Here is a 132,827-nt window from a genome sequence, read left to right as displayed (position 1 = left end):
CTGGTTCTGGACATTCTGGCTGCACTAACATCCCTGGTATGGGCGGATCTGATTGCCCGATCGATTAGTCAAACAACAAACTTAATCGGTATACGCCTTGGCTCGTATATATTTATCGATGAGAATAAAGTTTAGTTTATCGACATATTGGTATAAGCTTATAATGTTAATTGGTCGACCTCCAAATATTACCCGGGTCGCATCTGAAATGTTTAATTCATTCTTTTATCTGTTGGAATTGATAAAATGTTCAATTCATTCTTTCTATCTTTTTCTCTTCTTTTCTTTTCCTTTTTGTATTTTAAAGAAATTTGTAAAAATGATTCATTAATGTAACATCTAAGTTATTATGACTCATTTATGTATTTTTCGGTATCTTAAATATATTAGTAAATTGTTTTGAAGGCTAATCAAGTTAGACTATAGTTTGGTCTAAAAGCGGAACAACAACTTAGAGAAAGGAAGTTCATTAGTTTTGCGTGGAATTCACTAAAAGACAAGATTTTTTCAAAATTTAATCATAGTAGGGACCGCTTTTGAGAAATGCTATCCTTACAACTCAAAATCTGGAAAAAGGGGCCAGATTGAGGTGGATCCTATGTGGCAATATGGATTCAAAATGTATTTATTATTAGTTTAATACTTTTCCCAAACTAGCCTTTCTTTCTTTACTCTCTTTGAAACTTCATTGTTGCCCTTTCTTCTCCCTCTCTAAACCTTTGTCGCTTTTAACTTTTCTTCTAAATCAAATGGTCACCAAATTATCCCAAGGGAACATCATCTCATCAAGAAACCAATAAGGGTTTGATGAATCTCATCATCTCCATCAAACAACCGAGCATCAAAGTGAGGTGGATGTGCTGTAATTGGCAAAATTATTCATTTAAACCCTTTTCTTCATGATGAACAGTAACTCAATATTCTGTTTGCTGTTGAAACCCCCAATTTTTTAAAAATTTAATGCTCTAACTCCCTTCGTTATGACGAATTATGGCTTCAGTGAGTGACAAAAGAAAGATTTCAGTAATAACCTAAAACGTTTTGGAGATAAATTAAGAGAAATCCAAAATTAAGATTGAGTCATTCCTGGGATATAGAGTAATATATTTGAGCTACTGATTGAGAATTTCTTAAGTTATTATTGTTCTAAACTGAAATAAAGAGATCTGTTTAGGGATAACATTCCTTTAGAAGAAGAAGGACCGTTTTTTAGAGAGAAAAAAAAAATAGAAGCCAATTTCTGAGAATAAGACAAAGAATAGAGGATAGTTTCGTAAACATTAAAAGAATAGAAATAAATGTATTTAAAATCGATAATGCCACGAAGGATCCACCTCAATCGGGTCCCTTTTTCCATATTTTGGATTGTAAGAATAGCATTTCTCAAATAAAAAATGGAGTAGGTGATGATTAGACTCACACGTGTAGATGTAGTAGTTAGGAATTAATTCTTGGGTTTAGAGATCTAATTACTTTTAGTTGGGAGCGACAAGGAAATAAACCAAACGCATTACATATAATACACACCAACGTGTCGTACAAGTCATCACCATAGTAAAACGCAAAAACTGCCATGTCAGGTTGTCACATTTTCTTTATTCTATCTTTTGTGACATCATATAGTGAGTAGTCAACTGAGCCAAAGAGCAATCAAAGTTGACTTGAAATTAAAGTTTGCCATATTCTATTGGTAATTTCAACTTTGTCCTATTTGACTTTCCATATGTCTCTCATAAAAAAAAAAAAAAGACTTTCCATATGTCGGTTTTGTACTGTACTAGACATAACCCATGCCTTCGTCACCCCTGAAGTCGTGATGATATAAAGGTTGAACAGGTGTAAAAGAGATGAAATTTTGAAAGAGAAAATTATCACTTTATCTATAACTGAAAAATGATGTTTGTCAAAAAAGTCTTTGCGTTTCTATACACTAAAAGAAAATATACAAAAATATACAATGAGGGAAAATATGATATTTAAGTTTTGACTGACAAAATTTAGAACGAAAGACCAAAAACTAATACCTAAATATTTATAGGTAACAACCATCAAACTTTCACTTAGTTTTTCTTTTCATGCTTTTGGACAACATACAATATAAACAACCTTAATAAGAGTTGTGCCTTTTTACCCATCATAAGAGCAACTCCAATGTATAGGGGGCTGGGGCTCCCAATTTGAATTTGGGAGCCCCAGCCCCTTGCCTCCAACCCGGGTCCCGGGAGCCCCGGGGCTAGGCTCCCGGTGGGGCTGGGAGCCCCATGCTCCCAGCCCCCAAAATATGGCCGTTGGGAGCTCCAACGGCCATATTTGGGGTGGATCCCCTAAAAAGGGATCCACCCCACTTTTTTTAATTTTTTTAATTTTTTTTTAAACTAATTTTTTTTAATCTTCTTATTATTTTAAATACTTCATTTTTAAGTATTTTTCTCTAATTTTTAATTTTTTTTGTGTTTATCTTTTTGAAATTATCTTTCTTGAATAATATCACATTTTAATTCATAGTCGAAATCTAATAATTCATAGTCGAAATCTAATAATTCATAGTCGAAATTTAAAATCAAAATTTCGCACACGTACTTCACACACGTATATTATTTTGATTTGGGAGCCCCTGCTGGGAGCCCAACGTTGGAATTGAGCAAAGCCCCGAGACTCCCAAAATTCAGGGGCTCCCAAAATTGGGAGCCCGAGCCCCCACATTGGAGTTGCCCTAATAACATAACTCCGGAAGTTATCCCCTTTCATCTACAGAAGACTCAAATTCTCTTGTGTTTCCTTTTTTTGATGATCTTTTTCTCCATTCAACACCAAGAAGGCATTTGAGTTTCCAAGCAGTGTTTATTTTGTGAAGAAATAGAATATGAAGAAAGATGAACTTCAATATTACATATAGTTAACATTTATATTCAACATTGAGAAACTATGTCGGATTCCCTTTTATGATTTACTTTCATTGTAGTTGTAGATGATGCTCTTGGTTTATACTCTTCTGAATTCACATAATCAAATTCAATTCCAAATCTAAGCAATGAACACAGACAGTTAATCAATTTCCATTCCAAATCTAAGCAATGAGCACATAGACAGTAATCTTCAACAATTGCAGTTTCCTTTAGTTCTATCGATATCATTTACTATCAACAAATTACCTGATTGCAATAGAACCCGAAACCAGATTTGCTTGAACCGTAGGCACAAATAATTGCGATTTTTTCTTTTAATGTTGTTCGTAAATTTTTTTTTTAGAAAGAAGAGCCTGAAATAAGATCTAAACCAAATTCCTTAACCTAAAATCTTAAAATGATAGACAACTTTATACAACTGACTACCTCCAGTGGAAGATTCAATTTCCTCAACCTTCACCTCCAAAGACCTGAAATATCGAAAACCAAAAGAAGCAAGATTAACATCAATTACTGTTGAAATCTAAACTTCAGAAACTTGAAATGTACTTACTCACGTGCAAGAATCTTCAATAACTTGATTGTTATATGCAAATCAACAAAATGGCAAAATCTGAAGTCTCCTAGATCACCAATTAAACCATCTGAATTAAGACAACGTTGTTACATCACTAACCAAAACCCCCATTACAAAGAAGCTATATGCATGCATAAAATTCAAGCCACGAGAATTGGTAGTAAAAGAATTTCAAAGGGGATAACTTCCCGAGTATTAATGTAGGATTTGAATGAATGACCAAGTGAAGAAGACGTTTCAGAATGGGAGACATTGTGCCATTTGGTGACCAATATATGGACAATCAAATACTTTACGTGGACAACATTTTTCGGGTCGGATGCAAGTCAACTATCCTTGACCTAATTGACTTAAATTTGATAGGGGGACAAAAATCTAAGGTCTTAAACATTAAATCATAATTAATAGGAGGACCTAAACAAACATGATTAATAAAAAATAGAAAACCTAATGCTCCTTCTTCTTCTCTGCGAAAAAAAACCCAAATTGAGAACTAAATTATCTACAATAAGAAACTCACACTTTCCTCTAATGGCACCAAATGGAAATTTCGATTCCTCCCAACTTCTACTTTCAGAGATACCATCATCTCATCTTCCATTACCACACCAAATCAATCTCTTCCTCCATTCCACTTTTCCCAACTACTTCTCCTCAATTTGTAAACCAAGCAATTCCAGACAGAAGTTGGGAACTTGTTCATCTTCATTTTGTTGGAAACTAGTACTAGTTTCGAAACTGATACACAAAATCACTTCGAAATTGATATTATCCAAACTTATATGTCAAGAGTTCTTCAAGTTTCTTCCGTTTTTAATGACTTTCAGATTTAATTGTCTGATGAAATTTTGTTCAAACATGGAATTATCAATATTTCGGAGGTCAATCTACTGCTTTTGTGAAGAAATTCAGTTCTAATAATAGAGGTTTAAATCCTTACTTTTTCCTATTAGAACTTTAAGATCTCAGATTTTGTATTCAAATGTTGTTGAATCTGTTAAAGACGAAGAATCATTTGAATCCTCGGGGTATTTTATGATCCTGTTGATAATATTAATAAAAATGTTAATGGGGTTAATGGGGATTTTAGTTCTGATGGTTAGAGAAGACTAGTACTAGTTTGCTTGGGTCTACTAAAACCATTTAAGTTGCTTACTTGGTTCTTTATCTCTAACAAAATTCGTATTGCTGGTGATAATTTGTGAGCTAACAGTCGATCTTGATGTGTTAGTAGTTGGAAGATCAAGAAGAAGAAGAAGAAGAAGGTGCTTAGGGTTCAGGGAAAAAAAAGAAGAAGAAGACTTATAATAAAAAAAACTCTAATTTTAGAGGGTATGAGTGAAAATATTAGAGTGTTCTCCCCTTAAAACATGTTGTCCGTATAAAAATTTTAATTTTTCTGGTTGTTCACATAAAATAGTTGTCCATATAAGAAAATCGGTTGTCCACGTATTGACCACCTAGATTTAAAGATAGCTAAACAAAGGGTCAGATTTGTTCCTAAATTTGTCCCAATTGGCAATTTTTTCTCTTTTTTTTTTTACTCTAGTCAGCTTGTCCTAGTCACAACTTTTGTGTTTTGTGATATAGATTATCAACTTTGACTTTTATGGTAACTTTAAACAATCCCCCATTGATAACAAGCATAATTTTGAAGGCTGATCCACATCATCCTATAACATAAGAGCATCCCCAATGCAAAACTATTTTTTTAAAAATTGTCTTATGGGTTAAGGTTCAATTGAGTTTCCCTTTTCTAAATGTGAATATTGAGATTCTCAGTTCAGAAAACATCTCCAATGCAACACTTCAAAAACTTAAAAATAACTTGGGTGTCATTTCCTGGATGGTTAGATTTGCTTTTAATATTGAGTGGCCAATTGAGTTTCTCAAAAGAAATCTCAAATATTGAGTTCCTTCTTGAGATATCTCAACATTAAATGATGCCACATCATTTTTAGATCCAAATTGAGTGTTCCATTAGAGAGTTTTCTACGAAAAATTCAAAAATTCTAAGTGACACTTTGAATTTTTCGATTTGAGTTTCTTCTTGAGATATCTCAACATTAAATGATGCCACATCATTTTGAGATCTAAATTGAGTGTTGCATTAGAGAGAGTTTTCTACGAAAAAGTTCAAAAAGTCCTAGGTGGCACTTTGAATTTTTCAATTCGAGTGTTGCATTGGAGATGCTATAATTTGAATGTTTAATAACAAAGAAGTGAGTTATAATAATCCACTCTATATTTCACGTTAAATTTATCATCTTTTTCGTGTATTTAGTTCGCTTCGAGTACGGTGTATTTTTAAGTATAACAAAAGTAGGTCAAATATTTCAATCAATCCTATCAAGAAATAGATTTGAATTGTTCTAACTATAGTTGGGATTAAATATACCACATCAATTTCTTATTTTTTTCGTGTATTTAGAATTTTAGCTCGTTTAGTTCGCTTTGAGTACTGTGTATTTATAAGTATAACAAAAGTAGGTCAGAGATTCAATTAACCCTTTCACAAAATAGATTTGAATTGTTCCAACTTTAATTGGGATTAAAATACATAAAATTTGTCTCACTATATAATATTAACTTGAACATAATAAGAGATTAAAAAGTTATAATTAGTTTGATTGACTACCTCAATGAATATTCATCAAATTTACACAAGAACATATTTCTTTTACCAAAAAAAAAATCAATTGCATGGGCTGACAACAAAACTTGCAATTCTTGCTATCCCCTAAGCAAGGAAAAAGAAAAAGAAAAAGAAAACCAAAGTTAGAAGAGAAGGTTATTTATGTACTAATAGTGTATTATACCCAATTGCTGATTTTGTTGGATATAATTACACCTATTAAACACTTGAATCTTGTATTTGTTCTTGATCATGAGTCTCATTAACAATAGAACCCACACCAAAATCCCCAACAACCACGCCCGAGAACGGCACCGATGGTACTACTGCGTGATTATGAGACGACCTGTGAATCCGGCAACGACCTCCTCCTCGTGGAGGCCGTCCAGGAATATTTGTACACGAAGAAGGACCAGAGGGAGGAACTGGTCCTCTACTAAGTGATGATTGAGTATTAAGAACTATAACATTATCATCAACTACTCCATTTTGAGTAACCCATTCTTCTCCTTCTAGTAGCCTCATTCCTTCAACTTGTTGAAGATTATAAATAAAAATAGGCACAAGTAGTATAACCACAACTATTACTCGCATGAACTCCATAATCGCGTAAAAAATGATCAGTCGTTAGTCTATACTAGTTGAAACCTCTTTTCTTGTTTTGGGTTTCGTTTATTCGAAGATTAAGAGGTTAATAAGGTTTGGGGGATGTGAGATTAATAGGAGCTTAATGTGTTATATATATGGGGGTTTTGGATTTAGAATACAATTATTGACTAAGTCAGTTAGTCACTAGGGTTTATTAAAATGGAATTAAGGGATATAAGCATGTGTTTGACTAGGTTTAGGTAAACTTTTTTGTTCTTGGTTGAGTTGTCTAAACATATAAAACTAAAAAGGAAAAAAAACACGGAATCTTGAATGACTACTTGGCTGGTATTAGTGTATTACTACCAACTACGTGCTATGTCTTTTCTCGATTTACATACAAAATCAATTTAATAGTTTATATAAAGAGACATAATGCATTTATGATTTATGTATATTTATTAGGTGGGAGTATTTATCATCACTGGAATATATTTATTTAATCCAAATGTATAGTGTCACCTAACCATAATATATTAAAGAGTTAAAGACATATATAATGAGGGGTTGGGCAAAAGGCCCAAAATCAGCCCAACAATATGTATCAGGCCCACTGCAGATAAAGAATGAGGGGCAGGTCCAAAAAAGTCAGGCTAGGGGTGGAATTTCCGAAACACCCTTCTTCTTTTTGAAATTTACGAAACGACCATCGAAAAATTCCCGGGAAACTCGAAAATTTCTGACAAGTAATCTGACACGCCTCCCATCAGACTGTGTACTTTCCATAAATTCACAAAATTGCCATCGAAAAATTCCCGGAAAATTCGAATTTTTTTGGAAAATAGTCGACGCACCTGACATTAAACCTTGTACTTTCCATGAATTTACAGAATTGCCATTACAAAATTTACCAACTTGCCATTTTCGTTCTTTTTTCCAGATTTATTTCTTATTTCTTTTTTATTTTCTCCCACACATATTTCTCTCTCCAATCTCAACAAATTTCGTTCTTTTTTTCCAGATTTATTTCTGATCTCTTTCCAATCTCAACAAATTTCTTCATTTTTGGTAGTATTTCATTGATTTGTATAAAGAAATTTTCTTGTGTACCGGGAACTATTTAGTGTACTGGTCATTTTTTAGATATGTACTACACATTTTTGTACTGGGAATTTTCTTGTGTACCGGGAATTGTTCTGTGTACAAGCCATTTGGTTATGTACTAGAAATTTTTGTAGTGGGAATTTTCTTGTGTACCGGGAATTGTTCTGTGTACTCGTCATTTGGTTATGCACTAGACATTTTTGTACTGGGGAATTTTCTTGTGCACCGGGAATTGTTCTATGTACTGGTCATTTGGTTTAGTACTGGACACTTTTGAACTGGGAATTTTCTCCTGTACCGGAAATGGTTCTGTGCACTGGACATTTGGTTATGTACTTTGATGTTTTTAGAGATGAAGAAGATAAAATGTGAAACAAATAAGAGTGATGAAGAAGAAAAATAAGAACATAAAACTTTTAGAGAGAGAGACAGAAAACTTTGATGTTTATAGAGATTGAAAGAGATGAAGAAGATAAAATGTGAAACAAAATAAGAATGATGAACACCCAAAAATGAGAACATAAAACTTTTAGAGAGAGTAAGAACAGAAAATTGATGTTTTTAGAGATTGAAAGAGATGAAGAAAATAAAATGTGAAACAAAAAAGAATGATGGACATCCAAAAATAAGAAAATAAAACTTTTAGAGAGAGAAAGAAAAGAAAATTTATGTTTTTAGAGATTGAAAGAGATGAAGAAGATAAAATGTGAAAAACAAAATAAGAATGATGAAAAGAAGATTTTTGGATGTATAAATAAGAAGAAAGAAGGAGTTGAAACAAAATATAATGGGAGGGATCCAAAAAAATTGGCTGAAATTTCGTCAAAAAATGGCGCCATTTTTGAATTTTCAGAAAATCTGAATGTTTCTCTGACATGACGTCATGTACGGGGAATTAATTGATTCGCTGTCGTCCGTCAGATTGTCAGAAAACACAGAAATTTCCCGTGGAGGGGTAAAAGAGGGATAAATAAAATAAAAACCAGGAAACTGTGAGCTGTCCTGACAATTTGGACTGGGTTCTAATTTTTTTTTTTGGGCTGGGGGTAATGCTTATTTACCTTCCATTTTTTGGGCCTCTCCCTCAAAAATCCATATATAATTCAGTTCAACAAAAAAAATAAAGACATATAATTGGTAGCTAATTTAAGTACATATATTTTCACTCACCCTTCATGAAGCTTAAAACTAGTGCTTTTAAGCTGCTGAGTGACATAGGTTATCTCTCTTAGTTTCCACTAGAATGTAATGGATAAAATTCCGCAAGATATGCATCAATTTACTTTTTTTTAAAGGGCAAAACTTCTAGATCGACTCCAAAATGCTATACAACAGGGCAATTCGTTATTCTTCTCAGTAAAACGAGCATACAATTCTTGAAGCTGTATGTATATATATATCACTAACGGTATAGAAATATCAACTTGATCGTGATACAAGTTCGAAATGTTTTGTGCATTCCGCCTGCTTTTCCCTTGAACTGTGTATGATCCATTAAGATCAATAATTTCGATATTACATTTTTCACAAAAAATAGAAAACACTCCAAACCAACGATGACCACTCATTGTCGTGTACCATATTGGATTCTAGCTTTTAATGATTCAACAAAATCTGAGAGGACTTACCAATGCTAGAGTTGGTTTCGGTATTGGAACGAAAAATGACGTCGAAGTCGATATATATATTATATATATAGAGAGAGAAAATTGAATTTTGGGTGTGGTTTAGGGTGTTGAGGTGAAGTTTATAGGGGTTTGGAGTAGTTGAATTGAAGGTTACAATAAAAATTCTTGAAGGGGTTTGATGGACGGACTCGATTGGACACCCTGGACTCCCTTTCACAAACTAAGCCTAACACACATAAGACTGAGCTACCTAGGCATCTATAGATGTTCATGTTTTCACATGATCAACTATATATATATATATTTATATGTATATATAAAAAATTACTACTATTAAATGTTTTCGGGAGGATCCACGAGTGCGGCCGCGCACCCCTTGGATCCGTCCCCGGTTGTTGCAATTTAAGAGTACAATTCGCATAATATCCTCACTATATGTAAGTTCACATATAACTTGTCTGCACACCAAGAATTGATCTCTCATATAAAAAAATTTGTGTCGAAGGATACCAGAGAAAGTCACCATTTTTATTTGGGCGACACTATTAAAATCAATCTCAACCTTGGATCTAAAAAAAAACAGGTTACTCTCTCCCTGAAAGATGTGTGTTATGTCGGTATGTAGAAGAAGATGCAGATCATGTGCTCCTGAACTATTCAGTTTCCAGAAAAATTTTAGATTCATTTTTCTCACAAACAATTTTTGATTTCAAGAGTGCTCTAAATCACATGGAGGTTTTCTTTGCAAGATGAAAGAGAGATTAGTTAGAAAGAAAAAATGGATACTTAGTGTGAGAATAACCCCACACAGAAGAAACGTGATCTTGTAACCAAGAATATAATGTCTAGGTCCTCTCCACACATGAACAATTGATTTTGAGTTGGATGATCACAAACTTAACACTTAGGAACTTTTTGCTATATAGAGTGCATTGTGGAAGGAGCGAAACACAAGGATACTTTAAGATAATGTTAGTTCGATTGGCAAGCAATTGTAAAAGTACTTTTTTCTGTCGCAAAGAGTAAAAGTACTCAAGATACTGAATTATTCATGGGCTTTGCAACCTAGCTAGATTTTGCATAAGGTACCTTTCTCAGTTTTTTTGTTTTCTTGGAGTCACATTATCTAATATGTAAGTTTCGACACTTTGGGTGCTCTCTCGACACAATAATCAATATATTGTTTCTTTCTCAAAAGAACACTTTATGGATAATCATTTATATTTATTTTAATATAGACTAACCAATTGATCGAAATTAATTCACTCACTAGTACAAAGAAAAGAAATTTATGGTCTAAAGTCCAATAATAGAGAATAAATATATATATTCTTTTGAATCCCTGGTTTTTCCTATTGCAAATACAAAATTGCATCGATAATTTGTTTAAACACATTAATTAGTGATGCATTTTTGTATTTGTATGAGGAAAATTCAGGAACCCAAAATAAAAGACTTATTATCTGCATTTATTATTAATATATACGTGTGTGTCTGTATATATATATTTTTGGTTTATACTATCACCCAACTATCACTGAATGTCGACTGTATTTCTTGATTCACAGGATGACCTAACAATGGAAAAGTTTTGGTTAAAAGTCAGCTATATTTAAAACTCCCAAGTGTTGATCAATTTTGTAGTGCTCCTAAAGAGGACTTAATAATCCTAAAGAGGACTTAATAATCAAGGCACTTGATTTAACAAAAAAAAGGCACTTGAGACTTGAAGAAATTTTCTTATTTCATCTAAAGATCTTTCAGGTGGGACTATTTTCATACTTATATAGGAATATGAAAAATGTATATAAGTTGTATTATGAAATTAATGAATGAATCCGTTATACAATGAATAAATGAATAAGGTTATATGTAGCCAAAAAAAAAAAAGAATACAAAAAAATCAAACTGCACACAAGACATGCATTGATGTTTGCGTGCAGGAAAAAAAAGAAATGAAATCATGTACCATACATGACCTCCAACATTTTAGTATTGTCGCCTTTGTATGGGATATGTACGCCAAACAAATTCTTGATCAAGATCATTAGTCATAAGTTTGTGACTTTTCTTTGTCTATGCGAGACTATTCTCATAAAACTTGTTGTAGACTCTAACCGAAATGAATATCAATAATATCAGGCGAGACGAGTTATTCATCCCATGCATTTATGGACATCTACCACCACCGTTACCATTTCTACCAGGTATATTAGTACATTTAGAAGGACCAGAAGAAGGAACAGGCCCTCTAAGTGATTGAGTATTAAGCCTAATAATTTTATCACCTCCACTAATTTTACTACCTGCAGAATCAACAACAACATCGACATTGTTCACGTTGGATACTGGCGGTGGTGGTTCATGACGAGCATAATTCATCGTTCCTATAGTAGTACTACTCTTAACCGAGCAACCACCACCGTGGCCTCCTCTGCTAGGAATGTTAGTACACGACGAAGGACCAGATGGTCGAACGGGTCCTCTTGGAAGCACATTAAGATCAATAATATTGTAACTAGGAGTACCAGTTTTAGTACTTGACCATTCATCATCTTCTCCTTTTAATGGTCTGACTGCTTCAACTCTATTGAAACTAGTACTAGCTATACTCATGCACAAGAAAATAGATACCATAACAAGAACACTTCTTTTTGATTTGTAATTCCCCATCAAACCCATGTTGATGAAATAGAAACACGTGAAATCAGAAAGAGAACAAAGTTCGAATCTTACTGTATTATGAAAAAGTTAGAGACAGAAAAGCTAAATATGATTTTTGAGAAGTTGTTTAGTTTATGAACCTATGATATATATGATATTGGTTGTGAGAATACATGTGTATATATATAGGTGGAGACTAGAGAGAGAGAGAGAATTAATTAATTAATCTTGTACTATTGTATTAAGTTGTGACTTTGTCAACAGGGGAAAAGGCGGGCTGTGTTGACTCGGGCTGGAGGGTTGAATTTTGACGTCTTGATTAACACGGATCGCTTTGAAACGAACAAGTACTTAGCCACCTGGTCGTTTACAATTTTGAATATGAAGTTTGGTTGAGTGAGTCTTCCTTTATAGTATCTAATTTCATTTTCAAAGTAAAATGCAAATCAAACTTTGGTCTACTACAATTTGGATCTCTTTTATAAATGTCATAGGTTAATGGTTAGAAGTTAGATCTTATTCTATGTAATTATAACGCAATAGTGGTGCGTGTTGGGACTCTGAAAAAGTTGAGTTTAGCCCAAGTTTTATTCCAGACCCTTTAATGAGATATGATGTAATGTCATTTTAGGTAAAATAGTAAACAAAAAATTCCACTTTGGACTACATAAATTTCTTTTGGGATATCTTCTTTTGGCCTCCTAGTTTGTGACCAAATTCTTTTTTGACCCCAAATTTTTGGAAATTCAAAATTGAACCTTTTTTTAACTCTCCGTCATGTTTCTGTTAGGGTCAATATTTTCTTTCACAAATGTCCTTGCGTACTTTCTCTGTTTAGTTTCTGTTAATTAACTTTTGTTAACTTCATAATCAATGGGTGATTAATTTTCTTCACCATGATCATCTTCATCATCATCACTTTAACTTCATAATCATCTTCATTAACAACACCAATCACCCATAGATTTTCTTCACCATAATCTTGATTCCAATCAATCTAGAATTAGGAGTTAGAGAGAGAAATAACCTTATCTTAGAGAGAGAACAAGAGTAAAATCATCACGTAAAGAACCTTGATTCCAAACTAACATTGATCCCTGACGAGGAGTTAGTGGCGTTTGGCATCCAAAAGTATATTTACTTTTGCCTAAAAAAAGTAAAAAAGAATACCAAAAGTATATTTGGCAAAAATATTACTTATAAGTAAAAAAAAATCAAAAAGTTAGTTTGGTAAAGTAATTTACTTTTTTTATTTTTTCTTCTCATAGAGATATTTGATTTTGGGTGACTTCATTTATAGTTATCACGATTACTCTTGTGAAAGAGGTGGTAGTGATGTTGGTGGTGGATCCTTAGAGGAGTAGTGATCAGGGCGTAATTGTGGTGATGAAGCCTTGGGAGGTATGGTGATGTAGGTGTGGTGGTTGTTGAGATGTGATTCAAGTGTGATGGCGGTGGACGTACGGTGGTGGACCTAAGGCGGTGGAGGCATGGTGGTGGAGGTATGATGGTGGCGATGGTGGTGGAGGTATGATGGTGGCGGCGTTGGTGTTAGTGGAGGTATAGGGATGGTGGTGGTGGAGGTATGGGGATGGTGGTGGTGATGGAGGTATGATGGTGGTGGTGGTGTGATGGAGGTACAGTAGTGGCAGGGCCGACCCTGAATTTTTGATGCCCCGAAGCGAGGTTAAAAAATGTGGCCTCTTCGAATGTGACAAATCGTAAATCTATATACAAAAAATTATTAGTAGTATATATATTTTTATTAAATTTATATAACAAAAAATAGTGATAATTATAATCACTTGAACATGGTTCTTCCAACATTTTTAGATGCAAAATTGTTGAACAATCAAGAGTATCAGTTATATTTTTCTCAATGGACAAAATATGCAACCCATTAAAATTTTCTTGTACATAATGGACCAAATGTCTTTCAAATAATTTAAAACTTCAATTGGTTTTCTAATCTCATTTGGCATAAGGCTTCAATTCCAAAATACCATACTCCCATGTACCTTCCACCTGTAAGAACCCAAAATATTCTTCAATTTGTATTGGAATTGTTGCAATATTCACACACTTAATGACTAGTGATGTGTTCTTTATGACTTAAATTGAAAACGCAATTAAGTATATCTGAGAAGTGCTTAGCATCTTTCCTCACGGTCGAACTTTTAGTTTCAAAAGCCAACATAAATATCAATTCATTTTGAATTTTGTGACGAAGGTTATGGTAATGCATTTCACCATGTTGGATACGATGAAGGTGCAATTGTACTACCTCATCAAACTCCACAATCCATTCAATTGTAGAATGTTGATTACTTAATTGTTGAGTGAGAAAAAAGATTCATAGAATGTTGATTACTTGAAAGATTGTTAAACATTGAGTGAGAAAACAGAATTTGGTTCTAGTGATTTGGATATAAAGATTATTTAAGAATTTGAAATTAAAAGATCAAAACGTTAATTAAGGATTTGAACTTTGAAGCTAAAAAATACAAACGACTTTTTGATTCATGAAGTTGAAGTAGGAAGAGATTAGAAGGTTAGGGATTTTAGATAGAAGTAAAAGGAGTTCCCTACACTTGTTAGCTTTTTTTTTTTGGTTGCCAATATATGGACAACCAAAATTTTTAGATGGACAAACATGTTGGGTGTAAATATATTTAGATACTTTTATTAAGTGAACAAAAGAGATTTCATTGTCTCTTAATTTTCATAGCCATCTTCTCCAAACAACTATCAAGACCGTAGTCTTCTCCAACAACTGGTACGTATGTCAAATATTCAAAACTCAAAGAAGAAGAAAATAACATGTTTTTAAAGCAAAGAATCGGACATGATTTTATAATCTAATAAGTTTTCTTGTTGATCAGTAGTTTTTACCTTTTCTAGGGTTTATGAATAAATTTAAACCTTTCTATCATTTCAAGAATTCAAGTTTAATAAAAAGTTAGCAGATCTTAGTGATGAAAACCCCTAAATTTCAGTTCAGTATCACCATCACTTAACAACTTCAACTTCTCCCGTATCAGGCCAACATCCTGCATCCTCATCTCTTCTTTAGAGAGAGAAAGTAGATGAAGAATAATGAATATCTTTTTGGCATAAGAGATGGGGTAGAGAGAAAGAGAAAATGAAAGATCAGATTGCCTTTGAGTTTGAAAAAAGAGGGATTATTTGGTTTAGTTAGAGAGAGAAAGAGGGGTAGATAAAAGGTAGCAGAAGAAGAGGGCGGTACACATGGAGACAGGAAGAGAGAGAATTGAAGAAGTGTTTGGTTGTCCCCCATTAAAAGTTGTTAATTATATTTCCACCTTATCTTTTGTTGTCCATATAAAAAATTTAGTTGTCCATTTATTGGTTACCTTTTTTTTTTTTGTTGAACCCCTAGACTTATTAGCTTAGGTTAAACATGAGAAAGTGGGGCGGGGAAGAATAAGCAAAGAAGGTTTGGCTAATTAGAAAAAGTCAAGAAGAGAGTTGTTGACCGGTTCCATGTAAATTGGTTTGGTGGGCCCAAATTGATTTTAAGACATTGGTTGCCTATAAAACTCGTTTTAAAACATAATACAAGTTGGGTTGCCCCAAGTTTGATAGCCCAAAACGAGATTTAACTATAACAGTGAGTGCTTCCAAAAAAAATTCCTTAAAACATAAATGACCTGGGTGGCCCCCAAATTTATGGACCCAAAGCGAGGCTTTGCCCGCTTTGGGCCAGGGCCGACCCTGATAATAGAGGTGGTGGTAGTGATGGAGCTATGGAGGTATGGTGGTGGTAGTGATGGAGCTATGGAGGTAGGTGGTGGAGGTACGGAGGTGGTGGTGAAGGTATGGTGGTGGTGATGGAAGTACGGTGGTGGTGGTGGTATGATGGAGGTACAATGGTGGTGGTTGAGATAAGGTGGTAGTGGTATGATGGAGGTACAATAGTGGTGATTGAGATACAATAGTGGTGGTGGTTGTGGTGGAGGTACAGTGGTGGTGGAGGTACAAAGGTGGTGGTAGTGATGGAGCTACGAGGGATGGTGGTGGTTGTGGCGAAGGTACGGAGGTGGTAGTAGTGATGAGCTACGAAGGCATGGTGGTGGCCATGGAGGTATGGAGGTGGTGGTGGTGGAGGTATCAAGGTGTGGTGAAAGTTTAGTCGTGGTGGTGAGCGGAGATAGACAAATTTTTTTTTTGGGACTGAAATTCAGGTATATGTTGCATATAGTTGCTTTACTTTAGTCAAAAGTTAAAATTCTAGATTTTAAAAGAAAGTCAACTTTTAACTTAAGTGAAGTCGAAAATCTTCGTATTAACAAACTAACTTTTTTACTTTCTACTAAATAAGCAAAAAAGTAACTTATTTTGGTTTTGCCAAACGAGATTTTAGAGAGAGAAAAAACCTTGGTTCCAAATCCTTGATCTAAAACCACCATTAAAAATCCTTTCCAACTGGTCAGTCCGAGACATGACCTAAGATTTCGAACTGATCCGAGTCCTTTGGGTTACAAATGAGTCGATCCGAAACCTTTTATGCCCGGGTGCCACTAGATGTTTGGGGTCAAAGGAGATTTACCTTGTCAATCTCCTCCCCCGGGCGCCACATCAAATTTCGAGTGCCTTTAGCCGCTCCCATTACTATTCTTTGTAAAATTGTTTCTAACCAACGATAGATTGTCAAATGCAGATGTAGTGAGATTTCATGTCTGACCTCTTTTTGGTTGTGCTTCCTGCAAAAACTTGTTGTTCTTCTCTCCTCGGAAAGTAGCACAAAATTCATATTCAACAAATAGCTTATACTTTGAACAAAAAAAAAACAAATCGCTTATAATACGGGCATGGCCGAAACCTGGACTTTTGTTACGAGGGGACCAAATCATTTTAGTCATAAACTAATTCAAAATTACCATTTAAAAATATCAATTAAGTTGTAAAGATTTAACACAACTAAGAAAAACAACATGGCACTACTACGGCTGACAATTTTTTCTCTTTAATGTATGAAAATGGAACCATCACTGCTTCAAATCTCTAAAATCATCTGTAATTGATTTTGTGCTAATTAAACTTCTTACAATGTATAAAATGGAAGTTTGGATGACTCGAATTGATTTCTTTTTACAACTGGAATCGATATAAATTAACTATTACAAAATAAATTGAAGTAAATTGACAATTGATACAAAAAGTAATAAAAACTTACAATTAGAAATAGATGAGTTGTGAAACTTAAGATCATTCAAATTTAAGTCATTATTGAGAAAGAATTCTAGACGGTGGAAGTTGGTAACTTAGAATAGGTCTTTATGAGGTAGGAATTTAAGTTGGGGAGAGATCCTTCAAAATAAATTTGTTGGACAAAGTTCCAGGGGGTAGAAGTTGGTAACTTAGATCAGTTATTTGTGGGATGAGGGGCGTCAACACTAAAGAAGTCCAGATTTTTTGTGACAGACAATTTCGACGAAGCGTTAAATATCCATCAAGGTCTGTTTCCGACGGCTTACTTGGGTTTCGTCGTAATAAAATTGTTTTTGACTAATTTTTTGATTCCGTTGCAAAATGGTATCATTAATGACGGTTTTTACTCAACCAACGGAAAACCGTCGTATGTCTATTTTCTGGATATACCTATTTGCGACGGATTTATATTCCGTCGAAAAATCCCTAATTCGACGACTCGAATTTAGATTGCTGTCGAAAATACAATTTTTTAAGGGTGAGAAAATTTTCCCCGTTGAGAGGAAATAATTTCCTGGCACGAATATTATCTGTCATGAATCTAAATAGAGTGAAGATAATCGAAGTAAAACCTTAAACTTCAGCAATCAATTTTGCTGATCTCTAAACTATGAACCTTAATCGGATTGAGAGTTCTGGTAATTTTCTTCCTTCGGTAAAACACTTTTCCTGATACAAGTTTTTTCCTGTGATTTCGATGTTCACTTTTGTTGTTTTAATGGTGTCTGTTTGAGCATAGAGTAGTCTTTTTAATTTTCAGTGGATTGAACTGGAACTTTTGCTACTAATTTTTTGAATTAGGATGAATCTTGATATGCAGTTGTTGTTTGAGATCTTAGTTCACATAGTGATATGTTTGCCTTATTTGAAGAAATTTTAGATTTCAGCAAGTCGTAGAGGTACTGGTGAAGAAATTTCAGTCTCAAGGTTTGCAGACCACTTGTGTAAGTCCTAGAGGTTAAACTTTTTTACTCTTTTCGAAGAAGTCGGTCAATTTCCCCAATTTGTTAGTAACAAACATCTAGAAGCAATATGCATGAATTAGAATTCTAGTAGTGTGATAGGATTGCGCATAGATACCTCAAACCAAAAGCACAAAAGAAGAATTTATTACACAAACACAATAAGTAGTACAAATTTGCGTAGAGTACATACGTAGTAGATCATATTATGAACCAACTTAAATGAAAGAAAATCACAAAAAAACATCGTTTGAAAAGGCTACCACATATATAGATAGTAGTTGTTTTGATTCAATACTAGTTTGTTTGATAACATTATTCAGAAAAAGCAGCAGGAACAAGAAAACATCGGCTCTTCAATCGATAAATTACAACTGAAATTAACAGCCCACCCTTCAGCTTCCGCGCATACAGCCACACATGGAGCATGAGTTACTTGTTCACAGTAATCTACAGGACCCATATATTTCCAAGTACAAGCTTGTGTCTCCACCATTACTACAACACAAATTAAGAATAGTGAGGTGAATGACAATTTTATAATTAAGCACAACAAGCTAGGTTAGGTTTATAGGCCTTTAGCGCCTTAATTTGGCCAGTCAAATAGTATTTTTCATTTGTATAAGCTCCCGACACTCTTTACCTTCAAATTCATAGCTACTACTAGATCAACCGTGTCCAAATACGACTTTTTGATCTCATGTATTAGGCTAACAGATAACAGCAAATACATTCTATAATTGTTCATGAATTAATAAAATGAAGGCAATATTTTGTCAGACCATACTTTCGTATGAAACCCTATCATTCGTTTAGTAGTGTGAAATTAAGAATAACAAATAGTCTATCAATGAAACTTCATAGATTTTCAAAATAACATGAAAGAGAAGCTACTTACGAGAAACAGGGAAGATCATCAAGAAGAGAAAACAAAGCAAGAAATTATTAGCCATGGTCTCTAACTCTCAAGATAGACTCTTCTTTGGATTTGTGAGAAAACAGAGTGATTACTACTCTCTATTTATGATAGCCATGGTACAACTCTCAACTCTCATACTATAACTGCCCTTAGTTTTTAATGCTATAATCTAGTTGACCGGAGTATTTTTTTTTTCTTCTTTTTTATGTATTTAGGAATCGTTCTGTCATATATGAATTATCAAATTCATTCATTAAATATATCATAAAAAAAGATAATTATTTTTGAGACACTAGTTTATTAATGATTTAATTGCACGTATCTTAAAATATTGACTTGCATCATTTTTGTTTATTGATAAGAGAAGCTTCCCAAAGTAGCAAGTTGTTCTCTAATATTTTAGTGGATAAAATAATTTTGCAAGTAGTGACAAAAAAATGTAATGTCATGTAATATGACTATTATGTACCACCAATATATGTTGGATGAGTTGGGGAAATAATAAAAATTTCCGAGTATAAATTATCACAGCGTGGAAAAAACAAAAAGATTTATCCCAAACACACCATCTTTTTCATATTGTCGGTCGGCGAAACTCGCCAGAGTTTCTCATCTTCTCATTTATCTCTCTCTTCTCACTTTCTTCTCTCTCTTCTCCCTATCTATCGCCGGCGAACGAAAAGAGCCCCTTCGCTTGATCTCTTGTTTCGTCTGGAAATCAGACTAGACCTTGTCTAGTTTGAAACTAGACGATACCAGATCTCCACCGAAGGGGTTCATCCCCTTCGTCGGAATATAGGTGAGAGAAGAGGACGGAGAGAGAAAAGAAGAAATTTAAAAGTATAAGGGTTGTGGGTTTGGAGGAGACAAAAATTTTATATTATTTTTTTCCGTTCAAAATTTTAAACCTCGAATAATTTCTTTATTTCCTTGGAACACCCACGGACAAAATTCCCGTCCCAATTACGGGCTGTGAGCCATGTTTATAATAAGTTCATGTAGGATGAAGCTTTGGGATTTTTAGCTGTTCTCTTCATATAGGTGGCTAGTCAAATATGCAATAAGTTTGTCGGGCTTTACGCCTCTTTCATGTTGTTGGGCTTTAGATCTCTTTCATTATTGGTTTAACTTAGACAGTTATCGTGCTTATTACATCACATATTCATAGTGTATCAATACTTTGTAACAACTAACGTAGATCGTAGTTGATTTTACAAAAAAGAAAAAAAAAATTAGACTATAGTTAGAAACAAAAATACCTTGAAAAAAGTGATGGCTGTGAAGAATTCTTTGCAAAGGAAAATAGAGGCATGAATGCACAGCTTAACATTTAAGTTAAGAAACTAAAAAGAAAAATATAAACTCAGTCCATGCTCCTTCCACAACTAACGTGGGATTATCCCAACAAGATAACCTGAAAAATATAAGTAAGGACTTGTACATGCAGTGGTGGTCTCTTGGGCATTGATGGGGCCAACAACAAGCTTTCAACAAATTTGGGTTGGAATTATAAGTTGAATCTATTAAGCTGTAACATCCAAACTAACTACTCATTCACAACTACTGTATTATATTCTCTATTCTTTTCTACCCCAATCACTATATAATAAAATTGTTGACATCAAATACTAATACATATTATATAGTGCTCTAGTAAAAAGTAAATCTAATTACAATTTTCGAGTATAGGTATAAACCGATGTAGATTTTCAAATGAAAAATCAGTAAAAGCATTGAAGAACAAAATAATCATTATAGCTAGTAGACCAAAAGGGGAGAAGCGTCGGCAAACCCACAACGTAAGGAATAGAGACATAACAGAAAGCGTTGCTTATATACAGCAACAAAAGGACATGTATAGTCAATAATGTTAATTACTCCTCACGCCAGATATGAAATTTATCAAGTGACAAATGGTGACTATTAACTGATCTAGGTTTTCATAAAGCACATCATTATTAAATAAGTAGAAGATCACATCTAGGTTTTCATGAAGCAAACCGTAACATTTAAGTTAGAGCATTTCTAATGCAACACTCAAACATGGAGTGCCACGTAAGATTTTTTAGAGTTTATCTTTACAAACCATATCTAATGCATAAAACTCAACATGAATTTTTAAAATGACGTGACAAGATTTATTTTAGAGATTCTTAAGAGGATACTCTAAATTTAATATGTCCTCTTAAGAATGCACTTTAATGATTTTCCTGTTTCTCGTTCTTCCATGTTGTGGAAATTCTTGAAAACTGTAAGTACCTGATCTTTGATTTTCATGGTATATATATGCCCAAACTTTCCTGGAAGCATCATCTATAAAAGTAACAAAATACAAAGAACCACCAAGTGTTTTGACCTTTAAAGGTCCACAAACGTCAGAATAAACGAGCTCCAAAACACTGGATTTTCTTTCAGATGCATTCCTCTGAAAGGAAACTCTATGTTGCCTTCCTACTAAACAATGAGAGCAAGTGCTTAAATTTACCTTTCATGTTCGGTAAGTCTTCTCGTTTGGCAATGATTTGAAGTCCCTTCTCTCTCATGTGACCGAGTCTTCTATGACATAGATAAGTGGAAGAATCTTTTTCAACTGCATTCAATTCTCATTTACACAGTTTTACTTGAGTCCTGTATAAAGTACAACACTTCTTCCCCCTTGCTATCACCATTGACCCTTTTGTGAGTTTCCACTTTCCATCACCAAAGTGACTGTGATACCCTTCATCATCTAATACTCCTGTAGAGATTAGGTTATATCGAAGATCTGGTATGCCTGACATTCTTAAGAATCAATGTACTCCCTGTGCTCGTCTCAATTTTCACTTCTCCAATTCCTACGATTTTTGAGAAACCTAAGTTTCCAATCCTGACTTTGCCAAGGGCACCAGTTCTGTAAGATTCAAAGAAATCCTTACATGGAGTAGCATGATACGAAGCACTTGAGTCAACCAACCATGTTGTTTCTAGTTCTGACTCAGTCATACTTAAGCAAGTGTCTTCACAACCTGAGAGTAAGATAATGTCATCACCTGACGCAATTGCTGCAACATTATCTTGTTTTTCATCATTCTTTTTATTTTCCTTCTTTGGTTTCTTGCATTCACTCTTGTAATGACCCAATTTTCCACAACCAAAACATTTAATTTCTTTCTTTGGTTTTGATCTTCCCCTTGACTTATCACGACTTATGAGATTTTCTACTTTTACCTCTCCCTCGTCTTTCTGTAACAAGAGTGCTTCTGAATGAGACTCGTCTGATAACGATTAGTACTCACTTCCATATTTCTGAACAATAAATCTAACCTGAGCTCTGATACCACTTGTTAGGAAAAATAACCTAATTAACTTGTTCAGGATTATGAAGATAAACGATGCGAAAGTAAAAGTAGAGACACCAAGATTATTTAACGTGACAAAAAATTCCCCAGGTAGAAGGTAAAAAACCACGGGACCTAGTCCAGAAATCTTCCATTATAATTAAATAATGGGTTATACAATTCTTCCCTAACGCAATAGGGGATTAACCAATTCTTCAAGATGTGTAGAAACACTCTTGGATAACAACTCTTCACCAAAACTATGGTGGATAAACTGAACAAAGAAACAAAGAAATAGAGATCTCTTACTCCTTAAGATTTGAACAAATCCTAGATTACCAAAGGATGAAGAAGATAACCACAAACTAAATTGCTTCACAAGATTAATGATCTTCCTTTCTTCAAACTAATATTCTTCTCTTTCAATCTCTCTTGAAAGAATCACTTTAGAAATCTCTCTTTCTCTGACTTCTCTTTGTTCTGAAAGTTGTGTATAATCTCTTCCCTTTTATAATGATAAATAAGGAGGTTTACCAATAGAAATAGGAATTTCTTTTTAGGCTTGAAAAAATAGAAGTTTCTATTTTTTCCCCAAACAAGGAATAAGGGAAATCTTATTCCAACTAGGAGTCCTTTTATTATAAGGAGGGACCCTAACAGGTTTTCGTATTTATCGTTTATCCTCCTTGCAAGTGTTAGAGTATAAGAAACGAGATGAATCGAGATCCGAAGATATTAAAGATCAACCATCCAAGATATATGAAGATGAGACGGATCGACATCAAGCGATCCGACGACCAAGATGAGTAAAAGATATTGGAAGATATCGAAGATATATTTAGGATATCTCTTGTAACTATTTAATAGTAATATTGAGTAGAGATTATATAGTTTCCTAGTTTAGTTAGGAGAAACTAGGAAACCCTAAACCCTATAAATAAGATATGGGTTCTAGGAGTTTAAGCATTCAATTACTATTCGATCATTGTAATGAATCACCACAATTGTGGATAATAAAGTATGTAGCCTTCTGGCTTTCTCCGAGGATGTAGGTCGTGACTATCCGACTGAACCTCGTTAAATATTGTGTCTTTATTTTATGTTCATCTCTCTATCGCTCAATCTCTCGGTCTCACCATCTCTTCTATTATCAAGAGGTTCATCCCTCTTCACAGCAAGTATTAAAAAAAAAAAAAAAAAAAAAAATTTAAGCTGGTCATTGTTACGGAAGAACGAGAAACTTTAAAATATCATCTCTTTCTTTATATTCTTTTCATAGACTTATTGACATATATGTATTAATCGGACAAATTATTCATCCATTTATGGACAATGACATCTACCTCCACCATTATCATTTTTACCAGGAATATTAGTACACTTAGAAGGACCAGAAGGATGAACGGGTCCTCTAAGTGATCGAGTATTAAGCCTAACAATATTATCAACTTCACTAATTCTACTACCTGTGGAATCAACTACAATATTTACATTGTCGACGTTGGATACTGTCCGTGGTGTTTCATGACAAGCATAATTCATCGCCCCTGTGGTAGTACTTTTAACCGGGCAACCTCCATGGTTGCCTCCTTTGCCAGGAATGTTGTTAGTACACGACGAAGGACGAGAAGGTCGAACAAGTGGTAGAACATTAAGGTCTGTTATATTGTCATTGACCCAAGTTTTAGCAGTTAACCATTCACCTTCTCCTTTTATTAGTCTGATTGCTTCAACATTATTGAAACCTGTACCAGCATTACTCATGCACAATAAAATGGATACCACAACAAAATCATTTCTTTTTGATTTGTTCGCCATCAAATGTGATTTCAGAAAGAGAACAAAGTTCGAATCTTACTGTATATTTTGAATAAGCTAGAGACTGAGGGCTATACCTATATATGTACATATATACGCGGAGAGATCGAGAGACTAGAGAGATATAGAGGAGTTAATTACTTGTATTGTATAAAGTTCTGAGAAGGCGGGGTTATGTTGAGTCGTGCTATGTGGACGGTCTTTAACACGGATCGCTTTAAATGTGAAGTTTCTTCCTCTATTTCTAGTTACAAGCAAAGGTCGGTCCCCTATTATTTGCATCTCCTTCTTGTAAGTGTCAACATTAAAGGGTTAGATTTATTCCATGTAAGAATAAGACAATAAATAAATTATGATTATATAGGTGTGAATTCTCATTGTATCTTCATGTAGTACTTCAATATTGTATCTTCCTGGTATAATTTAATGATGCGTACAGTTTCGCAATTCTAGGTCTATCGGATCAAATCTTGTATTCGGTACGTATTAATAATGAGGATGAGTTTTTTTTTTTTTTAATTTGAATTTGTGAATGGATTGAAGGGCCCGACCTTTTACAACAAAAATAACATTATTTAAAAACGAATGCAACCAAAATTAAACAAAATAATATTACAAAAACAGGGTAAAAATTCTATCCAAGTATACCGAGCCCTAATTACACCGCTTTTGTCCGCTCTGAATACTTTTTGTAGGTCGTCTAGCATTTTATTTGGAAGCATCTCAAGAAACCCCGTATTTGGACGCATCTCGAGAGGAAGTCCGCTGCTTGATTAGTCTCACGAAACACGTGTTATCGAACATTGCTCAAATTGGGACCAAACTGATCTAATCTCTCCGAGTACTTTCATTGGCAAGGTGGACTTGGGTTAGTGTTTTGCAATATTTATACTGTAAGAGAGAATCAGTGGCAATTTAGACAAAGCTGCTACTACTGTGTTATGGCGGCAGCTGCTACTACTGTTTCTTCTTCTGCATCTCTCAGAGAATCGCGCCAAACCCTCCACTAGACCCGTCAAAAGGTCCGTCGGTGTTGATAAGTCTCGCCTATACCCGGGATTTGCCATTACAAGTTCTGGTGCCTTTAGAGAAAATACAAGGATTCCCGAGAGATTGAATGGAACTTGAGTTAGATGGTATCCTATGGGCTAAGAATCATGGGGTTCGACATCTACTTTTGGAAGGTGGATCGCTAAATGTTTGCAACTATTTGAATGGCAAAAGAAACACGGTTTAGTGGACGGCTAAACATGTGCTAAAGGATATCAAGCATCATGCCAGTTTTTTCTCTTCTATATCGTTCTTGTTTTTAAATAGGAAGTTCAGTGGCATTGCTCGTACTTTTGCTAGAACTCTAGGAAATCGGGTGTAGGCTCCTCTTCTTGTTTTCCTAATTGTACTTCTCCTCATCACTATATCTCTGTAACAACTTGCAATTTGGAATAGATGTTTTTGGTTTGTTTTAAAAAAAATGGAACTTGAATAATCCTTTATTAGAGTTTGAGCATAATATAGAAAGAAAGGAGGAAACAAAAATTAGAATTTGAGCATATATGATGTAGGAAACCGCGGAAACAAAAAAATTGGAAGGAGAACGAGGATTTCAATGTTCTTATATTATCTTTATACATATATGATGTAGGAAAATCATAAATAGTCTCTCACATTTTTAAAGTACATTATATTACATGTAATGAGTCTAATACGAATATAATCTTCGAAACTAAGGTATAATGATACAGTGAAATCTTTTGGTGCTAATTTGAGTTCTTTCACCGAATGCAACTGCGAATTCTGGTGTTTGAAGTGATGGTGGGAGGTACTGAGGATTAAACCCGAAAGATATTTGCAATCCAAAGGGCAAATCGATTTCCATTCGCATAAATAGCAAAGGGTGAACCAACAAATGGGTATGATTTGGGAATTTTTTTTCATTTGAAGATGATTGATGTTGGTTTCGGTGTACCGATTCAACGAGTTGACTCAACGAGTCTCTAACCGGATCACTGGTGAAACTGGTTACTACTTTGATTTTATTTGTAAATTAATCAAAAACACTTTCTTTCCAAATTAATGGAGAAAAACTAAGGAATAAAACAACTCAATATCTTTCGTATTTCTAACAGATAATGTCTGTTATCCAGAACAGATGATTCGTAGTCGAATCTCACTATCGATTTAAGATCGGAAAGAGGAATTGTATCCTTCTGTGTTTACTGATTTATTACTTTAAAAAACCAACACACTTCTGATTTGGAAAATCAGAATGTCTTTGATTAAGAAATCAGATAGACTAAAAAGAAAAAAGAAAAAATCGGAGGATAAGAAGAAGAATAATTTTTTAAATCGAGGCGAGGTATTCTTCTTTCCTTAAGACAATTGAGGCCCTGTATAGTACCAAACAGTTACCGGCGTTTGTCTCCCAGGATACAACGATTACCTTTCGATTCAATGGTACTTCGAATCAGAAAGCAGTCGAACTTGAAAGTATACTAACCTCTGACTTATGCAAATGGACCAAACTTCTTGCTTATGAAACTCCTTGAAAACTCTGCTAAATATTTATCTTAGACTCTCTAATGTGACATTCTAACAATGCTTGATGCTTTGGAAAAAAACGGATTCAAATTTGGAGTTGATTTGGGTCCTATGAATAGGTTTCGAATAGACACATGCATTTGGGACACTTCTGTTGGTTAAGGGACGCATCTGTTGAGAAAATAAAGTGACGGGTCACTTCTTTAGCGACAGACATGTCGGCTGAGATTTGGGCCGTCAGATCTCGCTCAAAAGCGCGGAGGAAACGCTCTCCGTTAGATCTGATGGACTTATACCGAAAGTAGCCCGAATCTAAAAAGATCAGCCGTTGGATGAAGTTTCGGGTTATCCCACTCCGTGCCCAACACGGACTAACGCCATCCATTGGATCTGGCCTTCAGCGCGGAGAGAACGCCAACCGTCAGATCTGGACGTGTTCCCTTTGCGAGAATGGCCCCCAGACAAACTTTTCCGTATTGCCTTTTGGTCCTTAACTTAACCATTTTCCGTCCAAACTTCAGACTTGAATATCTCATTCATCCGGAATCGGATTTGAGTGATTCTTGAGTCTAAACTTAAGAGCTCGACGAGACGAACGCAATGGCATGCTTCGTTTCTGAGTTTGACGACTTTAACCGATCCAAAATCGGCTCCGGTTCCAACAATTGATGAGTGAAATAAATCAATAATTACTAGAAGTAATCTTGACGAGAAAGAATTAGGGGTGGGAATCGGTTCAGACGGGCGGGAAACGGACACTAAGTCAACCGGTCCGGGCGGAACGGGCATAAAGCTTAAGTGTCCATTCGGTCATCCGGACAAAACGGGCGGGCATTTCGGATTTTTCTCTAACAAAGTGCCCGTCGGTGACCCTTTTGATAGTCGGGCAAACCGGATAGCGGTCGGTCGGGCACCGGTTACTAATGAACAGATAGAAAAAAAATTATCCGAAATTAAAAATGTTTAGTAACTAAATACAACTTTCGAAACTCCCACTTTACAATTCCAAAAAGTATATGAATACAAAATTAAAAGATAATCATTGAGATTTCTCATGGATTACGATCGGTTGTATTCTTCTTCAATGGATTACAATCGTTGCATTGTGGGTTCTACGGTGTATTGTGGGTTCAAGGGTTACTGATGAGATATTGAGATTTTGGAGGAGAGAGAAACTAGAGAAGTAGAGAGGTGAAGATAAGATTAAGAAAAATGAGTTCTAGGGTTATATATTTTTACTCTTGAAATCTAACGGCTGTAGCTAATCCTACAAATCTAAAGGCTTAAAATCAATCATATAGGTGGGCGGGTATAACGGGTAGGATAAACGAACGGGTATGGACGGATTCGGTCGGTCGGACGGACAATATAAGTGGGCGGATTCGGTCGGACCATCGGGTAAGGACCTATGCCCGCGTTCGTCCGCTTAAACTCTTTCGGTCGGGCGGGTACAGACCGATTCGGGCAACGGACGGTCACGGACGCTTTGGACTCGGACGGTCGTGGGCGGATTCCGGGTTTCCGGACCAAAATCCCACCCCTAGAAAGAATATAAAAATGAAGAAAGGGAGAACACAAAGAAGCCATGAAAGTAAGAACTCAAGAACTAAACGATGTGTTCTTTTTTGTTAATGAAAAAATAACAATATTAGGCTTTATGTTGAATGGGGATTTGCGATTTAAGGATACTTAATTTGAGTTTATTGTGTTAGATTCTTTATCTTATTGTTGCTATCTTTCCTTAACCTCCACCACAACTAACATCTTCCTCTGTAGGCAAGCCATCTCCTTCCCTAAACACACCCTTGGCCCTGTCCCTTTCTAACCACCTCTCTGTTTTGAAGTCCTCCCAATCTGGAACTCCATACGGTTTCCATCCTACCCATAGCATATGGATGGTGTCCCACCTCAGTTCCCTTCTTCACGACTGTTCTTTCTGATAGGATATTGTGACAAAGCGACAAGACAGGTAGGTACAACCGTACAACCTCATTCTCTCACCGAACGAGGCGTGAATCTAAATCATGTCCTTGATGTCGTGGTAACCTGGTTGGTTGGTTCATCTTGTGAAAATAGTCCCACATAGGAGAAAGGCAATCTAGAAACCAAAAATATAATGTGTAGGTCCTCTCCTCTCATTGCCAATTTATTTTGATGCGCTTTATTTGGAGTTGTGAGAAATTAGCCAGAAAACCCTTGCCAATACTGCTGAAGTAGTATCTCACTATCTTGTCGTGCTAAAATAAGACCCAATAGAGCATTTATTCAATAATCATCATCTAAATTGTCATTGTTCTTGAACCTTGATAAATGATAGAACTAGAAGAACACTAGCTTCTAATGAACAGTCTTTTTTGAGATCTTGTTTTTTTTTACAATAGAATCTCATGATCAGATCTTGATAAGCTTTGACAAAGTCATCTAATCAAACATTAATTAACACACCTCATGGATTCAAATTTTCAACTTTCATGTGCCATTTTAATAAGAACAAAAAACTATTCAAATATCACGGTTGGCAGCATTAATTTCAGCTTAATTAACTATCAAGTTATTGCCCTAAATGGACTAACAAACAAGTCTCTAGATAGGACTTTTATTAATTATAAATTTTGAATAACAATCTCACAAACCCAATACTCCCTCCGTCCCATTTTGTTTGTAGTTTTGGGAAATTGAACTTATTAAGAAGATCTTATTTAATGTTGATGACTAAAATTACTTTACCAAATTATCCCTATTTAATGTATAATATTCCTTGAAAATAACATTAATAGAAGTGTAGAACTAATTAAAAGTAAAGGGTAATTTTGAAAATGTCATCACATTAGTAATTAAATGAATGTTATATAAGGAAAGTTAACAAACATTTTGGGACATCCATAAAAGGAATTAACAACCAAACAAAATGGTACGGAGGGAGTACTAGTTTCTCTATAAATACCCATATCTTCAAGATATATATCATTTCATATCAACTTGAAGAAGATAAAAGAAGAAGAAGATTGAAAAAAAAAAGAATGGCATCTGATCTTTGTGGTAATTAATTATTCCCATGCTTAATTAGAACTCTTCTTTCAAAGTATATATGAAAATTCATCTTTTTCTTTGCTTAACTAAACCCATTTTTACATTGTGTTACAGCTCAGGGAAAGACTTCGTGGCCGGAGCTAATGGGTTTTTATGGACAGGCAGCTGCAGCGAAGATTGCACACGAGAGACCTAACTTCAGCGTTCAGATCGTGAAAGAAGGAATGATGGTAACGATGGATTATCGTTGTGATCGTGTTCGAGTATGGGTCAATAAGGGTGGGTTTGTGAAGCAAGTTCCTACTATTGGATAAACTTAATGTGTGAGATAAAACTTATAGGGAGTGTGTATCTTATATGAATAAGAAATGGTGTAATTTCATGCTAAATTATCATCCTTGTTTGTTCCTAATGTTAAATAATTATAATTATTCATCACTTCTACAGAATTATTTTGCTGAATTGATCACGGACATATTGTGGATTTGCATATGGCTTTTCGAAAAACTAGATTATGATGAAAAGAATATTTCTCATCAGCACCCAACATTCCCTACTATCACTACCACCCGACCACCACCACCACCACCATTCACATGCCAGATTGTGGCAGACTGAAAGAGACACATAGGCGAGCCCACATAAGGGCACGTGGGGACACGTGCGGCCACGGCCCAAATCAAATGTGAGCTTCCCTTGTAATATAATAGGTGTTATAATAGGAGTACCCACCTAATAGTTTGTTCTTAATGGAACCCACATTTCAGCCCATTACGAGTCTTCAACCTGCCGCCCTTTTAATTTCCTAAGTCCACTACACACTTTCAATTCTAACTCCAACTCCAGCCCACTACTCAATGTTGAGGCCGTGGCTTTGGGGAATAAAGAATAACCCTCCGGAGAATAAATTTTCTAAGGAATTCATGTTTTTTTTATACATTCTCGGGGGCATATTTTATTTTAGTCCAAAAACTCACTCGATCAAACATTGTCTCCTAATCTTCATCTTCTTTATCACCTACACCACCACAACTTCTCACCACCACCATTCTGGCCACCATCATTCCAACTAAGATTTGTCGTTTTCTCATCAATAACACAAGACGAGTTCTGTTAAACCTAATACACAAAGTTTCCACAATTAGGATAAAAAGAATCATCTTTATAGTATCAAATAGAATTGGTTTACTGATAGATTTATTGTCGCCCTAAAAATGTTTTTCAAGACATCAAGCCACATAAATAAGTAAAAGACCTAAAAAAGCAAAACCCATAATAGCATTACAACACAAGATAAAAAATTGAGAGAAATTATCCATGAAAATTCAACATAAGTAAACCCTAATTTCCCAAATTCGGAAAAACAACAAAGATCTGGGTTTTCATTTATCATTTCCTTGTTCGATTCTTAATACTAAGAAAATGAATGATTTGAGTTATGCTAAGATTCCAACAAGCGAGGAATTCAAGAACGTACAAAGAAATTCCCATATTGATAAACAAAGACATTATCTTTACCTCGTAAGAAAACCAGTAGGAATCAAATGGAACATAACTCAATCCTGACAACTTATTAGAGAGAGAAAAATATGATAGAGAAAGTAGAGAGAGATAGGGAGAGAGAAGATGAAGATTAAGGAGCAATGTTTGGTTAAGTCAATTTTTGGGCTAAAAATAAAATATGTCCATGAGTCAATATTTATTGACTAAATCTTTATTCCATGGAGAATTTTTTTATTCCCCAAAGCTGCGGCCAATTTTAATCTCATTAAGTATTATGATTTTAATTTTATGTTTGGAGGGCATGTCCTTTATATCATGTCCCTTTATATTTTCTCTCTTGGGGTTGTAAGAACTGATAAATATTCTTTCAAAAAAAATTTAAGATATAAATTCTGGATTTTTCTTTTTTCTTAGAATAATTTGCGGACTTTTCCTTTTTGTTCTCGATTCCGGACAACTTGTTCATATGTTTTAATTTAATCTAAGGTTTTTCCTTTCTTTCTCTCTCTTTCAATTTTAATTGTGTTACTTTAACTTTTTATACGTTAGGGTTTAGATTATTCCTAATTATACAAAACATCTATATAATAAAACAGAAGAAAAAAAAAATGTCTAGGACAAACATTCATTTTTAATAAAAGATTGTCCAAGGACCAAATTTTAGTTTTAGTTTCTTCTGGAAAAACTTGTATTTATTTCAGTTTCGTCCCGTCTCTAGAACCAAAAATCCTCTTTTAATCTAAGTCGTTGAGTGAGATCAACATTGGTTTTTTTAGAAGTAGCCAATGTCCATGATTTCTCAATTTTGTAGGAGTGTACTATAGTTAAATTGTGAAATTACAAGGTTTAAAATCCTCTAGCTTTTTCTCGCTTGTATCTCTTATTTTCATCACTTTGATTTTTCAAATTTGTCTTGTGTAGCTTCATTCCCTTTCTTAAAAATATTTTTTCCTTACTGGTTAGTGGTTATATTACTCTTAAAAATGCTCTAATTCTTTTGAGCAGTTATCTTCACCTCTTAGTGAAATATCATTCTAAAAAAACATGAGTTACATAATATAGGGAAGCCGCCAACTTCTTCCTTCAATTATGAGTGGTTGGATGTCTCTAATAAATTGAGATTGTCGATGAAGAAATGACCTCAAACAAGTTTGTGTATTTAATTTTGATAGTATATAACTAAATTGATGTTTCGATATATATCTTCATCTTTTTCTGTACGAACAAACTTATTATATATTTTGTTTAGGATGTTCAAGCGTATGTCAGATACTGTAAAAGTCCGAACGCGTAAAATATTTTCAGAAGCGTTTGTGGCGTAGTCACAGGTTATACCTCATTAGTTAATATTTTATAATCAAAGTTTCGTCTTATTCTAAGATGGACGAAATTTCCTTCAAAAGTTCAAAGGCTGCACATAAATTTTCTTCAAATGCGGTTTTGAATGTCTAAACAGACGAATTAGCCCCTAAAAGTTACAATAACTTATGGAAATTTTTTGGATATTGATAGGAAAATCATTTTACATTGAATGGTTTGAATTTCGTGTGATCCTGACATCGATTATATTTCCTTCTAAAAGTTTAAAGGCTATATAGCACCCAAATTTTCTTCAAATGTGATTTTGAATGTTTGAGCACTGGAACCCGATCTTTGAAATTAAAATTCATCGTGGAAACGCTACAAATATTGGTCCGAAATCCATTTAACATGAACAATCTAAATTTCGTACGATTCCAAGAACGGCCAAATTTCTTCTTAGAGTTCAAGAGGATACTCATTTTTTTCAAATGTGGTTTTCAATGTCTTAACAACAAAATCCGTCCTTGGAAGTTGAAGTTCCTAATGGAAAAGTTATAAAAATTCATTTTAGTCCAAATTTCATGCAATTTTGGGATCTATCATATTTTCCTTCAACCGTTCAAAGGCTAGCGCACGAATTTTTCCAAAGGCTTCTTTATTAATTTCATGAGTTCCACCAAAGCCACTAATATCTGTTTTCACGAGTTTCGAACAAAATTTGAAGGTTTGTTTCGAACAGATCTTGAAAGTCTGTTGGAGCAGACCTTCAAGGTCTGTCCGAGATGATTTTCGACGAAGGAAAACCCCTTCGCCGGAGTATTTAGAGAGAGAGAGGGAGAGAGGAAAAAAAATATTTTTAGAGAGAGAGATTTTTTTTTAATGTTTGAAGGTCGCCGGCAGGAAAATTAGCCGGTCGGCGACTTTCGCCAGTGAAGACGATGAGGTGGCATGAGATAGGAGAGAGAGGTGGTAACTAGTTAACGGAGTTATAATGGTAACTGAAAAAGAAGGCCATTTGAGTATTTTTGATAAAATAGGGAGCTAGACAGGAAACTGGACATAAAATTGGGGGTTATTTGGTAAATAACCCTTTGCTTTATTGGGTGCGAGGAGATCTTGTTTGGGTGGCATGGGCAAGATCCTACTCAAAGTAATCTTGGCTTAATTAGTATACAGCAATAAGATAATCCAAAACTAAGTAATTAACTGTGCCAATAACAACAAGCAACGGTATTGAGAAGTTAACTAACATAAAAAATAAAAAAAAAACCGTAAAGTTGGACTCCTTCCCACGAAATTTTGGTTAGAGAGGTAAAGTCATGTTGGACAATTGGAAGGACTATTATGGAAAATTAGCGGACCAAACGGATATTCACCATTAAAACCAGGTTTACTTATTTAATAAATAAATAATTAAGATAAAACTCAATTTTTTCAGCACTTGCAGAGTAGTTAAACATACATGGAGACGGAGTCATGAACAATGATGATGCACATGAACATTAACACCACCATATACCAATGCACATGAACATTAACTGTTAGTTTAATTTACCCAGCGTTCGGTGAGGTCCAGAAGTGTCAAAGGGGATAACTTCACTAGCAGTCCAAAAATGTCGGTCTGCATCATCTTATAATTCGTTATCAGCACGACTCGTTCTACGGTAATGTTGTTTTGGGGTGTGGTAAACAATCTTATGTCGGTGGTGAGGCGGAGTGTGGTGCTCCTCTTAAGAAGTTAAACACCCTTCCTTAATGAAGCCTTTAAAAGTCGTGAGATCCAGGTGTGCCAAAGCGGACAGTATCACTAGTTGCCCATAAAGCTGGCCTGCACCATCCTCTAACACGTTACCGACACGATTTGCTCTACTGTGATGTGGTCTTAGGAGGGTGTGTTGTAAAGCAATCCCACATTGAAACGGAGTGCGGTGCTCCTCTTAAGAGGTTAAGCACCGTTCCCTCGTTAGGCCTTTTAAAATCGTGAGACCCAGATATGCCAAAACGGACAGTATCAGTGTATCACTAGCAGCCCAGACAACTAGTCTGCACCATCATATATCATTAAGGTGCATTTTGTCAACAAATACTTTCAGAGTGTAATCCATAATCACCATTAAACCAGTGTATATGGTGTCAGTTCTCATCACCACTTTAAGCAACTTATGAGGCATGGGTACTCTTTTCTTCACTTCACTTTACTTCAGACCAAGTTTTTCAAGTTGTGATGATTAGGGTGCTGTTGGGCTTAATTGGTGTCTAGTATTTTATGGACATTAACTAACTAGTGGACGGCATGAAGAAGTTGAGGGCACTATTGGTTTTCTGATACCAAAAGAGAAACATGTGGCATCAGGAGGTCGAGGAGGTGAAGCCAATATTGTCCATGTTTCACACTTAAACTATCAAGTCTGATTTCCAAGTCTGAATCGACTTAAATCCTATTTCAAATTATTTGTCTTTCATCTGACTTGGCTCGTCAGAATGGACTTCGGACTGATGTTACCAGAAACTCTGTTCTTCTTTGCATATTACGTGTTTTATTTTCTGTTCCTATTTCGATATTTCGCGATTTAATATCTAAAATTTGGTGTTTCTCCATCTCAATTAGTTCTATTTCTCGGTGAAAATCTTTAAACTCTACTCTACTTGAGTAATTAACGAAAATAATTCGTTTTGGCGGGTTCAATTTTTAGGTTTTATGCCTATAGAATGTCTAAAATTAGGTATCTATTATGTATCCATGATTGAGTGTATATTGGTTTGAAAGCACTCCAAAACTTGCAATAGAAAATAGTATACTGTGTACCAATGAAATATACCATTGGTGTACCTGACACTCACATAGTATCGTATACCACGTATTGATACTCATACCCCGGCTTAATACATGATAAACAACATGTTATAAATGTTTCCACTCTCATATGCGCCAAGGGGTGTCCCTCTTGCATCAATTCCCCACCGATAGCAAAGTTTGAAGCGCCACTGTGGACTTCAAAGGTTTGGTGTGGTCTGGGAGTCCTCCACCCAACAAAAAAACATATATGGTGTGTCAAGTTCAAACTTGTGTCCATAGATTGTAATCATATAAGATAGCTAAGATCCGACCAACTTTCATGGGGTGTCCTATCCCCATGAGGTTCTTTATGTATGAAAAGAAATATCATGTTTAAATTCAATGCACTCGAATATAATCACATTCACAAATTCACCTAATTTTTTTTTTATGATATGGACTCTAAGAATTGTTACATTCAATATAGTATAGATACGTCATGGATAAATACATGAACTGAATAAGCTTCATCACTACCATCATTATAGACATTTAACGGGACAATGAAAGTCCATTCTTCTTTTTATTTTGTTTATACGCTTTAATACAAGTCAATAAATGATGAATTTCGCGTTACAACTTGAATCGAATATGTAACCTCCGAATTTTTAGAGTAGATGCACAATCAGCTGGCCAAGAAGTAGTTGGCTGACATTCACCTTATTGCACTATTCTCACAATAATGTTACGATTTGAATTATTCTTTCTTTCCGCAAAAAAAACACCTTAGGAAAGGGCATTTGCGCTTCACTAATATTTTCATTCTTGCCAACAACTGGTAGCCCAGTTGATAAGTGCATCTACTCCGTAATGTGGAAGTCCTAGGTTTGATCCCATGGAAGTGTAAATCCAGAAATATTGAACTTAAGTATAAATAAAGTAGTTTTTGTAGACTTTAGATCATTTAATTGGTCGGACTTTAAACGAGTAGCAACTCCGCATTTATCGTATTTATCACATCAATGCCTTTGTAATGACCATTTGTAGTCAATAGTCAATAATATGTTTTGTTCTTCAATTGGCTTCTCATACCCACACATACCTGGAAGGGAAGATCATCACTAAAGTTTGTTTAGGAACACAAGCTAAAGGTTGTCTATAAACAACTTTTTGGATTGTTATAGTTTTTTTTTGGATTGTTATAGTTAAATAACATAAAAGTCATCAAGAACTATCACTCGCTCTTTTTTACATTAAAAAAACGTGGGCTTGACTATTAGCATAATTTCCTCATTTTCCATTACAAAAATCAACATTTTTGGAGCATTTGGACTACAAAAATCATATTTATTTTTGCAAAGTCTACGAAGAGCTATCTTCGGGAAAGCAATGGGCGGTCAAACATGTGCTATAAATATTCAAACCACATTATTTGATAGAGTATCGTGAATTTTAAAATATCAAAAGTCGGTTGTATATTATATTGTTCTGTTGGTTGGTCGATTTTTGGTTAACCAAATACATTTTTCTTAAAATCGTGTTTTTTGCTAAAAAATAATACCTTCTTTTCTATTTCTCCTATCTTTTGTATATTCCACTCTGTCCCTCAATCAACCCATTGAGATGAAAGATATTTGCTCTCAACCACACGACCTAAATATATATTGTGATTTTTTTTTTTTTTTTGTTGAATAAATATATATTGTGATTTAGTCAATGGAAAAGCCGCCCAAGATGATCAAGACAACTTTAAGACTAAAGTAACTAGTAATGTTACATAATTGAAAAATTAATAAAATAACATCAAAGCTATAATTTGTCTCATGTGTACTTAACTTATTAGGCTGAAAGAAGAAGTCAATAGATATATAAAAATAGAATTCAGATCTCGAGACAAACAAGTACTTCAAAAAGAAAAATAAGATAAGTATAAGATCCCACTGTCCTTAGCATAGATTAAGTAATGATTCATGTCACCACCAAAATAAAATAATACTTCCAACATAAAAAAAAAAACCCAAAAAAAAAAACAATAAAAGCAGTGGTGTCTCGCCACTATTGAGGGCCACTATTGAGGAAGAATCTCAACCAAGGTATATAGTCAACTAGGATTTAGAGACAAAATATTCTCCAAATTCTGTCCGTCCACATACTCTGATCGAGATTTTGTTGGGATAATAGTCGGGCAGAGTATCATTATCGATAAAATAATCACAAATATATCAGTTCCAAACTTCTAGCTATTTGTGCAATATTTGTTTTTAATAATTATGAAGACCTCAAACATATCTAGGTGCGGGCATTATGCAGGACTTGAATCTCGACGTTCTATCCTCACAGGGAAACCGCCTTCCATTTTTGAAGTCAGATACGAAACGAAAACTGGTTCGAAACTATTCTCTTCTGCTGGAACCACTCGAAATCGTCGTAAAATTCCAGCCACTATCATTTTCATTTGTAAGAAGGCCATTTCCTTCCCCAAACAAACCCTTGGTCCTGCTTGAAACACAGGGTATGTATAAGAATCCTTGGGTATGAAATTCAATGTTCCACTAACTTTGTCCCTCTCTAACCATCTCTCTGGCTTGAATTCCATCCAATCTGGACCCCATATACTTTCCATCCTACCCATTGAATATGGATGATATGTTACTCTCATACCCTTCTTTACGAACGTTCCGTCGGGTAAAACATCGTCTTCTGCAGCTTCTTTAGAATCACTAGGGACGGGGGGATACAGTCTCATGCTCTCACAAAGCGATGCGTGCGTATAAACCATCCGTTTCATGTTCTCGTAAGCTGATTTTTCTTCTTCTTGTATCTGTTCAATCTCTTTTAGTATCTCATTTTCGGCTTTAGGATTACAAGAAATTAACCAGAAAAACCATGTCAAAGCTGCTGAAGTAGTATCTTGTCCTGCTAAAATAAAACTTATAACAATATCTATCATAAAATCATCATCTAAATCATTATATTTCAAGAACCTCGAAAGAAGATCGGTAGCTTCTAGTGACTTTTTCTCTTTGAGTTCTTGTTTCTTTTGTTTCACTACGTTTTTCGCGAATTCTCTAACTTTCGAAGTTGCTTGTTTGAGTTGCTTCTCTGAACCAATATTCAAAAACTTCTTAAACTTCCATACAAATGGAATAACAGAATTGAATCTTAAACCACTTAATTTTGTAGCTTCTTCGAAAGCAGTTTTGAATTCTGTAGTTGGGAGAGATGGTGTGAGATACCCAGGATCAAATTCAAAAGCAATCTTGCAAATATTATCGAAAGCAAATCGTTGAAGGATATCTTGAAAATCAAGAACTACATCTTTCTCTACTGATATTGAAAGAATGGGTATTAAGCGATCCGTAAGCTCAGTCTTAACGACGTTTTCGGTGAATTTTCGAAGAGATTTAGTATTAAATTCATGACTTGATATTTGTCTTTGAAACTTCCAGTTATCACCATTAGTATTGAATATCCCAGTACCAAGGAAATCAGAGAAACTAGTCTTAGAGAGTGAACCTTTCGAGTACGTAGAGAATTGAGACTTGAGAATATGTTCAACATTTGCAGGATTTGCAGTTAAGACTTGGGTAAAACCTAATGGTCTTCGAAGAACGAAAGTACCCGTCGGGCAATGAGTAAGTATCTCCGAAACCCATTGATTAAGTCGACCTCGATTCGCAGATATATCTAAAGAAGAACCAATCAATGGGTAAGATCTAGGAAGTTTTGAACTTGAATTTGGAGAAGATTTACATGTCAAGTAGAAGAAGAAGAAGAAAGTGAGACATAAAAGAAACCATGAAAGTAAAATCTCAAGCTCAAACATGATTGATTGATTGATTTGGAGAGATTTGTATAAGAATGTTGATGAGAAGAAAGTGGGACTATTTATTACTGATTTTTTTTTTTGGCATATCTCAGTGAATGCGTCAGTTAACACTATAATAAATAAATAGTGATGAATTATTGAAATTGCTATAAATTGTATTAAGAACTTCTTTTTCAGTTACTTCTGGTTTTATTATGTTCACATTATAGAAGACAAAGAAGAAGATAAGAGATTCTTATCTTTTGGTGGGTTTACCTGTCAAATTCACTTGAAATTTAATAGTTTTCTGTCCACATGATTTTCTTGATTCTCCTTCACAAAGGGTTATAAAAAAGTTGTCTGTCGACGTATTAAAAGAAAATTGTTGTAGCGAAAAACAAACCACCAAGAAAAATTAGTAACGAAAATAAACAATTACTCCACGTGTTAAACTAAAATTGTTGTAGCGAAGAACAAGCAACCAAGAAATATAGTAATGAAAATAGACAATTACTCCACGTGGTGTTGATTGTCGACATATTAAACTAAAATTGTTGTAGCTAAGAACAAACAACCAAGAAAATAGTAACAAAAATAAACAATTACTCCACTTGTTGTCGATTGTCGACATGTTAAACTAAAATTGTTGTAGCTAAGAACGAACAACCAAGAAAAATAGTAACGAAAATAAACAATTACTCCACGTGTTGTCGATTGTCTGACATGTTAAACTAAAATTATTGTAGCTAAGAAGGAGCAACCAAGAAAAATAGTAATGAAAATAAACAATTACTCCACGTGTTGTCGACATGTTAAACTAAAATTATTGTAGCTAAGAACGAGCAACCAAGAAAAATGGTAATGAAAATAAACAATCACACAAAACACGAGAGATTTACGTGGTTCGGTTGGTGAGACTTACTCCCAGCGAACAATAACACGATTATTTCCACTATGATTGAAAAACAAGTTACAAAGATATCTCTAAGATTTTAGTTTATATAGCCCACTAAACCGTAATGCCACAGGGTCCTTGCCTCTCTCTCTCTAATTTTTGGCCTTGAAGATGAACTCTGCTTCACGCCAAAAAATTCGCATTGGAGCCTGCCCTGAAAGCTGGTTTGCGGGTCGCAACTCAGATTAGATATCGACCCATATTATTCAATGGAAACCTTCATCTTGCTGCAATTTTTCAACTAAAGAGAGGAAGAGAGAGAAGTAAGCACTTAACTTACAAGGTAAAAAGATGGAAGTTGAATCAAGATTTCAAAAAATAAAAGTAATGATGACTATCTTTACAAACCAAAAAACCAACTCTTCTACAATTTCTTCTCTCTTTATCAGTATCTCAAACCTTATATAATTCAACCACTAAAACCTGTCGATAAAAATCCGAAAAGGAAAACAGTACACAACCCATATCCAAGTTTCTAAGCAACCTCAAGAACACATCCATCCCCAACACAAAAACCATGCTAAAAGAATATGAACCAGACCCTTGGGACAAAAAGAAGAGAGATTTGTAGATTGATAATGGATGCCCTGGTGAAAATGCCATTTATAGGGAAAAGCTGAATTAACCTCTCCATTCTGTACAGGAATCAAGCTTTCTCTGCTGAATCTTCATTATGCAACATAACGATCCCCATTTCTCATACTCAAGTTTTGATTAATACTTTGTTTCGTCTTTTCGGGTGTCTGTTTCATTTTGCTTTCGGCAGGTATCTGAAATATAAAGATCAAGTAAGAAGTTAACAGAAACACCTTGGGATATCTTAAAAGTTTGGGAATCTCAAGTCCTCGAAATTGCAGAATGATTGCTAATTTACCATGGGGCCGGTCATGGAGATTCTCTCAAATCTCAATACAGTGCCCCCACTTCATCATAGAGCATATGATCGACAAATAAACTTAAAAAGAACAAGGGGAAACATATTGTGATAGTCCGACATAGCTTGGAAGAGCGTCAAGAGCCTAGGTTATAGGTGCACGCTCAAGCTTAGTAAGCGTCGAGGCCTTTTAAGTGCGCTTTTGAAGCCTTCGTCAGGAATAAAACCCGGTACCTATGGACTTGCGTCTGGGTGTAAAAAAACGGGGACAATATCAATAACTACTAAAGCTTAGGCCGTTAGTGGTTCGTCTCCAAGGATGGGGGATTGTGATAGTCCCACATGACTTGGGGGAACGTGCAGAGTAGGCTATAGTGTGCTCAAGCTTAGTAGGCCTTTTGGGTGGCCTCGTGGAGCTTTTCAGGACCAAAACTCCTATGGACTTGGTCTGGGGTCAAACGCTGGGACAATATCAAACTGCTAAGGCTTGCTGTGTCAAAGGTATATAATGTGTGTGTATACATATATATATACATTCTTAATGAGTCATTCAGTAAACTTTCGTACCTTCGAAGTGACAACTAAAGAATCAACTAACAGTCTGCTATATGCTTTTCATCCCAATCCTACGCAATTCTCGTAGATGAAGAGCTATCTCCTGAACAAATTGTATTCCTTCATCACCATTTCGAAGTGCATTTATGGTGTGCTCAAGAAAAGACCGGTTTTCTTCAAGTGCTTCTAATCTTTCATTCAGGTCAGATACTTCATTTTCAAGAGCAACTAAAACTTCACCTTTATCAGTGGCTTTCTCCTGTTCATCAGAATCAGAATGATGATATTCTTTCTTTTGTAACTGATGGTTTCCCATGGGCGAAGAACATTTTTCATCTTCAGAGGAATGACCTTCTTGATTTGGACTTGAATCATTCTGCGTAGAAAACTTGTGCTCTTTCATTTTACCATTCTCTAGATGACATTCTTTCCCAGTATATCCGCCATTAGATGAGCTATAATAGATCCCGTTCTTTGAGAGAAGTTGTAGCTGTTTCTCCAACTTCATTAAGCATTTTGAAATGTATAACTTTTCCTCTTCAAAATTTGACAAAGTATCATCATTGATTGTACCAATTGTCTCAGATTTCTGTTCGTTTTTGGGTTCCCTGCTAACTATTGAGTTATTAGGAGCAATGGCGGAACTTAAATCTGAATGCTCAATTTCCACATCTCCACCATTCATATGACACCAAGAACCCTGTATTTCATCAATCATTGATTCATCCGGATACTTTCTTCTATAAAATTCAAGCTCTGCTTCAAGATCTTGCATTTCTTTCTCCCTTTCGGCAAGGAGGTCATTTGCTTTTTGGAGTGCTTCTACATCATACTCGGCTTGTTCTTCCATCATTCTTAGGTACTGAAGGGCTTCCATGTGAAGTGCTGCTTTCTCTTCTTGCAATCTTGTTATCATGGCCATTGCTTGATTGGCAGCAATTGCAGAAGCATTTCGTTCTTCCTCCAATTCTTTATATAAAGCACTAACAGATCTCCATTCGTGCTCCTCTTGTCGCTTCAATCGATCAACCGCACTTTCACCTTCAATTTCACTCATAATGCTTCCATCTGAAGACTCAAAATCAAACTCACTTCTCTCAACCGATGCCCTCTTTGGCATTTCTTTAGAGCTAGAAGCATCAGAAATCTTTACACCATCACCATGAAAATGCGCTCTTGGACTCATTTCATTGGAAGATGAGTCAATCCCTCGAGCAGCTTGGGATAGTAAAAGCTTCAAATCTTCATTGACTCTCGTTGAATCCTTCATAGCAAGTTGTTCTGCTAAAATGTTTGACACTTGACTTCCCTTATCAACAACAACCTTGAGACAATCTGCTAAATCCGATGAATTGCGAAATGGTGCATCACCATCATTTGATTCTTGATCTGTTTTTGATCCATTTTCCCTTTGTGACTCAAGAACCTCTTGACTCCCCGTTGCCATTGTCTTTCCATTTTCACCAATTTCTGCAGCATCTACTGCAACAAATAATAGCATAGAAAGATAATTGTCAATCGAATAAATTTAGCATGACTTAAATCGTGTAACAATGGATCAAAGTATTTTTAACTCACATATTTCTTCTGATACTTTAACCGCCAGGTCCGTTTCCAAACACGATTCAGTGGTTGTAAGTGAGTCGCTTTCTATTTTAGAGTTTTTCACAGACTCAGTTGTAACTGTTTGATGAAGATCACCAGTTTTAGTAGTATCTGCTGCATCAAACCATTTCATCCAAGATAAATGTCAAAAGGGTAACACAATGAGGTGAGGAAAATTTTTTTAATATAAATAATAACAACACATAACTCACCAAGCTTTCCTGGTGCTCCAACAAACACTTCTTCGGTTCTGAATGAGAAAGGAGCGGCATCTACTGATACGAGTTCAGGTGGTGCAGGAGGATTCACTTGATGCCAATTAAGTTCCTTCAAGCCATGTCCAAGAGCATCAGCAGATGCTAAAGGTGTCAAATAGTCGAGATCGCCTACTTGAATTTGCTCAATTGGAACTAGAACTGAAAGTATCGGTAAAGAAGCTTCAGAAATTTGCATATCTGATGCTAAACCATGATGTTTATCATCAGTAGATGCCGTAGGTGTAAAATAATTCCCCTCGTCAATTTGCTCATTTGGAACTAGAACTGTAAGTCGAGGTGAAGAAGCTTGAGAAGTCGACTTCTCTGGGGCCAACATATGACCAAATGAATCAATATCTGCTAATGGAGTCAAATAATCGGGCTCACCAACATCAATTTTCTTAATTGGGACTTGAATCGTAAGTGCAGGTGAAGAAGCTTCAGAAACCGGTATCTCAGGGGCTAAACTATCGCCAGCTGCAACAGTCGATGTTGAAGGTGTCAAATAATCAGGCTCACCAATATCAATTTGCTTATTTGGGATTAAAACCGAAAGTGCAGGTGAAGAAGCTTTAGGACTTGGTTTCTCTGTGGCTAAATCATGACCAAGTTCAACAGGAGACATTAAAGGAGTCAAATCATCTGTCTCACCTACATCAATTTTCTCATTTGGATCTAGAACTGCAAGAGGAGGAGAAAACGATCGTGAAATCGGATTCTCTACGACTGAACCAGAACCAGCTGCAACCATAGATGTTGGAGGTGTCAAATAACCCGTCTCATCTCCATCGACTTGCTCATTCGGAACTAGAACCGAAAGCGGAGGAGAAAAGGCTTGAGAAGTCTGCTTCTCTAGAACTGGATGGGAACCAGAATCAGATGCAACATTGGATGTTGGAGGTGTCAAATAATCAGGATCATCTCTATCGCCTTGTTCATTAGGAACTAGAACCGAAAGTAAAGATGTCGAAGCTTCAGTAACCTCCTTCTCTGTGGCTAAACCGTCGCAGGATGCAACAGTAGATATTGGGGGTGTCAAATAACCTGTCTCTTCTACTTCAATTTGCTCATTTGTTACTCGAACTGGAAGTCCAGGTGAAGAATCTCCAGAAAGCAGCTTGTCGGCTGCTAAACCATGATAGAATGCTTCAGTAGCTGCTGGAGGTGTCAAAGTTTTGGGCTCACCTACAATCATTTGTTCATGTGGAGTTGGCACTGGAAGAGGTGAGGAAGCTCGAGGAATTTGTTTCTTTCGGGCTAACCCATGATCAAGAGCAATTTTCTTAGTTGGAACTCGAACTGGAAGCACAGATGAAGCAGCAAGAGAACTCAGCTTGTCTGGGGCTAAATCATCAAGATTTTTCAACAAAGTTGGTGGAGTTGTGATACCTAATTCCGGTTGATCATATGGGGTTACGAACTCATCCTTGAAATCATCTCCATCCTGAGCCATTGTACTTGCATCATCTTCATCCGAAAAAATAATTTCTGACTCAGTCTCGGATGTAATCTTGAGCTCACTATATCCTATATGAGACAAAGCCTCAAAACTACGGCTTCGGAGATAAGATGTCGTCAATTGACCTGATTTTTTCTTGTTTCTCTTCTTCAAACCATCGGAATGATCAAGACGATTACGGCCCTCTGAACTCTCTGAATGAATGGACTCTCTTTTTAGCAACCTTTGATCGTACAAACTTGGTGTCCATGTTTCATTGCAACAAGAACACTGTTTTTCACAAGAAGATTGCTCAAGTGAAGGGTCTCGACAGAAATAAGATTCGAAATCAGTTCCTAGTTTACCCACCAAGAATTTGTATGTTTCGGGATTCGATTTCTTATCTGTCGCAAAAGAGAAGAGACAATCCTCGCACATCTCATGTACTTGAGCAAGCTTATCATGAATATGACAATAACCCAAAGACGATAGTTCCAACTTATGAGCACTACAAATTATATTCTTATAGAATCCAGGTTCTTCATTTCCAATGACATGATCAAGCCTTGAACATAATAGACACGGAGTTTGCAGTTTGGACTTTCGAGCAAATTTTGTTAAGACGTAAGAGAATACAGCATTCACAAACAATAGAAAAATCAATAACCACTCACGAAATGCAGAAGCTAAAACAGCTGGTAAACCCCGTAAATCCCGTTTTGCTTTAACAGATGGAGACATTTCTGTATCCATGTCTAGTACAATTAGTCCAACATCCAAGCAACTAAGCGAGCCCGAGAAATCTAAACGGGCTGATCGAAATAAATGTTGAGACCCTAGAAGGAAACAAATTCCAGTCTACCGGAAACTTCGAAGATATAATCCAAAACTTAATCCTGCAAGTACGTAAATAATGAAAACAAATCAGTAACCCACGTACGGACAAAGATAACAATTAAGAAGCAACCAAATAAGTAACTACAAAACCATAAGCATCCATCCAAAAGTAACGAAAAAAAACAGTCTAATCATAACCCTAAATGCATAGCTAGAAGCATACAATCCATTTCTCAGGAAATAATCAAACCAATTATTCGAATCATGTAGGACGATTCAGATAGCTTTATGGGGGAGAAATATCAAAAGAGTAAAGAAAAACAAATACCCACTTCAAGGAAATCATTAAGAACCCTAAATACTAAGTTAAATGTACCTGAAAAACTAGAATGAACCCATTTTCATAGAGAGTAAGTATCAAATGACTCAAGCAAATAGAACAATTAAGTTAAACTAAGGAAGAACAAACCCTAATTAGGGAATGCCAGACACAACAAACATGGCTAATTAGGTTAAAAATATCTGAAAAAAACAAACCAAACAGCATTAAGAAGAGAAGAATCTGAAGTAATAAAATAAACCCCATTTCTCAATTATAATCAGAAAGCATATAGTACATTTCACTCCAATCATGAAACTGTTCAGATTGAAAAATCTAACAACTAAACATTGATCAACAAAATTTCAAAAGAATAAAAACAAACCCTTAACCTGATTCTTAAAGAAATCTAACAAAATGATTGGCATTTTTAAGAAAAACAACCATAAACTGACAGAATTTTGGATTTGATCCCAAGATTAAAAAGACAAAAACCTACCCAATTCTTGAAACCCAGATCTGAAACTAAATGTCAAAATTCAATAATAAGTTGATTTATCAAGATGAAGGAGAAGTAGGCGGCACGACCTATACATTCCAATGAAAGAAGAAAATATAAACACTTAATTCCAAAATAAAAATTAAAAAAGAATGAAATTAATTGTTAAGAAAATTAGGAAATTGAGTTAATAAAAATTGAAATTAGGGTTAGAAATGTGAAATTAGGAAAGGAAATGAAAATGGGTCGGTACCTTTTTAGCCACATGCTTGAGCAAAGGATCAAAAGGAAAGAGCCATTGATGACAGGACAAAGCTCAACAAATAATATGAAAATCACAAGAAGGGTAATTTTGTAAATAAAAGTAAATATTATAAAATTGAGGAATTTACAGAGACATCCCTATCTTAGATCCGTTGACCAGTGGTACCAACTTAAAGAAATTACTAGGGTTGACCTGTGGGTTTGTTATTTCAATGGAATTTTGTGCACCCTTTCAATGGAGGTGTATGCTACCCCCTTTTCTATTTGCTCTAATTTAACCTCCAATAAAGTGGTTGCTTATTTTGCCGACTATAAGATTCGAGTTCTAGTCTCTCTCCTACGGACTTTTTGGATGATAAGATTCGAGTTCTGGTCTCTCCTATGGATTTTTTGGACGATAAGATTCGAGTTCTGGTCTCTCCTGTGAATACATGTTGTAAATTTTTCGTTTTAAATTTAGTAGAATATGATTGTTTTGTCTTAAATTTGAAAGAGTTATTTTGATTGTTATGTTATAAATTATTTCTACTTTTGAAAATCAAGATTAAATTTCTTAACTAGAAACATATCTTCAATATTTCTTAGTTAAAATTAGAAAATATTTAATTCAAAAAGAAATTAAAAAATATTTTATGTATTAATATGTACATTTATGGCACAAGTTAATTGGAAAATTCCAATTTTAAAATGTAACTATTTCTACTATTACATAAAAGAGATAGTTTTTTATATAAAAGGTGATGTTTACTAGCGGTTGAAGAATGAAAATGATTGACATTTTTGTAAGGATGCTCGATCATTCAATTGGATATACCATCAAAAACGAAGACAAAGACATCTCATCAAGTTATGAATCACAACTATCTCTAATTAACATTGTTTGGAAGATTTTAATTCCTATCAGTGAGTAGTGAGTACACACGTATGCGTTATTACTTAATTAAAGTGAACTTCACCCAATAAATGTTAGTAAGTGGGAGGAAACTTTTCATCCATATCTACCTGAAGTTAACTTTAGACTATGTTCGCATCTAAGAAAAGAATGTTATTAGCAGAAATAACAATATCATAATGTGATTCAATACAATTACGTATTGTTTGGTTTGGTCAAGTACAAGATTGATGGAGATTAATTTAGTCCGTAAATTTATTTTATTGACGATTCTAAGTGAAAGGGGATCGTAAGCTCACCCAATACGTTGGGTTGGCATTCTCTTTTGAAGAAAAACATCAATATCTCGGAATATGATTCTTGATACATTCTTATGCATCAAACACCATAATCGAATATAATTTTTGGTAATCGTTATTCATTGCATGTCAAACATGACCTAAATATTGAGTTAGTCCATTACTAACAAAATATTTTTTGTTGGATTTATTTATATGATGATGTACGTATTCGTTAAGGGGGTGGTGAATCAAGACTTTCGTAGACATTTATAGACAAATTGTCTCATAGACGGGTGATTTATTATAGACAAAATGTCTTTATAGACATTTCAAGACATTGAGTTTGTAGACAAAATGTCTTTGGAGACATTTCAAGACATATAATCCATAGACAAAATGTCCTGGAGACATTTCATCTTCTTGAATTCATTGACAAAATGTGTAGTGCATATTATATTGGGTTAATTCCGTTTTGGCCCCCGATTTGTGACCAATTGGCCGTTTTGGCCCCCAATTGTGTCTGGCAGTTCGTTTTGGCCCCAATGGCCAAATTTTTTACCAAATTATCCTCGGGGGCCAAAATAGAAATATTTCTGAAAAAAATAATAAACATACAAAAGCCACATCACCTATCTCTTTCTCCTCCACTTCACCTTATCTCTCCTCCACTTTACCTTATCTCTCCTCTATCACACCACCTCCTCTCCACCTCACCTTTCTTCTCCGGCGGATGGTGACCGGCCGGAATTTTCCGGCCGGTCACCTTCAACATAAAAAAAAAAATATATATTTGTATCTCCTTCTTCTTTCTCTCTCCTCTTCTTCTTCTTTCTCTCTCTTCTTCTTCCTCTTTCTTCTCTTCTTCTTCTTTCTTCTCTTCTTTTTCTCTCTTCCTCTTCTTCTTCTCTCTCTTCCTCTTCTTCTTCTCTCTCTTCCTCTCTCTCTACTACTGTCCGGCGAAGGGGAGGATCTCCTTCGCCGGACGTCTGGTTTCCAAACCTTCACGGTCTGGAAACCAGACTTGAAGGCCTGGAAGACCTTCGTTTGGATCTGGAGTAGACCTTCACGGTCTGGTTTCCAGGCCTTCAAGTGAAGGTCTGGAAACCAGACGTCCGGCGAAGGGGATCCTCCCCTTCGCCGGACAATAGTAGAGAGAGAAGAAGAGAGAGAGAGAGAAGAAGAAGAGGAAGAGAGAGAAAGAAGAAGAAGAGAAGAAAGAGAAAGAAGAAGAGAGAGAAAGAAGAAGAAGAGGAGAGAGAAAGAAGAAGAGAGAGAAAGGGTTTTTTTTTTTTGTAAAATTGGCCGGCCGGAATAAAAAATTCCGGCCGGAAAGTTTTCGCCGGAGAAGATGGGTGAGGTGGACAGAGGTGATGTTGTAATTCTTTGATGAGGTGGACAAGGAAAAAATAAATAAATAAATTACAGAAATGCCATGGGGTTAGAATTGGTAGATTGAAAAAATTTTGGGGCCAATTAGGAAATTTTTTGGGCCAAAACGAATTGCCGGACACAATTGGGGGCCAAAACGGCCAGTTAGTCACAAATCGGGGGCCAAAACGGAATTAACCCTATTATATTTGTACTAATCAAAAATATATTTTTCGACTTTTGTAGACATCTGTGAATATCTGCGGATATTGTTGGACATTTATTATTTTAATATTATTATTATTGTTAAATCCCATAAATAATATATTTGTAATAACATTTCAAAAATATATTTTCGACTTTCGTAGACATCTGTGAATATCTGCGGACATTGATGGACATTTAGTGGATATTTATTATTTTAATATTATTATTATTATTATTATTATTATTATTATTATTTAATCACATGAAATAATATATTTGCACTACCCCCTAAAGTTGTTGTTTACACAAGTCTTAATATCCACGTATGAAAAGATAATTTATAACCTACTAAATAACCCTCACTTCAACATAAATAAAAATAAGTAACCCTCTAGTAGCAAAAAGAAAAATAATATGAAAAAAAATACATTGAATCATCAAGCTGCCTACCTACCGTTGCGGTCTTATGAACTGAACTACATTGCCTTCTCGTGCACGAAGAGAATGGACGTTGCGTCGTGGGTCAATTTAGGGGTCGAGAGAGACTAGAAGAATGATTCATTTGGATCGACGATACATTTCGTGAATCAATGGAATGTATGTCTGTCCATGAAAAACATCTATTCTATCTATATATGTAGGGGATCTCTCTATACATATATACTAGGTATAGTTCGTGCCTCCGATTTGAAATTTGTCCAGTATTATAAGAGAGTGAGTACGTAAATCAATCTACACATGTGTTTTTGTTTCCATTAGTAGTCAAACGACAGAAAATAATACACAAGGAAAACATCTATATTGGTAAAATAAATTCATAAATAACAAAATTAAATATAGTTGAAAGGAGTTAAGAAAATTACACAAGTGGTTGTAAGTTCTACACTCACATGAATTTCTTTGTTCTGAAAAATCTACCGAAAAATGTTTCGCTCTCTATTCAAAATCACTCACATTAAAGATGAATCATCCAAACATCATCTATTCGTGCAAACCACTCACATTAGAGGTGAATGCACTCATTTAACTACGCAAGTGCATTTGTCTTGTGAAATAGTTTTCATACTTTGACCATAAAATTTTACTTTATCAACGTGATTATCTTTAATAAGAATTTTTATAAAAAAAAAATCATTTACCTGGTCATAATAGGTCATCCTCTGTACTGGGGTAACAACATATTCAAACTTCATACCCCTCAATACATTTTCAAAGATTTAGCAGAAAATTTTAATTTTCCTTGTATCTCGAAAAAAAATCGAGCTGCTTATATCTACTTCTGAGGTATTGATTTTATCTTATCAAGGCTTTACTTTATATCATGTTTAATAACTAAATTGCATGTCATGCTTTAACGGTAAGAAGTTAAAACTGTTGGTCGAGCATTTGTTTTGTAAAACATCCTACTCCAGACTTATTTGAACTATATATAACTGATATATGAGGGGCATATCAAACTCACTTTTATATTTGCATCAGACAAATCAAACGTAGTTGATTCAATTCTGATTCATTAGTAAGTGACTGGACAAGTCAAATATAAATAAGTGAAATGAATGAAACAACAAAAATCACCTTCAGATCAAACTCTATGTAAGAAACATTCACCCATTAATGTCTACAACAATGTGCAATGGAAGATGGTAGAGGTCCCTACAAATATATGGCTTCCAAAAATCTTTAAGGGGGGTGTCCAACCGCTGCACCAAAGGATGTTGGACATCAATGATTTTTTCTTATGACATGATCTACACGACTCGTAATATGACATTGATATATCAACCCTGAAAGAAACCACCTTAAAGACCGTCTAATAGGTCCAAAGTCCACTTAATTTGCTTTTAACTTATTTAAACAAGTTCAATAATTCTTAGATTTCCAAATCTATGGGATTGAACACAGGACCTCCAATTTAGAGAATAGATGTTCAACCACCACACCAGACGTACTAGACTGAATAGACAAAAGACCACCCATAACACCAACCAAGTTCGTTTGGGCACTAGCGTTGGAAGCTAAACACGCAATCCATGGGTGAGACATGTTACCATAAGATATAAATCCGACGACTAAAGAATAACTATTCAGTTCCACAGTGGAAAGAACTCATCCTTCTTCCTGAAACTTAAAGACAAGTTTGGACGCTCAACTACCAATATGTGATGGGAGAGAGAGAGGGAGAGTTGAACATCTTTCAGAGAGTAAAGCATCATCTTAACATAGGCAAAGCAACCGAAATGATTCAGTAGAGAAAAACATGCAGTTTCGCCTTGCCAAAATTCAGATATCCATCTTCCTGTGAAAACAGAATACCCAGCTCATTGGCAAAATCTTTGTCCTTCCTAATTCACTGTAGGAGATACATTATAATCAAATCAAATAAAAATCTAGCAAGTCTAAATTTTAATTCCACCCAAGTCTACGAGATGTTCCAACTATCATAAAGAAAAACAAGTTCCTGAGTAAAAACGTTTCTTTTTCTTTATATGAAATACTATGCAGATCTACGATGTTATAATTGTGTTAAGATGCTCACTGAAATGAGCATTCCAAAATTAACTTTATTCCCTCTCCAGAAACTCTAACGCTATTTACTACTGAGCTTCCTCTCTTCTAGTCAAGATTTTCGATATGACTTGTGGTTGCATCAGTAGTTGATATACTCATGGACTCTACTCCTGCAGGGGAATGGATGTCGGCGGCAACAACCATTTCATTCAATCATACTTTCTCCTTATTTTATCGCCCTAAAATTATAATGCAAATGCAAATTAAACAATAAGAAATTGGGAAGAAATTAACAAGAGAAGTAAATTATTCATAAACCCAACTAAACAATCATGTGCAAACAAAAAGATTAAAGAAATTCTGAGATGCAAATGTTGAAAACATACCTGGATCTCAATCATACTTGAGAACTCCAATGCATTTAAAACGAGCAAGTAGTTGTTTGTCAACAATTTAATCGGTACAATATCCACATAAGATTAGTGACCATGTCAAAGACGGACCGCGATACTGTGTGCATTAGACATGTATGTGACGTTAGCTCAGTTGTGTAGCCCAGGTGAAGTGTGACTAGCACCTAAGGCTTGTGCAAGGGTATTTTGCCACCAAAACTCTCAGAACAAAGAAACAGTAACATATTATCGGCCTTTGGCACCATATACATGACAGAATTCTCAAAAAACGAGCTTTAACAACTATTAAGGTTTTGAGCAAAGGACTTAACAGAGAAATTCATAATTAATTCATTTTAATAGATTTTCACTATAAAAAAGAGTTTCAAATATATTTTTAGAAGTAACATTACGAGAAAGAACTGATGAAAGAATAAACTTTCAAGATATAAGTAAGAACACAATGTAACAACATTTTAGCCTAAAAGAGGGAGGAAGTAGACGTTAGTAACAAAAAGGAGTTACACAAGTTCTCAATATAAACGGAGATGCCCAAAAGGAATATAGATGTAAATCTACGTAATAAGTCTCCATCGATGGGCTCATATAATTTCACTTTGCTATTGAAGACTCTGATATTATTTGTGCGTCATTGGTTTATATTATTTTGACTGGCTTCGCCGAAACTCTGAAAGGCATAGGCGTAGTCCAGCTTGCACCCTTAGTCTATGGTGATAGATCCCTAACACTGTCTAATTGCAAAATGTGTAGTAATTAACCTCACATGTACATAAAATTTATTAGGCAATAGACGTCTAAAGTTCAAAAGAGTAAATAAAGTTAGTTTTATAAGTAAGAATGAACAGATGAGATACAAAAAAATAGCTAGATGAATAAAATAAGAACACAACAATAAACATAGATCTAAGTAGTACATTTGAAAACTATGTTGCAGTAATGCAAACTAGCTGGTCATTAAAATTGCAAACACCAATATAAAGAAGACAGAAGCTTTAAAATAGCTAAACAAGCCAAAGAAGGTATACATGACACGATGAAGAATACTACGAGAGTTGTAGTCTCAATTGTATGAGTAGAAAAGCAAAGGTAAGATCCACATGTGACTACCACAAAAGATGCTCCATATCACTTTTCAGCGTTGCAACCTAGTTTAAAAGTTTAGGTTTTGCATCTTCCTCATAAAAGCCCATGGAGTCCCCAGTGGTCATCCATTTACGATCAGTCTTCTCTTTTGCTTAATCAATGGGTAGCTCGTTAAGATGGTATAGACGTATAAACAAATAATACTACTTTTATCTTTCATGATCACTGACAAGTATCCTTTTTGAATTAGTATGAGGAAGATAAGATTGAGTTTGTCCGTCTAAACGTTTATCTTTTCCCCATCTAATTTAACTGATATAAAAATTTGAAACGATTTAAATACGTCAAATGCTAACTTACTAGACTGAACCCTGCTACTAAAGGAAGAGAAACAAATCTTTGTCCATCCATGTGTTCACGCAAGTAAGTGTCTTTGCATAAATTATCGTCACTGTAAGAATAAACGACATTCTTTCATGATAATTAACACTTGAAAGATGACTATTTTAATAACTCAAAGAATAATCAATTAGAATACCTGAAATAATATTCTATTTGTTTCATTATTGCAAACAAATAGAGGATGAGGATATATGTATTGTGGCATAGGCACATAATACGGCGGTCCCAAAACCCTGATTCAAGAAAGTTAACATCGATGGCAAGTCAAAATCCAAATAGAATTACAAGAAAAATATTCATGAGATACCAAACATTGTAGAGGTACCTTGGCCATTTGCAATTGGTGGTGGAACAGGAAAGCGAGCGGGATATGAAGGTCTCCTATTCGGAAAAATCCGTTCCGATGTTGATAAGGCATTCTGAATCCTCTACCACCGTGATTGACAGGATCATAGAAACTATACTAATTTGGATTAAACTGGTCATGTCTACCTCCGTAATTATTCCTCCTTAAAGAATTAGGAGGATGATAATATCCATGACCGGGTTGTGTTATGGAACCTCTCCTAAATTTCCCATTAAAATTATTCCTCTTATGATGAGGAGGGTCTCTTGGAGAAGATTTTAAAACTACAGCATTGTCTGATTTTTGGTCAGTAGGTAATGCGTTATTTTGATTAGAATTAGGTTTCCATTACTTTTCAATTCCTCTTGGGGATCAGATACAATTACAGAATTCTAAAATTTGAAAAACATCAAAATTTACCCATACATATAGGAGGAAAGTAATTAACTTTAAGATAAAGAAATAAGATTATAAATTTAGAGGTTAAAAATCAGACCTGATGGGTTGACAATGATACATCAGAGATATCTTTCACAGAATCGGAAGAAGATTTTGGCGAAGTGTTGGCTGAATCAGAAGATTCTTCGCCACGCCTTAGCAAGATACATCACACATTACCGGAGCAGTTTCAACAGCGGAATCGCTCAAAGGCTTGATCCAAGCTGCTGGATAAATAGGTTTAACCTCTGATAGACCGGTAGGTTCACCATCGCCGGAGGAGAAGGCACCATTAACATGGCGGTCGTCAATTGTAGAACACATCCCCGAATCAATCAAAATCGAAGCAGTCAAGTTGAAAAAATAATGATGACAGTTTATATGCATTCACTCAGGAATAGAATCCTATACAAAGTTAAATATGTTAGAAAAAACCATTAGAAGATTAACAAAGCAACAATAAGAATCTATTAAAAACTAAGATTAGAAAAGATAGACATTGCTATAACATAAAAAAAATTTAGGGTTTAGAAGGAATACGAGATTCTCTGTTAGAGAGAGGAAACGAGAGAGTTCGACGTCCACCGCCGAACTATTTCTTCTCCATACGCTAATAAAGATAAAAAAATTCTTCCGAGTGACAGAGACAGAGAAAATTGGTGTTTACCTTTCTTATATCCCATAACATTGAATGTCATGTCATCAAAAGACTGGCGTTGAGTTAGTTTTATGACTCTATTTTTGTTCCGTCAATTTCGTTTGAAAAGAGTTAAATGTGGAATGTAGTATTACTATCGCCACCTATTTCTAAAGGTTTTTAAATGTTTTACCTTCTGTTGGGGCGTGAGTAGGGTGGGAATCGGTTCGGACGGGCGGGAAATGGACACTAAGTTAACCGGTCCGGGCGGAACGGGCATAAGTCTTAAGTGTCCATTCGGACATCCGGACAAAACGGGCGGGCATTTCGGATTTTTCTCTAACAAAGTGCCCGTCCATGACCGTTTTGATAGTCGGGCAAACCGGGTATCGGTCGGTCGGGCACCGGTTACTAATGAACAAATAAAAAAAAAAATTATCCGAAATTAAAAATATTTAGTAACTAAATACAACTTTTTAAACTCCCACTTTACAATTCCAAAAAGTATATGAATACAAAATTTAAAGATAATCATTGAGATTTCTCATGGATTACGATCGGTTGTATTCTTTTTCACATGGACTACGATCAGCGCATTGTGAGTTCTACGGTGTATTGTGGGTCCAAGGGTTACTGATGAGACATTGAGATTTTGGAGGATAGAGAGACTAGAGAAGTAGAGAGGTGAAGATAAGATTAAGAAAAGTGAATTCTAAGGTTATATATTTTTACTCTTGAAATCTAACGGTTGTAGCTAATCCTAAAAATCTCAAAGCTTAAAATCAATCATATAGGCGGACGGGTATAACGGGTAGGAAAACGAACGAATATGGACAGATTCGGTCGGACGGACAATATGAGTGGGCGGATTCGGTCGGACTACCGGGTAAGGACCTATGCCCGCGTCCGTCCGCTTAAGCTCTTTCGGTCGGGCGGGTACGGACCAATTCGGGCAACGGACGGTCACAGACGCTTCGGACTCGTGCGGTCGTGAGCGGATTCCGAGTTTTCGGACCAAAATCCCACCCCTACGTGAGTAGCAGTAGATATATTCAAATCTTTGCTTACATTGATTATGAAAAGTCAATTTTAATTAGTGGTGGTCAACGGGTTGCGCTGTGGCGTGTCTAACACGCCACGACCACGGTAGACACAACTTTGAGCCGTGTCGTGTCCAAACATAAGGGTCTGAGAACATAAACGCCCAATGGAAACAGCCCAACTGTTGTCGGATCGTTCCCGTGGCGGTTCCATGGTGGTTCCAACCGTTGTCGTGGCAGTTACGACTGTCGCCGCAATGATTACAACTGTTACCATGGCGATTACGATCGTTATCGTGGTATTTACGATCATTGTCGTGGCGGTTACGACCGTTGCTGTAGCGTCCCGTGCTTTCGATTCAGAAAATATAAGACTAAGGTTAGGCGAAGGGCCATTTTGAGTTTAGAGGAAGTTAGAATAAGGGCTAAATCAACAACTGGTGTAGAAAATAAGATGTTTTCTGCGACCAGGAAATATTTAGGGGCTGCTTTGCAAGTTGATAGAAATTGAGGGACTAAACTGTAAATTCGATTAGATAAGAGAGAAACCAAAAAGAATTAGAGTTTTCTTGCTCTCTTTCAACCGACTGAAATTAGGGCTTAAGCTTTGAGGGAAAAATCGATTAAATTAAAGAGTTTTAGTGGATCTCATTGAGAAACTTGATTCCATCAAGAAGTAAGTGTTGTTCTTAAGGTTTTTTTGTCTAGGTTTTGTAGGAAATCTGATTTTCTCTCTGTATGATGTTAAATTGAGATTTAATGGAAGTTTTCTTTATGATTTGAAGAACTTGGTGATTTGAGGAGGAATTGGAAGAAGACTAATCAGGAGGAAACTATCTAAATCGATTTTATTGGAATCAAGGTAAGGAATTTTGATCTCCATAGTTTTATAATGATTCTTTAAGGGGTTTTCTACCTTTATGTGTGATGGTATAAATTTAGTTTACTTAAAGAGTTATGAAGTTATGTTTGAAGAATCAAAGTGGATGATTAGGGTTGAGACTTGATGAAAAACAGAGAAATAAAAATAAAACTGCTATTGTTTTGAGTGTTTAGACAGTTGTAGAGACTTCGGAAGAATTTCGAGTCTTCATAGATATTATAGCTCGTCTCGTTCCGATTCCAGAAACATATTATAATGATTATTCAGAGTTCAGATGAGGACGATATGATGGTTAGAGTATGCAGCATACGAGCATTAAAACTGATGCATTGCTGCGTATCTTTTATGTTTTCGGTAATGTTTTAGTCGTAATTAGGAGAAGACACCTGAGAATGAAATGCTAGGAATGAAGTTAACTTTCCGAAAACTTAAGAATCAATTAAATCGGATTAAAGACTAGAGAGTTATGTTTGTTTAAGTGCGCAGTGCGCAATTAGGACTACTTTATGTGTTTATGCTATTTTGGATATGGTTCGTTCGGATTTTGGCAACGAGAACAATAAAATATGTTAATGGCATAAATATACTTCAAGGGGTGTATGATTCAACTTAATTGAGTATGGCCACGAAAGTTAGAGAATGATCGAAATTACTCGGAATAGTCGATTTCGTTACAAGAAATAACTTCGGAATAGTTTGGTTTATAACGGAACCTAATATAGGTTGGATTTGTTATATTGAGAGTATGACTAAGATATTCGTGTTGTCAGAGTCAACATGATTCTTGTGACCTCGGAATCACATAATAGACTTTATGGAATCGTCCAATGGTTTAGGACGCAAGCTAAGTAATGAATGTTATATCGTTCATGGATTCTTTGGAGAACATTCTCATGCATCTTATTGTCTTCTTAGTTTGCAAGATCTCCACATACAGTTTTCTGACTGTCAATTGACCATTTTGTTCCTTTGTACTTTCAGCAGGAAGCGAATACTACGTAGAAGAGAGACCCGAAGAGTGTGAATCTCAGGTGGACGACAGCGAACCAGAAGTGTACTACATCTGAGATAGGATACTATGAATCTTACTTGGAGCACGGGTATTCCCCGTTACACCATAATATATATATATATATATATATTATTTAGTTTTTATCTTTTTCTTCTTCTTTTTCGTTCTTTAGTTAAAATTATGACATGATATGGTATGGTGGGAATGTATGTGGTGTGTTGTGTGTTATGGATGTTTATCTTTTTAAAACAAATTGGTTTTTCTGAAAAATAATCACGTGGTGGCGGAATCGCTTGAGCTACGTGATCTTTTTGTATGAATTGTGAACACGTGGTGGCGGAATCGCTTGAGCTGCGTGTATAACATGGAGGCGGAATCGCTTGATCTGTGTTACGTGTATTGATTGTTTGACGTCGGACATTGGTTGGTCCCCTTGTTTATATTTCTGTTATGGATTAGCCATGAATTCATGTTAAAGGTTACACTCGGTGCGTGTGGCCTGCCGTTTGGTAACGACCATTCTTGTTTACCCGGAATGGGGTCCGAGAGAGATTGGGAGTTGGGGTATTCCGACCCTTGGAGTGATTAGGGGACTGACCAGTGCCATGTTTGTTTATTTATTCTGCTAAGCCACTGGTGTTTGTGGTTTGAATTCTGTATGATATGTGATTGATACTTACAACATTTTCATCGAAATGAAATAGGGTGCTTACCCGAGTTTTCGTAATAAAAAAACACTTGATCCCTGAAAGTGGAAACTTGTAAAAGTTTGGCTTTAAACAGAGTTTACCCTACCATGAGATGCGAGAACGCTCTTCTCCTTTGGTGGATGTTACATGTTAGGAGAGCTCTGTTCTTGTAGCTTTGGGAGTCACTCAGATCATTTAATATTATTATACGTTCATGCATATGTTTGGGTATTCTTCGAATGGTTAATGAGTTACCTTGCGAGGGAGTGTCAGATCTGGCCGGAGGTAGGACGAGCCTCAAGACGAGATAATTGTATCGCCGTGGGTATATGACTCTACTAAGCCACGATACTCTTATAGTCGTCTGGGTAAATCATGACATATTCTAAGCGTATCGTTGTTTGGGTGGGATTTACTATTCGATGCGTATTGAGATCACAAGCCAGCCCGATGGCCGATGATGACGAAGGGAGAGTTACGGAAGCTCTTACCGGGGTATTACGTGGATTCATGTGTAAAATGCAGTAGTCAACTGTTCGATAAGGCGCCGCCTGCCTACGCACTAACAAAGGCCTAACGGTTCTTCCTAGCCGAATAGTAGGTGACCCCGACTGAGGGCGTATTCAGTCGTGATCTTGGTAAGCTAGAAGAATTATCTTGCTGTATTGCCTTGCTTGATGTACATAATAATATCCTTGTACTATTTATATCACCTAAACTATTGATTTATTAAAATGTTGATGTGTGTGGTGCGGGTAGGATGTCTAGGTATCCTACTGAGCTGACTTTCGAGTTATCTCACTCCATTTGTTTTTTTTTTGTTTAGGTATTATAGTCCCAGATCGATCTAATCTTGCTTGTGAGCAACTGGTGATGTGAGATCGATTTGTGTTTTTTGTATATTTTGAAGTTATGTATATTATCAGAACGAACAATATATATGTATCACTGTAGTATATAGTAGGTGCGAGATATTTGGAGTTTGTAGTTTGTTTTGTCATGATATGAGTTTATGTGCATGTATATATGTATGTTTTGGCAGGTTTTACAGGTTTTATAGACTCAATTTACAGAGGAAACTCTGCCGAAATTTAGTCTCGTCTTTTTGACTTTTAGTTCGTTTTCAAAAACTATGATTTCTTATTAATTTTCGCTGCTTCATTTTATTTGTTTGATAACGGAGATAAGTGTGTTGGCTTTGGTTTATTTTAGAAGCTCTGTTTAAGCGAGACTGAGACTTAGTTTCTTTTATAAACTGTCGGGCAAACCGTGACTCGGAACACGGGGCGTCACAGTTACCGCGGCAGACCGTGGGTAATGGATCAGTTGTTGCCGGTCCATTCACGAATTATGTATTTATTTATAACTTGGTTAAGGGATAGTTAATATAAGAATAAAGAGTGAATCCCACACCTAAGAGTAGCCCTGGGAATCGGGCGCAAACGTTCGAACTCGGACACTCATTGAGCCGGGTCGGGCACCACCTTAAGGAGTACACTTCAGTTCATCGGGCATATCGGGCATATTCCCGATCGCATGTTCGAGGTGTTCACCGCTTGCCTAGCACCTCGCGGTTGCATATTCCCGCCGACTGTAGCACTAGTATCAGTTATAGTTTTTGGTTGCTTTGCACATGATGCCTCGTCATGTCGAACACTAAGCACTTCCCGCACTTATCCAGCCTCCATGAATACTCTACTTGAACCGAAACCACATGCTCATTATCTTCATCCTTGACACGAGCATTTATTTCTTCAGGTAACTCTTTGTCTGCACTCACTTCCACACAAACACGAGTGAATGTCATTCGCTCCCTAGATTCGGTGTGGCTGCCATGCCTCAATGGCACCCCCCAAAACGCTAGTAATATACGAAATACCTGTTGGGTTCCAGAATAAGAAAGGTATATATTTCTCAAGTTAACCCATAGTGGAAAGGTTCGCATTTCTTGCAGCTCATTCTCCACATTTAGTCGCCATGGCCTAACTACAAATAGTCGTCTAGCTATAAAAATCGGCTCAAATTCCAGCGCTCTTGTTCTATCTTCCGGTGACGAGAAACGTATGACATAGGTTGAGTTTCCATACACCGTTATTTTCACTTCTCCCTTCGGGTTCCACTTCTTCATTAACACGCTATGAACTAACCCATAAGCTAGACTCTCGCCAATAAAACTGCCGATAAAAATATCCTCGAAGGACTTTATCTCATCAGTGAAATCTGAATTGTTTGACTTACTTAGAAAAAGAAAACCCATTTCAAGACCTACAAGTTGAAGAAGTTTGAATGCATCCATGTCTAGCATATGAGCATAGCCGATAACAAGACCAAAGTTGTCTTGTTCAGCAAAAAATTCAGACTGAAAATACAAAAAGGAGATACAAAAGAAAATAATTTAGACTGAAAATTTGACTCATTTAATGCACCCAAATATCAAACTGGTGCTTGAATAAGCTCATGAAGCAACCTGATCTAACATGGAAGAAACAATATCCAATATTAAATTTTAGGTTAAGTATAATACACAAAGTATATCCAATATTAAAATTCAAATGTTTCGGTATTATTGTCTAAAGTTGTCGTCTTGAGCCTACTGTATCGATGTTTCATGTATTTAAATTAACATAGTAGTTTCATCAATCAAGGTAACTAAGAATGTATTTCCATTAGATATCTTTTTGATCCTAAGAAGAGAAGGTGTGATATATATATATATATTTCTCAGGTGTTGTAAATCTAGTACCTAAGTATGAAGAGATTCATACATTTGTGAAAGCAAGCTTGAGCTTATACTTAAACATTTGAAATTCCTAATATCCATCTAGTGTAAGAGTCTAAATCCTCTAGCGCCAGTAACTAATCCTCAAACATACCCTAAATTAGAAGTTAGAATGGGAGGGCAAGAGGGCGAAGGCAGGTACGGGGAACAATGAAAATTTTACCCTAAGGAAACCATATGAAATAATTATACATCACAATAGCAGCACGAGAGTCTTCCCTGTCCAGTTGGCAACGCCTCTAATGTATTTGTAAATAGAGTTGTATTCTTGATAGAAAGTAGTAATCTCGAACTGGTATATTACCTATGGAGGAAGAATGAGTACAAAAAAAGAAAGAGTGAGATTTTATTCTTAATTAACTCATATCAGAAACTTCAACATGAAGTACATCTCATACAGTTTGTATACCTAATACTACAAATACAAAACTAAACCTAGGTAATCCATGCCTTTGTTGCCTCGAGATCAACGTTACTATGCAAACCCTCATCTTCACGACAAAAGTACCTAGGGTTGATGGTCGGGAGGGCCATTAGATAAATTAACATAGAAATTTCGTCAAACAAGTAATCTCCAAACACAAGATAGATTAAAACCAAAATTACCAGACAAGTAATCTTCTTACCCTAAAAAGATTGAAGCTCAGAAAACAACGATTAAGAGCCCTAATTGAGAGCAGTTAGGAATTAGGGTTTGGGAATCTAACAAAGTAATAATACTTACTTGAGAGCCATTACCAATAATGAAGGTATGAGTTTTATACAGGAAAATCATCCATGGCGTTGTTGTAGATTGAAGAAGAAGATTGATGAAATTTTTAACGTCCCATTTGTTAACGGAAAGTTTTCAATTGATGATAAAGACTTTTGGTCGGTTTTGTAATGGAACTCTTCAATGGAGTGTCTTAATCTAGACCGTTAGAGCAGCTCGGGATGGTCTGGATTAAGAAATAAAGGAGGGGGTTAAACTGTCCAGATGCTAGGCCGTTTAAGCTACCCTAACGGTGTAGATTAAAAAACAAAAGAGAAGAATAAACGGTCCAAATTCAGCATCTTCTTTGCTTTCTTTCATTTAGTTGAGGAGTAAATTTGTTATTTTTAGGGTGGGTAACAGATCAAAGGATGAGGATGCTACCGAAAACGCAATGAACGGTTAGATTTGTCTTTTGGTTTGTCTTAGTCAGCACAAAACATTGTGTTTTATATAATAGAGTTGTAAGGGCTCTCACCCACATGGATAGTTCAATGTGCTCATCAACGCCTGGCCCGGAGACGTGGATCGCCCAAGACACATTAGCATGGCGTACTCCTCCTGTTCGAACCGGTGTTTGAAACCGAACTTCTCCTCAGGAGGATAGATGGGGCGATTCAGGTGAGATTTAATGTAGAGAGTATATAAATTTATTGTTTTTAGGGTGGGTAACAGATCAAAGGATGAGGATGCTACCGAAAACGCAACGAACAGTTAGATTTGTCTTTTGGTTTGTGTCCGTCAACACAAAACATTGTGTTTTATATAATAGATAACTAATTTATGGCATGATATGATCACCTAGCTGTAGCCCCTGGACTTAGTAAAGCCCAAGATGTGCCTTTAAATCTTCGATAGCGGGTCGAAGCCTAGCTTGGGTTGCTCCCCGTTGGTCTGGTGGGCCCGACCAACCGACAGCCCTGATCAAACTCCCCTTCATCTCCTTCTTCTTCTCTCTGTGACTCTCTCTCTCTCTCTCTCTCTATCTTCCTGAAAGTTCGAACGAAGTTTTGATCAAATGGGTCTTACTAAAATCTTGATCCCAACAAAGTCTTTGTTGAGATCTTCGACAAAAAACTTCACGGTAGTAAATTTCTTCCCCTTTTTTCTCAAAATTTTTAAATCTTTCAATGAATTAATTGAATTCAACTCACAGAGATTTGAACTTGTTCGTGGGTTCTCCAAAATTCCATTAATTGAAGGCGTTAAAGACATTATAGCAGTTGCTTCTGGTAAAGGTGGTGTTGGGAAGTCTACTACTGCTGGTAATTTTAACCTAATGAAGCAAAAAATTTCATTACTTCATTTCAAATTTTGCCTAATCAAGTCATGGGTTTGGTTTTATTTGACTAAAATTCATTAAATTTTGATGCTTTTTAATTTTTAAATTTTTCAAGTAATATCTCACATTTTGAAGTAAGGGTTTATTGAATTGGAAGACAATGAATTAGGTGAATTAGGGTTGTGGTTATAAAAAAGAGTAAATTGGATCAATTTGTTGGTCTTATTTTGGAGAACCATCAAGAGATAGGGTTTGGGGGTTTAATGATTGGGGACTAAGACCGAAAAAACTTCATTATAGGATCAAGGAATGAAATTTCGATTTCGGTAGACATTTCGACCGAAATATTTCGAAATTTATTTCCTTGACAAGGCATTGTGAAGAGAAACTTAGTTAAATTTCAGTTTCGATGAAAATTTCGGCAGACATGGAAATGGATTTCGGACATTTCGACCGAAATATTTCCAAATTTAATTCCTTGTACAGGAGTAGTATGACATTGGTGTTTTGGGGAAATGAAATCAAGATTTGGCTAGTTTGAAGTTAATTTTGCCACTAAATGTGAACTAGAATATGTGCCAGTTTAATATGTTTCTTAGAGTTTAGAAGTACAATGACTTTGAAAGATGCAGTTGTTATCTAGGGTTTTGTTAGTTATAGTCTACAGCTTTTTGGAAATCGGTTTTGGGTTTTGGCTGAATGAACATTTCTTTTCTTTGATAACGCGAAGTTGAGGGCTATAGCTCACTATATCGGGTCTTAATTTATGAAACGTAAACATAGTGTTTACACGAATAAGTAGGTTTCCATGTATTACAGATGTTTGTGGTGATTGAAGCTTTATGGTTGTGTTAGTCTTCAGGATTTTAAGATGATACTTCTGGGATTTACAGTTAATCTCGCTGTTGCTCTTGCTAAGACTTGCCAACTTAAGGTGGGTTTGCTTGATGCGGATGTTTACGGACCATCGATTCCTACCATGATGAAGCTCCATGGAAAGCCGGAATTGAGTAAAGGTGATAGTTTTATTGCTTAAAGTTTGTTCCTGGGATTTAAGATTGTTAAGTTGCCATTTATAAACCTAAATGCACGGCTGATTATGAAAGCTAATTTGCGCATAAATCTCTCTACCCACTATCTTGGCATTACTGATAGATGTTGTATCGTCAAATCTCATCTCGACTCTCGAGCTTGATTTTGTTGAGTCATAAACCATTGTTACATTGGTTATATATCTTATAGATAATTTATTGAACTTTTTGTACTATTGACAGATTCTAAGATGATTCCTGTTGAAAACCATGGAGTTAAGTGTATGTCAATTGGATTTCTTGTTGAAAAGGATGCCCCAATTGTATGGAGAGGCCCTATGGTTGGTTTTGGCCTCATTCAATCTAATGATTCTTTTTATTTTGCTCTTTTCCATAATAAGTATCATCGATCTTTTCGTAAACACCTTTCTTGGATATTTGGAAGTGTGTGTTTTCTAGAAACGTCGAATTGGATTTTGGTTCTGATTAGAACATTTATACAGGTGATGAGTGCCCTCGAAAAGTTGATGAGAGGTGTTGTTTGGGGAAATCTTGACGTTCTTGTGGTAGATATGCCCCCTGGAACTGGCGATGCTCAGTTGTCTATTTCACAAAGACTACAACTATCTGGTAAGAAATCTATCAATCTTAGAAAAAATCAATAATGCTGAATCTCTCTTTCGTGTTTCAGTCAGAATTTGTCAATTAACATCTCAGTAAGCTATCGTGAATCGGAGTAAAAGTTGTGTACTCTTAAGCGAACTATCTTTTTCCATTTGATACTTAATTGCTATAAAAAAGTCATCGTATTCGTAGCTAACAACAAAAGTTAACCCGATCTTTTTGGCAACCGACAGGTGCTTTGATTGTTTCTACTCCACAAGATATTGCATTAATAGATGCTCGGAGAGGAGCAAATATGTTTCGTAAAGTTGAAGTTCCTGTTAGTATATTTATTTACCCTAATTTAAAAAATCGTAAACTACCCTTTATTCAATAACTTCTCTTCTCATCTCTCTGCCACGCTTCTTGTTAAACGGATTTTCCAAATCAAATACAAATCCCTGGAACTATTAACTGTAAATACCATTCACTACAAGCTGCAATATTTTAAATCACCAAATTTTGGTCATTTGACAGATTTTGGGAGTAATAGAGAACATGAGTTGTTTTAAGTGTCCGAGTTGTGGGGAGAAATCATACATATTTGGTCGTGGAGGAGCACGAAAAACAGCCGATGAAATGGATATGGAGTTCCTTGGCGAGGTACGTAAATAAGTTAAATATTATCTCATTATAATTACCCATAGAAGTTTTTGTGTTATTTTCGAATTTGAACTGTCGTCTTCCTATAGCTGTTTTCTTATGCATGACAAACAACCAGATAAACGATCTTTTCATTTTTGTTTTCGGTAGTGTTACATCGAATGTCTACTTGCCCTCCTACTGGACCCTCTGAGATTATCTTACGGTTCATTAGTAACACTTCATAGAGGTGCACATCTTCAGGTCTCGAAAACAATTCATTAATGCTTTTCTATTTTGATTTTTTACTCTTCAGATTCCTCTAGAAATGGATGTTAGAACAAGTTCAGATGAAGGCTGTCCTATAGTAATATCAGCTCCTGATTCCTCTGTAGCCGAAGCATATAACAATGTCGCAAGAAAAGTTGTCGATAGACTACACGCTTTAGCAGAAAGCCGGAAAGATCATCCACAAATTGTGCTCTAAACCTCTCCAAACATGTCGGAAATTGGGTGATCTTTTACCACTCTCTACATAAGTGCAATTCACTGTACCATTTTCTTTTTCGAGCAAACTGTCTTCTGAAATTTTTGCTTTTGTTCTGAAGTAAATCTTCAGTCTTATAAGTTAAATCTTTGTATCAATTTTGACTGGTTTTATTCAAGTACTAATGAAGTTTGTTAAACCTAGAAGTAATTTCAGTCTATTTGGTCATCCCATAAGTCTATTGAGGTTTCATTATCGATATCATCTGCAACAAGGATGATCATTATCCGTATTGTCTTTTTGGACAACTTCTTTGTAGTCCCCACAGACGGGTACTTAAATATGGTTCTTGGATTGTAATCTTTATCCTTACCTAGTCATTAATACAGTAAGGATGTCAAGATTCATGTCAAAACCCATTAATGAAACAAAAATTTCTTGATTATGATGTGAAAGATGAGAAAGTTGAACAAGATTATTAAGATAAAGTTATTACTATTAATGTCTGTAAACAAGTCACAGAAAGGATTAGACCGCTACCGTTAAGTATCAATGATGATATTCTGCCCAACCTCTAGACCAACAGAATCCGAACACCCAAGTGATCTGTTTTTGGTGTCGTAAGGCTGGTTTCTCATCGTTAGAGCATCTCCGATGGGACACTCAAACTCTAAAACTTAGAGTGTCACTTAGGATTTGTGAGATTTTGTTGAGGACACTACTAAACACTCTATGATAATGTGGAACATTTATTAATAGATATTGTCTCCTTGAGACTCTCTAAGTGTCACTCTAAAATTTGAACTTATAAAATTTTTTGCTTTTTAACTATTTTTTATTTATTGAATTTAAGAATGACATGTGTATTAAGTAGAGGTATTTATGAGATTTTCGTTGGAGACAAAAAAAAAAGTTTGGTATGTCTCTATATTAGAATTTAGAAAAGAGAATTTTCATTGAAACTTGACAACTATGACTTCAAAGTGTTTATTAGAGTGTTTCATTGGGCTCTTAGTTTTGTAGTCTGGAGTTCTTTTTTTATCGTCGATAGTTATATCCATAATAATATAATATAAGAAAAATGAAAATGGGTCATAGACCCACTTTCCAGTTTTTTAAGTTAAAAAGACAAGTTATATTTTGTTTTGCTAAAAAACATAGGGTTATTTCCCTAATGGCCCCCAACTTTGTGACCAGCTTCCCGCCTGGCCCCCTACTTTACAAAAAATACCCATATGGCCCCCTTCCGTTATAACACCGTTACTCTCTCTCTTCACTTTCTTTTCTCTCTCCTCAAGCATGTTTTCTCTCTCTCTGCCACCTCGTTAAAACAAGCCACATCATCGTCTTCACCGACAGGGTCGCCGACCGGCCAAATTCCGGCCGGCGACCTTCAATTTTTTCTTCTCTCTCTCTCTAAAAAAAAAGATTTTTTTTTTTTTTAGATTCTCTCCTCTCTCTCTCTAAACTCCGGCGAAGGGAAACCCCCTTCGCCGGAGTTTAGAGAGAGAGAGAGGGGAGAATCTAAAAAAAATATATTTGTATTTTGTTTCTTAAATATTCAATATTCTTTGCAACTCTTTTGCAATTTTTTGCGACTAGTTATGAATCAAAAAATAGTTGGGAAGATGAAGACTAGAAATATCATTTTTCACCAAAATCAAAAAATTTAAATTTCACGCTAAAAACTATCCTACCGTTTTTTCTACCCTAGACGTACACTTAGTGTCTCGAACCCGAGATCTACATGGTGGAAACTTACTTGGTAATGTATCGGGCCAAGGATTGTTGAGAATACATGGGATAAATAGCAATGTTGAAATAATAATTTTTTTTTTTTTTGTTGAACAAAACAATAAAATTGTTGGTAATAAAATACCAAGTCATTCAATAATACGTGTAATGTGATTTTGATTTTCAATTCTTACCTGAGAACTTCAACCTTCAAACTTCAGGACCCAAACTGAGTCTCTTATTTGACTTCCATATCAGACCTCAAACTTTTAATATGAACTCATTTTTAGGCCTTTGGCCAAGTCAGAATGAGATTAAATTCCAAGTCCAAACTTAGTATATAAACCCCTTTTCACCCATCTATCTCTCCACATCTCCTTAATATTTCACTATCTCAAATTAACAAGCCTACCCACAATAAGAAAAGCAGAAAAACCCATAATTTTCGAATTCGAAAATCGAAGTTCAAACCTTAAAGATGGATCTAAGAATGAACAAAGCAAGAACAAGTGTTATTTCATTAGTATCCATTTTTTTGTGCATGAGTATTGCTACTACTAGTTTTCAGACAGTTGAAGCAGTCAGACCATTAAAAGGAGAAGAAGAATGGTTAAGTACTAAAACTGGTCCTAATTATTACAATATTATTGATCTTAATGTGCTTCCAAAAGGATCCCTTCCACCTTCTGGTCCTTCGTCGTGTACTAACCTTCCTGGCAGAGGAGGCAACCCTGGTGGTTGCGCAACTAAGACTACTACTCTAACAACAATGAATTACGCTCGTCGTGAGGCATCACCGACAGTACTTAACGTGAACAATGTCGATATAAGTAAACATGAGGTTGATAATATTATTAGGCTTAATACTCAATCACTTAGAGGACCTGTTCCTCCTTCTGGTCCATCTAAGGACACTAATCTCCCTGGCAGAAATGGTAAGTAGACATCCTAATTAAATTGGGATGAGCATATATATAATTAACAATACAAGTGTAAATTGCATAACATAAACTTTTTATCTCTTGCATGGGGACATGTGGGGATGATGATAATTTTTTTTTTTTGTTGCAATATGTAATTTAATTAATTCTTTCTTTGTAAGATGACGTCGGTTATATAATGTACAATATATGTGTATTTCGTAGTAAAATAAGGTGCAATTTAACTTATAATCGATCTACATATTGTTGCAGTATGCAACAAGTTTTCTACATTTTTTTCCTTTACACAATCTAAAATTGAATCGAGTTCATAAGTTGTAAGCACTTTAAATACGTATGCGTTTCTCTCCATTAGAAGTAGACTTAGATCTTACTGTTTCCAAAAAAACAAAACAAAAAAATTCAGAAGTAATTTGGTCATTTTGCTATAGCATGATGCAGAATATAATGCAGACCAGCTTTCTGAACTGCTAGAGATACTGGCCGGTTTGTTTTAGCACTTCTAGGCTGCTTGGTTTAAAAGGTATCAGTAAAAAAGGGTGTTTAACTTCTTAAGAGGAACACCACATTCCGTCTCCCATCAATGTGTATTTGTATTTCTACGATACAATTTTTATTTTTGAAAATGATTGTGTCCTCTCTAAGAGTTGAAAAGAAAGAGACACACAAGCTCTCTCCCCTCTCTACCTTCCTTCTTAGTAAAATCAATAGGGAAAGAAGGTGTCGAGTGTCGACCGTCTACTTCTGTGTTCGGAGAGGCTCATTATAACTCTTTCGCTCTCTTGTTAAGTTTTTGTCCTTTCACTTGAAAAAAAGAAGAACTTATCTACTTCTACTGCCTCCATAAACCACCACTTTAACCGAATGTGAGAGAAGTTCTTGTTTCTCTCTCCACGTGACTAAATATGTGAAAGGATCAAGAAACAAGATTTTTTGTCACATACAATTCAAGTGGTTGTTCATGGAAGTTGTTTATGTAGAGCTTTTGGGGGAAAGTATAGAAAGAAATAGAATGACAAAATAAGAAAGTAAAAAAGAATGCAACTTAACATAGCTTTGGCAATTTTCAACAAAAAAAAAACATAGCTTTGGCAATAATGTTATTTTGTTGGTCAAATAGAAGTTGGTCAAAACATAAAGTACTATATAAATAATATTATATGTCCTCAACTGCAAACATTTGTAGATAGAAGGTAGGTTCATGTGAGAAATTTATGAAGAAATTTTAGACTATTTTTTAGTAGGACCGTGATAGACTTCCCGGCCACTCTCCCTGGTGAATTCCGGCCGGGTTAGATTAAGAGAGAGAAGGTTTTTCACTCTTTCTCTCTAAATCTGGCCCGGCCACCTCACCCGGCCGGGATTCACCCGGGAGAGTGGCCGGGAAGTCTACTATTTTCCTTTTTAGTATTGTGTTGAAGATCTAGGGGGGCTCGGGCCCAAAGCTACCAAAGCAGTCGCTTTGGGCCCTGGCCTTGTCAAGGGTCTCATATATTGAATTATATGTGTTATTCGATGAATAATAATTAATTTTTAAACAAATTTGTAACATAAATCAAGTTATAGCTTAGTGGTTAAAGAGGTTCAATTTGGTTAAAGAGGTTCAATTTGGTACGAGTGGTTAAAGAGGCTCACATGTTCGGGCCGGCCCTGTGAAGATCTCATCTTCCATTTCAATGTGTCCTTGTCTTTGTTTTTGCGTGGGATCTATAAATCAAGAACTTCTCGCACATTCGGTTAAAGTGAGAAAAAGTGCTAAAATCAGACCTTAAAGTGAGAAAGTGAATTTGAGTAGTTAAATCGTTATTTAATTTGGATTAATCTATGTCTAGGATTGAAGATGATACTTAATTTAGGTATTGTCTTGTATTTGAGTGTCTATGATAATCAGTTTGGATGATGTTGTTTGTATCACCTGTCGTACTTTCACGTGCAATCGTTGATCCTTGGGTCATGTGTTATTATCTTGATATATAATGTTTAGTGACGTTTGATTATACATGCTTAAAGTTTGACATTCTACGTTTAGGTTAGATTACATCATTTAAAGAAGTCGATTAAGACTTGGATTAAAATAATCATTTTATATAATATTTTGATGATTTGTGCCAATTTGACACATGCACCTCATAATTAGGTGGATTATGGCATCTTAGACTTTCTTGCATATTTTATCTTACCATCATTTATCTCTCATTTAATTTGTTTTTCCTTTCTTGATTAAGATAAACGGTGTAAGGGCCCGACCAGATTACAAGTAGTGAAAAGCTAATAAAAAATTCGAAAAAAAAAAGTAGTTCATAATTTTTACATTAGCCTTACCCTTTCCTCATTCTCACGGTCCTTCGAGAATCTATGTTACAATATTAATCAATTCTGCAGGTAGGTTCCTAATATCAGGAATAACTTCACCAGCTCCCAACTTCAGTTTGGCAAGATAATCAGCCGCCTGGTTCGCTTTTCTAAACACATGGGTCACACACATTTACGCTATGATACTGTGTGTGCAATCTTTTAACTCTCAGCCATAATCTCTTCGCTTTCCACGACAGTATGTGGCTTGTCTTCGTCAGAGCATCACTCAACTTACAAACCTCAATTTGACACATAAGACTACTTGAGTTTTTGACAAAAAACACTCTCCAATGCAACACTCAACTAGAGTCTCAATATGATGTGGCAACAATAAATGTTGAGATACTCAAAAGAAAACTCAACAATTGAGTTTTCTTTTGAGTATCTCAACATTTATTGTTGTATCTCAATTGGTCCACATCAACATTTTATATATTAAAATAAGAACCAAAAGTAAATCTAAAGTAAATGTTGAGTTTTTTTTAGTGTTGCATTGGAGATGAATTTTGAATTGAGTATCTCAATAGTGCAACTAGGAAAGAGAAACTCAACTCATACTTGACACATTGGATTAATTGAGTTTTTGTTGAGTGTTGCATTGGAGATGCTCTTAGTAAGGTGACTATATTCATCGAATCCATCTCGATGTCGATAAGACGAACTCCTAAATTGGCGGCAAGCCATAGACCCAGTTCCACTCCCTGCAACTCATGTATAAATATTGTTTGTGGCTCAACCTGAGCAGTGGCTGCCCCTAAGATGTCTCCTCTCGAGTTGCGGAGTATGGTACCAAATCCCACACCATCATCACTCAAGGCCCCATCAATGTTAAGCACTACTCGGTCTTCAGTCGGCCCAATCCAACGACAAGGAGTATAATGGGGCATGCTCGGTTTCAAATTCAAGTTCCAACGGTCTAAACCTTGTCTATTCTCTGCTGAATCTTCAAATCGTTTGGTGGTAGAACTCATTTTTATATAGACCTGATCTCGGATCTGCTTGATAGTCACATGAGACGGACATGCCTTGTTTCGAAAAATTCGACTATTTCTCTCTTCCCACACATGATATATGTGGGCAGTGAGGAGTAACCTTCCCACCTGTGCTGCAATAGAGGCACCCCTAAAATGTTGGAGAGACCATTCCAGTTCTTGATTCCATGAAGTAATGTTGCCTCGTCGATGACCAGCCATATATAAAATGGAATCACATGTTATTCGTTGACGAGCATCCAAAGAAAAGATGATAATCGGTTTCGTCATCCTGCCCACAAAACACACACATCGGGTCTACATCAAAACCCCAGATCCTTAATAAGGTTCTTGTTTTGAGTCTCCTTCGAAACTGATGTAGACGCAGCGTAAGTGGCCGACTAGGGCAAGGGCGCGTGGGTTTGCGGCCTTGACCCGTATGCGCCTGCATCAGCTCATCCCCTTTCCCTAGAAGGTTCGTCCCGAACCGTTTCGATGAAGGAAACAATGTGACCCACCCGTATACTCTGAATTCCGCCATGGCGATCCGTAATTCCCACTTCGAACGAAATTTGCAGACAATCGGTAGAAGACAATGATGGACTAACGAACCCAATATAATCCGGACCCCTTGACACGACAAGATTCGTAAAATCCATAGTAGTGAAGAAACATCCAACAAATTGTGACATCGGTCGTCATCTTTTAGTGGGATGAAGAAGATTGCACATACCAAAATATCCTCTTTGAAAAATCGGACCTCCAAAATCATCTTCCAATAAATCATGATTTCGTGTTCACCGGAAGCTAAAAAGTGAACTGGTGGTGAGATACTTTTCTTTTTCTTCACATTACTCTTTTCTGTTGATGTAGCAAGTATCCCATTGATTTTTCTAAGGAGCATTTTCTCGAACACGTTAGAGACACCAATTAATATTCCCATGTTTGACCTCCCGTGTGGTAAGGTGAAGCTCCATCCACCTCCTTTCATTAATTCCCTGTTTCTCAAGTAAAGACTTTCATGTGATGAAGCCATTGAAGATGATGATGATTCTCTGCCAATTACTTTGTATGTAGGCATCTTTGTAATAGTTTCAGTTGTTTTTTCCCTCATCTCCACTGAATTTACAATTGACTTCTTAGTAATATACTGTGATGAAGAAATTATTGATGGAGAAGATAACAAAACATAACTATCATTGGCATCAGTGTTAGTAATCAGATCTTTGAGCATGAAACGTTTCGTCTTCATCCAGTAATCTTCAGACGACGATGATGTTGATAGATTGCTTTCATGATGAATTTGATTGAATTTAAACTGTCTACCGGAGAAGATTTCAGTAGGGTAAATATAAAATACAAAAGCTAACTCAAAGTCAACATCGCAAGTGGGATGATCTCCAGTCTTTGTGTTATGATCACTCGATGAAGGATCATAACGAAATTCTTCATTATCTGCTAACGTCTCAAGCCAAATTAGTTGATTATCTGCATATAATTGAGCTCCCCAATACCTGTTATCTTGTGAAATTTTGCCTTTAAACCTCGTAAAAGTGGTAGCATTATTAAGTTGTGATCGTTTATTTGAAGACCATGGGGTACTACTATTATTTGAATACGAAATAGGTTTCTCCCATGATAATTAATGAAGGTTTGTTTGATCATGGGGAGTCGAAACTGTCAAAGCTCCTGGATCCCAAATAAAATCAAAATTATCTTCTTCTATTGCTGGGGAATATTCATCTTCATCTTCTTCAGTTTCAACTTCGTTGTGATCTTCATGTTTAATATCAATAGAATCATCCTCTGTTAGTACTTCTTTATAGTTGGAATCATCTTTTTCAACTTCTTGTTCTTCTTCTTCTTTAACTACAACGTCTTTATAATCAACTTCGTCAACTTGTTCAAACTCTTCTTTTTCTTCTTTTAGTACTTCTTCATGGTTAATGGAAATAAGAGGTTGTGAATAATAATAGTACGGTGGTGGTGGTGTATAATAAGAAGATGGAGGTGATGGTGAATATGGTGGTGAGTACGGTGGTTGTGTATAAGAGTACGAAGGTGATGTGAGACATAATTGATGCGATAAAATTTTATGATTCGAAACAAGGATGTCGTCTCCCGGAATGTCATATGAATCATAAAATTTGGTCAGACATTGATGTTTCATATCTCGACTAGGATTTAGATTTGATGAAGGAAAATTACTTCCTTCTTCCTCCTCCGCCATTGACTGAATTTTGTTCTTTTTTCCGTGAACTTCTCCTTCAATATCATCGATCTTAGTGATTGAAGTAACTTCGGAGAACTGTCTTCTCAATTCAATTTTTGTTTCTACACATGACAAACATTCATCGAGAGGAAGAAAACCATACCTGAAAATACTTTTCAATGTATCCCAATCATCAATGATCGATTTTCCTTGATCAATAAGTCTCCATTGCAGGGCATTATATTGTTCATAGATTCTTTCGGACATATGTTGCTCAACCAAAAAAACCTTATCTTCGTCGGGAACGTCTTGATTTCTGAACCAATCTTCCATGTGTTGAATCCAGAAATTTATATGAAATTGACCTTCGAAGGGTGGAATTTTAGAAATTTGATGAATTTTTCTTTCATCTTATCGATCAATATAAAATTGAGTTGTATCTCGAATAGGATCCCAAGATAAACGTGGAAAAAATTTCCAACATTCAAAAGGAGATGTATCCATAGATATATTTTTTTTTTTTTTGTAAAAAAAATCCAGAATTTTGATGGCTCTGAATAGCACTTGATGTAGACGCAGCGGAATTAAAATAAGAACAATAAAATAAACGAAGAACTGTAAAGAAAACGATAAATAAACTAAAACTTAATTAACTTCAAAGGTTTTTCTCTTCAATCTGAATATCAAAATAGACTAGACCTCCTTTTATAGGATAATAGACTTTCCTAGATAGACTCAAACTAGGATTCCTAAATATTAAAAATACTTAAAGCATAGAAACTCCTAAATAATAGAAATACCAACATAAGGTAATTTCCTAATCCTAAACTAACTAAGACCACTAACGTGGCCGACTAGGGCAAGGGCGCGTGGGTTTGCGGCCTTCACCCGTATGCGCATGCATCAGAAACGCTAGCCATGTAATAAAGCAATGCCTCGGAACCCCGCCGGCAAACCATACTAAGTCAGCCCACACTGCTTTCGATCTGCATGCCCTTAAAACTTCATGTTTCCTTAAGAGAAAACCTCCCCGTGTGACTAGGGGCCCAGACCACTTCATTGGCCAGTAGGGCCGTGCCTGAGAATCCGGGGGCCCGATGCTAAATTTGTTAGTTGGCCCCCCTTGTATAAGCAAACGTAAAATCTAAATTTTTGTACGCATTCGGTTGCTTTTGTGTATGTCAAGGTTGTGGCTAACTTTTTCATCTCACACATTAAATTATAGTTTAGTTATGAATGATAATGAGAGTTTGGATAGAGATTCATATGATAGAAAGAATGAGAAATTTTAGAGAGGAGAAAAAAAATAAGGATTAAAAAGAAAGTTATGTGTCAAAGAACAAATTGCGTTGCGATAAAAGTTATAGAAATATCATGTCGCAAGAGAGACTGAGAGAAAGGAGATTTGTGATAGTTAGAGAATAGTTTTGTTGTCCTTATTGGCTTTGGGATGAAAATACTACATCTTATACCATTTTTTTTTGTTGACATGTATATTATACCACTTGAATCATTGGCCATTAACGTTTCAATGTGACCTCTTCCAAAAAAATTAAGAAAAAGTGCTACCGGTAGCACTCGAACCCAAGACCTCTAGCCCAAGAAATGTACGGTGCACCAGCTGAGCTACTTCACAACTCACACTAATCCTATAACCTTCCCGGTTTAAAAGGGTTAATAGATGGCCAAAAACTTGAAAAATGACCCTTTGTGGTGGGGGGCCCTGTGCGGGCGCACGGCCCGCACCCCCCACTGCACGGCTCTGTTGGCCACCAAAGTGTCTACCTCGACCGACAAAGCCTCAGAAGCTATTTCTCCTAGCATACAAGCCACATGAGCGGGAAATTTCCATCCATTCGGCCCTAAAAAAGAAGAGACTAGGACCTTCCTGTGTAAATAAGAATTATAACGAAATATGGTGTCAAAATCATGGAAAACTAATCCCCGCGAGTGCCATAGATCTGTCCAGGGAATAAATTTTTAGTAATTAAACGCCGCGACTTTGGAGAATAAAGAAAAATCTTCAGGGAATAAATTTTCTGGGAAGTCCATGTTTCTTTGTAAAATCAGCAGGGTATATTTTTCTACAAGGAACACAGAAAAAATTTACAATTTACATAATTAACCTTAAGTAAAAAAAGTTTTTTTTATTGTAAGTCATTTTTCTTTGTTTCTTCTTTCCCCTCCTTTTTCTTCTTCTCCGAAGAAGAACTCATCCATCTCATCTCCTCCATAACTTTTAGCGAAACTTTTTGTTCTTCCTTCTCCATCACTTCTCTTACTTATCTTTTCCCAAAAGCTTCAATTCCTACTACCCTTACTTCTCTTACTTATCTTTCTCAAATCTTCAACTCCTATTACTTTTACTTCTCTAAAATCACAAACAAAGTTAGAGAGATAAAGAGGGAAAAATATTCTAAATCCAAAAAATCATCAAACAAAATCTCTTGAAGCTCTTAATACATCTCCTATGGGACGTCCAAAACAAGTTTCTTCATCCATTTATCTTCTCCAAAAGAGGTAATCACGTACATTCTAAACCCTAAAACTTAGTTAATTTTGAGTCGTAAAACATATTTTTGATCACTTCTAAACATATTAGGTTTGTTCTCCATATTTTTAGGGTTTAATGATTGGAAGTAAACAAAGATTTGGAAAAAAAAGATGAAGAAAAGAAGAATCACGGAGTTTAGAGTGTAGATCCCTAGAAAGATTTTGTTTAAGTTTATAAAAATAATTTTTGGGTTCCTAGTCCAAAAATCTACACCTAAACATCCATTTAGTCCACCCTAATATTAATATAGGATTTTAAGCTAAAATAATAATTATAATGGGTATTAGTCCAAATTGACCAATCTCTATAGAAAAAACAGATCTCTATCATTTCTATTTAATCATACCCATTATAACCTTTTATATAAGAAAAATCCCACTTTTGAAAACCAATCCCCAACACTCTGTTTCTTTTTGTTCTCGGATTCATACCCATTATAACCTTTTATATAAGAAAAATCTCACTTTTGAAAACCAATCCCCAACATTCTCTTTCTTTTTTTTCTCAGATTTTTTCGATTGATTTCAAACTTACTGTCTGTTTCGCAATATACACGTTATTTAATATCAATTACGTATATTTCTACAACAAAACACATTTAATATAGTTAAAGTATGTCTAGATGTCAAAGTTATAGTGCTTTTTTGTTTATTGATTCTTGTTTTGTTTCATAAATAACGTGTAATTTATTGTTAAAGTTTCATACTTTATTCATTTTCTTTTATACGTGTCATACATAATACATTATGTATCAACAATGTTTCTTCCAAAAGGGAAAAAGACTAAAATCCTATTTTCTGGAAAGATTGACCTTAATCCTTTTTGAATTTTATTTTTGGCCTAAAACCCGTGGACCCTTATAAAAATTCTTTGTAAATTTTTTTATAGGATCTTCTAGAATTTTAATTTTTTAACTCACAAAATTGAAATCCCTATAGCAACAAATAGAAATAAAAAAAGTCAATCTCAATTGACTAATTTTGTAGTTTTCTAGAGATTCTTTACTCTCAAAGCCACGGCCTCATTAAAATACCTAAATTTTTTTATCTTTTCATTTTTCCAACTTTTAGACTTTAATTTAGACTAGTTTAAGTTCACATCACAATATAATGGTCAAAATGATGAATTAGTCAAAATATGTTAATGTAAAATTACATACAAGCCAAAAACTGGAAAGAAATCCAATTAAAAACAATATGAACAACCAAATTTTCGTCTTTTCAAAGAGAAATAAGGCACATACATTAATAAAGAGAAAATTTGTCCTCATAATCGTCATCTATTACGATTATAGCTTTTGTACTTTTTGATTTTGGAAAGTAATATTTGGTCTAGTATATGGTCATTTGGGTCATTTTTTGTCGGGTCTAGGTAGCATATATTGTTGTTTGACTATTCGCCTCACGAACCATTTTCGAATTAAATAATACAAGTAGTTTGTCATGTACTAGGCATCAATCTTGCACTTCCCAAATATAATGAAATTCATTTCATTATTTATCCAGAGATTCATCTTTCCTAACTTCTAGGCTTCTAGCCACAAACCTAGAAACATAAACGTGGAGTGACAGAGAGAGATAGAGAAATTCAATCCACAAATATTCCTCTCCTACCTAGCTTCAAATAACATGTTCACTCAAACATTTCTATTGAGGTGTTGTTTCCTTCTTCTTTTTTGTTAAATCTGAAAATGAATTCTAAAATAAATAATATGTAGTTTACTCAGATTCAGATGTAGAAATAAATAATTAACGTCTAAGAAAGTATTGAACTAAAAATATAAAAGTGATGGGCACTGAAAGTCAATGTCGAGTCAAGATAGATATGGCCATGACCGGTTGAGAAGGTAGAGTCGTCTCTGTCTCTTGATGGATTTTTTCCCTCTAAATCTTTGCGACTCTTAACCCATTTTAGTATGGGCTTGACTTGGTTTTTGACTTCCCCTGGCTCACTAAAAGTTTATAGTCGTTGGATGAACAGAACAAGATTCTCTAGTCATCTGTAGATGAAAAATGATACTTCTCTCTAAATCATGTTTGTCCACCTAACTTGGTTGAGATTCCGCTAGCCCGGGTAGCAGACTGAGGTCATTGCTTATTCACTAAGATATGTTAAAAGAGAAAGCCAAAAAAAACTGCACAAACAACTCAATTAGGTCCTCAATGACATAATCACACCTTTAGCACTTATGAATATAAAAAGGGTATAAATGGATGAACTTTCCAATCAAACACAAACACTTCCATTCATATCTCTTTGTAAGTCAATCAATCATGTTACAGCTTGAGTTCTTAGTTTCATGCCTTCTTTTCATCATCCCTTTCCTCACTTTGTTCTTCTTTTTCATCAAGACTACTACTACTAGCAAATCCACTCATGATTCATCTCCATCTTCAACTGTAGGATTCCCAAAATCTTACCCAATAGTTGGTTCTTATTTGGCAATTTACGCGAATATACATCGATTTACAACTTGGAGTGCTGATATTATCAGGAACTCCCCGAACGGAACTCTCGTTCTTCAACGAGCTTTCGGTGCTCGTATAGTCCTCACTGCTAATCCTGAAAATGTCAAACACATTCTCAAGTCTAATTTCTCTGTTTACCCAAAAGGTGATTTCTCCACAGCTATTCTCAATGATTTCCTTGGTACTGGTATTTTCAATAGTGATGGTGATACTTGGAAGTTTCAGAGACAAATATCTAGCCATGAATTTAACACCAAATCTCTTCGTAAATTCGTTGAAGATGTCGTTAAGACTGAGCTTTATGATCGATTAATTCCAATTCTGTCATCAACAATTGAGAAAGACTCTGTTCTCGATCTTCAAGATATCTTACAAAGATTTGCTTTTGACAATATTTGCAAGATTTCTTTTGGGTTTGATCCTGAGTACCTAAAACCATCACTTCCGAAAACAGAATTTGCAGCTGCATTCAATGAAGCAACTCAATTAAGCACCAAAAGATTCAGTTCTATCACACCCTTAGTTTGGAAACTAAAAAGATTTCTCAATATCGGATCGGAGAAGCAACTTAAACAAGCTACTTCGAAAGTTAGAGAATATGCGAAAAACATTGTAATACAAAAGAAACAAGAACTCAAAGAGAAATCTTCATTAGAAGCTACCGATCTTCTTTCGAGGTTCATGAACTATGAGAATTTAGATGATGATTTCTTGATAAATATTGTTATAAGTTTTATACTGGCAGGACAAGATACTACTTCAGCAGCATTGACATGGTTTTTCTGGTTGGTTTCGTGTCACCCGGAAGTAGAAGAAGAGATACTAAAAGAGATAAACCAGGCGCCAGAGGATACAAGTTACGATGATATTAAGGACATGACTTACATTCACGCATCGCTTTGTGAGAGCATGAGGTTGTACCCGCCTGTCCCAGTCGACTCTAAAGAAGCTATCAGTAACGATATTCTACCAGACGGAACAATTGTGAAGAAGGGAATGAGAGTAGGATATCATCCATATGCAATGGGTAGGATGGAAAATATATGGGGTCCAGATTGGGAAGAATTCAAGCCAGAGAGATGGTTAGAGAGGGACAAAGTTACTGGGAAATTGAATTTCATACCCAAGGATTCATATACATATCCAGTTTTTCAAGCAGGGCCAAGGGTGTGTTTAGGTAAAGAGATGGCATTTTTACAAATGAAGATGTTAGTAGTTGGAATTTTACGTCGATTTCGAGTTGTTTCTGCAATAGAAGAAGGTTCTGGACCAGTTTTTGTTGTGTTTCTTACTTCGAAAATGAAAGGTGGTTTTCCGGTGAAGATTGAGAAGAGGGCTTGAAGCATGTCTAGTTATATATTGTGTTAGATGAATCATGTGGTTTATGTATTAGGTAGTTCATGAATTGAGAATGTTTATAGGTCGAGAATACTAATTGTTAGGAATCTAGGGAGTCATCTTTTAGCTTATAATACTTGTGTAATTGTCATTTGTTATAATCCAAGTTCGAGTGAGTTTTCTAATATACGAAGAAAGTTTGGGTTTTTCAGTCTTTATGCGTGCCTTCCAATATTTCCAGCAAAGTGGTATCAGAGTCTCTGATGAAACGTATGACAACAAACAGTAATGGAATGTTCCAATTCCAACTTCCTCGTCTTAGTAAGGGAACCTTTGATAATTTAGCAATTCGTGTGATGGCCTTGCTCAGGTCACTAGATGTAGAGAAGGCTATGTTGAGCACGAGAACCTGTATGATTTTCACTCACTCTTTTCATCTCTCAGTTTGATTTTCTTTTATTGTTGGATCAGATTCTTGGCAAAGTTTCTAAATCACATAGATTTTCAATTGCCAATTGGTTTACTTTCTAAAGGTGTTACATAATTTAGTTTAGATGATGTTGGGTTAAATATTGGTCAGCCTTGTCTAAGCCAGGAGAGAGGTGGACTCTTAAGAACTCAGCCACTTGAATCCTGACATGGGAGGTCGGCACGAATCTCCTAAGCACCTTGTGACTTAAAGGCCAACAGAAGAGTAGATCTGAGTCAACTTTGCAACCTACGTCCTGGAAAAGGAGGTTGTTAAAAATATGCTCGCCACCTTAATATCTACTATGTCCAATAAAAATGTCGGTTATGCTGAAAGCCAAATAGCGTCGAATACATGCTCGCCTTATCACAAGATACGATCATATGGGGCTATGATCAGAAAGATTCTATTAACGGTACTGTTGCAAGCCCTCCTTTAAGCTCACCACTACTGTCACACAAGCCTGTATAAACAAAAAAGGTTTGCCCTAAAAAGGTGTTCGATCTCTGGTCCGTAGGCGGTCGTGGGCCCACTTGAGACGGGCCGGCGGCCGGCCCAACCTGCTTGACACCACTAATTTAGAAGTAGAAAGTGGGGTGAAAAGCCAAGGAGACAAGTTCAGTCAACATTTCCTTGTATGAGAACATAGGAAGCTTCTGTGTGCTATTTTAATGACGTCCTCACTTAGATATGCAAAATAGCAAAAATAAATTAAACCCAAGGCTCAAGAGTCAATTTTAATCATATAATCACAACTTGTAGTATTTAAATTAAAAAGGGTATATAAATTGATTAATGAACTCTTCAATTTCTCAAACACAATCTGATACTCAACCATGATAGAACTTAACTTGTTACTTTCATGGCTTCTTTTCATCATCATCATCCCTTTCTTCTTCTTCTTCTTTCTCATCAAGATTACTCATTTCACCCATCAATCATCATCATCATCTTCAACTACAAGATTTCCTAGATCTTACCCACTTATTGGTTCTCACTTCTCTCTCTATTTGAATCGAAATCGATTCACTTATTGGATTACTGATATTCTTACTAATTCCCCAAATGGAACTTTTGTTCTTAAAAGAGCTTTTGGTTCTTCTATTGTTTACACAGTTAATCCTGAAAATGTCAAACACATTCTCAAATCAAATTTCTCTGTTTACCCAAAAGGTTATTTCTCCACTACCATTCTCAATGATTTCCTTGGTACCGGTATTTTCAATAGTGATGGTGATACTTGGAAGTTTCAGAGACAAATATCTAGTCATGAATTTAACACTAAATCTCTTCGAAAGTTCATCGAAAATGTCGTTAAAACCGAGCTTTACGATCGATTAATTCCGGTTCTGTCATCGAAAGTTGAGGAAGACTCTGTTCTTGATCTTCAAGATATCTTACAAAGATTTGCTTTTGACAATATTTGTAAAATCTCATTTGGGTTTGATCCTGAGTACCTAAAACCATCACTTCCAAGAACAGAGTTTGCAGCTGCATTTGATGAAGCAACTCAATTAACCACCAAAAGATATGGTTATATTATACCCTTAGTTTGGAAGATTAAAAGATTTTTCGGTATTGGATCGGAGAAGAAACTTAAACAAGCTACTTCGAAAATTAGAGAATATGCGAAAAACATTGTGATACAAAAGAAACAAGAACTCAAAGAGAAAACGTCGTTAGAAGCTACCGATCTTCTTTCGAGGTTCATGAAGTATGAGAATTTAGATGATGATTTCTTGATTAATATTGTTATAAGTTTTATACTAGCAGGACAAGATACTACTTCAGCAGCATTGACATGGTTTTTCTGGTTAGTTTCGTGGCACCCGGAAGTAGAAGAAGAAATACTAAAAGAGATAAACCAAGCACGAGATGAGCCAGGTTACGACGAGGTTAAAGACATGACTTATATTCACGCGTCCATTTGCGAGAGCATGAGGTTATACCCGCCTGTGCCTTTCGACTCTAAGCAAGCTATCGCTGACGATATTTTACCAGACGGAACGGTAGTAAAGAAGGGAACTAGGGTGGGATATCATCCATATGCAATGGGTAGGATGGAAAATTTATGGGGTTCAGATTGGAAGGAATTCAAACCAGAGAGATGGTTAGAGAGGGATAAACTCAGTGGAAAGTTGAATTTCATACCCAAGGATTCCTATACATATCCAGTTTTTCAAGCAGGACCAAGGGTGTGCTTAGGTAAGGAGATGGCTTTTTTACAGATGAAGATGTTAGTAGTTGGAATTCTTCGTCGTTTTCGAGTGGTTTCTGCAATAGAGAATGGTTCTGAACCAGTTTTTCTTGCATTTCTTACTTCGAAAATGCATGGTGGTTTCCCAGTGAAGATCGAGGAGAGGGCTTGAATCCTAGTATTTCATATACATGTTGTCATGAACCAATTTTTGGTTGTTTCTGTAATTCAATTATTCGCTTATCAATAAACTAGTATTTCAGACTGTAAAATGTAACATTTTTCGTGGATCGATGAACGGAGGGAAGCTTGGGGAGCCCTAACTTTGCTAACCCACACTGGTAGTCAGAAATAGCAACGAAGAAAAAGCAGGAAAGACAGAAATGGCATCGCTGAATGTATATAAGAATCACAGGGCAGATCACAAGTAATGAGGTCTTCTCAGTTACAAAAAGAAACAGAAGAAACAAAAACACCATTAAAAGGTAAGACACCTTAATGTACAGGAAAACCCTCAACCTTACAAAATGTCTACTTATCCCTAAAAATGATCGGGTTCCTTTCCAAGTTGGAGTTTTCGTGCTTATGTTTAACACAGGTACATGCAGATCTAATATCCATAACTGGAGCCGTAAACTGGACCATAACCTCCTCCTCCGCTATTTCCTGCTGCAGGTCCACTGTTTGGTGGTGGTGAAGAATACATCATACTTTGTTGAGGATAACTATTGTAACCAGGATCAGTTGATCCGCTGCTCACTGATTTCTGTGCCGATGCTGCAGCAGCTTCAGCCATGAAATTCTGCAACAAAACAAGTGAGAATCGTTAATATCATCATCTCAAGAACAGAATCCAACTTAATCCACCAGCAATAAGGGGTTGTCGATCAACAAATAAGCAAATTTGTCAGCTTCTGTTTTTTGTTCTTTTTACGTTTCGAACAATTTTGTACAAGAAAAACTAAATGTAGTACTGTAATAGCACCATGACAAACTAAAGTTTCGGATTTTATGCACAGTATACTCCAAAGTTAAGTCGGCGAATTTTCATTCAGAAAGTCCAGGAGAACAGGGATAAAAAGTAAAGCAAACGAAAAAAGGTAAACATGCCATTGACCGAAAGCATGGAACAACAGTGTGTATCTGCAAAAGGGGAAAAATATATAGCAAAATTGGTGGATAAGGTAAGAAATTCATGCCTGTATTAGTTGCTGAGCCGTTTGGACCTGTGAAGCAGTTCCATTAATTTCAACAGTCATTTCTCCAGGAACACCCCTTGTTTCCTGTATCGTGATGGTTGCCCCACTTGCTCGTCGAATATAGCTAATATTTGCTCCCTCCGTCCCGATCACAGCATCAGCATAGGAGAGTGGCACTTGCATATGCTGTGTCACCTGCAGGCAGCAGTCAAATCCTCCAATTAAGACTACTGAACTAAGTCGAGAACATAGAGCCAAGAATTACACTTCAACAGAAATGTTAACAGAAAGGTGCATTGTAGGACCAAGGAAAACCTTTTTGTACGCATACCAAAAGTTTCCGCATTTACTTTCTCTTCACTTTCAATTTTCATTTCTTTGGTAGTGTGAATTTGCTTTGTGTAAGTAGGAAGAAAGAGTGTACCTGTGTAACAACTGATGGGGGAGGTTGAGCATTAGTAGAAGAGTGAGTCCCCATAGCTGGTTCTCTCCCGTACATTGATAGACCCTGGTGCCGCTGCTGCTTTCCCATTGGTGGAAAATCAGGTGGCTGATAATAACTATCTTGGTGCCGTGGAGGGGGCATATAATGGAGATTCGGACCAAAACCAGGGCCACCACCACCAGCATTGGGTGGCATCGGCGGAGGACCCCATGGCTGGTACGGTGGCACGTTACGATCCATTTGTGAGTTTGACATTTGCATCTGCAAATTTTTAGAATGAAGAAAAATTGACGATGTTATCACGTTGTGAAAATAAAATTTAAAGATGACAAAAAGGAGCAGTTCCTTTATAAATGCACCACAAGTGATGGATAATAGAGCTAAGGACTTACTTGCACTTCAAAAACTCCAATTACACTGCGGTCAACCAAAAACTTCCTCAGGTTTGCAGCAATCAGTTCAACTGCTTTATGTACTCCAGAAGGCTCTCCTAGTATCTCTACAACTCTGTCTTCTTCCAGAGAGAAAACAGGTAGATCTTCTGCAATGACAAAAAAAATGTACAGAAATGAGAACTGGATCGACAAAGATCCAACATAGAGACATATCATCTTAACAGAAACAGTCGATGCAGTTATACGCATATCACAAAATGAAGAAAATAAAGGAGACAATAAAATGAAGACAAACGATGCATACAAACAACGGCATGAGAAGTGAAAAGAACAAGCACAGGAAGATAGAAAGACTTCAAGAGAACCTGATCCAAGTACTCGTACAACACAACTTGAAGCGTCTTGAATAGTTTTTATGTTGGCACCCTGCTTCCCAATCAAAATTCCAGCTTGCGTAGCTGGGACAAGTAAACGTGAAGACACTTTACCACTTACTTGTGATTCATTAGCAGGATCACCATCTAATCCGTCACAAATACGTTTATGAACCCTCAGAAGAGCATCAATTGCTGGAGGAACAGGAACGTCTGGCTCCTCCTTTGCTGAAACCATTACCTGTGGAAGGAGCAACAGTGAGTCCAAAAAACCATTGCAATCAATTTTGCCAACAAAATTCACTGTTCTTTATACTTAAATGCTCTAATACTTATTAACGTCTGCCATCAAAAAATACGCATATAGATCCAAACTTTATGTCTCACGGTTTCTGTACGTCTCTCCTCATCCACCCCAACTAACTCGAGAAAGAGAATTTGGAATGTGGCTAAAACCTCCTAGGCAGATTCTTTCTGACGTCTGCAATCCGGACCTTCACGTCGGGATATGTATATATAACCAGTTATAACTTCTACTTTCGAACACAAGAAACTGGATTAAGTTCTCTCAAAACCTTCAACAATTGCAACTTACAAGAGATGATCTCTGAACTCTAATAATTCATTCCTTCAGATCAAAGTACTCTCTGTTAGGTAATGTCTCCTTTTGGCAACTATACAATAATTTTCACAAACAAAATACATTCCTTCAGATCAAAGACTTCACTATGTAAGTTTCAAGGTTCTAATTTATTTATGTTTACCTTATTTATTTTTTGGTGGCCAAAACCACAATTGGTTCCATAAATTGTATATTTAGAACAAATTAATGTAATATTCATTATGTTCAAAAAAACCATTATATTATTCCTTCTTAAGTAGTAACAATATTTTGATGCACCCATTCTTGTTTATCAGTAATATGTTTACTCATTTAACAAAGATTTTATATAATTTACGTTATCTTTTACTTGGTATAAGGGAAAAAAAGTTCACCTTACTATTAAAGAGTTTTAAAATAAATTATTTTTATGATAGTTTATTGATTCAGATCAAGCATGAGCAACTAGACAAATCAACCAAGTTCTGAAGTTACCATATAGAATGCAGAGCTCGTTGCTGGTAAGAATATTTGCCTAAAATATAGCTGAGCAGTTATAAGACCAAAGGTTTTCAGAAGGCGTAGTGCTCAGTGTTGATCCCATCAGACTGGACCGTTGGTTCTTCTAATTTGTTGTCAAATGGCAACACATTTGTTGCCTTAGGTTTCGGAACAGGACCTGCAAAGACTTATTTTGTTATAAAGATGAAAGGGGTTGAGTTTGGTTTGTTATCCTGTTAAAAGCCTGTTCTTTTTTATTTATTTATTGTTTCATTATGAACGCCCGTAGTTACCAATGACAAATTTTTTTTCATTACATATTTCTTAGGATTGGTTGGAAGAAGCTTATTATTTATTGTTTTTATTACATTATTTGGGTCACTTGTGGAAAACGAATTAATAAGGAGTGAGATGACAGATTCAATGGGAGCGCAAGTAGCAAAGAAACTTTATGCAGCCTTGAGAGACATCTGCAGGCAAGAGCCGACAGCCCGACACAATGTAAGTACTACTGAGAAGCACATCCTAGTGCGAATGACTAATAAGAGTCAAGACCTTTTTTGGGTCAGTCGAAAAAAATTAAGTACAAGTCCTTTGCAAGGAAAGACATATGTTTCCAAATGGTTGTGAAAGACATATGTTTCCAAATTAAGTACAAGTCTTCATGGGCAAATAGATGCCAGCAACTGTACATATATCCTACTGGATTTACCATTCGAAAATAATAAAAGCATAAATGGTGTTAACAAGGAAAGAAAAACATCCACCAATAAAATGTAAGCCAATCACTCGGTTATACAACAAAATAATGTTCTGATGAAGCTGCTCAAAGAGTGTCACACTGCTAACAGTTTCCATCAAGTGATAAAGATGAAACGAAGTGAAAAAGATATCTTCACATTTTTCACATGATGGGGCAAATGCCCAAAGTGAAGAACGAAAAAGAAAAAGAAAAAAAAGTGATTCACAATTCTCATTTGCAATAGATACATTTCCCACTTTTTTGCGAAAAGATCAAGTATATGTAATTAAAGCATACTATGCGCTTATAACACATGCATATAAAAATATGACAGTCCATGGTGAATGAAACTCTTCTAAAATCTTGATTATAACCCCAAAAAACTGATGCCCTAATGGCTATGGCTCAGACCTTTTAAACTCTAATAAAACCATGTGGTGGACGTGATATCCCATTGCTGGTAGCCCATTCATCTGCCTAATGGTCTTCCTACATCATGCATATGTCAAGATCTTCGATTTGAAAGATAATGCAAAACTAATTCAACTCTTAGACCACTTGGTAACTAGCTAAGTAGCTCATTCATATTTGAAAAGGGACAAGGGAATCGATTCAGACCCACATAACAGGATATAAATCAAATCCCTAATTCTAACAGAATAATACAAAAATCTTGACGAGAAGCAACTTACAGCTCTTGCTGGAGCGCCTGGAGGACCTTCCATAACCTTAATCCGTGCTCGTGTTTCCTCGCACATTTTCTTAATGAGCTCTCCTTTACGACCAATTAAGGCACCAACTTTCTGCGAAGGAACCAACATCCGGAAAACACTTTCACCAGGCCATCCAGGCCACTTCTTCTCAGCAGCTACAACTCCGGTATCACCATCTTGTCCAACTTTTTCATCGGTTTCAGGGTTCTCAGGCATCTCAGTCAGCTCATCAGCATCAAAATTCTCAACCGCCTCTGACATAATTGACTGAACAACCCACAAAGTTCATTTAGATAACACACACAATATCAAAATCATAGCCCACCAAAATGAAAACCCTCTCCAGAAAGAAGAAAACAGAGCTAACTTCGATTACAAAAAAAAAAACATTTATGGTATGAAAATGATGAAACACAAGAAATAATCAATGAAACATATCAAAAGAAATGATTGTACAAGACAACTGCTACATTTTTAAATGAAATCTTGACTCGGGTGCTCACAGTTCTCAAACCCTAGAAATAAGAAAAAGAAAATGACAAATTCCTTAAAACCCTAACTCCCCAAAGTGTCCTAAACCCTAAAAATCGGAAACTTCACGAAAGATTGTTCGGACTAAAGATATAACTGAAAATATACCTTCACTTACCACTGGAAAGACAGAAGTCGTTAATGGCGAATCAGGTAGACGAGTGATACTAGCGCGAGGGACGGAAGGAGAGCGAGCGAGCGAGCGAACGCGAGGGACGGAAGGAGAGCGAGCGAATGAGCGAGAGAGAGAGAGAGAGCGCGAGGGTTAGAGAAAGAAAATGATTGGGTGCACCAGGGGCTTGGTATTTAGACGTGCGGATGGTCCGTGTGAACTAGGGATGCTTTGGGGCCAAAAATAAGGGCGGATGCTTTGGGGCAAATAGTTGGGGAGACAAAAGACCTTCAGAAAAAAAATAGTCAATTTACTTTGACTCAACTTATTTTATTGAATTAGAGTTATTTTACTTTATTTATTTATTTTTTTAAATAGTGGCAATTTGAATTAAGGGTGGGAAAACGGTTCGGGAACCCCGAGACCCGGTCCAATCCGCCCGGACCGTTAGTACCCGAAGACCGACCGCTACCCGAGTCGGACAGACCCGACCCAATGATTCGGTTATAGGGGCGGGACTCGGACAGGCCCTCATATCCGTGTCCCGCCCCGACCTACACGTCTGTTACCCGTCCGACATAATCCGTCCGCTACCCGATGGTTTTAGTAAGCCCGATACCCGATAGAAATCATCGGCCCGGCTACCCGCGCAAAGATCCGCGTGTTTTCTTTAGATCCAACGACTGAGGTAGGGCGTCTCTTCAAAATAAACCTCAGACGTTAGATCTAATGAAAACGCCATTTGGTCTCTTATAAAAAGACTTCTCAAACAGGACTCTCATTCTTACCCTAATCACTGCCTTTCTCTCTCCGCCTCTCTCTCTGCCTCCCTCTCTCTCTAACTAGTTACCAGTAACCTCCATTATCCATTAGTAATTTATTCATCTCATCTCATGATCTCATATATAATCTATTAATCAGATCTCTATGTCTCACTCCCATTATCCTACTGACTCTCTATGACTACTGACTTCACTTTGTCTCTGATCTCTCTATTATTCAACAGTAAAAGCTACAACAATGGTTAGTAAAGTTATTTCTTCGATCTATTTCTACTGTTCTACTTCTACATGTGGGTTACGAGTAAATAAGATACGATGATGTTCGGTACTTCGGTATACGTCGATGATCTACGGATCAAATGACGTGATTAAGCCATTGGACTCATCTTAGACAAGTTAAAAATATTTGTATGATTTTATTTTATGGTATTATGTTGTTACTTGTTTTTTTTTGAAGGTTGTAAAATAGATCTTGATTCTCACGAATCAGATCTGTTTGATCAGACAGATCTACATCGTTGATCTGTCTGATCAAACAGATCAATTATCTGTTTTAGGATGTTTTAAGTAACTAGATGTAATTTTTGTAATGATGGGATTATGATATGTAGCTTTCTGAAACAAATCTGAACTCAACTCATTAGTCAGATTTGTTTGATCAGACAGATCGAAATCGAACCATTGATTTGTCTGATCAAATAGATTTGTTATCTGTTTCAGAAAGATGGAAGAAGTGGATCATTTGATTTGGTTGTATTATTTTTTAATTTTATGATGATGATATGTATCTTTCTGAAACAGATCTGAACTCATCTCATGAGTCGGATCTGTTTGATCAGACAAATCGAAATCTAACCAATGATCTGTTTGATCAAACAGATTTGTGGTATGTTTCAGAAAGATGGAAGAAGTGTATCATGTATTTTGATTGTATTCTTTTTTATTTTATAATGATGATACGTAGCTTTCTAAAACAGATCTGAACTCATCTCATGAGTCAGATCTGTTTGATCAGACAAATCGAAATCTAACCATTGATCTATCTGATCAAACAGATTTGTGATATGTTTCAAAAAGATGGAAGAAATATCATGCATCTTTTTATGTGATCATGATGTATGATGGATGACAATACAAAATTAATGGAAATTTTTATTTTTTGTTTCTTTCTGAAACAGATCTTACTCGTTTGAGTCGGATCTTTTAGATCAGACAACTCTAACCATCTGTCTGATCAAACAGATCAGAAATCTGTTTCAGAAAGATTAGGTAGTTGATAAAGTAGTAATTGTAGATTAGTAGATTGTTCTTTCATTTAAGTTTTTTAAAACATTTGTTTCTTTCTAAAACCTATCTTACTTGTTTTTTTTTTTAATATTTGTTTTTTACTGTGATGAAGATTAAATCGGTTTTCTTTTCGATGTTCTAGACTTTTGTTGGATTCATAGATCACTAGTCATTCTGTTTTGTGGATGCTTTGTTTAAACACTTAAAACGACTGGATTAATGAAGGCCGGTGGCCAAAGATTATTCTGTTTTCCAACAGAAGAACCTAGTCATGTAGTCTTACTCCGGAGATGTTGGAATGTTGTGTTTGTCTTAAAGATTGGTGGAAATACCAACTTAACGTTACTTTCATGGAGTTGGATCCGTTAAACGACAGATTTTCTGAAGCAATTCCTCGAACGTCTCAAGTCGCTCGATTAACGAAGAAGAAAGACGTAACTTTTTGTTATTAGTTTTGGACTTTTTGATAATTATGTACTTTTGTTAAAAATATAATCATATGCGAAATGAAATAATATTTTAAGTAATCATGTTTTTTATATATGAAATGTTATTATTTAATATTTATTTCTAATAAAATTACCCGAGCTCGTCCGACCCGTCACTGATGGAGCCCGCTCGGGCAGGCGGGCTCGGACGGGCTACGGGCGGTGAATATGTTGAATCTGTCCTGCCCGATCCGTCAGGCTACTAGTAACGGGCTAGAGATTGTGGTACCCAAGTCCGCCTCTATTTCGCCCGAGCCCGATCTAATCTCACCCCTAATTTGAATAAAATGTATTTGTGTTTCTTTTTATTGCAAATGTATTTATTTTATAGTTCGTACCTCTTTCTCCCTCTTTTTTTTGTTTGTTGAAGTCGTACCTTATGCTCTCATTTATTTATCTTATTTGTTGTCATCATATTTCACTCCCGTCGACAATCACCACCATCGACTATATTTTTCTCTCTCACTTGTAGAAACTCATTTGACCTTATAAATGTTGCAGCTCTTGGTAAACACAAAGTATTTTTCATCAGACTTTTGTGTCAAGTTATTTACTCACGGAGTGGAACACTTCTTGCAATTTTTCATAGTGCCACTCTAATTAATTTGTATGTGTTCCCTTACTACAGTAACCCCAAAACTTGTACCATATGGTGTTGGGTGAAGTCAATTAATAAGAGAGAGATACTTGTCCTTTCTCTCTTCACAAGTGTTGAAGTTAAATTCATTCTCTACTATGAGTTGGTCTTCTATTTGGGCTTGTCTTTTAATTGACCCCTTGATCTCTGGGCCCAATCTCTTAGTTCAAGGACAAGTTACATTTTATATGGTTGGACCCAATCATCTTATCTTATGAGCACTCCTTTTGACCCAGGAGAGTTAAGTGGGGCTCTGCCCTTAAGTCTACTGGGTCGGCCTTCTGACCTTGTTCAGACATTATCCACTCTTTTGGAAACGCTATGCCCTTCGACTCTGGTAAGACAACTATTTCGCCTTCAGCCTTGTCCATGCTTTTAACTGATCTTGATCCACTATCTCACCTCTCATCCTTCGTAGTTTATCTGCATCTTATTTCTGGCTTTGCCGAGCTTTATGGTGTCGGCTTCGTCGACATCCATGTTTCCAGGTGTCTGACTACGATCTCTTTAGATTGTGGTGGTACATAATTTCTCTTTCGAGAGAATTCTGGTCGGGTATTATATGGAATCTTCGGGTTTCGTTTCTAAGAAATCACTAGCCTTCCATGAAGTTATGTATTTCTTTTTCCATCGCCCTCCTCTGGTGTGGTTTGAATTATTTCAGGTTTCTAAGTGGTGATTTTGGTGGAGGTTGTGTTGTGGCGGATGTTGTGGCAAATGCTCATCTTTAGATTTGTATGTTTCCTTTGAGCGATCGTGGGTATGGTCTCAAGTTGGTTTCAAGACCGTTAGTTTCGAGAAGGTTTACGCGGGCTTTAATTTCAACCGTGAAAGTTACAAGTTCAAGGATGTACGCTTAGAGTTATATTTTTCTATTTCTTTACTCTGATGTTGTTAACTTTACATCTCGTTTTGTAAACTTTGTTTTACAAATAATACTATGTTTACAGTCTTAAAAAGAAAAATAACCCAAAAATATTGGTTACCGGTGAACTTATGGCTTGTACAAAAATTTATTTTTTTAGGATTTATCTTTACAAAACCCTTACAATTTGATATACAATGTTGATACATAATGAAGATACAATTTGAACCTAAGCTAAAAATGACCGTTTATGTTTTTTTTTTTAAGAATTCGACTACGATCTGCGTTAGTCGTTACAAAGCATTGACATGAAAATGTAAGAACCACGATCGCTTAATTTAAACCATGAATTAGAGAGGCCTAAAACCCGACAAATTAAATATGTTATTTATAGTCTAAATAACAATAACATGAAATAAATCTTAACGACAAACTGCTTCCATCGAGATTCAATCCCACGACATCATGGATCGAAGAGGGGTGTCCAAACAATGCACCGTGGTGGAAAAAGAATGACCCTTTGTTACTTAGGTTGATGAGATGATGCCACACTAACACTTTGGTGGTCCCACAAAAACATTTCTTGACGTGGATCCCAGAGAAATAAAGGAGTTGATTAAACTAATGAACCTGCAAAGTATGAGATCATCAAGTTCTAATTATTGGCGCTTTGCTTATAAATCATCAAAACAAAGTGACAAGAAAACCTCCAAAAAAAACACAGAAGAGATGGCACTCGTCAGATGCTCCTCACATGTTCTTCTTCTTCATCTTTTCCTGCAACTTTCTCTCTCATCTTTGATTCTAGCTCATAATAATGGAGAAGAAGATCCAACAAAGAAAACCATGGAAGATTTCTCAGGATACCCAATTCATGAAGAATCTCAATTTGGGTCTTCAAATTCTTTATCATCTTCTTTGTCAGTTGAGACTGAAAGTTTGCAGAGACAGGTAAAAATTTGTTCTTTTTGTAAATTTCTTATACTTTTTTTTATTGTTTTAGAAATGTGGGGAGAAATTTATGCAATGGGGTGACTGGAATTTGTTAATTTTGTTATTAAAACTTCAGAAATCTTAGTGTGTTGATTTGATTGGATTCATATTAAGATGGGTATTTACTTATAGACTTGTTTGGGAGAAGTGGTACTGTTTTTAAGTTCAAAATGAACAATTTCAGATCTTAGGTTTGATAAGTTGATTTTTATAATGATGATCTGAATCAGTGAGTCAGTACTTGTTAGTATTTAGGGAATCTACTAATCTAGGTTTGTGAATGTCAGAATGAGACTACTAGTTAATCCCAATTCATAAATTGAAATAGATAATATGTATATATCTAGATTTTTAGTTGCTTGTGTGTCTCTTATCTGGGTAAACATTTCATTTACTTAATGATCTTATATGTATTTGAAGCGACTCTTGTGGTATATGTTGAAAGTGTCTTGACTATAGGTCGATATCTAACCTGAGCGAATCTGTCTTGAATATGAGTCGATATATGACCCGAGTGGAAGTGTCTTGAATATGGGTCGATATCTAACCCGGGTAAGGTGTCTTGAATATGGATCGATATGTAACCCAAGTGAAAGTGTCTTGAATATGGGTCAATATCTAACCCCGAGTAAAAGTGTCATGAATATGGGTCATATCTAAACCTGCATGAAAGTGGCTTGAATATGGGACGATATCTAACCCGAAGAGCGATCAGAGAAACTGTTTAAGGTCAAAAAATTTGCCCGCTTGGTTTATGTTATGTTTGTTTATAAAGGGTGGTTGACAATGTGAGAGGTGTATCATGTTTTATCGGTTTTAGGAGCGAGTTTGTGGAGGTGAAGTGATAGGGTTCAGTGAGTTACGAATACTGAACTCCTTGAGAGTTCTCTGTAATTTTGTACTTCATGTATAGTAAAATCATCGCGCTAGCTGTTAGTCGTGGAATAGGTTTCACCGAACCATGTAAATCCCTCGTGTTCTGTGTGATTGCTTACTTTCATTATTGCTTTTCTACTTCTCCAGATCTTCATTATAACAGTATATTTCTTTGTAGATTGACGAGCTATCCAGTTTATCAGATACACCGGCTCCATCAGTAACTAGGATCCTGTACACTGAGAAGGATGTATCAGCTCGAAGGTACTTAGTTACTTTACGATCTATATTTATCTCTTAGCAATCACTTCATTTTCGTCAAATTTAAGTTATTCGAACAAATTAAACATTGGGTAATGATAGATAAGTAAACGAGAAGATTTGATTCAAACATCTGCTCAAGTTTGTGTTGCAAATGACTGCAAATAGTTTTCGAATTTTTCTCTTCAGCGGGTTCTAACATATTTAAATTTTCATCCATAGGTTTATTAAAAACATAATGGGGTTATCTGGTCTCTCCGTTAGAGAGGATGCTGTTGGTAATATATTTGGTCGATGGTGAGTTTTACAAGCTAATCTTTAATAATCATTTTCTTTTTTTGACTGTTGTTTCTGCCAAAGATACCTTCATATTTGATATTTGTTCGATTATTCATATCAAACTTTACTTATTCTTTAACTTCCACACAGGGTTGGTCATGAACCAGAATTGGGTGCCGTAGCAACAGGTTCTCATATTGATGCTATTCCGTACTCCGGAAAGTATGATGGAGTTGTTGGTGTTTTGGGCGCTATTGAGGCAATCAATGTGTTGCAAAGGTATACGATTAGGCTAAACAATGTTATAGGACAAAAGAACGAAGAAATTTGGGTAAAAAAGTGACCTTTCATGCTATTTTATGTTCTTAACAGGTCAGGGTTCAAGCCTAAAAGATCATTAGAGGTGATATTGTTCACATCAGAGGAGCCGACACGTTTCGGAATTAGCTGTTTGGGAAGGTAGAACAAAGATTTGTTTCTAAGTTGCGAATTTACTTATTCTAGTTCATTTTCATGTCTTTGATTAAATTGTAGAATTTTCATGAACTGTGTTAACTAAGATGTTTCCACCAAATTGTAGTCGTTTATTGGCTGGAAGCGAGACATTAGCGAATGCTTTGAAGAGGACAGTTGATGGTCAAAACATATCGTTCTTCGATGCTGCGAGATCTGCTGGTTATGCAACAGAAGGAGACGATCTCTCAAGCGTGTTCTTGAAGAAAGGAAGCTATTCAGCTTTCCTTGAGTTGCACATAGAGCAGGGACCTATTCTCGAAGAAGAAGGTCGAGCTTCTAATATAAGTTTTTCTATATCTCTGCCTCTCTATGATTATCCCCGTTTAGATTCTCATTGATTTGATTTGCCCTAACAGGTATTTCTATTGGCGTTGTGACTGCTATTGCTGCACCAGCCAGTATCAAGGTCGATTTTGAAGGAAATGGAGGTCATGCCGGAGCCGTATTGATGCCACATAGGTGATTGACTTTTATTTCTTAGATCTATTAGTTGACTAATCCATGACCTTCTTGATTGGATAGACACGCACACGAACATATGATATATAATAAATGATCAGAATCTCTTACGAAAAATGAAAGCGATAGGAATGAAAGTATATCATCGATATTGGTTTCATTGCCGGTGTGCAGAAATGACGCAGGATTGGCAGCTGCAGAATTAGCACTGGCTGTTGAGAAACATGTATTAGAATCTGGTTCCATTGACACCGTTGGTACCGTAGGTATACGTCGTTCATCTAATATTCGTTGTTCCCCTTGGAGTAATCAAAAATCAATCTTGAGACTACCTTTTTGATGTATAAAGTTTTCGACCCGCTACTTGTTTTTTATTAGTTATTGTTGTTTGTGTCAGGCATTTTGGATCTGCATCCAGGAGCAATTAACAGCATTCCAAGCAAAGCACACTTAGAAATCGGTAAGCTTCTTAGCTCCCCACGATGGACTAGTTTCTTGGGGGACAATGTCTGGACGTTACCAATTAACGGATATTACTCAAATTGTCAGACACACGAGACATTGACGAGAAGCGAAGGAACAAAGTAATTGAAAACATTCATCAGTCTGCTATTAAGATAGCTAAGAATCGGAAAGTCAAGCTATCAGAATTTAAAATCGTCAATCAAGATCCACCAGCTCCGTCAGACGAATCAATAGTTAAAGCCATGGAAGTTGCATCACAAGAGCTAAACCTCTCTCACAAGTTGATGATTAGTCGAGCATACCATGATTCGTTATTCATGGCCAGGTAAGAAATCTATTTTACTACTACAAATGGGAAGAATTGATCCCGCTTTTACTGATTATATCAAATTTTGAATTCTTACTGCTAATAACGATTAAACTACGCATCTATTTGCACAGAGTATCTCCAATGGGCATGATTTTCATTCCATGTTACAAAGGTAATTTGCTTCTCGCTTGTTCATGGCATATAAATCTTTATTCATTCATTATGATCCGGCTACTGACCCCGACAATCATGGGTATGCTGAGTTTTTGCAGGTTACAGTCATAAACCTGAAGAATATTCATCGATCGAGGATATAGCAAATGGCGTCAAAGTTCTAGCACTAACTCTCGCGAAACTATCCTCGGCTTAGTTCCCCTCCTTCAGATGCCGTCACTTGTACTTTTAAATCCAAGTTCGCGAGAATTAGGTGATCGAACTTTTTTCAATTATGTAAGTCTGTATGTAAGATGTCGTATATTTGCAGTTTCAATAAATCTTGTTCATAATCCCAAAAGAGAAAGAAGGATCGATCAATCCCGTTACTTCTCATTTCAAAGAACAGATGCTAATCCAGAAGTGAAAACAGTAAAATCTATAGAGTTTATGTCAACATTATAAGAACGGAAAACAGATATAGGATCTATCGAGCTTCCCAATTCTAACTACTACTACTACACTTTGAATGCCTCTCTAGGTTTATATCAGCAACCAGTTCTATATATCTATATCAAACTTCTACTCCTCTCTAATGTCAGCTCAGTGTTCATCCATGAACATCAGTAAACTTCTTTCTTCTTCTTGTCATCAGCAGCAACTTCAGAGGTTGTCGCCGGAGAAACTACAGCAGCAGTAGAAGCTAGAGTTCCCAGCAGACTATCGAAATTTTCAGTCTTACCAAGCACTATCTCAATCTATACACATAACAAAGAACAATTAAGAGAAGAAAATAGAATGAAGATAAACAACAACAATGAAATTCAAAACAAGATTTATAGAGACAAATTCATTCACCTTGGCTTTCTGAATCAGTTTGCCCTTTGATTCATCTTTCGAGTCAACAGTTGATGTCGATATCTCTGTTCCATTAACGAATCCCAGAATCAGAAACGAATTAGATATCGAAACAGAGAATTGAAAATTGTGAATAATATGATGTTGATTGCTTACTTTTTTCAATGGCCAGACCATTTTTCTTCAGAATCTCAGAAATTATCACAACAGTAGCAATTGCTAAATTACAACACACACAGAAAGTAAGTTGAGTTCTAAGAAGTAACATAAAACCCTAATTGGAAGAAATTAAGTTGAAGAAATGTACCCATTCCCAAAGCAGATAGTTCAACCTCATTGTGTTCCTTCATGTATTTCTGTAAACACAACAAAGTAAAAAAAACAGAACCAAAATTTTAACATTCTCTCTCTAAATCAAGAACCAGAACCGAAATTAACCTAATTCTATCTAAATTGACCTAATTCTAACAGAATATAATGATTACTCCAATCATTATTACTAATTCATATCTAGAGAGAGAAACAGAGGATCGTAATGATTGATGAATCAAACATAATAATTACTTCAATCATCAAACTAAAATCTAATCAATCAAGTAATAATTAAATAACAAAAATGAAAATTGATTTACCTTAGCAAGATTAACATAGAAAAAGAGAGGTTTCTTAGTATTAGAAACTTGAATTCGATTCTTCTTCAAAGATCCATTATTTCCTTCTACTAAAACTCCAACTGTCTCCATGACTCTAGAACTCCGATCACTTTCTCTCTCTAAAATTCCGATCAAATCACACTTTCTCTCTCTAAAATTCCGATCACTCTTTCACACAGAAGAAATGAGAATAATGAGTTCGAGAAATTTCCTTCTGTTAGTTTCAGATTTTAGTTTATATAGGCGGGATATTTGTTATTAAACCAATGGGGTGCGTACACGTGTTGGAATTCGAGTAACTGTTATTATGATCGAGTTCTTGACTGTTATGGATTCTGTTAACTGACTTTTAGAAAGATTCGTTTGGGCAAAATAGCGTGGATTTCGACGGTTACTCATTTCTTCGTTATTTAAATTACCACCCTTATTTAACTCCATAATGTCTTGGTACACCCTAAATTCATAGATATTATAAATTGCACCCCCATTTGGACAAATTTTAGATCCATCATTTAGGAGGTTAAATAGACACATCCAAAGTCATAAAGGCGGATCTTCCCCAACACATGTGGAGAGCGGCTTTAGAACTTCCGGCAAGAAGCTATTTGGAGGTTGGGCTTGGCGATTTTGATGGTGTCCATTGAACTACCATTAGGTCAAGAGATTAATATTTTGATGGTTCGAATCCATGGGGAATTTGGGATATATTATGTAGTTTGGAACGAATATCATAGCTACAATTGTGTTTGATGACAAGAAAGTGCATTTCTCATAAGTTTGTCAATTTCCACTAGCTAGCTCTTCAGTTTCAAAAGTGATTTGTTGAGAAAAATAAGAAGAGTACGTATCGTACGAAATGTACTAAAGCCACATTCTTGTCACCATTTTACGTTAATAGAAACCACAATTATATGAAAGTGAAAAAAAATGGAATGAGAGGATGGTAAGTAATGTTTTTTTCTTGTTTTTACAGTTCTTTATCGAAAGTTAGCCAATATTCAAATTTGTTCATATTTATACATCCTCTATACAACAAACTTAGACTTTAGTCGTCGGAAAGAGACTAATAATGATTGCATTATATTCAGAGAAACGTCATGGTAGTGTTGAAGTGTTACAATCAAGCATCAAAGTTCATATCTTTATCGTACTAAATAAAGAAATTTGAGATGTTGATTAAGAGCCTACAGTAGAATCTCTTAACTATTTTCTATATAATTTCAATCGTGTCACATTTAATGATATATAATATAATAATCCAATATACTAAGTGTTATACGAAAGCATCTTACCTTCCTAGGGAGTGTACAATCAACCACTTAAGATTAAATATATTAGGCAACCTTAAATAATTAAGACAAACACGTACCAGACTCATTACATTAATAAAAAAGATATACAAGATTTTGAAAAATCCTCGATATAAAAATCTTTCCACTGTACCAAAAGATAATCAGGATTCAGACTGCTTGTTTAATTACTCAACTAAATGATCAAGTTTTTGGATTAAAAATAATAATTTAACCTATTACCGCAACAAAATACATTCTACTTCCTTTTTATAACTCAACAATCGATCTAAATCTACTTAGAAACATGAAGATGGGTCAAACTATTTCAAGAGAGTCACATCAAGGTCGGATTTTGTTTAGAGAATTTTCAGTTTCATAATATTTTCAAAATAAGACTTTGCTTAAAATATATTGAATCGGAATCAGTTTGAAAACTTATATAGAAGACTTGGTTTTGCCCAAAATTTCTCTTAGACATTTGGGTCGTTGGGCGTAATCAGGCATTGTCTAATTTTAGTCCATTTACTTCAGACAAACTATCATCGTTGAAATACGTTTGTCTCGAGAGTGTCACAATAAAATTAGATTCGATACCTATAAATAATATAGATGAAACATTTCATAAATCTTTTTTGAATAAAAAAGACATGATGTTGGTAGCACCATGATAATTAAAAAAAAAAAAAAAAAAAAAAAAAAAAAAAAAAACAATGAAGCTCCTCTCATTAACTGAGACCACTTTGACGGGTCTCCACCACTGACCACGAGTTCGTCGTGCTTCCCTTTCCTCCTTCGTGATTCTCATCACTCAAGCCTTCACAAATACCTACTTGCTTTAAAGAGAAAAGGGAAAGTCTAAATGTCCAATGGCTCCACCAAACTTCACTGAAATAAGAAAGAAAAATTAACAACCACGGGAAAAAAGTGAAAAATAGAAGAAAACAATGTCAAAATGAGAAAAGAATGTAAGAAGGACAAAGTGGAACATTTTTTTATAAAATAACATCGATCCATGTTATTATATAAATAAATGCATTTCGTGATGAACAGACCTAGCTCCGGCGTAGGTTTCCCTTCGCCGGAGTTTAGAGAGAGAGGAGAGAGAATTTTTTAAATTATTTTTTTTTTTTGAGAGAGAGAGAAAAAAAAATTGAAGGTCGCCGGCCGGAAATTTAGTCGGCCGGCGACCCTGCCGGTGAAGACGATGATGTGGCTGGTTTTAACGAGGTGGCAGAGAGAGAAACCATGCTAGAGGAGAGAGAAAAAAAATGGAAGAGAGAGTAACGGTGTGATAACGGAAGGGGACCATATGAGTATTTCTCATAAAGTAGAGGGCCAGGCGGGAAGCTGGTCACAAAGTTGGGGGCCATTAGGGAAACAACCCTTCATATTATCAATGGGAACATTCGAACTCAGAAACTTCATTAGAGAGATGTATATGTGACCACTAAGTCGAAGTGAATTTCACAAACATCTTCATCTTCTTGAGGGCAATCGTGTACAAAACAAAAAAAGATGGAGAGACTTAAAACACAAATAGAATTTAATTTTAAATATTACCGTAATTCTTTGCCATCAAATCTTTTGTCTCTGCAACCATTAAATCTTTTGATTCTACAACCATTTTGAGTGTCCCAAAAGCATCTCCATATTTATGCCCAATAATATTTCTATATCTAATTCCATCTTTCTTTCAAAGTATTTTTAAATATGGAAGTGGATTGATTGTACGAAAAGTATTTCGTTGGTTGCCACACACCTTCTCACCCAAATAACAATAATAAGGATCAATAGCTAGCATTAGGTAATAAAAAGAATTGTTCCTTTATTTGTCTGTAACCCTTTTTAAGCACGAAAATGAATATGCATAAATGGTTGTATTACTTTTTTTTCCCCCCACTTTTTATATAATGGAATTGTGAGAAAAACAAGTAATTTTGGATGTATTAGAGATGAATGTGGTTGGATTTAATTTCAATATATTATTATGGTGTTAGGGCTTTATCACAAGGGGTAGGAGGAATAAATCAAGCTGTGTCTATTCCTCCTAACTTTTGTATAATAATTATTGACACATTGAAACTTATCTTGATCTCTAATACATCCAATGATCTAATATTAAGTAGTTCAACTAGTTTAGCGATGTTTGCTGAATCAATTAAGTGTTCAGAATTATCGTTCATATCTCGATAGTTTCAATTAAGTTTATTTAAATTCATTGTTTGTATTGTTCAGATTTTACAAAATAGTCGAAAATCACACAAACTACTTTAAATTACTCGAATTATGAGATCAGGTGAAGAAATTAGCAAGTACAGTATGAAATATAAGTTAGATTCAATCGCTAGTTCTGACCTATTTTCTCAATTGAATAAAATTCACTTTCAAATTTATATCCCACCAAACACGTGATAATAAAAGAAAATTAATGCGAAGTTCCAAAATCTTTGCCAACCACTTAATAGAAAATGGCACAATTTGTCCCCTAATCTATTATAAACAAATTTCTTTTAATTATACTTTAATCCTCAATTAGTGGAGCTTTCCTTTTTACGATCATTAGCTTCATTGTGGGGCTTGGTAGTTGAGAGCACCTCATTAGCTTAATTAACGCTAGTACTTAAATGACTAAGTGTCTTACCTAATATATTATCCAAAGATAGTTGTATAATTAATACTAATTCAATATTTTTTGGATTGTGATTATGATATATAGGCGTGTACTTGAAGTAATCAATTAGATGTTAACAATTCTTAGACAATTTAATAAACCATGTTTGAACTTAACATATTTTAAGTGCATTTTAAACTGAAAACGTTAAAAAAATTATCACGATTATTCTAAATGTTAAAGGATGTCAAAAAATAAATACTTCCACTTATGTGCATAATTACTGTTCGTCATTATCTTTATAAAGTTAATATGTGGTCATGACTCGAACTCAAAACTTATATTCTTATAAGGTAAAAATCACCTTGTAACTACACTATCCAAGAATTGTTAGCATTCATTCATCATTCTTGAGATTTTAGTTATGATGAATGCGTATCTACCTTAGGTAATAAATTTTATGCCAACAGTCAATGAACTGAGCTCCAACTTAACCATTTTCAGAAATTGTCGCAATCGTTTGTCAGAATTGATCTAATTGTATCTCTTAAGGCAAAAGGGTCGAATGACGTGAATAATAAAAACTAAAAGAATTTGATATAAAGTAATTTACAGAACTTCTTTAATAAATATTAATTTTGGGAAGGAGGGCAATGGGGCATTACATAATTCTTTTGAAATTGAGAAAAGAAAGGTAAAAGGGATGGGGGTTTTGGAAAAATTGGTACAAAAAAGATATACGACCAGATTCGAACACATGACCTGGCGGGAAAGCGACCCCGCTTAGGGTTTTTGAATTACACCGTTAAAATTAACGTCGTTAAAACAGAGCATCTATATATCTCATCAAATTTCACAACAATAAAACCAGTTACCAGAAAGTCATTAAAGTTTCAGTTTCCTAGACGCCGGAGAAGACGGAAACACCCAGAAACCTTTGATCGGAACGGTGGTTTCACGGCCATTTCCTTCCCGGAGATTCTCCAAGCTCTTCTCCGTTTGGATTTGTGTAAGAACTCTATAACTGCATTTATCTCAGTTTCGATCTATTTGTTCTCCTTGATCTCGTTCATTTCTTAGGTTCATCAAACTCGATTCAAACCCTAAAAAATTAGTAAATCTGTTGTTTATGATGTTTTTTTGAAGTTATTGGCCATGGATCTGTGAATGGATTTGGGTTTTGGTTGAGAATGAGTTGATTTTGTGGGTTTTTGTGAATCGAGTAGAGTAAAGAGGTGTTTTTTTAGTTGGCTAGTTTCGTTTCAGTAGTGTTCTTGATTCTTTGATGTTGATTACTTGCATGTCTTCCTTTTTGATGGTTTTTGCCCATCGGTTTCTTCTATTTGCTGAAAAATTAGGTTTTCATGGTGTTTATATCTCACTGGAATTGCTTCGTTTGCATCAAATGTGTGAAAAAGGTCGCCTTTTTCTTACTGCATTAAACTATGATTCTATCCAAAATCAACCTTTAGGTTTATCTTAACAATAGGTGTCATGTTTTCAATTTCTCTCCTATGGCTCATGAAACCTAAGGTGGTAGAGTGTTTTTCCGTCGAATACTAACTATTTTAGTATACTGAATCGCTTGGGAGTTTGACCAAATTGAGGCTTTCTGTAGCTGTGAAGTATGGAAGTTTACCCCGATTGTAGAGGATAAGGGCTAAAATAACCGTGACTAATAAGCTTATGTAGTTTGTGAGTGTTGGTTTGGTCTTAAATAACGTATATTTGTGATAATTAAAATATTTTTGCGAGTACTCTTTGTGAACATTATGGCTAGTGAACAAGTTATACTGTTTAAAATTGATACTATGATTGAAATATATACCAACATAAGAAGATTCAAACTGACTTCTTTTGCGGTGCTATATCCAGATTTCAAATATTTAGATGGACAAGGACCCATATTGTGTCATTGATTATTCAAATGGAGACAGCGGGGAGTCAGTTAGTGGAAATCTGGATGTCAGGGAGATAGATGCCCATATTACAGAAGGGCTGGATTCCCTCACAATTGAAGAGAACGGCGAGGTAAATGACTATGAAGTAAAAGAGTGTACAACGGAAAACTTAGTTAAGATTCCTGATCTCGATCAAGTTGAAAACTGTCGTGGCGAGGAGCAAGATGTCAATAATAAAACCATCAACTTAGATACTGAATTTTGTGGGGAGAAAACCACTGAACTTGATGATCAAAAGCTCACTGATATTAAGAAAGTACTCTCTACAGCAAAACCAGGTTCAAGATCTACCACTACAGGAGTTTTGAGATCAAAACATACAGTCCCACAGCCATTCGCTTTAGCTACTGAAAAGCGTGCTTCTTCTGGAACCCGTCCTGGTGCAGTAGAAGTTAGTACTGCTTTTGGCTTGAAAAAGGCTTCTATCACCTCCGATAATCAAAACTCCAATCCTGTTAAGAAATCTCAGGTATTATTTTTTGCTCAGATTGTCACAGACATGAATCACTTACTCTGTGTTTGGTGGGCTCTGTAAGTTGTTTTACCGAGACTGATCTAGGGTTCTTCTTTTGATGATTATTGTCTAAATGGTCAGCAGGCAAAACTACCTCTTGGATCAAGAAAGCCACTTCAGCCTGATAACAATAAGCACCCTGATGAAGATGATGCTTGCTCAGTTGCCTCCTCTGTGCAGACAATAAAGTCGAGGACCATTACTGCATCAGCTCCTGTGTTTAGATGCACTAATCGTGCAGAGAAACGTAAGGAGGTGAGTTGGCTACATTTGAATTTGAAGTTCTGTCGACGTTCAATAAGTGACATATGTTAACATTTTTTTTGTCTCACTTTTATAGTATTATTCTAAATTGGAAGAGAAACACCAAGCTTTGGAAGCAGAGAAGACTCAGTGTGAAGCTAGGACTAAGGTAACTTACACACTTTTTCTGGAATGCACGAGAGTTTTATTCTTTACTTCTTCCATATCATTATTTGTTTTTCTTCCTTGAAGCCAATGTCTCGATGAATGTCTGTAGGAGATATATTATTTACATGGCAACACAATGCAAATGCCATAGCCATTATCTAATACGAGTCTACGACATTAATTACACTGTGATTTGACATAGGCCCATGTTAAATTGGATGTATATAACTATTGTCTTCTACCATGTGTGTTATATATTTCCTTCAATGCATGTCACGGGATCTGGATATAGAGAATGAAGTTCTCTGCTCAAACAATTCTATAACTTTGAACTTCGTGTTTTTATGTTCTGGTCCATACCTCTTGGTTGCGTTGAGGACATTTGTTTTCTTATGACACTACCTTTTCTCCAGAGAAAGAGTTTTTTTTGTTTGCTATATATTGCTGCCTTTGCTTTCCATGGGTTAAAAAAACAGATGTTGTCATTTACATTGCATTTTCTATTCTTGTTTCATTCTCACATTCTATTTCACAGGAAGAACGAGAAGCTGCTTTAAAGCAGCTCAGAAGGAGTTTGATGTTCAAAGCAAATCCCATGCCCAGCTTTTATCGTGAAGGACCACCTCCTAAAGTTGAACTGAAAAAGGTATTCATTGTGTTTCAATTCAATTTTGAACTTGAACTATGACAAATTTTTTTTTTCAGTTAGCAGAAAAAGTGTCAAATAGATTAAAAACATGTTCTTGACATTTTCATTTTTCCGAAATTGAAAAAGTAACCTTCTTCAAGATTCTCTAGATCACCACTACGCTTTTGAAATATAGTTTTAACTTTCAAGTCACCATTCACATTTCCGGTTAAATACTAATGTCATACTTCCCTACTTGTATCCAATTTTTGGGAGGCCATCCTTCTATTCCGTTGTTTTTTTAAGATGTAACTGGAAGTTGCAGGAAATTTATGTTCTTTGTTTATTTGGATAGCAGCTGCCACCAACTCGTGCAAAATCACCAAAGCTGGGTCGAAGGAAGAGTTACAGTGATGCACCGGTCAACTCATCCCATGTAGATAAAGAAAAAGTAGTTACTGGTCGAATGACTCGACATAGTTTTGGCACTATTAAAGTAGATTCCACGAATAGTCCTAACCGGGACACAAATGTGAACCCTAGATTCAAAGGTGAGAGAAAACCAACCAAAGGGACCCCTAAATCAGATCTTCCTGAGATTGCTGAGCAGAAGAATGTGGATGTCACAGTTCAATCTTGAGTTTGTCAGTAAGTTATCTAACTTTGAAAGAAAAGAAAAAAGAGAATTTGTTTTTTTTTTTTTCTTTTTTCCTCATTGGGTTTGTTGCCTTTGTTGTTGCTATTGTTCTTGAGAATTGTCTTGTTTTCTTACATTTTCGAATACTTATTGTTGTTTTGTGAGGGAACCTAAGTGTAACATTTTATATAAGTTATATTCATACTAAATTAGGGGTTTGTCCAATTCATATACTGTATCTTTATCTAGTTGGTTCTATGATAGTCCCATAATGCTTTGGTAGCATTTGGAGTTCGAGGCCCTCAGCTATAAGTGTGTGTTCTCAAGCTTTGTATGTGTCGAGACTTTTTGGGTAGAGCTCGTGAAGCTCCTGCCACGAACAAAACTTCGTTGGACTAGGGCTTGAGTGTCAAAAGACAAGGACGATATCGATAACTGTTAAGGTTTTGGGTGTTACATTAGTTTGTCTACAAAGAGAGGATTTTATAGATTTATTTTTCAAATTCTAACTTAGATTTAGTAGAGTGATGGTTTATATTAATACCAAGTTTTTATGATAAATTGTTAGGAATGCTTAGATGCTTTTAAGTGGAATACATTAACACTTCTAGGTCTTTGACTAAAGAAGTTGATTCTCTCAACTTTATTAAAGAAGACTCTCTTTTCTTTTTACTCATCTTTTATTTTAGGTTACTTTATGCTACAAATATGGAAACATATATGATTTTCATAAACCATAACTTCTTTTTAGGGTTATGCTTCTTGATGAAGTCTATAAAATTACCCCTCTTAATGTTCTATTTGAAATAATATGCAACAGAGATATTTTTGGGGAAAAATGAATTGGGTTATGAAAGTGGTCGAGTTTGCAAATAAAAGTTAGTGTCTTTCTCAAATATAGGAAACCCGTTTTTTGTTTTGTTGAACCTTTTTCCAAAAGCCAAAAGTTACTTTTCACGGACACATACTCGAGCATTGTAGCTATAAATCCAACTCTTAAGAATATATGTACGATATATTAAAAAGAAATACAGGTTTTTGTAGAAGAGTGAGTGGAAATCAACTTGGTAACTAATCCAATCAACTGTTTTTTTTTGGAAATCAAACTTCATTTAAATGCCAATAGGCTAATGAGAATTACATCGTGAAGTTGAACAACAAAGACACAACCAAAATCGGACGAACAAGATAAGTTATCCAATCAACTGTTGTTGATAAAAAGAGAAGTTTTATCTTATATGACCCGTCATAATAAACTAAACAATATATAAAAGTATTGTGCTTATTATGAATCACATTATAAGATTGTTATTGATAATTTCAAACCTTTCCTGCTAATCATGGTCTAGTATGCTGATACAAACGTGTGTGTATTAATGAAGAACAAGACGTGTAATGTCGCTAAATGAACCAAAAATAACTTGTACATAACAAAATCAAAGATAAAAGGAATTAAAGTTACTAGTTTGCCATCTTCACTTACAAGCCTTCTTGTATTGGTTTACTACAAGCTTTAACAAGACAACCTGTTTTTTTCCTTGTCACTTAAGCTTGGAATCACACTAATTGAGTAATTGTTTTGGTTTATATTATTTATATATTTATATATATGCTCTTTCACTGATTAAGGTTCTCTCTCCACCACCCCCATTTCCCCTTTCTCAAAGTTAGAAGCAAAAGAGGAGTATTATTCTTTTCTTTCAAAATAGTCTCATCAGAGTCAAGATTCTTAAACAATATACACACTCAAACCCTAATCACACATACTCAATGTATTTTTGAGAATATTGAGCTTTCTACTCAAAACAAACTATTAAAACTATAACAAATTTGAGAATAATGAGTTAGTGTTGATTTATGGATAAATCTAAATCTAAACAACTGTCTATGAGCCCCAACTCATTAATGTCAAAGCTATTGTATTTGAATGCTATACTTAATGTCAATGACCAAAAGTCTTAAAGCCTTTAATTCCATTTGACCAAACTATTTATATTTATATTTCTCTAATTTTTTTATTTAATTTAAAGTTTTCCTTAGTTTCATCTCAAATCAAGAACAATTTCACATTAGTTGTGGGGGGTTTTGAATAACAAAGTGAAGTCATATACATGTAAATATGACCCACAAAAGAATCTCTTCCTCTTCATCTTTTCTTCACGTATATATAAAGAGGCCCCATATGACATTATAACATGCATGGAATGAACAAATTACAAACTCAACTCTCTCTCTCTCTCTCTCTCTCTCTCTCTCTCTCTCTCTCTCTCTCTCTCTCTCTCTCTCTCTCTCTCTACATCTCTCTCATGAAGAGTTGAGGGGAATGTTGTCTGGCTCGAGACCATTCAAATGAAAATGAAACCAAAAAACTCATTAAATGAATGATTTCGGACCAGGCTTCATTCCCCCCAACTTGGGTAATCATCCAACAATTCAAAATTTGAATATTACTTATATGAAGCTTCAAGATTTGATCTCATTATTGAAGGGATCTCTATAGACCGAATCGCCACGAAATGTAAGTTTTAGCCATCAATTTCGAAGGTTTATGAAGAATTCAAGAAAAACCCATAATGAAAATCTTGTTTTAGTTCATTAAATTTCTAATATTGTATCTTAATTTGTTTGTGATTTGCAGGAATCATCCATTAATGGCTATCTTTGAGCAAGAAAAGCAAGCTTGTTTGAGTATGAACAAATTTGTTAATATTCAAATAGTGATCATGTCATTTTCCTTGTTTTTACCAACTCTATTGACAAAAAAAGTAGTGGGTAAGTGTGAACATAAGACTCTAAATTATAGATAAAGGTGAAGTTTAGTTAGTCTTCATCTTTAGGTGTTTGATTGTCTTATATGATTGTTGGGACTTGAATAAGTGCTTTAGATGATAATGTAGCCTATCCAAATGAGGCCTAATAGTAACAAGTCAGTTCCTTAATTACTCGTCAAGAGTTACCAAAAAGCAAAAATGTTAAGGAACAAGAAAAACTAGATAGACTTTGAAGAAAAATTTTATGTGACTTGTTGCGATTCGTGCATTCGATAATTCTGATGTACTGAATCACAAATCAAGCCAAACAAAATAGAATCCTTACCCAAAACTTGATAAATTTCTTTTTGTTCTCTATCATTATTCAACCAAGAATATGATTTTCTAGCTAATATTTTGCATGGTTGGTCAACGTTGTTACACATACCCAAACCGGGTTGAGACAGTATAAAGCTCATGCTAAACAAACCGAGTGTGGCGTCCGTAGTCTAGGTCTGGCCTATTCCAACTAGCGTGGGTGTGGTGGTTCAACCATGTCTGCAAGTCTAGTGACAATCTAGGCCAAGCCGAGTCCCTTCTTAAACGAGTTTGGTCCTGGACGAACGCAGGTAGTCCATCTAGGCCCTAGCCAGGCTAGATTGACATCCTTAGGTTTAAGTATGGAAATAAGAACCAAATCCATGAATGGGTCTGGTAGTAGTAGTACTTTGAAGATGTGGAAAAAGAAAGAAAGTAGTAGTAAAGATGAAAAAGGACATAGAGAAAAGAGATGTGACTCAAGATATATTGATTGTCTGCTTAGTTGTTGTTCACTCATTTGTTCAAACTTTTTTTTTAATGCCATTTCCATTACTTTAGTCATACAGTTTTGTAGGGTTCTTACGGTTACAAATCTTTTGATACATTTGTCTATAAACTATAGATTACTTATCATTCCAACCCCATATAGATTTTATAATATGGTTGATGTCATATATGACACATTAGTGATGTATAGTCACTTCCATAATAATATAGGCGTGTTATATACAAAAATAATTTTGTACACTATATAAGAATGATCAGTTCTACTAATTTTGGCGAATTTGGAGTGAAACAAAATGTACTCTAAATAATAGAAATTTGGTAATCGATAAAAAAAAGTCAAATTATCATAATATATAACATACTTTTTCAAATCTCTCAAAATGGAATCGGTTCCAAACATATATGCCATGGTTCCTTACTTCGACATTTATAGTTAAGCAACTCATATTAGAACGGATTAAATTTTTGTTTTTTTTTGTGTTTTCATTGTGCTTTATGGACTAGTATTTGATTCTTTGTACACAAAAAATCAATATGATTATGATACTTTCTTTATTAACACAGTCAAAGGAAGGAAAACTAGTAGTACTTGAGTATATGTATGACTAAAAAGTGACTCTGAAACAGAGATTTTAATTCTTATTTAAAGTCACCCCATTATTAAATTTCTTCTTCAAAAGCTATATATATCTACATATGTATGTTTGTACAAGTTCAAATGTTTTCATTACCTTTTGACTTCTCTTGTAAAGTTACTTGAAATACCTAATCTTCATGAAACTATTTTAATATAGTGATGCAAAATCAGATGATTCTTTTGATATTTTATGATACATAATAGAATCAAAGTTTAGAACATCAAGCATTTTACGAGTTAATTGGTACAAATATATGTTTTATTTCTAGAAACTGCAAACTACATTTATTTCATGAACTAGACTTTGGCTTCCATGAAAAGAATTCCGGGAGATATTCTTAAAAGCTTTTATGTTTTATGTGGCTCTAAGTGTCTCAAAGCCATAGTTATAAACTTTGGGAAATGATAGAGTGTCCAGCTAGAATGTTCAGTAAAATGTCCAAATTTTCTCATTTAAAAATAAAAGCGGTCCCACCGTAGTCAAACTTTAGAAAAACCTTATCTTTTAGTGAATTTACGTCAGCTTGGCACACTTTTGGACACCGAACTGGACACTCTAGCATCTCCCATAAACTTTTACTCCAAATATATTCCGTAAGATATCCCCATAAAACAAAAGAAGACCAATTTATTTCTTGTCTATATTACTCTGAATCTTTCTCTCTCTAATTCAAAAAACATAAACTTTCAAAATCAATAAGATCTTTTGCAAATACAAAAATGAATCGTGGGGGGAACATATTGCATTATGAACAACGCAAAATGAATATTGTATCATAAAATATATAAAATGTGTAATGTTTATAGTATATAACATGTTTTCGATGGTACCAAATATGTTGTGTTCATGATATGCATAATAAGGTTTATGGGGACCAAAGATATAACATTGTTAATAAAAAATGTGATATGTATCAAACATATAATAAAATGATATTGATAAATAAAGGGCTATTTATAGAACAAAATGAAAATTATGGAACAAAATGTGTTTTGAAATGTACAAAATGCGTATATTACATAATTATCAGAAACGGTTAGTAACTTTGACATCCAAGAACGCCGTTAATATAACTAAATGTGTTTGCTGTATACAATATACGTAATGTATACTAAATATGTTGATATTCTAAATCGGTAATCAAACTTGAAATCCATCGGAAAAATATCTTAACCGAATAATATGTGTTTTGTTCTATACAAAACATGTTATGTTTTGAATTTCAGAATCTGTTAACGCCTAATAGTACGAAAAAAAAGCTTAACAAAGATCACTGATGATGAATATGACGAAGAAAATAGAGATTAATGATGGATTTTAATCATAAAAAAATAATCAAATGTGAGAAGATGATGCAAAGGATTTGGAAGATGATGAAAACGATTTCGAAGATGGTTTTCTGTTTTAGAGAGAGAAAGCACGAATCGAAATAACTTACCTGATGAAGGAAGAAGGATATTTGATGAAGATGATGAAGAAAAACGATGAAGATGGTTCCCAATCGTCTTCTTTACTCAGCTGGGGTTCGTATTAGAGACGGTTTTCCATTTTGGAGAGAGAAAGTAAGATAATTGAGAGTTTTTCGTTTTTGATGAAGATGAGGAAGTACCACTATGAAGATGATTCGTCTATAGTCTTCTATAATCGGCTGAGAATCATTTTTGATGAAGTGATTTTCGGTTATGGATTCGGATTTTTCGTTTTAGAGAGAGAAAGTAGGAGAGGGTTTCGGTTAGGTTATGATAGGAGAGAGAAAATCAGAAAAAGAAATGAAAAGAAAAAAAAATTGGATTGGTTTTCAAAAGATTGAGTTGTCTTATATAGAAGGTTATAAGGGGTATTATGAAAAAATAGAAATCATAAAGATTTGTGTTTTCTACAGAGATGAGAACATTTGGACTGGATTTTCATTATAATTTTTATTTTAGTTTAAAAACCTATATCGATATTAGGGTGGACTAAATGTGGGTTTGGGTGAAGATTTTTAGACTATAAAGCCAAATATCCTATATAATTAGGAAGCCTGTAACTCTCTGTCTATTTCTTCTCCCTTGACTTAGGTTGTGGCAAAAATGCAAGTCTGGGCTGAGAGAAGAAGACATAGGCCTCATTTGGATACACAAGATTCACTAGAGGGAACTTTTAAAGGCGACTGTTGGCACCCCTACTATACATCAAACACCCCAAAATTTTGGTTGTAAGGGGGCGCCAACGCCTACAGAAGCTCCTTTCACCAAATACTGTACAAAGTGAGAGGCTGTGTGCCATTGGTTGCATTAAGTTGGTGGAAGTTTGTGTGTAGATATATATTCATCTTGATTTTAGGTCAGTGCCTTGAGCAGTAGAAGACAACCTAATGGTAAGTCCCAACCTCAATATATATTTTTTACATACCACAATTACCACTTTGGACTATAAGTCTATAACCATCTGCCACAACCACCTTAGGCAGTCACCTATCCGGATTGGGTTGAGAGAAAGAAAATTGGTAGTGTAGTATAGGGGTGGTGGTTGGAAACTCTGAAATAATTGTGGTCGGTGTGGTAGTGGTGATGGCTAGATGAGATGGCGGAGGACACAGGTGGTTGTAGTTAGTACGGTTGAGGGCAGTGGTGGTAGTCACGTTCGGAGAGGTGGTGATTGGAGGTGGTTGTAATTAAAGGTGGTCTTGATCCAAGATAGTGATGAAGATTATCAAGTAAAAAAGTAAACGTCCTAATTTTAAATTGAAAATCAGTTTGTCTTCTAAGTCAATTGGAATTGACTTCTGATTCACCACTATAGGTATGACTCGAATAAAAAAAAATGTATATTTCACCCGCTTGATTTTAAGACATTTGGGTTTTATAAACTAGAGAATCAAATCATAAGCCCATAGATAACTTTTTTTTGTTGACATAAGCCCATAGATAATATTTTTTCATTTTAGTAGTAAGAGAAGAATTAAATTAGTAGATAAGATAAACCCTTTTTTTTCTCCTCCTCCTCCTCCTCTTAAACGCCGCGAAACGTTCTCGCCACGTCCATTTTCTCCACCGGTCATCTCCTCCACCTTTCTCTCTCTCTACAACTTTCTCTCTCTAAATTTTCTCTTCAAAGGTCAATCAAATCAACAGACCTTCAAAAATCAAACAATTGACAGATTGAAAAAAAAAAGGATTTAAATAAGCCATGAGACTATGTGCACAAGGGTATCTATATCCTGAGGGGCGCCTTTAAACAAGTCATATTACAGAAAGAAACACATAGGTTACAGCCTCAATCATCTCCTTCTGTTCCGACATGATTTGTTAGGTAACTGATGGGTTTTATATGTCTAAATATTTACTCCAGCAAGCTACTCAGGGAATGAAATTGCACAATGATTTGCTTGAGTTTACTTGCCATTTCATGTTTTCGTAAGAGGTTGAAAATAAGGATGGTTCAACCCATCATCGACGCCCAAACGGCCCTCCTGCAATTCAAAGTATTTGGTGGTATTTGAGTCAATTCAGTGAATCAAACCAGAGTGATATAATAGCCTTGAACGTAAAGAATAACCAATGAACGGGTACTCGATGCACTTGGCAATTGACCTTCCCATGAACATATGCAAAAAGTAAAGCAAATAAAGAAATATATTCGGAGGAATCAAAATAATGTACATACATTTTCTTCATAATTTGGTGCTTATCTCCTGTTAGGACTCCCTTTGAGGCATCTTCCTGTTTCCTATCTTCAAGGCATCATCCATTACCTCAGGTTCCAACTTCCACCTGGTCAGGTTTTTGTCCAATTAGCATAATATATGACAAGCTACGAAAACGAGCCTTGAAGAAAATATTGGGGAACTACACATTCATATAAGTTATAACCATATAAGATGAATCTTGACGACACAAATAACATAATACCAAAGAAATTTTATTCACATTTCTTCGAACAAATTTAGCCTGTAACAACGATTTCAATTAACTCCAAATTGAACGAATTCACACTTCCCTCGACAGACCTCGGCAAAAAAGCATGAATGTGACCAAGTAAAGAATGCACCTAGTTAGTGTATGAGAATAGATGCAGTCGAAGAAAACCAAATGCACCCCAGTTTTAGAGGATCTATGTTCTTCACTTGATTCAAGAAATATTCTTCAGAGAACTTCCACGAAGCTGGCCTGACACTCTTGATTCTTAAAAAATTAGTTCACAAGGACATGACTCACTTATAAGCCAGCTCCTTTGTATCTACAATTAATACAACCTCCAAGATGCGGATCTAATAGAGCACGGGTTCGAGGATTTATCTGAAATACATGAGGTGAGCCTAATATATAAGCTATAGAATTACAACACCAACACTCCACATATCTGAAACCTATGGTGTCACTAACATAAGAACCCTCTTAGGAAGCAAATATGCCACTGAAATCTACTTGCGTTTCCCCAAAGATGGGCTAGTATCTAGCTTTCCAACCGAATATCTCATCCCTTAATGTCCTTCAACATTTTCCTTCCACTTTCTACTCTCAAATTCTTACTAACAAAGAACTCAAACCCTAGGGGTGTGCAAAAATAGACCGAACCAATCAAACCAAACCGATCCAAACCGGTCCAGTCGGTTTTCTAACCAAACCAAACAACGAGTGGTTTGGTACGGTTATAGATTTCTAAAAATCAACTGGTTTGGTTCGGTAAGTGGATGTAATTTTTAGGAACCATTAAAACCAAACCGAACCAGTCAAGTTCAATTAATATATATAATTATATATTTACATAATTTTTTCTAAAATATATCTATCACATCTCTATAATTTCATACAAATACATATCTTTCATCAAGTTCTTGTCAGAAGCAGAAATAACTACTACCCATACTGAACAACAACACTACTACAATATAATGTTACTATCTAGTATTAGATTAAAACAATTCATGTATCATTAATGTTACTAGCTACTATATAATATTTCGGTCGGTGGCCTGCACATGTCTTTAATGTTTCAAATGTTTTTCGACTATGTTAGTTTGATTGTCTCCAGATTTTTAAGGAGTGTTGTCTTGATTTTATACGTCAATGTATGAAGAAAGTAACTCGATTCGCCAATTTTCATGGAGAACAAATTGTTTTTTGGATGGTTTGGTATCCAGTAGTATCCAAACCGCTTATGGTGGTTTGGTTACTAACCGAACCAAACCATGAGCGGTTTGGTAACGGTTTGAAAAATCACTAACCAAATCATGAGTGGTTTGGTAACGGATGACATCAAAATACCGGATACCGAACCAACGAACACCCCTATCAAACCCAACATTTTCCTTTCACTTTAATTGACACTTTCTACCGCAAAAACCACTATGGAGAATATGCAAACAACAGCCTCGGTTTTTCCTCACCACTGAATGTTGACATTCAAGACAAAGAAGCAGTTGAAACTTATGCAAGACTACTACGAGTTGAAGAGAATATGTTGCACCAAAAGGCGAGAATTAAGTGGCTTAATGAAGGTGAGAAAAACACAAAGTTCTTCCACCACTCAATTAAAGAGCGAAGAGAAAGAAACACAATAGGTTCAATCATCAATGCTGAAGGGGAACATTTAGAAGAAGAAAATGAAATAGCTGAAGAAAGTGTGAGTTTTTTCACGCAGATATTCGGAACCTCACATGAATCATAGTATAATGCTTTGACCATTCAACATACAGTGATACAAAGTGTTCTCACATAAGATGAAGGGCGTCAACTCACTTAACCTATATCTAGAGATGAGATCACCGTGGCTCTGGAATCTATTGGCTCGGATAAATCTCCAGGTCCGGGCGGGTTCTCGGCGCAGTTCTTCAAAACTTATTGGTTGATTATAAGTGAAGAGTTTGTCGCGGCTATTAGCAATTTTTTTAACAGGAATAAGCTTCTTAAAGAACTTAATTCTACGCTGATAACGTTGATCCCAAAAGTTCCTAATGCTTCTTCTTTCAGTGAGTATAGACCAATCTCATGCATTAATGCATTTCAAAATGCATTACAAAAATTATTACTATGAGATTGAAACAGGTCTGTAACAAGCTGATAAGTCTGGCTCAATCAGCTTTTATCTCAGGCAGGACGATACAAGACAACATCTTATTAGCTCATGAGAAGGTAAGGAATTATCATCGGGACCAAGGACGTGCTAGATGTACTATTAAGATCGACTTACAAAAGGCTTATGATATGATCAGGTAGGGCGCCTTATGAGATATGATGAAAAAAATGAATTTCCCAGATAAATTCATCAATTGGGTGAGACTCTGTGTTACCTCATCCCAGTTTTCCATTATGATTAACGGTTACCCTGAAGGTTATTTTGCAGGTAAAAGAGGGAGTACACAAGGTTTCCCAATATCTCCTTACCTTTTTGTTATAGTGATGGAACTCTTCAACAACTTAATAATCTCCCGAATAACATCAGGAGACATAACACTTCATCCACGATGCAAAAACCCAATGATCTCACACCTATATTTTGCTGACGGCATGTTGGTGTTTATAAAAGGCGATAAAAATCGGCAGAAGGACTTCGTGAAGTTCTATCAACGTTCTCAGCTTGTACAAGTGAATTATAGTAAAAGTGAGGTGTATTGTGCTGGTATGACAGAGGAGACTAGGGGTGAAATTATACAAACTTTAGATTTCTCAGACGGAAAGTTGCCTATCAAATACCTTGGGTTACCCCTAATTTCTTCGAGATTGTCTTATTCAGATTGTGTGCCTTTGTTGAACCATCTTACTAGAAGAATCCAGTCTTGGAAAGCTCGTTTTCTATCTTATGCAAGTTGGATCTTACTTATCAAAGCAACTCTTTTTGACATGGTAGTATAATGGACTGCTTGCTTCACTCTACCTAGACGGTTTCACAAAGAAATTGAAAGTACGCTGAATAAATTCCTATGGACAGGTACCAGTCTCTCTTCTAAAAAGTCGAATGTAGTATAGCCTAATATATGCTTCCCTGTAGAAGAAGGAGGTCTCTCAATTAGAAGTGTTTATCACATGAACAAAGCATCAAATATGAGGCATGTATGGGATATAATCTCAGGCACAAAATCTCTTTGGGTCGAATGGGTGCAAAAGAATCTTGTGAAAGGTGGGAATTTTTGGGAAATCAAGGCTCCAAGTGATTCATCGTGGTAATGGAGGAGTATACTAATGGAAAGAATTGATGCAAAAAATATAGTACACCATATCATTGGAAATGGCGAGGACACTAAATTTTGGGATGATCTATGGCACCCTTTAGGATGTCTATCAAGCAGATTCAATACTTCATTCATTTATGTTTCCACCTTGCATTGAAATTCCAAGGGGAGCTCGTGTATTATGAATAGAAATTAGGTTATCCCTGCTCAGCTTAGAGTTATGTTGGGAGACATTGCAAATCGAATTGAAGATGTATTCATAGAAAACTCAGAGGTGGATACCGTAATATAGAAATGCAATAAGGATGGAGTATACTCTATGAAAGACACTTACAATTTCCTAAGGTCAACAAAGGAAAAGGTAGGTTGGGTATGCATTATTTGGTTTAAGGGTATGATACCTCGTCATTCGTTTATAGGTTGCTTGGTGATCCAACAAAGGCTAAAAACTAAAGTAAAACTCCTTAATTTGGGTTTGGGTATAGACCCTAAGTGTTATTTATGCCGAAATGGGATGGAGGATGAGCCTCACCTGTTCACACAGTGTCCTTATGCAATGGAAGTTTGGACAAGGATTACCCAATTGATTGGATGTCATGCTCGAGTGTTCTCTGGTTGGGAGGAGTATGTAGGGTGGATAACTATATTCTTTAAGGCCGAGTCCTCATCAAATAATTTGAAAAAACTATTATTCATCGCCTTCTTATATCATATATGCGGTGGAAAGAATCGAAGAGTGTTTAAAGCTAAGTCATTGCCACCCGAGAATGTTTTTTGAAAAATCTTTAATGAGGTGAGACTGAAGGCAGCAGGTGCACAAATTAAGGTTGTTAACAACCCCTACAACAAACAATTTATAGCAAAATTGGGTACAAATGCTACTTTTGAATACCCGAGAAGAACTATCTGTAAATGGAAGGCTCCAAAACCAAATTATGTCATAATTAATACTGATGGCTCACTTCGTATAGACAGAGGTTGTTATGGTACTATCATTCGAGATGAACATGGAAATACTATAGGTGCAGCAGTAGGGACAACAACTCCTTCAACTATTACATATCATGAGCTCCAAGGCATTGAGGTGGGACTTAAATTGCCTAACGACCTTCATTTACGTCGGGTGCAACTCAATACTGACTCGATGAGTCAAATCTTTCTTTACTACACATGGACCTAAACCACCATGGCATTGTTGGAACATTTGGAGAAGGATTTTGCGCCTCACTACGGGATTACAAGAACTAGAGGTCGAACACATATACCGATAGTCGAATAGAGCTGCAGATATGTTAGCTAATTGGAACACGACATACCCATATGAAGAACTTGTTAGGAAAAAATAACCTAATTAACTTGTTCAGGAATATGAAGATAAACGATGTGAATGTAAAAGCAGAAACACCAAGATTATTTAACGTGACAAAAAACCCCTCCAAGATAGAAGGTAAAAAACCACGAGACCTAGTCCAGAAATCTTCCACTATAAAATAATGGGTTACACAATTCTTCACCAAACCTATGGTGGATAAACCAATTGTTCAAGATGTGTAGAAACACTCTTGGATAACAATTCTTCCCTAAACAAATAGAGGATTAACCAACTCTTCAAGATGTGTAGAAACACTCTTGAATAACAACTCTTCACCAAAACTATGGTGGATAAACTGAACAAAGAAACAAAGAAATAGAAATCTCTTACTCCTTAGGATTTGAACAAATCCTAGATTACTAAAGGTTGAAGAAGATAAACACAAACTAAATTGCTTCACAAGATTAATAATCTTCTTTTCTTCAAACCAATATTCTTCTCTTTCAATCTCTCTTGAAAGAACTACTTTAGAAATCTCTCATCCTCTGACTTTTCTTTGTTCTGGAAGTTGTTGTGAATAATCTCTGACTTTTCTTTGTTCTGGAAGTTGTTGTGAATAATCCTGGATTACCAGTTGTACCGTTTCAAAAATAAAAACTCCTCGATCTAAACTTGGTCATTATCTTTCTCTTTCAACATATACAAGTTAAGTGTACGACTATAAACTCCACTATGTTGTTCTTCCAAAAATGCAAGACATAGATTCCCTCTAAACTCTATAGGAGGAATAGTCAGCCAAGTGTATGCCTATATCATGAGATATCTATGCCATATAATTACTCCAATGACTCCTGGAGTCTCCTGGGGAAAAGAAAAACTAAAATGTTCCGGACACCAAAACAGTTGGTGTGGGTTTCAATTGGAAGGTTGAATTCATGCCACTGCGAGGCGTCTCTTTATGAACTTTTTTTGGTGTCCTTAAATGTTGATTAATCATAGTGTCCATAAAATAAATAGAAAGAGAGTGCTTCTATAAGCAGCTGGCCAAATGGTTGTAACTTGTAACCGGGCGGTCATGTCATGGACTCAGGTCATTGACCACTGACCCAAGTTCTCTGTAAGCACCCAATCAACCAGTAGATCAATTGAGTTCACTCTAGTCCTCATAAATAACAAGAACTGTTTTCCCAACAAATCCCAACTCGTTCTTGAAATTTTTAAATTACTCTTAGCCTCATAAATAAGAAAGTAAATTAATGTCATCGACACGAGTCCATAACAAACTAAATCAATCACATTCCTTGCATTTCATGTTCATTAGAAATCTTCAAAAAGTTCAATTTATTAAGAAGATAAAAGAGAGGACCCATTGTTAAACTTACCCAACCAATGATAACTAAAAAAAAATAAAACAACAAAAAAATAAAATAAATAATAACTAAAAGTTGAATCGCTCCTAATAATTTTCCACCGCTACCCATTAACAACCCATAAGGTCTACCCGGTTTTCGCGATAAACTTCATTAACATAAGCTTCTTTAGCGAATAATGTCGTAAAAATTTTACTCCAAGTTCCACAACCTCCATGTAATTGACAGCTTCAAGTGGATCATAATATTCGAATTTGTCGGCGAGTTTATTACACCTAATTTTGCAGCTCCATGTAATTGGGCGTTAGAGGAAAAAATTAGGACACCGAGTGCCTACACGCCTATAGAAAATCTATTTGTTGGGGCCGGTGCTTATAGAGCTGCCTGCTTACAGCCATTTGGCCTGGCGGCGTCTTTAGAAGCACCTAAAGACGGTTTATTTGAAGATTGATCTTCTTTCCTTTAATATTTTGTTATTGATTTTCAGGGTTTGGCTGTACATAGTGCCTATAGACGCACCCTATTTCTTATAAATTAGGGTTAATCCACTTATAAGTTAGGGTTTTGGAAAGTTTTCATGAAATCTGAAAAAGGTACCTCTATTTAATCCACTTATAAATTAGGGTTTTGGAAAGTTTTCATGAAACCTGAAAAAGGTACCTCTATTTAATAACCAAAATATACTATACTCATATCATATGAGTCATATGAAGTGATTGACATTGGAGGAAAACGAAAACACATATACTTCAGGAGAAGTACTATGATGGTGAAAAAGAGTCAATCGAAAAAGGCGAAACCTTTAGATGAAATTTTTCTGGATATAATATCTAGTGTTTCTCCAGGTAAGTCGAAGAAAGTGATCCCGAATAACGCAGACTCGGAGAAAGTGAATCTTTTAGATGTTCTTCCCGATGAAATTTTTCAGTATATAATATCTAGGGTTTCTTCAGGTAAGTTTGTGATTAGATGCAGTTACGTTTGCAAAGCATGGTACAACTCAATCAACCCTAATCTTGATTTCTTTCAATCGAAAATCAAGCCACGTTTTATGTAGAAAACGACATGAAGAAAACGAGTTCTTTTATTTAGAAAAAGATAGTGATGAACTTCACAAGATAGGACAGATTCGTACTAGGTACAGAAGAGATTTATGTGGTTATTATAATGGTTTGGTTTGTTTACACCAGAGAAAACATGATATTATAGAGATATGCAATCCAACTAGACGAGAAATCCTCGTCATCGCCTCTCCTTGTATCAATATGTCTGATGCTTCTAAGTGTTGCTACGGATTTGGGTACGTTTCTCAAACCAAAGAATATAAATTGGTCTGCATTTCGGGTGATAATTTTAAGTGCATGGTGTTTACATTAGGAACCAATTCATGGCGGAAAATTACTAGCATTGTTCCTCGTAAATTATTAGGAGTATACATGTGTTATATTAGGCTTGAGAATATCCACTGCCGCGTACCCCTTTATTGTAAAGGGTTTTTATATTGGATGGCAAAAGATCGTCTTGAAATGGTTTCTTTCGATATGCACAACGAAACTTTTCAAGTAATTAAACTTCCACCAAAATGTATCAATTATCACCTTTCTTTCCTGGCCACTATTCCTCATATAGAGTTTAGAGGAAATATATGTCTTGCATTTTTGGAACAAAAACAGAGCGGAGATTATATTGGTGAATTTCGCTTGTATACGTTGAAAGAGAAAGATAATGAGCAAGTGTGGATCGAGGAGTTGTTCGTAATAAACTCAAGATTGCCTTACTCTCGATTCGTCCAAATAGTGAGCTTCGGTGATGATATTTTATTATGTTGGATGGAGGAACATGAGGGATCAGACGTATTTAAACTACACAGCTTGCAGACGAGTCTTACAAAAATTGTTAGACGCCCTCGTGATCTTGGACGTACTCAGATCTGTGTGGCTAGTCAAGAACACAACTGGTTACTTTCTTTACAAAGTGTAATAAAGAAAGGAGTTCCAAAAGTCAAGTCCCGTCCTAATTTAAGAAGTTTTTCCAGTGAACAACGTCTGACATCACCAGAATTATTTTTGTTTGTAGCCCGACCACCTAAAAATCATAAACTAAGGAGGAGTTTCTACTTTTGATGGTTTTATATTGTTGTCAACTGTTTTATTTATCGTTCCTTCTCCATGAACCATCTATCTATTAGTTAACTAATTATTTATTGTTTTTTTTTTATGTTTTAGTTTTTAACTTAATAACACAAGCGGAGACGCCTCTAGTAGACTGCATTCTAAAATGGGGGAGAGAGGTAAGAGTGGGTATCCAGTAGAGTAGGAGTGGGTTATTTCTTTTTGCGAAAGATCTAGACCAACCATTCAAGACGATGGCGTGGTCCATGGGCCTTACTTGTCCCAAAGTGGTTGTGTGTCTATTTCACTCCAAAAACTAGTTCAAGAGTTCAGGTTTTCTTTCGCACTAATAAAGTGACCCGATATCTTCCCAAAAGCTAGTTCAGGACATGTGTTACACTCCAATTGGAGCTTCGAGTTATCTTTCACCCATGGGAAAGTTGGTGAGGGATGGATACTTTGAATTTTGAAGGCGTTTAGTGGTCAAGAGGTTGTTGATCTTCTCTCATTCATAACAAAATGATACTTACATGTATTTATGAAGACTATGTTCTTTCATATTATGCCACACACACACCATTGCAACAATAGCACGAAGAAATGAAAAGATATGCATTCAAGAGTGAGTTGAACCAAATACCCCTGTTTTTACGAACTTGCGTTTTTGGAAAGAAGTTGATGAATATAGCAGAATCAGAGAGAACCATAGCTATACTATTGAAAACGATGAATATTTTGAACGTCGTTAAGTTTGTTAAAGATGCCCTACCTTCGTACGGTCCATCACTATGAAAGCCTCCCGCTGGCGTGAGACCAACTGCAAATGAAATAGTACGTATTAGTGCAGCTACCACCAATTGAGCTTCTGTTAGTTTCTCTTTCTTGTCTTTCTCTTCTATGTCATAATCAGCGACGTCTTTACTAGTTCAAAAATGAGAAAGACCTGTTATCGCTTTTCGTCTTTCTTCTTCAATGATCAATAGAACCCCTTTATACGGACCTTCTGCATTGGCCTAATTATCAATTAGGTGTGACAGCATCAATTAGAACCATAAAGAGTAATGAGGGTGACAATGACAAACACAAATGTGGATCATTAGTTGAGAAGTTACCAAGCTATTCAAAAAGATTTCGGGAGCTTTTAAACCACAGCATAGTTGATGGCTTTTGTTCACTCCATGGTAGTTGCAGACAACCTCAAAACACTGTGTACTCCAGGATTTTAGTAGACTAGAAACGACATCTCTTATGTCAATGACACCAAAGGGATATTAAATGAATGAAATTGGGATATGGATGGAATATAATGAAATAGAGCCACGTTAAAGTTCCCTATGAAATGAGGCATGGAAGGGAGCCACTACGAGGAAGTTAATTGCCGACATCTTTAAAACACGAAAAATATCTAAATGTTAATTGTCGTAAGGCCCGGAGCAAAAAAGTGCCGCAAATGTGACCCGTAAAACAGAGTAGCCCGTCAACCGATTGTCTTAGGAAAGAATGGCCATCGTGAGTCGCGAGCCTTGCAACTTAGGTTTGTAAGGAAAGAAACATATAAACAATCATAAACTCATGACTCTGACACTGCTGAAGACATTACTTGTGTTGTGTTCATGCTTTTCTTAGTAAATGATAACCATGGTTTAAGCATAAAATAAAACTTGAGAGTAAGACATAAATCTCCCAATCGAATAATTCATTCCTAAATTCATAACTACTGATTTAATTAGGTAACACGATCCTCCTACTATTTGTTTTTTAAGTCGTAGATAAATTTGAAGAGTTGATCATACTACAAAGTTACATGCATTAAAACTTCTTAAAAATGATGTGCCAGCCTGAATTAACTTACCATAATGCGTTTTAAAATGAACAAATTGTCGTTGTCGGGACTAGTATCACAATTATGATTCGACGAATTAGTTTCTGAACTACCCGTATTATTCGCTCAAGAAAAAAATTATTGACTGCGTACGTAATTCTCTTTTATGTGGTGGATCTTATTCTTATTGTCATGACCATCTTGGGAAACAATTCCAGTGAAAAGCCAACCAAACATCACCATATGGAGATTGTTGACTTATTCACTAAGTCACACTCGGTTCCACACTTTTGTTTCTTAGCCAGCAAACTCTCGATGTTTTTCAACACCGCACCGTGAGTTAGAGGTTGTTTAGTAGTTTGCCCTTTAAGAGTCTTTTAGTCTTTTATCTTTACTATATATTTGCTATCTTGTAAACCTAGTGGGTATAATGAATAAGCCTCAATTAACATGTTTATCTCTTTTTCTTCTCTGAGTATGGTATTGTTCAACAGTCAAAACCATTCACAAGAAATTTTCAGTGAAGCAAGTAAAAGTACATATTTTCGAAACTTCATATGGGATCTCCAAGGATACAGGTAAATGCAATATAGAGCATAAGATGAAAAGTTTACCTTGAGTTAGGTGTTTCATATCCAAATGACTCGGAAGCAACCCAAGAAATCTAGCAAAACCTTCTTGTAGGTCGAACTTGGGAGCAATGCAGAGTAATCCACTAACCAACAACCAGTTGTTGGCGGTTAAACCTGTAAGTTATAAAGTTAATATCCTCGACAAACTGTTTCCTTGAAAGGGAGGGTAAGCCGGTAAAAGTTGGCAAAATTTCAACAACCGAACAACAGATTTCAGAGATCAGTCTCTTGTCCATACCATATAGCATCATCATGAAACTTTTAATTAGAACTGCCTATGAAATATATATGATAGAGCTTATATTGTTTATTCTCTTAAGTGCCCCATAGGCCATAGTTCATATCAACCATCTACATTCCTAAATTTAAACGTGACATGGGTTAGTGAAGCTACAACTTCAATTGTAATGCTCATTCTAAACAAAAAATACAAAAGTTTGAATACGGAAAAGAGAATAATAAGACGATACCAAGTTCTTTTTTCTTTTTTTTTGAAGAAAGAAGATACTAAGTTACCAATTAAGTTAAATACATATAGTTTAAACAGCGAATACTGGTTAAGAACTACACATTGACATATAAGGTACAACAGTATAAGATGAATCTTGACGACATAAATAACATAATAATAAGAAATCTAGTACTTTTTTCCTAACCATAAGCAAGGAATAAAATTCGGGTTCGGAAATTTCGGTCAGTCTCCAAATGAAAACGTTTTGTAGAAACTTTTCGGTTAGTGTTGACATTTTATAAATCCATGGAAATGACACAAATACGATGCAGTTGTATATAACAAGATTGTTAAACGATAATGAAACATAAAAATGATGTATATAACGGATTAACATTATCTATTAGCTTGAGGCGATATTAACAATTACACAGTTACATCAGGGAGTAATTGAATAACTTCTTGAAAATAACACCGAAAAGATAACGTTTTTACTGATAATAGTTAACAAAATCTGTTAGTTTGATAAGGTATCATCAATTACACAATTATATCAGGGGTGTTACTAAGATAAAATCAATTCAAATAGATTTAGAAAATATTAAGAACATAACATAAAAATCAAGAGATATCTATGAGAAACGAAGAAATTGAAGGAGAAAAAGATGAAGGAATAGATATGTCTTCAGTTATAGTTTCTCCGGATTTTTTACTAGATTTCCATTATGTCAATAGAAATTTCGTAATTTCCAATAATCGTATGTGAAATGCACTTTATTATTATCAAACACAATCGTAGCAAATAATCTACAAAAATATTTGTTTTCAAACTACATCTTATATCCCATATTCCCCATGGATTTGAACCACCAAAATAATAGTTTTTTTTTTTTTTTAGTTATTAGTACCAAAATATTAGTCTCTTGCCCTAATGATAGTTCTATGGACACCATCAAAATTATCAAGCTCAACCTTCAAACAGCTTAGTGAAGAAAATTATAAGGCGCCCTCCATATTTGTTGTGGATGGAGGCGCCTTTAGCACTCTGAAGTGTCCATAGTTCTCCTTAATGGAGGAAAAGCTAAAAATTAGTCTGAACGAATTCAGTTACAGAATCAATAACCGTCAAGAACGAATTCATTAACAACTTTTAACAGAATCAATAACCGTCAAGAACTGAATCATAATTAAAATCCCGCCTATATAATTAAAATCTGAAACGAACAGAAGAAATTTTCTCTAAATCATTTTGTGAGTGATTTCTTAGAGAGAGAAAGTGTGAGTGATCGGAATTGAGAGAGAGAAAGTGTAATTTGATCGGAATTGAGAGAGAAGTGTGATTTGATCGGAATTGAGAGAGAAGTGTGATTTGATCGGAGTTATATAGTAAAGTAATGGCGACAGTTGGAGTAGGAGGAAGTGATAAGAATACTGGATCTTTGAAGAAGAATCGAATTCAGGTTTCTAATACTAAGAAACCTATCTTTTTCTATATTAATCTTGCTAAGGTAAATTGATTTTCACTCTCTCTCTCTCTCTAGATATGAATTAATCAATAATTACGATCCTCTGTTTCTCTCTCTCTCTATCTCTAGATATGAATTAGTGATATTGATTGGAGTAATAATAATGATTGGTTCGTCAATCGTTATATGAATTAGTGACAGTAATCATGATGTTAATTTTGTGATCTAATCTGATTCAATCATTATATGGTGTTAGATTTATCATTAAGGTCAATTTAGATAGAATTTCAATTCTTCTATTTATATATACATTATATTTTGTTATAATTAAGTTCAATTTAGATGAATAATCATAACCTTCTTGAATGAAAGTTAGGTTATGGTTCTTGATTTAGTATTTAGTTAGAATTTTAGTAAAATTTTGGGTTCTGGTTTTTGAAATACATGGATCTTTTTGTGTTTACAGAAATATCTAAACGAACACAATGAGGTTGAACTATCTGGATTGGAAAATGGTACATTTATTGAACTTAATTACTTCGAATTAGGGTTTAATGTCAATTTCTTAGAATTGAACTTACTTCTGTGTGTTATAATTCAGCAATTTCTACTGTTGTGACTATTTCTGAGATTCTCAAGAGAGATGGTCTGGCCATTGAAAAAAGTAAGCAATCAACATCATATTATTCACAATTTTCAATTCTCTGTTTCGATATCTAATTCGTTTCTGATTCTGGGATTCGTTAATGGAACAGAGATATCGACATCAACTGTTGACTCGAAAGATGAATCAAAGGGCAAACTGATTCAGAAAGCCAAGGTGAATGAATCTGTCTCTATAAATCTTGTTTTGAATTTCATTATTGTTGTTTATCTTCATTCTCTTTTTTCTTCTCTGAATTGTTCTTTGTTATGTGTATAGATTGAGATAGTGCTTGGTAAGACTGAAAATTTCAATACTCTGCCGGGAAATCTAGCTTCTACTGCTGCTGTAGATGATGAGGGTAAGCATCCTGAATATCATGTGGGAGAGCATCAGGGAGATAATGAGGTAGACCATCAGGGAGATGGTGAGGGCCATGAAAATGATGATAATGATGATAAAGAGGCCGATGATCGTGAGGAGGGCGAGGAAAATGATGATGAGGAGGATGAGGAAGATGATGATGATGAGTATTTCTGTAAGCAGTGCCTAGATAGGCCTAATTTGCCCCTAACTGTGTGTTGGATGTGTATGGAAGACTTAAGGGTACTGAAGAGAGACGAAAAACAAATGAGGGGAAAGAAGAGGACATTAAGAAAAGAGGAATCGGAATTGAGAAGACGGAGGAGAATATGGTGCAATAAAGTGTATGGAGATGAAACACAAAACTCTCCTTCCCCGGTTAATACTCCCTCGCCTATATTATCTGAAGATGAAACAAGGAGGGCAGAGGAACAGGAACCCATCAGATTACGCGAAGAATATCACATAATGCGAAGATACGGCAGAATTTTTCAGCCGAGGATTTAACAGATTCCATTGCCGGTCTATCAGTTGTACTTCCATGCTATTCTTCGAATTATATGATTTTTCTTGTAATCAAGCGGGCTCGAACATTGAAACTTTCTACTCTTAAATTTAGAGAAGGCATACGAATGGTTTTGCTTTTGTGAAGAAATATCATTGGATTTGGAGTACGTGATTATCTCATTCTATTTTGAGATTTGATTTGAATATAATATTCCAATTCCCACTACTGCAGTGTTTTTTGTTTTCAAGTTGGTTAAATCTCACAATTATTGAAATCAAATGTATCTAAAATCAACTCTAATCAATGATAACATCTGAAATAATAACTTTGTCGATCGATTTTAAAGTGATTTTCCCTTACCATTTGAATCCGAAAATTGAAAAGTTCAACCATAGGTTTTAAAGTGATTTTTCCTTGCTATTTGAATCTAAAAATTGAAAACTTAAACCATGGATTATAAGGATTAACTGCATTTACATGCCCGCCCACGACCGGCAATTAAGTTTACAGGTTGGTTGGTTGGCCGTTGTGTTATATGGTGGGGTCAAATATGAGTTAATAGTTTGGACTAAAAGTCCAAAAGGCTAGTAAGCTACTGCCACCCTATTTTGCCTTCCCATCCTTCCTGGTCTTAAGGAAGAAAAGTTGCACCTTGGCATTAATGGGTGGAGAAAAAATGGGGCAAGCATTTATGGTTGGTTGATCTTACGGGCGGTGAATGAAGGCTATAAATAGCCATACCCATTCACAAGTTCTGCATCCCATTTTCTAAGTTCTCTTTGGTAAGTAAGAGATAAAGATAGAGTGTGAGATCAGAGAGTTGTAGAAGTGTGTGAGGGTGAGAGTTGTAGTGAGATTTGTAACCGGGGAGTACACTAGACTTTATATACGGTAATTCGGGTAAGTTGTAACTTCATATTCATAGTGGATTTGCTTGGTGCGGCTGAAAGAGGACGTAGGACTTGCTCCGAACCTCTATAAATCTTGTGTGTCATTATTCTTTATTTGCTTCGTGGTTATGTTCGATTTATTCACCATTTCATCCAAGGTCCTGGTTTTCCGCATTAGAGAAAAACTCTAAGTAGACTGATCACCTATAAAGAGTAGTTATTTTTCTCAACAACTGGTATCAGAGCTTCCGGGTTAGGAATTGCTGAATTTTTTCTGTTGTCGGTGGACGGAGTTACTATTCACGTGAATAGTGTTTTCCGGCGTGAATAGTGTTTTCACCGTGAATAGTGTTTATATCGGTGTTGGAGCTATGGATGATAAATCAGATAACGTTGCAAGGGTTCGGGTTTTCAATGGTAAAAATTTCTCATATTGGAAATCACAGATGGAGGATTATTTATATGAGAGAGATCTTCATGCTCCATTACATGGAGTGGATAAGAAGGGTAAACTCGATGATGAAGAATGGGCTATTCTTGACCGCAAGTGTGTTGGCGTGATCCGTAGGTGTCTTACGGAGGAAGTTTACAACAATGTCGAAGAAATATCTACAACAAAGGACTTAATTGACACTTTGGAGAGACTCTATCAGAAGTCGTCAGCCTCAGGTAAAATTATGTTGTGTGAACAATTATTTAATTTAAAAATGAATGAAGGCGAGACAGTATCTGCTCACCTTGGAAAGTTTAAATCAATTATCTCCCAACTTTCTAAGGTTGACATTACATTTTCGGATGAGGTTAAAGCATTAAGGTTGTTATCATCATTACCGTCGAGTTGGGATACGGCTGTGACGTCTATAAGCAACTCGGCGGGTAGTGAAAAACTAATGCTGGAAAATGTAACGGCTATGATACTTGGTGAAGAAGAGAGGAGACTAGAACGAGGCTACACCACTTCTAGCTCTTCTTCAGGATCCGTCTTAAGCATGCAATATGAAAGAGGCAGGAATTTTAATAAAAATTCAGATAAATCTAAAGGTAAATTTAGAGGCAAATCTAGGGGGAGATCGAAATCCAGGCCTAGAGGTGTGTGTTGGACATGTAATAAAGAAGGGCACATGAAGAAAGATTGTCCAGAAAGAAAGGGTGCTAACAATACGGGAAACATGGGTGATCAAGAGGTCCATGTAGTTGCAGCTACAAAGGACGATGCAGTCTTCGTTGTTAATGAAAACAATGTGATTACCGAGAGTTTCCTACTACTCTCCGAGGACGGTATGAACGAGTCTTGGATAGTAGACTCAGGAGCTTCTTTCCATGCTACAGGAAATAAGGGGATCATGACCTCTTACAAGGAAGGGAACTTTGGCCAAGTCTTCCTTGGTGATGGTGAAGCATGTGATATCATCGGTGTAGGTGATGTGAACGTGAAAGTCAATGGTTCGACGTGGAAGCTGAAAGATGTGCGACATGTTCCAAATTTGACGAGGAACTTGGTTTCTGTGGGCCAAGTTTGTGACGACGACTGTGAGGTTCACTTTTCTAAGACAAATTGGAAAGTGACCAAAGGAGCTATGGTATTAGCTCGAGGACTTCGAAATGGTACTCTCTACCGAGCTTCAGAAAGACCTACTCTAGCAGTGGCTAGTAGTGTTGAAGATGTCAGACTATGGCACAAAAGGTTGGGACATATGAGTGAGAAGAACATGAAGATTCTGCATTCGGCGGGTCATTTGCCGGAGGTAAAATCTGTAGAAATGGGCTTTTGTGAAGAATGTGTTCTGGGAAAACAAAAGCGGGTAAGTTTCAACAGAGGCGGCAGAAGCTTAAGAAAAGAAAAGTTGGACTTGGTTCATACAGATGTATGGGGACCAGCTGATGTCTCTTCTCATGGTGGTGCTCAATACTTTGTTACCTTCATCGATGACCACTCGAGAAAGGTATGGATTTATTTTCTGAAACATAAATCTGACGTGTTTGATGCATTTCAGAAATGGAAGGCATTGGTTGAAACAGAAACTGGTCTGAAGCTAAAATGTATAAGGTCAGATAATGGTGGTGAGTATGACAAGAAGGAATTCTTACAGCTCTGTGCTACTAATGGGATACGTATGGAGAGGACGCTCCCAGGGACACCACAGGAGAATGGAGTAGCTGAGCGTATGAATTGGACGCTAAATGCACGAGCAAGGTGCATGAGACTGCAATGCGGGTTGCCTGAAGCTTTTTGGGCACAAGCTTTAGAAACGGCTGCTTATTTAATCAATCGGACACCCAGCAGTCCATTAGATATGAGGATTCCAGAAGAGGTTTGGACCGGCAAGAAGGTAAACCTCTCTTATCTGAAAGTTTTCGGATGTGTTGCTTATATTCATCTTAATCCTACAGAAAGGAAAAAGATAGGGCCACAGGCAA

The 132,827-nt window shown here is 35.6% G+C and overlaps 9 protein-coding genes, 3 long non-coding RNA genes and 1 pseudogene across 30 annotated transcripts; 8 read left to right on the top strand and 5 right to left on the bottom strand.

Annotated features, from left to right (window-relative positions):
• Positions 1-18,425: 18,425 nt before the first annotated feature.
• LOC147555239 (uncharacterized) lies at positions 18,426-19,321 on the bottom strand. The gene is made up of 2 exons (XR_015235170.1): positions 19,195-19,321; positions 18,426-18,794 (listed from the first exon to the last, which is right to left on the bottom strand). It is a non-coding gene; the product is annotated as an uncharacterized LOC147555239 (long non-coding RNA).
• An 18,017-nt stretch (positions 19,322-37,338) lies between these two features.
• On the bottom strand, positions 37,339-39,465 carry LOC147555238 (cytochrome P450 94A1 pseudogene; annotated as a pseudogene). The gene has a single exon (XR_015235335.1). The product of XR_015235335.1 is annotated as a cytochrome P450 94A1 pseudogene (transcript).
• A 1,087-nt stretch (positions 39,466-40,552) lies between these two features.
• Positions 40,553-47,091, bottom strand: LOC147555237 (uncharacterized). 8 transcript variants are annotated; one of them, XM_086662213.1, is made up of 6 exons: positions 46,900-47,082; positions 46,647-46,735; positions 43,509-45,887; positions 43,270-43,410; positions 41,704-43,173; positions 40,553-41,032 (listed from the first exon to the last, which is right to left on the bottom strand). In XM_086662213.1, exons 3-5 carry the CDS (start codon positions 45,742-45,744, stop codon positions 41,741-41,743), a joined length of 3,810 nt encoding a protein of 1,269 aa, XP_086518339.1. In that variant the 5' UTR covers positions 45,745-45,887; positions 46,647-46,735; positions 46,900-47,082; the 3' UTR covers positions 40,553-41,032; positions 41,704-41,740. The 8 variants fall into 8 exon arrangements, with proteins under 8 accessions (XP_086518339.1, XP_086518341.1, XP_086518343.1 ...); XM_086662215.1 differs by having other exon boundaries at positions 43,270-43,407; positions 46,900-47,064; XM_086662217.1 differs by having other exon boundaries at positions 41,704-43,170; positions 46,900-47,015.
• A 10,008-nt stretch (positions 47,092-57,099) lies between these two features.
• On the top strand, positions 57,100-60,224 carry LOC147555236 (uncharacterized). The gene is made up of 3 exons (XR_015234919.1): positions 57,100-57,201; positions 57,311-57,387; positions 58,390-60,224. It is a non-coding gene; the product is annotated as an uncharacterized LOC147555236 (long non-coding RNA).
• Positions 60,225-63,514: 3,290 nt separating this feature from the next.
• On the top strand, positions 63,515-66,888 carry INDH (INDH1(iron-sulfur protein required for NADH dehydrogenase)). 3 transcript variants are annotated; one of them, XM_086663704.1, is made up of 8 exons: positions 63,515-63,723; positions 63,796-63,904; positions 64,815-64,937; positions 65,196-65,293; positions 65,456-65,582; positions 65,810-65,895; positions 66,093-66,218; positions 66,514-66,888. In XM_086663704.1, the coding sequence occupies exons 1-8, from the start codon at positions 63,658-63,660 to the stop codon at positions 66,682-66,684; spliced, it is 906 nt and encodes a 301-aa protein (XP_086519830.1). In that variant the 5' UTR covers positions 63,515-63,657; the 3' UTR covers positions 66,685-66,888. The 3 variants fall into 3 exon arrangements, with proteins under 3 accessions (XP_086519830.1, XP_086519831.1, XP_086519832.1); XM_086663705.1 differs by having other exon boundaries at positions 63,591-63,723; positions 64,777-64,937; XM_086663706.1 differs by having other exon boundaries at positions 63,609-63,723; positions 63,842-63,904; positions 64,777-64,937.
• A 12,096-nt stretch (positions 66,889-78,984) lies between these two features.
• Positions 78,985-81,468, top strand: LOC147555234 (cytochrome P450 94A2-like). Its single transcript, XM_086662144.1, has one exon. It carries the CDS (start codon positions 79,665-79,667, stop codon positions 81,258-81,260), a length of 1,596 nt encoding a protein of 531 aa, XP_086518270.1. The 5' UTR covers positions 78,985-79,664; the 3' UTR covers positions 81,261-81,468.
• Positions 81,469-82,520: 1,052 nt separating this feature from the next.
• LOC147555233 (cytochrome P450 94A1-like) lies at positions 82,521-86,720 on the top strand. 4 transcript variants are annotated; one of them, XR_015234751.1, is made up of 5 exons: positions 82,521-83,931; positions 84,227-84,408; positions 84,599-85,107; positions 85,191-85,413; positions 85,532-86,233. XR_015234751.1 is itself a non-coding variant. In XM_086662146.1 (2 exons), the coding sequence occupies exons 1-2, from the start codon at positions 82,563-82,565 to the stop codon at positions 84,244-84,246; spliced, it is 1,389 nt and encodes a 462-aa protein (XP_086518272.1). In that variant the 5' UTR covers positions 82,541-82,562; the 3' UTR covers positions 84,247-84,521. The 4 variants fall into 4 exon arrangements, 2 of the variants coding, with proteins under 2 accessions (XP_086518272.1, XP_086518271.1); XR_015234752.1 differs by lacking the exons at positions 82,521-83,931; positions 84,227-84,408 and having other exon boundaries at positions 84,522-84,802; positions 84,943-85,107; positions 85,532-86,720; XM_086662146.1 differs by lacking the exons at positions 84,599-85,107; positions 85,191-85,413; positions 85,532-86,233 and having other exon boundaries at positions 82,541-83,931; positions 84,227-84,521.
• Positions 84,300-89,675, bottom strand: LOC147555232 (flowering locus K homology domain-like). Of its 3 annotated transcripts, XM_086662147.1 has the most exons (8): positions 89,659-89,675; positions 89,543-89,622; positions 88,873-89,160; positions 86,328-86,577; positions 85,960-86,108; positions 85,547-85,828; positions 85,123-85,317; positions 84,300-84,725 (listed from the first exon to the last, which is right to left on the bottom strand). In XM_086662147.1, the coding sequence occupies exons 3-8, from the start codon at positions 89,152-89,154 to the stop codon at positions 84,534-84,536; spliced, it is 1,350 nt and encodes a 449-aa protein (XP_086518273.1). In that variant the 5' UTR covers positions 89,155-89,160; positions 89,543-89,622; positions 89,659-89,675; the 3' UTR covers positions 84,300-84,533. The 3 variants fall into 3 exon arrangements, with proteins under 3 accessions (XP_086518273.1, XP_086518274.1, XP_086518275.1); XM_086662148.1 differs by having other exon boundaries at positions 89,533-89,669; XM_086662149.1 differs by lacking the exon at positions 89,659-89,675.
• A 4,447-nt stretch (positions 89,676-94,122) lies between these two features.
• UAH (ureidoglycolate amidohydrolase) lies at positions 94,123-98,268 on the top strand. Its single transcript, XM_086662138.1, has 12 exons — positions 94,123-94,546; positions 95,643-95,728; positions 95,948-96,022; positions 96,155-96,283; positions 96,377-96,463; positions 96,585-96,787; positions 96,877-96,979; positions 97,154-97,245; positions 97,377-97,439; positions 97,529-97,769; positions 97,886-97,926; positions 98,027-98,268. Exons 1-12 carry the CDS (start codon positions 94,220-94,222, stop codon positions 98,122-98,124), a joined length of 1,545 nt encoding a protein of 514 aa, XP_086518264.1. The 5' UTR covers positions 94,123-94,219; the 3' UTR covers positions 98,125-98,268.
• Positions 98,269-98,270: 2 nt separating this feature from the next.
• LOC147555230 (uncharacterized protein At2g34160-like) lies at positions 98,271-99,633 on the bottom strand. The gene is made up of 5 exons (XM_086662143.1): positions 99,398-99,633; positions 99,073-99,121; positions 98,922-98,984; positions 98,766-98,830; positions 98,271-98,665 (listed from the first exon to the last, which is right to left on the bottom strand). The coding sequence occupies exons 1-5, from the start codon at positions 99,506-99,508 to the stop codon at positions 98,531-98,533; spliced, it is 423 nt and encodes a 140-aa protein (XP_086518269.1). The 5' UTR covers positions 99,509-99,633; the 3' UTR covers positions 98,271-98,530.
• A 4,343-nt stretch (positions 99,634-103,976) lies between these two features.
• LOC147555229 (TPX2 (targeting protein for Xklp2) protein family) lies at positions 103,977-107,697 on the top strand. 4 transcript variants are annotated; one of them, XM_086662140.1, is made up of 6 exons: positions 103,977-104,330; positions 105,197-105,751; positions 105,878-106,051; positions 106,137-106,208; positions 106,743-106,853; positions 107,194-107,697. In XM_086662140.1, the coding sequence occupies exons 2-6, from the start codon at positions 105,212-105,214 to the stop codon at positions 107,473-107,475; spliced, it is 1,179 nt and encodes a 392-aa protein (XP_086518266.1). In that variant the 5' UTR covers positions 103,977-104,330; positions 105,197-105,211; the 3' UTR covers positions 107,476-107,697. The 4 variants fall into 4 exon arrangements, with proteins under 4 accessions (XP_086518266.1, XP_086518268.1, XP_086518267.1 ...); XM_086662142.1 differs by having other exon boundaries at positions 104,158-104,330; positions 105,881-106,051; XM_086662141.1 differs by having other exon boundaries at positions 104,177-104,330; positions 105,881-106,051; positions 107,191-107,697.
• A 2,172-nt stretch (positions 107,698-109,869) lies between these two features.
• On the top strand, positions 109,870-110,302 carry LOC147555228 (uncharacterized). The gene is made up of 2 exons (XR_015235273.1): positions 109,870-109,990; positions 110,111-110,302. It is a non-coding gene; the product is annotated as an uncharacterized LOC147555228 (long non-coding RNA).
• A 17,468-nt stretch (positions 110,303-127,770) lies between these two features.
• On the top strand, positions 127,771-129,625 carry LOC147555227 (uncharacterized). The gene is made up of 5 exons (XM_086663395.1): positions 127,771-128,047; positions 128,472-128,520; positions 128,607-128,669; positions 128,761-128,825; positions 128,928-129,625. Exons 1-5 carry the CDS (start codon positions 127,934-127,936, stop codon positions 129,516-129,518), a joined length of 882 nt encoding a protein of 293 aa, XP_086519521.1. The 5' UTR covers positions 127,771-127,933; the 3' UTR covers positions 129,519-129,625.
• The last annotated feature ends 3,202 nt before the right edge of the window (positions 129,626-132,827 follow it).

The sequence above is a fragment of the Eschscholzia californica genome, unplaced genomic scaffold (genome assembly GCF_041429995.1).
Source record: "Eschscholzia californica isolate CP2 unplaced genomic scaffold, dmEscCali1.0.p SCAF_2, whole genome shotgun sequence".
Lineage (NCBI taxonomy): Eukaryota > Viridiplantae > Streptophyta > Magnoliopsida > Ranunculales > Papaveraceae > Eschscholzia > Eschscholzia californica.
The sequence above is the reverse complement of the archived record's forward strand: the minus strand, read 5'-3'. Positions and strand labels throughout refer to the sequence as shown.

What these genes read in the sequence shown, in the direction of transcription:
- LOC147555230 (XM_086662143.1), bottom strand. Translation starts at nt 99,508, where the DNA reads ATGGAGACAGTTGGAGTTTTAGTAGAAGGAAATAATGGATCTTTGAAG. An exon ending in TCTATGTTAATCTTGCTAAG is followed by an intron (nt 99,122 to 99,397) that starts GTAAATCAATTT and finishes TTGTGTTTACAG; the next exon opens with AAATACATGAAGGAACACAA. An exon ending in ACTATCTGCTTTGGGAATGG is followed by an intron (nt 98,985 to 99,072) that starts GTACATTTCTTC and finishes GTTGTAATTTAG; the next exon opens with CAATTGCTACTGTTGTGATA.
- LOC147555227 (XM_086663395.1), top strand. Translation starts at nt 127,934, where the DNA reads ATGGCGACAGTTGGAGTAGGAGGAAGTGATAAGAATACTGGATCTTTG. An exon ending in TGGTCTGGCCATTGAAAAAA is followed by an intron (nt 128,670 to 128,760) that starts GTAAGCAATCAA and finishes TTAATGGAACAG; the next exon opens with AGATATCGACATCAACTGTT. An exon ending in AACTGATTCAGAAAGCCAAG is followed by an intron (nt 128,826 to 128,927) that starts GTGAATGAATCT and finishes TTATGTGTATAG; the next exon opens with ATTGAGATAGTGCTTGGTAA.
- UAH (XM_086662138.1), top strand. Translation starts at nt 94,220, where the DNA reads ATGAACCTGCAAAGTATGAGATCATCAAGTTCTAATTATTGGCGCTTT. An exon ending in AAGGATGTATCAGCTCGAAG is followed by an intron (nt 95,729 to 95,947) that starts GTACTTAGTTAC and finishes TTTCATCCATAG; the next exon opens with GTTTATTAAAAACATAATGG. An exon ending in GCCGTATTGATGCCACATAG is followed by an intron (nt 96,980 to 97,153) that starts GTGATTGACTTT and finishes GCCGGTGTGCAG; the next exon opens with AAATGACGCAGGATTGGCAG.
- LOC147555232 (XM_086662147.1), bottom strand. Translation starts at nt 89,154, where the DNA reads ATGTCAGAGGCGGTTGAGAATTTTGATGCTGATGAGCTGACTGAGATG. An exon ending in TGTACGAGTACTTGGATCAG is followed by an intron (nt 86,109 to 86,327) that starts GTTCTCTTGAAG and finishes TTGTCATTGCAG; the next exon opens with AAGATCTACCTGTTTTCTCT. An exon ending in TTGGAGTTTTTGAAGTGCAA is followed by an intron (nt 85,829 to 85,959) that starts GTAAGTCCTTAG and finishes AAAAATTTGCAG; the next exon opens with ATGCAAATGTCAAACTCACA.
- LOC147555233 (XM_086662145.1), top strand. Translation starts at nt 82,563, where the DNA reads ATGATAGAACTTAACTTGTTACTTTCATGGCTTCTTTTCATCATCATC.
- LOC147555237 (XM_086662213.1), bottom strand. Translation starts at nt 45,744, where the DNA reads ATGGATACAGAAATGTCTCCATCTGTTAAAGCAAAACGGGATTTACGG. An exon ending in TGGAGCACCAGGAAAGCTTG is followed by an intron (nt 43,411 to 43,508) that starts GTGAGTTATGTG and finishes GGTTTGATGCAG; the next exon opens with CAGATACTACTAAAACTGGT. An exon ending in TAAAGTATCAGAAGAAATAT is followed by an intron (nt 43,174 to 43,269) that starts GTGAGTTAAAAA and finishes TATTTGTTGCAG; the next exon opens with TAGATGCTGCAGAAATTGGT.
- LOC147555234 (XM_086662144.1), top strand. Translation starts at nt 79,665, where the DNA reads ATGAACTTTCCAATCAAACACAAACACTTCCATTCATATCTCTTTGTA.
- LOC147555229 (XM_086662139.1), top strand. Translation starts at nt 105,212, where the DNA reads ATGGACAAGGACCCATATTGTGTCATTGATTATTCAAATGGAGACAGC. An exon ending in GTGCAGAGAAACGTAAGGAG is followed by an intron (nt 106,052 to 106,136) that starts GTGAGTTGGCTA and finishes TCACTTTTATAG; the next exon opens with TATTATTCTAAATTGGAAGA. An exon ending in AGTGTGAAGCTAGGACTAAG is followed by an intron (nt 106,209 to 106,742) that starts GTAACTTACACA and finishes TCTATTTCACAG; the next exon opens with GAAGAACGAGAAGCTGCTTT.
- INDH (XM_086663704.1), top strand. Translation starts at nt 63,658, where the DNA reads ATGGGTCTTACTAAAATCTTGATCCCAACAAAGTCTTTGTTGAGATCT. An exon ending in AAAGCCGGAATTGAGTAAAG is followed by an intron (nt 64,938 to 65,195) that starts GTGATAGTTTTA and finishes TACTATTGACAG; the next exon opens with ATTCTAAGATGATTCCTGTT. An exon ending in TTCGTAAAGTTGAAGTTCCT is followed by an intron (nt 65,896 to 66,092) that starts GTTAGTATATTT and finishes GTCATTTGACAG; the next exon opens with ATTTTGGGAGTAATAGAGAA.